This window comes from Triturus cristatus, chromosome 5_2, assembly GCF_964204655.1.
Source record: "Triturus cristatus chromosome 5_2, aTriCri1.1, whole genome shotgun sequence".
NCBI lineage: Eukaryota > Metazoa > Chordata > Amphibia > Caudata > Salamandridae > Triturus > Triturus cristatus.
This window is the reverse complement of record NC_140588.1, coordinates 199,064,992-199,209,170: the sequence shown is the minus strand read 5'-3', so window position 1 is coordinate 199,209,170 and position 144,179 is coordinate 199,064,992. Positions and strand designations below refer to the sequence as shown.

The window sequence follows — 144,179 nt, the reverse complement described above, 5'->3', positions numbered from 1 at the left end:
TAATAGTAAGTTGATACGTAGATTAACCAGAACCCTTGAAGCAGTAGTGAACGAAACTATTTCCGCCTTAGGCAATTTAACAGAAGAGCAGTCTGCTATGCGGATTGTTGTGCTTCAAAATCGTCTTGTCCTTGACGTCATCCTGGCCGATAGGGGCGGAGCTTGTAGGGTCATCGGATCAAGTTGTTGCATTTTCATACCAGAAAATTCACCGTCAGTATATAAAGCCATAACCCGCCTTCATAAGATTGTAAGCCAGATACACCAGAGTCCAGGCACCTGGACTTGGTCCAGTTGGTTCTGGGGCGTGTTGTCAGCCTGGGGATGGAGAATGCTCTCCTTCCTGGGTATTGGCTTTCTCATACTATTCAGTTGCTGCTTATGTCTACAATGTGGGCCAGCGATTTGTGGTCTATGTGCCACCTCGTGTATCCCACATCCAAGTTTTCGTTCAAAATCCCGGAAGAAGAAAGAAGAACAAATGATGTTATATGAACAGATCGATGGATTGATGAAGATTGATATCTCCTAAGGGCAAGTAGGGGACAAGGAGGGAATGTGGAAATATGGATTTTTATGGTCGGTTATGTCCCCTATCTTGGACCCCAACGGTTTCATGTATAAATCACAAGTACATGTATGTTCCCTCCAGTTCCAGTTATGAAGACGCAAACACATGTGCGTCCACCGTCAGCATGTCCTCTTTCAGATCCGCCATGAATGGGCCGGATATTCTATTCCTAAGTATGAAAGGCCACCGGCTTTATATGGTTCATTTATCCCATTTTACAGTCCAGGCGAGTAGGCCCTGATTCTGCCATTAAGCCTTTTTCTGCCTTCCTGCCTCTGAAAGCTCCAGTCTGAGCCTGCATCTGTGACCATGAACTTTGTCTTACTCCCTGCGCTGCTAACGGTGTCTGACTCGGCCTATCTGCCTGCCAAAAACTGTATTTCACCTTCAAGATTATCTGCTCGGCTCCGCTCCTCGTCCGATGCATTCCTGTCTAGTAGTTTAGGTAAACATTCCTCCAGCTACCGTGCAAAGGACCAGGCCTCGCTGCCCTCATGCAAGTAATTCATAGCCCTGTTACCATGGAATATTCCTACCCCCTCGCATCTAGTGTAGACACTTAGACGCTTGTACACGCACTAACAGTCAGTATAGTCAGTATAGAATAAGATTCTATCCTAAGAGACCTCTCTTTTTGGATAACACAGTTCTTTAAACATAGGATATTAGATATGATTTGGGATTAGGTTGACATAACCCCAGACTTTTGTCTCCACATGTAGAGCTAAATGTCAAGTCCCTTTCATCCTCTAGTTACACGTCAATCACACGTCATGCTGCTGCGCGCGCATCTCTGCCAAGTATTTTTGCTGACATTGCGAAATTCTTTCATGGAACCACCCATTTATGACATCATATCTAATGACGTTCTTTAGTTACGCCTAGTTACACCCACTTTAGTTACGTATGTATGCTTTTATCTCTGATATCAACTGTTACGCCTCCTGCATCTGTTTCACTGTAATGCCTTTTTCTATAAAAATGATTACCTGTCAATAATGTATTGCTCCTTCCTTCCTGAACTCTCGTGGTGATGGAATAGAAGGCCCATAATTCGAATTATGTTCCTTTGTATAGGAATAAAGCCCGTTCCGAACCTCTAATACCACGGATTCTGCCTCTTATTTTACTGAGCTATTGTTATAGTTTTTCCGCATCAAATTAAGTACCGGTAATTAAATTATTTACCACAAGTTGGGGAAATAATTCCCTTTCAATCCTGAGGGACCCTGGGGGCCAACTAGCTCACCCGGTGCTTCCAGTAAGTGCCACTGCTCTGCGTTGCAGAGAGGTGGTGCAGGCCGTGCCCCTTTTTACACCTCTCTGCAATGGCGCTTACTGGACGTACCTAGTGGGCTATTTTGCCCCTAGGGACCCTCAGGATTCAAGGGGACTTAATCTGCCAACTTAAAACGGCCACAGGGCGTGTTTACACAGTGGGGATTGGAGGGGACGGGGCCTGAGGTGACGTGTGCAAACACACCCTATGGCACGTTTTAAGTTGGGGAAATAATTCCCCTTCAATCCTGAGGGCCCCTGGGGGCTAACTAGCCCACCAGGTGCTTCCAGTAAGCGCCACTGAGCTGCGTTGCAAAGAGGTGGTCCAGGCCGTGCCACTTTTTACACCTCCCTGCAAAGCAGCTCTGTGGCGCTTACTGGAGGTACCTAGTGGGCTAATTGGAATCCTAGGGACCCTCAGGATTCAAATGAACTTAATCTCCCAACTAAAAACGGCCACAGGGCATGTTTACACAGAGGTGAAGGGAGGGGACGGGGCCTGAGTTAACGTGTGCAAACGCCCTGTGGCGCGTTTTAAGTTGGGGAAATATTTCCTCTTCAATCCTGAGGGACCCTGGTGGCCAACTAGCCCACCAGGTGCTTCCAGTAAGTGCAACTGTGCTGCATTGCAGAGAGGTGGTCTAGGCCGTGCCCCTTTTTACATCTCTCTGCAACGCAGCTCTGTGGCGCTTACTGGAGGTACCTAGTGGTCTAGTTGGACCCTAGGGACCCTCAGGATTCAAGGGGACTTAATCTCCTAACTTAAAACGGCCACAGGGTGTGTTTACACAGTGGGGAAGGGAGGGGACGGTGCCTGAGGTGACGTGTGCAAACACGCCCTGTGGCGCGTTTTAAGAGGTAGTTTTAATCCCCTGCCCTATTATATACTAGGGGCTTACAGAGGAGGTCATGCTAATCACAGGGGGACCCCAACGCATAGTGTTCCCTAGTGTATGTAGGTGTTTTCACTGTATTCTGAGTGTCTTTTAATATAGCACTGGCTCTAGGACTGGTTAGTCAGACTCAGTTACCACCAGTATCCGTCTGAAAAAGTTGAGGGTACAGGATGATTTTGCAACAAGGCTTCTTTCTGCTCTTCTGTTTGTTCTTTCTGCATGTTATCCTTCTTCCTGCACTTTTCTTCATCTTTGAGGACTTCTGTTGCTTCTTTCTGCATTTCTTTTTTTCTTTCTGTGCGTTTTTTCTTCTTTCTTCACATGTCCTATCTCTGTAGGCATAGTTAGAAATTAGCATTTAAAAAACCTTTGAAATTTACAGAAAAAAACATAGGTTTCAGGCACGTTATAGTTAGGAATTAGCATTTAAAAACCTTAAAAATTCACTGAAAAAAACATAGGTTTCAGGGGCATTATAGTTAGCTGGACTTTTCACTCGTACAAAACCATTGAAATTCCCCCGTTATAGTTAGTTCAGCTAACTATAACTCGCGCCCCCGCAATGCACTGCTGATGACATCACATATTACCTCACTCATGACATGGTCAGTGACATCACTCATGACATCACTGATGACATCTCAAATGACATCACTGATGACATCATCCTTGTGATAGAGTGGCAGACCTCCTCTCCCCCTAATATAACCTTTGATACACACATTCAAAAATAGAAACTAAAAATTTCAAAACAATGGACATACCAATACCAGTTACAACTAGGCCTGGGCCAAAATTCCGTTCCGTTCACGGAAATTGCGATAATTTGGCATTTTCGCGTTCCGTGGAATGCGCGAAAATGTCAAAATTTCCGCATTCCGCAGCTTAGCGATAATTTGTTTCTTGCTCGCGCTGTAAAATAATACATTCTTGCGTGCGCGCGATCGCCTTACCTGAATCCCCGCGTTCGCCGACAAGTTTTCCCGATCCGGTCGCGTTCTCCACGAGATGTTGGATTGTTGGTAGCCATTTGCGCTGTCTCACGACAGTTCGCGCCCGCAATAACGTCATGTGTTGCGCGATCACGTCTTTCTTCTCGCGATCCTGCACCGCGAGACACGTGAAAACAAGATGGCCGCGCCCGCGAGCAACCGCATGGGTAAGTTGGCGAGCCGCGACCAAGCAGAAAATACCGCGAACGGGCGGGAAAAAAACTTCTGCATCTTCGCGATATTTCCACGTGTTTGCGGAGATTTTTAAAATTTTCGCAATAATTTGCGAAAGTTAATTTCGCAAATTCCACCCACCCCTAGTTACAACAACCTATTCAGTAATTCTAAGATCCACATACACATCCAGTCATTTACCAACAGTCCTATACAGTCACTCATACATGTACTCACTCATCATATGTACTCATACACCTATACATCCTGTTACACAACACCACTCATCCATAGTTACTCACACACGGTCACTCATGCTAATAAAGAATCAAACATCCATTTACTTGCATATACAGTTATACACACACCACCACACTTACTTCTACAGAAACTTACACATACTTAGTCTTTTAAACAATCACTTATAGAAACACATACGTATTCATACAGGAACTCTTCCAATCTCTCACTCTCACATATACTCACTTATATACACCAATAGTCACATATACTAGTTTAAAACATATGTAGTTACTCATAAAGACACTATTGAGACAGTCATTCACTCACTAACACACCCATGCACACACTCATCCACCCATACAGTCCTACACACATGCTGTCTTCAACACATACAAACAGTGAGTCACTCATTCATGCACCTATGCACCACGTAATACCCCCACCGAACCATAGAGACACTCATACTGATACTCAAAAAACCAACTAATAACCTATATAGACACTCATGTAGCTACTCACCAACCCATGCAGCCACTTATACACAAAGTGAGAGACTGATACAGATATTTACATATTTAAACATTACTCACTAAGTCATGTATTCACTAAGATACACTAAATCACTCAGTTATATAATCAATTTTTCAAAAACAAATCATCCATTTAGACACTTATATACCCATTTATTCTTCCATCGACCTTGAGATATACATATATAAAACATATGTAATTTTCAGAAAAACGCACATTCACTGGATGGTGTCATCAGTGATGTCATTTGAGATGTCATCAGTGATGTCATGAGTGATGTAATATGTGACGTCATCAGCAGTGCATTGTGGGCGCGCGAGTTATAGTTAGCTGAACTAACTATAACGGGGGAATTTCAATGGTTTTGTATGAGTGAAAAGTCCAGCTAACTATAACGCCCCTGAAACCTATGTTTTTTTCAATTAATTTTTAAGATTTTTTAAATGCTAATTCCTAACTATAACGTGCCTGAAACCTATGTTTTTTTCAGTGAATATGAATATATATATATATATATATATATATATATATATATATTACCTACTGGCGGTCACCAGTAGGTAGTTATAGTTAGGACCTATTTTCCATAGAAAATCCGCAACATTCTATTTGCAATAACTTTGGGGCCGGTCGACGAATCTTCGCGAATTTTTTAAAACTTATGGCCAGCTCCGGTCCGCTCCTATCCTGAAAGTCTGTGGGTGATTCATCAAGCAGGGGCCGAGAAAAAGAGGGGTCCCAAAACGCGTTTTCCCCATAGGAACCTTTAGCCGCAGCTACAGCTTGAACTGCTGAACAGAATTACACCAAATTTGGCAAAGAGGTAGCCCTTGGTTCAGACTCGTGCCTTTTTGTTAAATCGTGTAAATCCGTTCAGTAGTTGCTGAGAAAATCAATAGTAAAATCACTTATATATCTACGGCCGCGGTGGATCTGCGCACCCTGTGCGCACTCTGCGTGCACCCTCCCGATGACGAGATGCATGCTAATTGGCTGTCAACTGGCTGTCAACACTCCAAACCAGGAAGTGTTGGCAGCCATTTTGTGCCTCGGTAGAACTGAGGCACAAGAAATCAGTGCAACAAGTGCACCTAACGTAAAAAGGGGGCAGGGTAGAAACTCCCTGACCTGCAAAACAAACACTTTTTTTTTTTTTAAACGGCAAAATCCACGCAGGGTGTGCGAATCCAGCCGTGAAAAAAAAGCGCGGGCTCCCGTGCTTCTTTAATAATTAGCTCACAGGGGCAAAAATATTTAATGTAATGGGGGGCACAGAGGGGCCCCCCAGCCCCGGGAACTGCCACCCCTGGGTTTTTATGAAATATGTGTGGGGGGCTCACAGCCCCCCCTAGCCCCGGGGACCGCCACCCCCCGGGGCTACAAATTAGATGGGTGGGGGGGCTCAAAGGCCCCCCCAGCCCCGGGGATCACCACCCCCGGGGCTTCACTAGTAAATGGGTGGGGGGGCTTAAAGGCCCCCCAAGCCCCGGGGACCACCATTCCCCGGGGCTTTGTACATTGTGGGAGGGGGCCGCACGGCCCCTCTCCTGGAGTCGTCGAGGGCCCTGGGGTCCCCCACCCCCCAGGGCCGGCTCCTGCAGTGTCCTAGGGTGCCCACACCCGGAACACTGCTCTTTGCTATGTTTGTGGCTCCTGCCCTGTCATAGCAAACTGTGGTTTGGATTTTGAAAGAGAGAGCAGGGAAACCTGCTCTCTCTTTCAAAATGCAAATCCGATTGGTTTTTCACACGGGGAGCTGCATGTTAGCAGCTCCCCATGTGGAAAAGCAATGCCGGCTCCCGAAGGACGCGGGGAGCCGGCAGGACCGTGGGAGCATTGGGGCTCCCCCCCCACAGTCCCCAACGTTGTGTATAGGCCCCGGGGATGGGGTCCCCGGGGAGAATAGAAATTAGTGGTTGTGCACCCAGCGTGGCACTCAGCGCGGCCCCCTGGTGTGAACACGTTGGGTGTGCGACTCCCAGCGCGGCCGCCTGGTGTGAAAGCATTGGGTGCGCGACTCCAAGCAAAATCTTTTTTAATATTCTTTAAATATACATCAAGATTATGTGTTTAGATCTTAGGTGGCTCTAAAAAGAGCCCTTGTGTTTATTGAGAGATTTTGGTACCTATAAGTAAGTACCTATGCAGAGTCTAAAGTTGATGAGGAAGACTCTGTTACCCTCATCTGTAAAATGTACACCATCTCTCCTATAGATGCCATCCACATTAAAACGCAGATTGTTGTGGTAAATGGACCCCATCCTATAATCTCAGAGATAAAGCAGAAATAGATTTATTGACATGTTTCCTAGCTTTCTCAATTTGTGGACAAAATTAATTGGACCAGTTCCATTTCTGTCTTTGGCATATGTTAGAATAGACAAAGGCAGATTGGGGGAAAAGTGACATCAATTCTCCAAAGGTGTCCTTCATAAGCATTTACAGACCTACCCCAGTCAAAGTGCCTAGGTCATTGTCACCACAGTGCACAATTATGAGGTCAGGGTGTTGGAGATGCAAAAAGGATTTAACCAATGGCATCAATTGGTGCCACTTTAATCCTCTCTGTCCAATCCATTTAATGTCTACAATTGGCAAAGCTAGGTCATTGTCAATACCTCTGTTTTCTGCATACCTTTGGCTCCAGAAAATATAGCTGTGTCCCACAATCCACACTCTAAGCATCTTGAAGGGAGGTCTGGATGCACTCAGTAGGTGTCTGTATGTGAAATTGGCAGTTTGAAAACTAAGATTTTTCTAAAATGGTGGATAAGGTGCAGTTTTGAAGAAAGAAGAGAAATGATTGGCGGTTTGAGAACATGAGACTGAAAAGTAGGGTGCATGTTTGTATTTGTTAAAAGCATGTTTCTTATTGGTTAACAAAAACTATTTGAAAGGAATATTACATAGGATAAGCTGATATTTTGAAAAGTCAAGCACACTTGCTGTTTGGAACATTGTGCGGTGAACTTGTGACCTGTGTGTTCAGTTGAGTGTTCCACGAACTGTTACTATGGTAACAGGCATTAAGCAGAATGGGGTTAGGGTCAATTGGAAAGGGTTGAAATGTGTAACCAATAGAAATGTGTGTTAGCTTTTGAATTAATGTGGGAAGCAATGTGATTTGATATTTACATGTATATCTGTGCAGAATGAGAGGGAAAGTTTGCCATTTTTTGGTTTTGCTAAGAGCAGTGCACTACAGACATTCTGTATATAAGAAAATCTGGTGTGTGCCTGACATACTTCTTAATCTACAAATCAATTTGAAAGGTGAGTTATTAATTTGTGAGGGGTTGTATGTGGTGCCTTTGTTTTTAATAAGAGTAATGTGTTTCTCCTGCTAAAGTACAGGGAGTAGTGTTTCTTGTCTAGAATCACACTGAGTCTGTGTGCATTTGGACAACCATTGTGAGAGCAGCATTTGGGTACTTCATGTCTTTGTATACACATAACTGCTCAAAAACCTTTCCTGTTCTCCAGTTTTGGTAGAATTAGAAGCCAGTCATTGCTTATGCATTTGCAAAATGAGTCAGTCTTCCACACTACAGTGCAGTACTAAAATATGTAGAATGTGTGCAGTCACCTTACCCGTTACAGACTAGTAAATGTGTTTTGGTAAAGTCCAAGGGATAGTGTTGCTTGTCTAGAATCACACTGTGAGTCTGTGTGCATTTGGGCAACCATTGAGAGGGAATCATTTGGTTACATCATGTATTTGCTGACAGATAACTTCTTTAAAACTTGTCATGTCAAGTTTTAGTAGCATTAGAAGCCAGTCATTGGCTATGCAATCGCAAAATGAGTCAGGCTTTCACAGTAGTGTGCAGTATTGAAATATGTAGAATGTGTGCAGTCACCTTACCCCTTCCAGACTAGTGAATGTGTTTTGGTAAAGTCCAAGGGATAGTGTTGCTTGTCTAGAATCACACTGTGAGTCTGTGTGCATTTGGGCAACCATTGTGAGAGAAGCATTTGGTTACATCATGTATTTGCTGACAGATAACTGCTTTAAAACCTGTCATGTTGTCAAGTTTTAGTAGCATTATAAGCCAGTCATTGGTTACGCAATCGCAAAATGAGTCAGGCTTTCACAGTAGTGTGCAGTATTGAAATATGTAGAATGTGTGCAGTCACCTTACCCCTTCCAGACTAGTGAATGTGTCTTGGTAAAGTACAAGGGATAGTGTTGCTTGTCTAGAATCACAATGTGAGTCTGTGCATTTGGGAACCATTGTGAGAGAAGCATTTGGGTATTTCATGTCTTTGCATACACATAACTGCTTAAAAACCTTTCCTGTTCTCCAGTTTTGGTAGAATTAGAAGCCAGTCATTGCTTATGCATTCAGAAAATGAGTCCGGCTTTGACACTAAAGTGCAGTACTGAAATATGTAGAATGTGTGCAGTTATCTTACCCCTTCCAGACTAGTGAATGTGTTTTGGTAAAGTCCAAGGGATAGTGTTGCTTGTCTAGAATCACACTGTGTGTCTGTGTGAATTTAGGCAACCATTGGGAGAGCAGCATTTGGGTACTTCATGTTTTTGCAGACAGATAACTGCTTTAAAACCTAACATGTTGTCAAGTTTTAGTAGCATTAGAAGCCAGTCATTGCTTATGTATTTGCAAAATGAGTCAGTCTTCCACACTAAAGTGCAGTACTGAAATATGTAGAATGTCTGCAGTCACCTTACCTGTTCCAGACTAGTAAATGGATTTTGGTAAAGTCCAAGGGATAGTGTTGCTTGTCTAGAATCACACTGAGTATGTGCATTTGGGAACCATTGTGAGAGAAGCATTTGGTTTCTTCATGCCTTTGCAGATAAATAACTGCTTAAAAACCTATCCTGATATCAAGTTTTGGTAGAATTAGCAGCCAGTCATTGCTTATGCATTCGCAGAATGAGTCAGGCATACACAGTAGCAGTGCTGTAGTGAATTGTGTAGAATTTATGCAGCCACCTAACCCCTTCCAGACTAGTGAGTCTCTTCTGCTAAAGTCCAGGGAATAGTCTTGCTTGTCTAGAATCACACTGTGAGTGTGTGTGTATTTGGGCAACCATTGTGAGAGAAGCATTTGGTAACTTCATGTTGCCTTGTACTATTCTAATAATTCAGTCAGCACCCAAGTACTCATGCAGTGATCCAGGGCCTTAGCACATGGACTGCTTCAAACTCCTAAGCACTATGCATGTAGTCCTCTAACCACCTACACACTGTTTTAGGCCTACAATTCCCCAGTCATTATCCATACACTCCTGCAAACACCCTATTACTCATCTTGCAATCCATTAGTGACCCATTCAACACCATGTACTAATCCATTTAGTGCTTTAAAATACAACCAATTATAAATTCACCCAGTGTCTCTCCTTATAGTAATTTAATCATTCAGTCAGTATCCAAGTACTCATGCAGTGAGCCAGGCCTTAGCACATGGACTGCTTCAAACCCCTATCCACTATGCAGGCAGTCTTCTAACCACCTACACACTTGTCTTTCACACCTTCAATTCCACAGGCAGTATACATACACTCCAGCAAACACCCTGTCATTCCCATTGCAGTCCTATAATGACTCATCCAGCACCACATACTAATCCATTCACTGCGGCAAAACCCAACCACTTATACATTCACCCAGGCATTCTCCTTGCAGGACTGTAATCATTCAGTCAGTGCCTAAGTACTCAAATAATGTCCCAGGGCTTAACACGGGTACAAACCTTTGTCCATTACACATGCAGACCTGTAATCACCTATACAGTTATGTATACACCTTGAATTACAATTTCAATTAGTGATGAGAAAAGAAAGTGGTTAAATGGTTTTTATATAGAATGTGTTTGTATAATGATTGAAAAGTATAATTTATAAATTCATTAAAATACATTTATATATGTTTATTTTTACAGATATTGTTTATCATCATTAAAATAAAGTTATCGTGCCTGAAAAATCAAGAATGAGAAAAGAACAGTTAAAGGACAATTATTCGAAGAAAATTCAACAAGTATTGGATGACCAAATCATGTGGGTAAAAAGAAAAAGTCTTCCGGTAAGACAACAAAAGCATTCATTAAACAACTTTCAAAGCCTAGAAGCAGTGTGCAGAATGTGCAAACTACTGAGAATGGTTCGACCACCACAAAGAGTATGAATAATAGGAAAGGAAATAAAGAAAATTTAAATTCAAAAGATTTGATGTATGGTAAAAGAAGGCAAAATCAGTATGAAGAAATCCGTAAAAAATGTTTTTTATAATAGAGTGGTTTTTAACTTGCTCAAAGATGTGAAAAAATATAGAAAAAGAGCACTATTTTCTCAAAGAAGCATATTGAATACATTGTTCAAAAGACTTTTGAAGTAAAAAGGAAACTATTCATTTTAGTTATAAACAGAATTCGATCATTGGATAAACCAATCCATTTAATGAAGGCCAAAAGTAAGAGGAAAAGAGTAATTAACAGAACAAATTTTTGTGATTTTTTTGGGTGAATGGAAACACGGTTCAAGTTCAGAGCCTGTCTTTAATGAAGAGAGTTATTTTCAGACCAATAATTTATTGTATGCAGTTGATACCAGTGGTCGAGCTTATGAGGTTAGAAATGGTTGTCCAATTGAGAAAGAGAAGATGGTTCCCAGAAATGTAGAAGAAGTGTTAGCTGATGAAGTTCTAGGGAGACGTCCTAAAGCCCCAGTGTACACTTGGGATTGCAGTAGTATTTGTAGTGTACTGTACGACAAGAATCTATTGATATTTTACGCAATTTCTTACGAGAATATAGTAAAAAAAGTGTTAAACAAAAGATTAAGATGTTGCAAGGACTAGACCCTTGCAGAGTGAGAAAAAATACTGGTTTGCAAGGTCATTCTCTAGCTTGTCTTTCTAGGAAAGTATGTCAAAGTGTTTTTCACAATTTCAGGATGTTAGCAGTACATCATTCTCAGATGCGGAAGTTAGTCAGAAGATTGTATTATGCAAAAAGTCCAGCACTAATGTTAAAGGAGTTGAACAGTGCTCTTTTGCTTGGATCAGTATCAGGTGTGAAGAAGGTTTGTGATGAAATTGAGTTTTGTTACTTTGGACCTGAACAAGAGAGTGCAAAAACTGACACATTAATAGAAGAAAATGTTGAAGAGAATGTGCAACATAGTACTACAAATAATTTTGAAGAACAAATTACAAAGTTTAAGGTGATTTCAGGTCAAAGGCCAAATTATTCTTGTATTTGCTGTCAGCGAACTCACTATAAAAATCAGACTAGGACTGTTGATCTATATTTAAAAAGTGAAAGAGAAAATAATGATAAGTGGAAGGAATTTGCAACTTATTTGTCGGTAGAGAAATGTTTTGATTTGGGTTCTGATCAGCGTATTTGTAAATATAGTTATAATAAATTAGATGAGAATAAAATGCCTGCTAGAGCTGTGCATAATAATCTAGAGTTGGTAACTATTCCTCCAGAACGGATAGATTTAAATACCTATAAGTCTATTCTCATTCAATGTGTGCACCCATTTCAGGCTATTGTTCGTATGGAGCCTAAAACAGGTAAATTGCCTCCTTCAGATTTACAGAGAGGATTAAAAGGAAGAGTTGTATATTTACCTCTAGATTTAAAGAAAAATATTGAAACTATTGGTGTAGAGAATGTAGAAAATGAACCACTAGTTATTCTAGTTAATGGCGTTCCTACTAAGAGTAAGAAAATCTGGCAAGAATTAGTGGATGTTAGGAAAGTGCAGAAGGCAACATTGTATCTGATTAAAAACAATGAGTACTATAAAAATGTGTATGTGGGAGAAGAAGAAATACTTTCAGCAGAAGATACTGAAACGTCAAGTGAACAAATTGAAAAAGTGGACATGTTCAGAAGTGAAGAAATCTATGAACATTACAGTGTACATGCACTTCATTCCAAAGAAGTGATGGGGAATACTATTGAGTTATTCCAAATGAAAAAAGCAAAGGGAACTCCCATGAGTGTATGGGAAAAAAGCTTGGAAGCTTGTTGTTTTCCGCAGTTGTTCCCAACAGGAAAAGGTGGACGATATGATGAACGAGCTGTGCAGATTCCTGCATCTGAATATCGCACAACAAGATTGTATGCAGAAGATGCAAGATTTCGACAATGTATCTCATATATATTTAATCTTTTGTTTGAGAGTGACTTGTCTGGACTTTCATATGCAGTGAATCACATATTGAAAACAGAAGTACATCTTCAAAATGTTTCTGCAAAGGAATGTATTGATAAAGTACATCAGAGAGATGATCCTTTAGAATCTCAGCTGATTAATCTGATGGCATGTCAGCATGGCACTAATGAGTATTGGTACCGTTGTCATGGAGAACTTAAATGTATGCTAAGGAACTTAGGAACTCCTACGTGATTCCTTACCCTAAGCTGTGCTGAATACGCTTGGGATGATTTACTTGAATTTCTTCAAGGCAAATTTGAATATAACAAATATTGAATACAAGACACCTGGAGAATCGTGCTCTTTGGATCCAGTTAATGTATGCAGGTATTTCAATCATAGATTTGAAGCTATGATGTCTTTTATCTGCAATAAAAAGAATCCTCCTCTTGGAGAAGTTGTGGATTTCTTTTGGAGAAAGGAGTATCAAGCTCGAGGTGCCCCTCACATACATATGCTCATGTGGATCAAGGATGCCCCCAAATTCGGAACGGATTCCGATGATACTGTTTTGTCTTTCATTGAAGAATATGCCACATGTGCCATACCCAAAAGCACAGAAGAAAACAACTTAAGACAACAAGTCTTACGATTCCAAAGCCATCGATGTGGTAAATACTGTTGACGAAATACAAGACTAAGGAAAGGTTTTATACAAAATGTCGTTTTGGATTTCCACGTCCTGTAATATCATAAGGAAGAGTAAACAGTTTTATGTCAGCTATGAGACATACCATCACTAGAAAGTCTCCAATAAATTCGAGAAGATGTGAAGAATCAAAATACATAAATGATTACAATCCAGTTATTCTCTCTATGTGGAATGCTAACATGGATATTCAGTACGTAGCTGATAATTCCATTGCTGTCGCTCGGTACGTAACATCCTACATTACACAATCAGAAAAGACTGAATTGAAAGAAATGTGGGAAGAGATTTCTCACGAGAAGAGTCTAAGTAAGAAATTATACAGTTTCAGTTTGAAGATGTTATCATATCGAGAAACTGGAGCGTATGAATGCTCAGATCGGTTATCATCTGCAAGTTTATACTCCAAATCTAGAAGAATCATATGGGTGAGTCTAGGTCTTGCTGCAACACGAAATCGAGTACTTAAATCTGTACAAGAAATTGAATATTTAGCATTAAATGAACCAGAAAGTACAGATATTCTGAAAACAAATATATTGGACACATATTATCCAAATAGAAGTCATCATCTTGAGAACATATGTCTCTATGAAGTGCTGCAAAACTACACTTTTAAATGATGGAAAAAATGCAGTGATTGGTTCCGAAGGATGTTTGGTGAAACAAAGGAAAGGAAATTTAATTAATCACAGGAAACTGAGTTGCGACACTCCTGATAAAAGGGAATTTTACTATTTAGCACTTTTGCGAATGTTCAAACCGTGGCGCTCAGAATTGGAATTACTTGGAGATTTTGACAGCTATGAAGATTCCTTCAATGCTTGTAAAGATACCATAGAATGTACTGTTTAAGCAAATTATGTGAAAATGTTGAACGATGAAATTGATCAAGAAGCTGCTATTGCAGCTGAGATTGATAGAGACAGTTCTCAAGACAGTAAAAGCTCTGCTTCACTGAGTCAAGATCCACTAGGACAACCAATTGTTGAAAATGAAGCAGCAATCACCATGAATGAGGTGGAAATAGCAATGCATCAAGCTCAAGAAGATATTATGGACTTAGCCAACTTGGAAGAACAACTAAATGTTGAACAGAAAGAAATATATCAGCAAGTGAGACAACAGATTGACCATGGATTTCTTCATGAAAAGAAAGAATGCACATACACCTCATTTCAACCTATGTGAATGTGAGTGGACAAGCTGGAACAGGAAAAAGTTTCTTAATTAAAGTAACCACCAGTTATCTGCAGAAAACAACGGACTTGCATTTGTCTTGTGTTGTAACTGCTCCAACTGGGTTGGCAGCACACAACATTAAAGGAATTACATTGCATTGTTTACTTATGCTACCTGTGGAGCATGAAAACAAATTGGAATATCACAAGCTATCTGGAGAAGCTTGTTATGAAGTTTTAAGAGTGCTAAAGAAAATGAAACTTCTGATTATTGATGAGGTAAGAATGGTCTCAAACTTAATGCTTGCTTTTGTGCATTTAAGAATGCACCAAATTCTTAAAACAGAGTACGTTGTCTTATTTGGAGGAAAACATGTAATAGTTTTTGGAGATCTACTGCAACCTACTCCCATAAAAGGACAACCAGTTTTTAAAACACTTGTGCATGAAGACACCAGTAAATCTTTGGGAAGTGTTGGAAATGTTAATATTTGGTCATATTTTGAATACAAAGAACTCATTACAAATATGCGACAGGCAAATGATGTTGATTATGGAAGTATTCTTCAAGATATAAGAATTGGAGTACTGACAGAACACGGCAAACAAGCTTTGCAAAGTCGACTACTTACAAACTTGTTTCCAAATGAAAATATAGTTCCTGAAAAAATCTATAAAAAAATTGCAGAAAATAAATCTATAATCTGCTTAATGCCAACAGTGCGCGAGTGTTCTATTTTCAATGAAGAACTTTTGAAGCTAGAAAATGAACAAATAATAAAAATGGAAGCCATTGATTAAATAGAGCATGAAGGAATCACTATTATTACTTATCTATTTACTATACTAATCGATTTCTAAAACTGCAGGTTTAGAAAATAATTTTTATGTATGTATAAGCTGTCAGGTTATTTTGCGGCGTAATTTGGATGTTGACAAAGGGTTAGTGAATGGAGCAATGGGAAAAGTTGTTGATTTTGTGAATTATCAAAAAAAAGATGGAATTGAATGTTTAAAAATTAAATTTGATCAGATTGAAGAAGTGAAACAAATTGCTCGTTGTTCTGCTCGTTTTTTGCTTGTTAAAGATTTGTATGTACGTAGAAAACAGTTTCCTCTTTCTTTGACATATGCAGTGACTATTCATAAATCTCAAGGATTAAGTGTAGACAGTGCTTTGGTGAACATTGGAAGTACCGTGTTTAAAGAGGGTATGGCATATGTTGCTTTGTCCGGAGTCAGAACTTTATCTGGTTTGTTTTTGATTGATTTTGATGAGTCAAAGATTACTGCAGATGCAAACTGTGTAAAAGAGTATAATAGGTTAAGAAGAGCATATGCTCCTAATTTAGGTCAATATCCTGTATTTGAAAAGCGTGTGGTAGGTCGAAAAAGAAGATATGAGAATATCTGTAGTGAAGTTATAGAGAAGGAAAAAAAAATCAAGATACTGTTGAGATTGCAAGCAAAAAGAAAAAGGACGCTGTTGAAGAGATTGTTGGTTATCAGTTTGAAAATAGTTCAGGTATCAACTGCTATGCTAATGTAGTGGTTAATGTTTTTTTCTAGAAAGTTTGCAACAGCAAATTATGGAGAATCAGGAAAAAAGATTTTGTTCCTTGTTGCATTCGGTTTATGAAAAATTGAGAACTGATAAAACTAAAATGCAAAGCGTTTCTGATATTCATAATCTTTTGGATATATGTTCTGGTTCTACACAATTTACGCAGAATATCCAACAAGATGCTCAGGAATTTCTAATGTATATGCTTACCGCATTGGAAATTGAAGGCATAGAATTTGAAAATCTTTTTGGCCTTCGTTATAAATGGGAACATCAATGTGAAAATTGTATGTTTACATGTACCACTGACAGACACTGAAAGATTTATATATTTGACATTAACAGGACTGTAAATCAGTGTCTTTCAACAAACTAGTTAAAGCAGCAAATGCAATCAGAAATGTTATCAACATTATTTATACAAAGATATGGACAATATATAATTTTAATGATGCAATGTTGTACAGCTGATGGAAGAAAATTGGAAACTTTAATAAAACATTTTGAAGCAAGTAAACTTTGAATATCAGGAAGAACTTTTGTAGCAGTAGCAATAATTTTCCATGATGCTCCTTCTAAAACATCTGAACATTACACTGCCTATTTAAAATGTGATAAAGGATGGACATATTGTAATGATGCTCAATTGGTTTTTAAACAACGTTTGCCTAGCGAATTACCAAATTCCTACCTAATTTTTTTAAAGCCAAAGTTTTAGTCACATAATTCAGCGTATTAGGAATAGGTTAAAATGTCTTAATATTATTACTATTGGACAATTTCAGTTTAAAGGATTTCCAGCAATACCATTTGGCCCAGAGGAAAGGTATACATTTGAATTATGGACTTTTTGTTGCACATTCTCACAGCATATATTTTTAAAACACATCATTTACAGTGTACAGAAATAATAAGAATTCTTTATTGAATCATTGAGTACTTTCATATTCAAGTAAAAAGATTTGCTTAGAAGGAACCATTTTATATATGTGTGATTTGTATTATATGGTTTGCTATTGACGATGTATGAATAATTGTTCATCGTATTATTTGATTTCTTTCATATTCAAGTATGAAATTTCTCTTAGAAGAAAGCATTTTACATATGGGTGATTTGTACTATATGGTTTGTTATTGAGGATGTAGTTTTTGTGGAATGTTCAAAAATAGTTGGATATATGATAAATATGTTAGATATAGTTTATTTTTAAACAATCTAATTGATTGTTTTTTTTTTTGCCCGCTGTTATGTGATGAGTACGATTGAAATCACTGTTTGCAGTGAAATTCAATATATTCTGAGAACAGCAAAAAAGGCAAAGAAAATAATTTATAAAATGTTAAAATTATGTTGTGTTGTAAAAAATATATTATTATATATTATAACTATTTTTTCTTCTCTTTCACAGATACTAATTCTAAAATTTGAAATTTTAATTATAAAAAACAACTGAAAAAAATGTGTAGCAGTTTTTATTTCTATTACTGTGAAGGTCAGATTAACTAAGTATTAATATGCACAATGGGCTGTGTTTGCACACTGGTAAAGAAAGGGGGGATGGGCGGAGTAGATATGTGTGGAAAGATGCTCAGTGGGCGTTTTAAGTTACAGGATAAAGTTAACATGAATACTGAGTGTCCCTGGGGCCAACTAACCCACCAGATATGTGCAGAAAGTGCCAAAGACTTGCATTGGAGAGAGGTATAAAATGGGACATGGTTTCAGAGCACCTTCTGCAGCTGTATGGTGTTCAATAGAGAGACATGGTGGGTTAGTAGGGCGCAGGAACTTTCAGGATTAAAAGACACTAAATTCCTCAACTTAAAACACGTCACAGAGTGTGTTTGCACATGTCACATCAGGCTCCATCCCTTCCCCTCACCACTCTAAAAACATGTCCTATCACTTTGCCAAAACCTAAGTACTTATAAATGTATCTTGTTCTCTCTTTGCAGTACTGAAATTACTCTATTTATTAGTCATATAGTTAAGGATTGGCCTAGCCATTAACCCTAGTGCAAGTTAATTTCTTTATATACTATACAAGCAGATCTGCAAGAAGCTACAAAGTATTAATCCAGTCTTCAAAACACCCAGTTTATACCTATGTAGTTTTGGAATCTCCCTGTCAAAGGATATCATGTGACCTGAAGAAAAAAAAGATTTGATTGGTTCATAATATTTCCCATTGTACCTATTGAAGGACCGCTTTCTTTTCAATCATTCTTCTTTGAGCATCTTTGGGGACGTAACTCTGTGCTTACCTCCTATCATTCTCGTGCAATTTTTCAAACAATGTACTAGCAAAATGTTCTTATTGTAATAGTCTGCCAATACCTAAGCACTTATGGGGCAATTTTAGAAGCATCCTGTGCCAAAAATATGTCACTTTTTGTAACACAGTTATAGCGGAAGACACTCTTTCATATTTACAAAGAGAGGAAAAGGCACTCTGTGTACCTTTTCTTCTCCATGTAAATACAACCTCATCATACACACCACTTTGCGTTGAAAGGGCGTTCTATAGGTGTTGCTGTGAGTGTTTGCACAGAACACTCCTAGAACAAGACATCTCCAGATTTATCAGAAATCATACATCTGGACGTTTCTGAATGCTGCGCCATCCTCCAATTGGTGTAGCAAGGCACAACAAGGAGAATTGTTTTTATTTCTCATTTTTTCTCTCTCAATATATGCTACAATGCACAGCATACATTAAAGGAGAAAAATGCCTTTACTGATTGTTTTTGTGCAAGAAGGAGTGTCTTCTTGCAAAAAAAACAAACTCCACACGACACAAATATCCTTGCACCATGGTGCAAGGGTACCTGGGTCACCACATGGCTGCAGTGCAGAGGGAAGCATAGACTTGCAACATATTTATGTACATATGTTGCATCCCTGTGATTCAGAAGTACCACAGCACACTGCAGCTAAAGACCTTAGTGTCATGCTGCAGCACTTCCTTATAGTTCTGCACTTATACATTCACCATACACTACTAATGCATTCTTTCAGTCAATTATGCACTACGCATACATTCATCTAAACTTCCACACACTATCATACAAATATAGCTCTTTTTTTAACCAGAGAAGTTAGTTCTGAAAATAACTTTATCTTCTTTTTTTTTGTTATATATATTTTTTTTTTCTGAACAATTTTTTTTTTCTCAAAAGGAAAAAAAAGAGAACTGGGGAACAAAACAATGAACTTCAGGGGAAAAAACCCCCAAAAAACTCTAGCACCGATGGTTTTCTTGTAATCTGCAAATTAAATCCACGGACTGCTCTCCGTAACCGAGCAATCTGTTGCACTATATGCAGTGCACCTTGAGGTTGGCTAATTGTGGACTTATGTCCAGATGTTGTGTCGATGGAGACGCCCCGGAAGTACTGGGTACTGCAGGTGGTGGATTTACACGCATTCTTCTGCACTCCTCGCGCGCCAGGTTTACAGGGTGCAGAGTTTTTAGGTGCTTCAGCATACTTGCGGTCCCGCAAGAGTACTTTTTGGTTGGATCTCCACGTGACAGGACCCTTTGGCAGATTTTGCACGTCACTTTTGTTGCATTAGTTTTATTCTGTCCTTCTGGAAACGTAAAATTTTTCCATACGACAGATGTGTACCTCTCAGGACGTGGAGGTTCAGCCACAAATTTATCATCTGATGAATGTTCAGACTCAGAGGATGGCTGCTGTCCTGAAGCCATTATTTTGCAATGCAAAGCAATACTAAGTATGCACTTAGCAAAAAAAAAAAAGGTTCTTCTCAGTTCAGAGATGCTCCTCCAAAGAACGTACAAGAAGAATGATTGAAATGGGTGGGGTCCTTCAATAGTTAGAATAGGAAGTCTAATGAACCAATCAAATCTCTTTTTTACAGGTCACATGGGGTCCGCGCACCCTGCGCTTAGGCAGCACGCACCCAGCGCGACTTCGCGAAATTGCATCGAAAACTAATATAGATTCATTAAAAGTAAAAGTATATTACTTTTATGATTAGCTCAGATTATGTCTTGCTTTAATATTTTTATTAAATACACATATATATATATTATCTACTGGCGGTCGCCAATAGATAGTTATAGTTAGGACCGTGTTTCCATAGGAAATCCGCAACATTCTATTTGGAATAACTTTGGCGCCGGTTGACGAATCCTCGCAAAATTTTCAAAATAGGTGGGGCACTCCGCTCCTACCCTGAAAGTCTCGGGGGGGATTCGTCAAGCGGGGGCTGAGAAAAAAGGGGGGGCCCAAAACGCGTTTTCCCCATGCAATTTTCCATAGGGACCTTTAGTCCAAGGTACAGCCCGAACGGCTGAACAGAATTACTTGAAATTTGGCAGAGAGGTAGTCCTCAGCTCAGGGATGTGCCTTTTGCAGGTCTGGTGTTAATCTGTTCAGAAGTTCCTGAGAAAATCAAAAGTAAAATCATATATATATGTGGGCGGAGCCTAACCACACATCTCATCCTGAGATCTGATTGGCTGTCAGCAGTTCATCCAAGAAGTGTTGGCAGCCATCTTGGGACCAATATACATGATAGCACCTCATTAAAAAGCATTGCAGTTAATAGAAGGTTTTAAGACTTTAGTTACATTATAAATCATTTGTTGATGGTACCATACTCATTTTAGGAATTGTGGTATGTTCTAAGGTGATTTCACCATGTGAAAAAGCCTTCTGCTGGGATATCATGATTGAGAGAAAAATATTTCCTCATGCTTTTCCCACAGAGGTTTGGAAGGTGATCTATAAGCTAAACTGAGAGCTTATTTTCTGTAAATTCACATTATCTTTCTCAGTCATGTGAGAATGAAGTCTGACATTCTCAGTAAAACATGTACATCCAACAAGGGCAGAGACTGTCAGTTGATTCCTTTGTGTTCTACTGCAGCTTCCCAGAGTGTTCCAAAGAACAACTAGAGCGCTAACAGTCCTACTTATGATAAACGTATGGCACACCTGAAGCCATCTTGCTTGGATTAAAGTGGTAACTCTTAAAACATTTAATTTAAAAAGGAAGAAAATGAGGGGGTTCATTTTTCCATAAAAAGTATGATTAGTGCTGCAGAAAGAAAAATTAGGCCACATTTTGAGTGACTTCTCAAATCCTCTTCTATTTCATTAAAAAATTCTGACATGCAGACTGAAACATGCACTTTCAATACCAGCAGCAGTTTTCCCTGGTGAGCAGTAGCTTTACTACAGTGATCTAATGAGCAAAAAGAGTGCTAACATTCTGAATTTATGGCAAATGTGTGACACATCTGAATGCCTTCTTGATGGAATCAAAGTAAAAAACTGAAAGTATTTCCTACTGAGGAGACTGCAGTAAATGAGGAAATTAGGAAACTTCATAACAAATAAGTCTCCCAAGATGGCCACCAGAGACAAAAGAGCCCAAATGTAGCCCAAATATCACCCAGATGTAGCCCAAGTATAGCCCAATTACAGAATGTCCCAGAGTGTTCTTAAAAACAACTAGAGCGCTTACTGTCTTCATTATGACAAAAGTATGGCACATCTGAAGTCATCTTGATTGGAATAAACTGGTAACACTTAAAACATTTAATTTAAAAAGGAACACAATGAGGGGGTTCATTTTGCCATAGAAATTATGATTAAGGCTGAAGAAAGAAAATGAAGGCATATTTTTAGTGACTTCTCAAATCCTCTTCTATTTCATTAAAAAATTCTGACATGCAGACTGAAACATGCACTTTTAATACCAGGAGCAGACTTCCATGGTGAACAGTAGTTTTACTACAGTGATCTAATGAGCAACTAGAGTGCTAACATTCAGAATTTATGGCAAATGTGTGACATATCTGAATACCTTCATGATGGAATCAAAGTAAAAAACTGAAAGCATTTCCTACTGAGGAGACTGCAGTACATGAGGAAATTAGGAAACTTCATAACAAATAAATCTCCCAAGATGGCCACCGGAGACAAAAGAGCCCAAATGTAGCCCACAATCACCCAGATGTAGTCCAAATATAGCCCAATGACAGAAGTGTGCAAAACACTTATTATTTTGTGTTTTTGCAGTGTTATATAGTGCAGACTTGTCAGGTATTGGAGTGCTTTACATGAGCATTGGTTACATCACACAAGAACAAATTCATTTTGGTTGTAGACATGGGGAGACTAAGTGATTTGACCAGAATCACAGAATGTCGAGCTGAAGCAGAAACTCCAACCTCGTTCCCCAGTTGCAAAGTCTGCAGTTCTGGAAGTAACACCACATCCTCTCCCCTAAGTGCAACATTTAATCAAGTGGTCAACTGGATAAAAAAACATAAAGATAACAAATAATTTAAAAGTGCTTTGTCGCTTTTTGAAAACTCAGAAAATATGTCCTTATTTTAGTCTTTTAGAGCACTAACCATAATTTTGATGCCAATAAGACCCTCTCATATATGTAATTTCTAAAGGAAATGCTCTAGGTATTACAGTTTTGATTACATAAAGATGACGTCAGGCGTTCCACACTTTTGTAATAAATATAGAATGTTAGCAATCTAGTTGTTCATTAGGATACTGTTGAGAGGCAGAGGCCAGGGGCACGGACTCTGAAAATTGAAGGCAGGTAGGAGGGTGCAAAGGCAACAATTTAACCACACTGAGCAGGCAGGAAGGGCCGTGGCAGCACAACAGACTATGGAGGGCAGTGGAAAGGGGGGCAGGGGCAACAAACCAACAATACAGGACTTGCAAGAGAGGCTGTGGCAATGTAATAGACCATTGTGGGCAGAAGGAAGAGGCAATGGTAGTACAACCATACATGCCAACAGACCCGATTCAGCCAGGAAACGTCCAATGTTTTTAAGCTCAAATGGGCTTTATTTGATCTGTCTCCTGTCTACAATCTCCTCTTTTTCAATGTAACTCAAAGGGGAAAATCAATACCCCAGTTTTTTTTCAAAATCTCCCTCTTACCAAGTTCAAAATGTTCGCAAGTATGGTACATTGGATCATGGAAGGAAATGGGGTAGGGACATGGACTTGGATAACAGAGGACAGGAGGGACATGGAGAGGTGCACCAAACTGACCCTGCAGGGCAGGCATCAGGGTTTGCAGCAGCACAATACACCACACAGGGCATGCGGGACGGGAGTGCATCACAACAATCCATAGAAAGCAAGAGGGAGGGGAAAGGACCATGCACATGGACAACAGAGAACAGAGGGGCAAGAGGCAATGGTAGCTAGCTGACCATAATGGACAGACAGGAGAGAAAGCTGCAGCATAACAGACCATAAAGGGCAGGAGGGACAGATCAGGGGCATTACAATGGAACAGACAAGCCAGGAGGGAGGGAGTAGGGGTCTGCACATGTAAACAGAGGGCTGGGGGCAAGGGGGCAGGGCAGGAGCAGCAAGATAGCCATGGAGGTCAGGCAGGATGGGCACTAGAAGCAAGACACACCATGAAGAGCAACAGTGAGACTGTGATGGCATACACACAGACCATGGAGGGAAGGTGGGAGGGGGTCAGGGGCAGCTAACTGACCACACAGGGAAGGTGGGAGGGGCCATGGCAGCACAGAAGACCATGCATGGCAAGTGGGAGGGTTAGTGGCAGCACAATGGCTATGATGGGCAAGAAGGAGGTTGCAGGGGCATGCACAAAGGACGATGGAGGATAGAAGGGAGGGTCAGGACCTGTGCACAGACAAGAAAGTTCAGGGGAAGGGGCCTCACAACAGACCGCACGGGGCAGGCAGGAGGAGCAGTTGCAGCACAACAGACCAGGGAGGGCAGAAGGGTGTGGCAGTACAATGGGCCATGTAGGACAGGAGGAAGAGGATAGGGGCATGGCATGTGGACAGACAGGGTGGAGGTGGCAGGGACAGGTTACAGTCATCTGATAATGCTAGGCAGGTGGGAGGGGAGTGGCAGCTCAACAGAACACTCAGAGTAGATAGGAGTGGCAGGTCCATGGAACATGGTGGGCAAAAGTGATGGAGCAGGGGCATGCACAAAGACATCGGAGGGCAGGGGGAAGGAGAATAGGGGCAGCAAGCAAAGCACAGAGTTTAAGCAGGAGGTCAATGATGGGGCATAGAATTGGGCAATGGAGGGCAGGAGGAGTGGACTGGTACATCATACTAAATTGAGGGAAGTGGCAGCACATCAGACCATGCATGGCAGGAGGGAGGAGGCTAGTCCATGGATTCACACAACAGAGGATAGGGAGGAGGGGGATGGGTCAGCAAGCTAACTGTTCAGAGAAGGCGGGTATTAGGAACTTTATTGTTTTTAAAACGTGTGTCTGTGCGAACTACTTAAAATATGAACAAGTATGCAGCATAATCTCACTTTTATTCAGGAAGAAGAGGACGTTTGTGACTGTGACTCCGGGCTCACTTGGCAGAAACACCCTCTGACCCTCCACCCCCTATCGCAAAATGTAATGCCCGTGAAAAGGGTAGGTTAACACAGTGTTATATAGAACATAGTCCTGAGAGCACAATTGAAAATGAAAACTAGGGAGGGAGGAGCCAAGATAGCGACCGGAGCAGTCGCTTGAGCGCCCGGCTCCGTCGGCCCTTGGCCTCGGACTATCATCCTGATTCCTATCCTTGCCGATTTTCGAGGTGCAACGCGTGCGACGACGCGCTGACTGCGCCGCCGCTTTCCCGAAGTCTTAGCCCGCCCGGATGCCGGAGTTTTTGGTGCCTTTGTTCCCCGCCCTGGACCCTTGCTCTACTGTGGCCTCGACCGGCCCCCTGGAAGCGTCGCAGTCACCGGACCCGCTGGTGCGAATCTGAGCCCGAGGTCCCGATCCCTGCCTCACGCCACGTACGGTCGCCAGAAGAGCCGGGAGAGAGACGCCCGGACACCTCCTGTACCCTGCATCTGACGGGCTGGAGCCAGAGGGTAAGCCCCGGTGTGGCGGGTCTCCTACCCCGCTCTGTGGACCACGCCGTGGAAGGCTGCAGACCCCCTTCTTCTATGGTCTAGTCGGCTGCACAGAGAGCCCGAGGGAGGGGAAGAGACTGCTGGCTTTCACCTGTTGCGGCGCAGACCTGTTGGGAATTGCCTCCTTGTCACGATCCCCCCCCCTGGCCACGGTACCGTTCAACGGTAAAACATGGCGCTGATTGCCTGCTCGCTGCTGGGGGGTGATGCTCCGGTCTCGCCCGCTGCCCGCTTCGCCCTCCCTCTACCAGACTCCAGCTCCCCAGTGCCGTCCCGGATTGCTGCCGTTGGGGGGACGCAGCCTCCGCTGACATACGGCTCCGTTCTGGCTGCCCTGCGGGACTTTCGTCTGCAATTGTGTGTCGGCTTGCAAACGCTGAGTGAGCGGTTCGACTCTACACTGTCTGCTGCGGGCCGTGAGCGCCCCGTTTGTGATCAACAAGACGTGAGTCTGCCAGTGCTGTGGTCCTCCTGCGGGGAAGCAACGACTGGGAATAACGGTGCTACACTGGTGTCTGCATTTGGCTTTCCCGGCGCTCGGGATCAATCGCTCTCCTGCTCAATGGCAGATACTTTGTTTCCCCGGTCATTGCTGCCTGCTTTGTTGTTGCCTGCCTCACCGTGCCCGCAGGAGTTTCCAGCTGAACTACACCTGGCGACCTCGAGGAACCGTTCACGGTGGCCTATGACTCCTTTTATGTGGAACTCATGTACTTTACAAGCCAGGTCTGGATTTTATATGGTGTGCAAGGGGACCTCCATAGATGATCGGCGGCCATTTTGTGACTCTACTTCTCCATCTTCTCCCAAGTGGCCATATTGTCTTTGTCCGTTCGGGATGGGGGGCATTCACGAGGGGGCGGGTCTAATCGTACGCCCGCGATCGGGCCAGGGCTAGATTACTTTCTATCATCATGGCTTCACGGCCGGGCTGGACTGGGACTGGAATTGTCTACTTATGTTGTGCGCACTCGTCGCGATCTGTCTGCCTTCATTTCCGTGGTGTTACATGCTATCTTCCCACGACCGCCTTCGGGTGTAGTGGGGTTTCAGTGTGTGGAGGCTTGGTTGGCCGGTGGTGTCGGGCGCTCCTGAGGATACGTGGGCTCCTCCCCGCCTCCTTTCTTCTTTCTTCTCTTAGTTTCTTTACTCTATTCCTACTTTCTCTCTCGTCTATATTTCGGGTTCATTGGGCGACAGGCACTATGCTGGGGGGGGGGTAGGCCATAGCCTCCGCATTGGTGTAGGGTGGGGGGGTAATTTACTGTTTCTTTTTAGTTCTATGGGCCTCTTTCTTTCATGTCTCTGCGCTATACTTGTTTCGATTCGGGGTCCGGGTGTGGGGTGGATTGAGTGGGGGCGGCTTTTAGGGGGTGCGTATTTACTACTGTGATGATCCTGTTATCTAATTGCATCGCCTTACTGTATGAGATTCTCTATGGCTGTTTTAATGATGCTGCTGCTCTCCAGTGTATGAAGCCGACTTGCGGACTCGAATCTCCTTGTTTCTATCCTTTACTGACTCTATTCTCGATAAAAAATTTTTTTTTTTTTTGAAAACCTTAAAATTAACCTTCACTTCTCCTTCCCCCGGTATCAAGGATCCCTCCAATGTATGAATCCTGAATCGTTGCTAATCTTGACCTTGCCGCACAGGGAATGTATTGTTTGCCTCTGTGCTCAACCGTATTGTGGCCGGCCTGATGGTTGTAGGCCCGTATTTGTTCTTTTACTATGCACAAATAAAGGTTTTTAAAAAAAAAAAAAAAAAAAAAAAAAAAATGAAAACTAGATATAGTGTATGGTATAAACTATGCACCAAAAAGTGTGATATAAGATGAACCAGGCGTGAAATATAATATGCAATACATTGTGCGCAATGACAGATTCATTGGAGAGCGCGAGATAGCACAGGCACTAGCGTGTGCTATGCGATATGCGCCTTGGAGTGTAATATGCACAGGGCAGTGTTGTGTAACCTAGCTAGTCTCTAAAGTTGTAATATAAAATATGTGCTGGGGAGTGTAACGTTGCATATGCACTGTGACAAAGATATGGATCCCAGATTGTAATATGTATGGCATAGCACTGTGCGTTATAACATAGGCATTGAGGAAGGCATGTTAGATGGGGCAATATAACCCGTGCGAAGACAAGTGTGGCATGACATATTCACGGGGTGGTGTTACAGTGCACATGGGCTAGAGAGTGTCATAGCATATGCACTAGCTAGTGGAATACAACACAGAGGTTTGTGGCACTCAGCAGGCAATGGTGGGTGTAACACAGCATTGGGCTCTGCCAGGAGCGCGCTGTGACTCTCAAGTGATGTTCGTCCCCTTTCCAGAGAGTAAAATAAAAAGTATTACACATCCGGCAGTGGATGTGTGTTTTATTAACCGTGAGGGGGGTTTCTTGCATAGTTTTGGTCGAATTTTTGTCGAATCCCCTTTAAATGGCTTGGTGTGCATGTGTATTAAATGTGCCCGTCAATAGCTACCCATGTTTGTATAAATAAACGACAAGGGTGTCTACCGGGACTAGGCACGGTAGGGCATCAGACATGTCAGAGCTTCACTAGTGGTGTAAATACACATTGTATGCATAGTCGCCTTTTAATGAATATCACGCAAATCGTCATGGTGATAGGTACGTACGGTTTGTCCAGCATGTCCTGGGTGTGTCTATAAATATATATTTTTTTAAAATAATTAAAAACAGTGGCCGGCCCTGGGGATTGGGGTCCAAAAAATATAATTAGGAGACAGGCCCTGGGGGATGGGGTCATCAGGGCCAATAAATTAGAATAAGAAGGGGAACCACACAGCCCCCCTTCTTAAAAAATTTAAATAAATAAAAGACTGGCATCGTGCCGGAGGCCACGCCCCTTCCTTGCAGCACTCTGCAAACGCGCCCCCTGGCGAGTTGTAAGTTGGGGAATTAATTCCTCTTCAATACTGAGGGCCAACTAGTCCAACAGGCATCTCCAGTATGCGCCAGGGAGCTGCGCTGCAGACAGGTGTTCTGAAGCCAAGCCCCTTTTTACACCTCTCTGCAACGCAGCTCTGTGGCGCTTACTGGAGGTACCTAGTGGTCTAGTTTGACCCTAGGGACCCTTAGGATTCAAGGGGACTTAATCTCTCAACTTAGAACAGCCACAGGGCGCGTTTACACAGTGGTGAAGGGAGGGGATGGTACCTGAGGTGACGTGTGCAAACACGCACTATGGCACGTTTTAAATTGGGGATATAATTTCCCTTCAATACTGAGGGCCCTGGGGTCTAACTAGCCCACCAAGTGCTTCCAGTAAGCGCCACTGAGCTGCATTGCAGAGAGGTGGTCCAGGCCGTGCTACTTTTTACACCTCTCTGCAACGCAGCTCTGTGGCACTTACTGGAGGTACCTAGTGGGCTAGTTGGACCCTAGGGACCCTCAGGATTCAAATGAACTTAATTTCCCAACTAAAAACGGACACAGGGCGTGTTTACACAGTGGTGAAGGGAGGGGACGGGGCCTGAGTTAACGTGTGCAAAAACGCCCTGTGGCCTGTTTTAAGATGTAGTTTTAATCCCCCTGCCCTATTATATACTAGGGGCTTACAGAGGAGGTCATGCTAATGACAGGGGGACCCCAACGCATAGTGTTCCCTAGTGTATGTAAGTGTTTTCACTGTATTCTAAGTGTCTTTTAACATAGCACTGGCTCTAGGACTGGTTAGTCAGACTCAGTTACCACCAGTATCCGTCTGAAAAAGTTGAGGGTACAGGATGATTTTGCAACAAGGCTTCTTTCTGCTCTTCTTTTTGTTCTTTCTGCACGTTATCCTTCTTCCTGCACTTTTCTTCGTCTTTGAGGACTTCTGTTGCTTCTTTCTGCACTTCTTTTTTTTCTTTCTGTGCATTTTTTCTTCTTTCTTCACATGTCCTATCTCTGTAGGCATAGTTAGAAATTAGCATTTAAAAAACCTTTTAAATTCACAGAAAAAACCATAGGTTTCAGGCACGTTATAGTTAGGAATTAGCATTTAAAAAACCTCAGAAATTCACTGAAAAAATCATAGGTTTCAGGGGTGTTATAGTTAGCTGGACTTTTCACTTGTACAAAACCATTGAAATTCCCCTGTTATAGTTAGTTCAGCTAACTATAACTCGCGCGCCCGCAATGCACTGCTGATGACGTCACATATTACATCACTCATGACATGGTCAGTGACATCACTCATGACATCACTGATGACATCACTGATGACATCATCCTTGTGATAGAGTGGCAGACCTCCTCTCACCCTAATATAACCTTTGATACACACATTCAAAAATAGACTAAAATTTTCAAAACAATGGACATACCAATACCAGTTACAACAACCTCTTCAGTAATTCTAAGATCCACATGCACATCCACTCATTCACCAACAGTCCTATACAGTCACTCATACATGTACTCACTCATCATATGTACTCATACACCTATACATCCTGTTACACAATGCCACTCATCCACAGTTACTCACACACAGTCACTCATGCTAATAAAGAATCAAATATACATTTACTTGCATATACAGTTATACACACACCACCACACTTACTTCTATAGAAACTTACACATACTTAGTCTTTTAAACAATCACTTATAGAAACACATACTTAGTCATACAGGAACTCTTTCAATCTCTCACTCTCACATATACTCACTTATATACACCAATAGTCACATATACTAGTTTAAAACATATGTAGTTACTCATAAAGACACTATTGAGACAGTCATTCACTCACTAACACACCCATACACACACTCATCCACCCATACAGTCCTGCACACATGCTGTCTTCAACAAATACAAACAGTGAGTCACTCATTCATGCACCTATGCACTACGTAATACCCCCCCACCGAACCATGCAGACACTCAGACTGATACTCAAAAAACCAACTAATAACCTATATAGACACCCATGTAGCTACTCACCAACCCATGCAGCCACTTATACAAAGTGAGAGACTGATACAGATATTTACATATTTAAACATTACTCACTAAGCCATGTATTCACTATGATACACTTAATCAGTCAGTTACACAATCAATTTTTCAAAAACAAATCATCCATTTAGACACTTATATACCCATTTATTCTTCCATCGACCTTGAGATATACATATATAAAACATATTTAATTTTCAGAAAAACACACATTCACTGGATGATGTCATCAGTGATGTCATTTGAGATGTCATCAGTGATGTCATGAGTGATGTCACTGACCATGTCATGAGTGATGTAATATGTGACGTCATCAGCAGTGCATTGGGGGCGCGCGAGTTATAGTTAGCTGAACTAACTATAACGGGGGAATTTCAATGGTTTTGTACAAGTGAAAAGTCCAGCTAACTATAACACCCCTGAAACCTATGGTTTTTTCAGTGAATTTATATATATATATATATATATATATATATATTTTTTTTTTTTACATTAAAAAATTTGGCGGGACTCGCACACCCACCGCGTCAAACACGTATATGACGTCAGGTGGAAGCGCGCGAGCGTTGCGTAACGTATTACGTATGTGTCGCATATGCGCCTGAATCGCGCAGAAAAATATGCACCTTCCGCACACCCTACGCGGATCCTACACAACAATCGTAAAATGGCGGCTTGGTTCCGCGCAGTGATCGAGAACGGTACACATTGGGTGCGCGACATCAAAAAAAATTGAGAAAAAAAAACCAATAAAAAAACATTATAAATATATTTCAAAAAATATAAAATAACATAAAATCAGTGATGGCATCAGTGATGTCACTGACCATGTCATGAATGATGTAATATGTGACGTCATCAGCAGTGGATTGCGGGCGCGCAAGTTATAGTTAGCAGAACTAACTATAACGGAGGAATTTCAATGGTTTTGTACAAGTGAAATGTCCAGCTAACTAGAACACCCCTAAAACCAATGTTTTTTCCAGTGAATTTCTAAGGTTTTTTAAATGCTAATTCCTAACTATAACATACCTGAAACCTATGGTTTTTTCAGTGTATATATATATATATATATATATATATATACATACACATACAAATCCTGATTCTCTGCACCGCCGAGCACTGGCGAACAGAGACACGAACCCAGCGATGTGAGGCCAAAAGATATTTATTTCAGAACCTCGAACCTGACGCGTTTCGGGCCACAAGTGCCCTTGCTCACAATATATAACATCGAAGATAGATAACTAGGATAATTTATATGTTGATTATCAACCCGCCAAATCAACGGTGTGCACTAAACAGAGTAGTATATGAAGTCATGACGTATCTAATTAGGTGTTTTATTTGTTTCTGTTTCCCTGATTAACTACTGTTTTTAAACGTGTTTTAAGAATACTTTGACTTTTGAACTGTCCTGAAGACGGAGGCAGATTTGATAATCTGCAAAAACGCCATGTCAACACTACTTGAATTACAATAAGCACATGTAGAACTTGAATAAAGGTTTTTGATTTTTTATGTAGTACAGATCTATATGCATAGGAAAAAACTATTCTAATGTTTATGTGTATTGACAATATGATTGTATTTGTGTATGTTTTATCAAATTAGGATAATGTGTAAAAGATTTTTTTGAATTTATGCAAATCTCTTATGTATGAATACGAAATTAGCATTTCATGAATGTATTGAAACATAACTTTATAATTAAATATTTCTAAATATGCACAGAGGAAACAGAACCATGTTTTTTTTTTTAGATTAATATAGTACATAAATACAAATAATTAGACATAAGCAACATGACAAACCTTCCAGATAACTGTTCGATCATTATTGCACGCGTCAACAATCCACTAACAATTTACACAAAAACATTTAAGGAAAACTGTGACTGTGCAGTGCTGCAGTTATTGCATTTAATCAGATGCTGTTATAAATGGTCTTATTAGAGTCTTGTACGCAAAAAACAATATTAATCCTACCACTTAAAAATAAATGTATTCACTCACTTATTGCAGATTGATTTTAAGGTTTCACCAAGGTGAACAAAATATACACTAGATGTCCATGTACCTCTATGTATCCATTTTAACACTTTTTTAGTTTGTTGAATCAAGAGGGTTGTGATTAAGTATGAAGGCCAGCGATAACATATTTGCTACTTTCTACCTACAAGAAGCTTCCTCTAGAATCATCATTAAATAGGTCAACAGACATATCATCATGTTCAGTTCAAAATTAGATTTCCTTTCAGATACAATGTACAGTTTGACTGATTCAGAGTTCATCATCTTAAAGAGAAAGATGTAATGTATTTAATTGCTTATCAAAGTCAGGCTCATCTGCTATCAAATGCTCTTTAATTCTTTATGCGGCAAACAGCTGCAAACACACCATGATTTTGAACCAAAGCAGCCCTGCTTCCTTACTACTGTGGATGAATTTGTTAAATTGAAAATGGAAGAGGGGCTATAGCCATTACTTTTAGACATTTACATTTCACAAACAAGTCAACAGCATGCATTATGGCTCAACTGCACAATTTAAAGTTGTTCAAAATCTGTTTTTGGATTCTGAGAACTATATCTCATAACTCTCTAGCAGCCCTTGTGTGATAATCTTTTGTCTAATCCTCCCGAATAATACTTCCGTCATAATCTCATATTACAACTACAATTTGCATAATTTTAAAGGTATAAGCCAGTTATGTTCACAAACATTATATACATTCGCATATATGGTGTCGTTGGAAAAAAAGGAATCCAATACTTACAAAAGTGGGCGAGCATTAATATTAACCACTAAGAAGGGAAAAGCCTTTTCACAATAGGTCTCAAGAATAGGCAATGATGTAACAGCAGCCTGGTGAGCTAGTGGCCAAATGACATAGGGATTTGAAAAAAGGACAATTAGATGAGGGGAGGAGTCAGGGAAAGTATTCTGTACATTTTGAACATAGGGCTATTTCCGAATAACTTCAGACTGAACAATGTCAAGTAGAACTGTGCAAAGGAGAGTCAACTACCAAATGGATTTCTATGGCCAATTACCATCTAATCCACTTTCCAGAGCACAACAATATTTCATATTTTTGAACAACTCATGCCTTTGTGGCTGTGCTATTTCCTGTGTTGGGGGGAAAGTCCAATTCCTGCGTTTCCAGCTCTTCTAGGTCTTCTAATCTGTTTTCAGAAGAGGAAACAATATCCAAGTCGTCCTCGCTATATTTGTCCATCAAAAACATTTGAGGTGTAATGTCGTCATCATAAATAAGGTTCTTTCTTTCCTTCTTCTTCCGCCGTAATATCTTTTGTTTTCGGAGTTCGGCTAACTGTTCTCCAAGCCCACTGCTTGCTGGTTGCATCGCTCTTTGTTGGCTTCTTTTTTTGTACTCCACTATCTGTTTGTTAAGTTCTTCATGATCAATTCCAAACACATTTGTCAATTTGGGCGAAAGATCAAGAGATGTTGAATGATCGCCACTGAGGAGGAAGGAAGAGAATTATCAGTTTATTAACAGCAGAGTTCATTTTGAGTATGTAGAAAGTAATTTGGAGTTTCACAAACTTTTAAGATTACAAAAAGGCAGAGACCATAGGAACCATGTCACAAACCACAAGCAAATGATTAATTAGAGATGATGGAAAACTGTTGCATATTCTAGTACTGAACACAAATTTTACAACACATACTTGACATTTGCTATCTATCTTCAAACCAAGGCATCCAAAGGATGTATGTTACATATTCTTGCATGAGTTTCTCATTAGTAGTACACTAAGATTCAAGCCTTCAGGTAAACATGAATTGGAATCAGGAATGGTTGTATGTTGGAACCACGCAGGCATTTACCACGCCTGCCTTAAAGCGTGAATGTGTCTTTACAACACATTCCTTTACCACGCAAGTCATTACAACCGCTCGCCTTAGGGAAAGCGCTGGACTTTGGAATAGTATAATTTACTAGTCCAAATCCAGACTGTGCAATAGTAGGGAAAGTGCTGGACTTAAAGCCCAACACCAGGCCAACAACACTTTCCTTAAAGCAAGTCGTTGGTAGAACACTTTACTCAAAACAGTAAGGGTGTCTGCAGCCATGTCATTGAGGCCAGTCGGCATTTACTATTTTTTCCCCAATAAGAAAGAGCAAAGCAGTGGTCAGTTTCTGCAAACCATAACTTCATAAATACTTGTTTTTTTCTTGCAAAACTTTATTGGTCAGTAAACTGCTGGACCTTCGCTAATTTAAAAAGGCAGAAAGCCAACATATTTTTTTGGTCTCAAAAAGCACACATTGCCATAATAGTGTCTGGCACTGAAAGAACTATGTTGTGTGGGATGTGCTCCTTGTTAAAGGTTATAATGATGATGCCACTCGCAGAAAAGCCAGCCAATTACTGAAGTGGGCTGACCAACTGCCCTGTTCTGTAGCAGGCGGAAGAAAAATGTGAAGGTGGAAGAACATTTTGAATGTCACACTAACAGACCAATGGATGAAGAGTGTTGGTTGTAATCTTTGTGGTGTATATACAGAGGTGAGTTGAGTGTGGGGAATGTATACATTTAAAAATAACTATGGGAACCAGCTGAACCAACTTTAATCACCCAGGTGACAGTCAAAACGAAATACACCTAAATAAATAAATACATCTGGTATTTGTTAAGCGCAAACTATTGATCCCTAAGGGTCACACAGTGCTGGGGGCCGTCGGGGAGATTAAACGAGCTGTTGCCCAGAATCACATGGTGCTGAGAAGAGCTGCTGCCGGCGCTGGGGATCGAAATGTGAGCCCCGCGCTACGGAGTCAGCCACTCTGGCCGTTGCACCACTTCTCTCCCTTAAAGGGAAAATTGTCTCGGGAACTTCAACGCACAAAGGATTGGACACTGCATGTTCACTGCGGTGGCAAAAAGCCTGAGAGAGGGTTCTCCCTATTGCTGGAAGATGCCCTGTGCCACCTTGGCGTGGAGCCACGATTCATCATCCGCATTACAGGCTGAGTTTGTCTGTAAACACCATGGGGCCATGGTGACACAGTCAGGTCCAGAAGCAGAAAGCATCCTGGCACATGAAACTCAACCCTATCGCGCCATGCTTGCTACAGTACCACATGGCAGTTGTGTAGTCCGTAAGAATCAGCACCCATTTCCCCTTGAAGGATGGGAGGAAAGCCTTTAGTGCCAAGCAAGTCACCAACAGGTTGATGTGGATTTCTGCTGGAGACCAGTCTCCTCTGAGCTCCACCTCTCCCAGTTGGCCTTCCCAACCCAGCAACAATGCACCCGCCATGACCGTTAGCTCCGGGCGAGGTAAGGAGAGCGGTCGCCCGCTTGTCCAATTGGGGTTCCAGAAACTACCACTGAAGAGCTTTCAAAGTCTCAGCCGACACCTGGATGAAATTCATGAGTTTCCTTGGTGCTGACATGGCAGTGTCCAGTAACAGGAGGCCAAGAAACCTCAGAGCTGCTCTCAATGAGACCTAGGTCAAGAGATGAATGGACAAGTGGTCCTCCGGAAACCACTGTGGTGTAGATCACATGTTTGGAGGGGTAGAAAAGAAGGAAAGGGTGTAGCCATGCTGGACAACTAGAAGCAGCCATCTGTCCGATGGGATGCTTTGTCGCCCGTTAAGGTAATAACTTAACCAGCCTTTAATAAGGTGGTTTGCAACGACGGGGAGGGATTGCGTAGTTTGTTGAGCCTGAGTATTGTCTGCCTCATCCTTGACGTTTGCTGAGGCTTGGGAGGACTGTTGTTGCTAAGGCAAGGTCTGACACGGCCTCTGCTGTAAGCTACATCTAAGGCCTGGAAAGGGACGATACTGCTGTTGGAGCGTGGTAGATTTAAAAGTGGGATGGGTAGGAGTGTAAACTGGTCTCTGATGAGTAGATGCAGGGGTAAGAATTACTGTTAAAAATACACAATAGGTGTTGTACCCCTAAAGTTATATTAAAATACCAGGGGGATAATTCAGCTTACAAAAGCCAACACGTTTCAGCCCTATATTTTACCCTTCAAAAGGTGCAGGTGGTCTTTCTTCATGACCAACATAGTGGATTTGAGTACCAACATGGCTCCAGTTGGTTAACAATAAAGGGAAGCTAGTACTTAATCAGCTTTGAGTAATTTTGACACTCAAGCCTCCCAGACATGCACTCACCAGTTGTGAGAAGGTTGTGGAACAGATAGCACACATTAATTCAATATTCTCAAAACATATAGTCATGATAAAATTCAATAGCATCCCCCATCAAGGTGAGACACTCTTTGACACCATGTGTGCACTCCCTTATGAATGCAACATGAGATCATTACATGTATATGTACACACCTATGCAGGTGTATGTGCGGCTATTCCATATATGCAGCTGCATGTTCCAAACCTCTTTACCCATAGTTTCTATAATAATGCCTAGGGACACCGGTAAGAAAGACAGTTGAAATGACATGTACACAAAACTAGAATATACCATAAACTCCAAACACTTGATCAATTACTGGATGAATCTTTCTGGGCCAGAACGTATATGTCTGTCTAAGGAGAGGAGTAAACCGTATTGCCATCAACAAGAAGCACACAAAAGCCCAGAAGCCTGAAGTAAGGGCCATCAGCAAATATGCAATATTTGCAAACAATAATCAGAAGTAGATATCCTGCGTCTCAGCAGCTGAATTGGGGCAGTGCAGGAATGCCGGGAAACAGCGTGCTTTGGATGACAGTCTGTCTCTGTAAGTAGAGGGTCCAGGCATGTCGGCGTTTGTGGTATCACTAGAATTTGTAGTTTATTAAGAGTTTGCCGGGGGTAGGGACTACTAAAAACGCACGGGCTCACTGGGAAATGCAGTTTACAATGAGCTGCAGCTTGCCTTTGTGTAATTCGGAGCCAGCAACTCTTAATGATGCTAATCAAAAATGGGTTACCCTGAGCCTAAGATATCTATTTTTGCAGAAGCCTGGTTTGTCATATGTTTCCAACAATGCCTCTCGATTGTTATTCTTTGCAAGTTTATAGGCAGGGCCAATCCTCCATCGTGGATAGCCTCTAGTCTACAGATGCTTTGAGCGGATCTCAGCATGGGCATTATAAGTTTTCATGTCAGAATAATTTAGACTAAGGCATAACAGTTAGCCTACAGGAAGAAATTGTAAAGCACGAGGGTGGAAGATGGAATAATATAAACAGAATTTCTACCTGTTGGTTTTCTGGAGTCATCAGATTCAAGAATGCCATGCGTGTTTTCTTAATAGTATGTGTGAATTTGAGATGGAAGTCACATCCATTCAACCAGGCAATGACGTCAAGCGTCTCCCCTTCAGTACCATCCCATATCAAGAATGTCATCAATGTAAAGTTTCCATGTTGTTACTGATGACTGATATGGAGTTGTATTTGTGTATATGAATGTACTCTCAAACATATACAGATTTGAGCATGTTAGGGGTGAAAGTGCTCCCTCAGGAAAATACCAGTCACTTGGAGAAATAGTTGTTTTTCATATCTGAAAAGATTATGCTCCATTGCCAAAGTGGCACACCTCATAATGAACTCCACTGAGGGTCATAGAACCTTGTAGAGTCACATCTAGCAGACAATGTAATACTGCCAAGGTTTTTTTTTTCTGAAGAATACTTGTGTAGAGTGTCTTTACATCTAATTCAATCAACAAATGCTTGTCTGTGTCAAATCTAATCAATTTCAACATATTCAGGATTGCTTTTTTATTTTCTAAGTAAGAAGGCATCATCTGTACTATGGGTCTCAGGAAGCAATCCACAAACTGAGAAAGAGGTTCCTATAAAGGAGCCAATATTAGCAACAATGGTTTTATTCCTGTATATTTTTGGAAGAACGTAAAAATTATTAGGGTTATTGGAAATTGGGTAACCAGAAAATCTCTTACGCGTTTAGTAATCCATCGATTTTCCAAGCCTGTTTTCACTAATTTCTTGATCTGACTAGTGAGTCAAGGAGTAGGACCCCTTTGTATGAGTAAACAGTTCCTCTACCGTGTAGTAATCTCAGGCAGTCAAATATGAAGGTTAATTTAGTCATAACCACAATGGCCCCAACCTTGTCTGCCGGCTTAATCACAATAGATTCATCAGCCACTAACTCTTTTAAAATCTGAGATTCTTGCATCAACAGATTGTGATATAAACTGTGAGGTATCATTGTCTAGTAGCTCTGCGTCACAAAATCTAAAATTCAGGTAGACAGTTTCTGAATCAGAATGAGGCTCTGGGAGGGATTGAGATGGACGCGACTTTGGCCGAGGTTGTGTTGGCTTCACTTCAAAGACTGAAAGAACTATGGGCTCTTCCTCTGGCGTGGTCCACAAACAGGACCCAGGGACGGTGGGCAAAGATGGACCAGGCGGTGATCCCAGAGTCAGGCAGTCCATGGACAGTGGTAGAAAGGCACCGTCTGGAGATCACCTCCGATCACTGGGGCCTGAAGGTGCACCAGAAGGATCCAGTGGGGTGCTGAATATGTGCAGCACGGCCTCCTTTGAGCCCTTAATCTGCTGCAGTGTCCCCATTGGATCTGGAAAGTCGGGCAGGACTTGGACTAGGCCCGAATCGCTCTCAATGTAGGTGACTGAGACCGTGACCTGAGGTCCAGATGTCTTTATGACTTTGCCTGGTGAGAGAGGCAGGAAGAAGGGAAGACCAGTTTTGTCTTTTTTTGTGCTTCTTTTCCTTCAACTTAGTTGAAGACTTTCAATGTAATGATGACCGCTCAGGGCAACTGTCCCGGGAATGAAAATGTATCTTCACCGACTTCGACCGAGTCCGGAAGATCTGAGCATTCGTATGGTGCTCAGCAACAGAGCATGGCCTCACAGTCCTGGATAGCTTTCAGATTCATCCAAGCACAGTTGCCGCATATTTTCATGGGATGGGAGGAGCTCAGACACAGACCTCACCAGGGTCCGTCACTGACATCTGTTTGTAGCAATCCTTGCAGGATTTACAACCTGTCGTTTTAGGGGGAGACATGTCGTTGCACTCTGAGAGTCTATAAAACTAAGCCTGTCAAGTGACAGAGTTAGAGGGAGAGAGTTTCAAAGCTGCATCAGAAGGCACATACTGAAAGGAAAGGATGACAAAGAGGGGAGGTGGCAGTCGTATTATGGCTCTGACATCACTTCCAGGGAAGGGCAGACTTGACGTGAAGCCATAAAATACCACCTACCGGCATGCAAGGGAATTGCTGAGAAAACCTCTTCGGAATCAGTCTGGCGCTTGGAGGTATTCACAAGTTGAAGAATTTGTGGTTAAAAGTATCTATCAGAAAGCATAGGACTTATTTCACTTTAAATGTGTGAATGTATGCTTACCACCTACGATCTGCATGGGTATGCACATTTTAGAGGATCACAGAAAATGCTGCAAAGAATACCTGGAAATCAATACATGTCATAAATTTCCATGGGTTTTCCTGTCCTACCTTTTCCTTACTTCTGAGATGGTACACTATATGGTCAGCTGCAGTCTGACGGAATGTAGATTTTTGCCTGCCTGCATGGACAATATGTTTTCATGAAGAGGAAAACAGTAATATTTCACTTTTCTTTTCCACTATGTCGGCACCTGTTAGCCTTTAGGAGGCTACATATGCATATTGTAAGTACAAACCATTGGCAATGTTTGTGAAAATCTGTCTACTTTTGTCCTTTAGTAAACAAACAGCAAGATGACATTCCTTTGTATCTTAAACTTCCTATTATTTCCATGTACAATTCATCAAAACGTAAATTATGATTTCAGTTGTTTTCCTTTAATACAAAGGCCCTTTTTTCCTTATTTACAGTTTATTGGCACTACTAGTCAAATCTTTTATATTCAAATGCATTTCGCTGCCAACTTGCATCTTATATACATATTATTCTATAAATGAATTCACTGAACCATATGAATACATGTCTCTAAAATGATTAGTTCTACAACATTAGTCTCATATGGTCTTTGAAAATCCCCATGCAATCATGGTTTCATTTAGTATTAGCTCAATACATACAGTCTTTGTTGGGTATTCCTTATATGCATCCTTGGAAAATGGTTGTTTCTCTTCTGCAGCTTCACCTCCGTTTTAAAGATAATGTGATATATTTGTGCTTCATCCTTATCCCGTCTTTTACCTATTTCTAATACAGTCCATTCACAAGAACTACAACCAATCTTGAAATATATTTAATACATGTTTTAAGCATTTAATTTCCAATCCTATCTATATCGCTTTTCCTTTGAAACTGCCAGTTCATTACTCTGTTCAATTAATTGCCAGTTTCTACACACAACTTTTTTGACTTGGTGAATTTTGATTTGCAACTTTTCGTGGAACGTCTTGTAACACATCAAGGATGTGCTTTCTATTTACATTGTAATAATGTTTTTCTTTCCATCTGCTTTATTCTTTTTCACTTTCTATAGCGATTCATCAATGTATCCTTTGTTTTTATACTGGGTTTTCAAAGTTCGCATTTGTCACCTCTATTCTTCCTGGCCTGAAATGATTCTATTCATTTCAGTCTGGCTAGTCAATTTTGTAGCAGATACTGCTTCAATTATTCAGGCTGATGGCTTGTTTACTGTAATATAATGCTGCGATCTGTGCCTATTCCGTAAATATTTGTTAGCCATCTATATTTGTTGATTTAAGCTAAACATCTACATAATAAACACTTTTACATTTTGGTGTTGTCTGTATGATTAGTTCCAGATTTGTTGAGACTCACTGCAACAAACATTGCAACCATCATTTCAATTAGTGTCTTTAGGTTTATTGCAACATTATGTATATTCTTTTTTGAAATTCATACATATGAAAATTAAACAATGTGTTCAACAGCAATGGAGTCTTTAAAATTCGAGTCAAAGTAAAACGGTACATGGTCCAACCGAACGTATGGCCTAATGCATGCGCTTGTAGGCAAGTGTATTAAACAATAATAATAAAAAAACAACCTGAGATCCCTTTGACTTAGCACCAGATCTTCAGTTGCCCTGGGCCCATAATCAGCAATTTCCAACAATTGTTCAATCTGTAAAAACAAAACAATATTATCGTCAAAAAAAGCTACACATGCTATTAGCTCAATTAGATAACATTCATGTTTAAGTCATAATCCAAAAGATAATTGAATACACTGATTAGTCAAATTTTGCATACACATGGCTTCTGCCTGTGCCCCTTTTCTGAAATTCCAAGAGAAGGGGCTGTGTTGTGTGTTGATTTTGTGGACACTAATCCTTTATGGGATCCGGATTAGCATGCTACTCACCAATAAAGGGCTTCAACACCCTATCAGGGGTAACAAGCGCTACATAAATGCAAACCCTTTTCCCTTTTCTATCCCTCCCCAACCCTTCTCAATCCAAATAACTGACTAACATATCCACCACTCAAATAACTTTCATATTTCACTATACTAATTCTACACTTATCTGTATGGGTTCCAGAGTAGCGTGCTACTCGCCAAAAAAACGCTTCAAAACCCCATCAGGGGTATGAAGAGCTATATAAATGCAAACCTTTGTTTTACCTCTTCTATCCCTCCGCTATCCTTCTCACTCCAAATAACTGACTAATATCCACCACTCAAATTACTTTCATATTTCACTATACTAATTCACCACTAATCCTTTACGGGTTTCTGGAGTAGCATGCAACTCGCCCCCCCCAAAAAAAGCGCTTCAACACCCCATCAGGGGTAACAAGCGCTATATACATACAAACCTTTTTTCCCTCTTCTATCCTTCTGCTATCCTTCTGAATCCAAATAATTGACTAACCTATCCACCGCTTAAATCACTTTCATATTTCACTATACTAATTCGACACTAATCCTTTAGGGGTTCCGGAGTAGCGAAGCCTCATAAGCGCTATATAAAATGCAATTACAATACAATACAATACTCCGAAGGATAAAATGAACCACTACAAGTGAAAACAGTTCCTGGCAAATCTATGTCACACCATTTCTGTACTCCAGAAAAACAGGTCTCCTAACTTTTACAGTCACAGGATTGATGTAGGCAATACACACAAGCACACTTAATAAAAAAATATACATTTACCATATTTTGCATCCCTTGTAATTACCATAGTGATCACTCCAAAAAGAAGAGACACTGCTGCTGCTCTACTGTAACTGAATTATTTAAATAATGTCATACATATTGCTGATGGATATTCGCACCCATAAATGTCCCAAGTTGCAAGAAAAATACTTTTGAAAAACAGATACTTGTGTATTTAGTGTAATGCATGGTGGCAATTTCTTAACAGGAGATTTAATCTGACATGAAATACTGCTTATAACTAGACGGAATTGAAGCAGTTCTTGTGTAATCCAATTTTCAACTTTCCTTTAATCCATGGGTGGCAAGGACAATATTGATGCAGTCTGGAACATTACCAAGCAATAGTCTCTTCTTATATGAATCTAGGTGGAGAAGCTGTACAAAATCATGGCAATACAAGGGTGAAAGCTAAAGATCAATCAATCAATCCGGATTTATATAGTGTGGCGAATCACCCAATAGGGTATCCAGGTGCATGCAGGTCCCACCAAATATCTCGATCCTGGCTTCACTGTAAATCTTTTCAAGTAAGCCCTTTCCTATTTCCAATTGTGTACATCTTAAAAGTTGTTAAATCAGGTTGGACTGTTCATACTGGAACGCGACCAAGACTGACTTGCACATGGTTAGGTCCAATTTGAGGTGACATGGTGGGCAAAAGATGGACTGCAATGCGGGCGGAGTAATTACCAGTGGTTGAGATTAAGTCAAGCATTCTACTCATTACTTTTTTGGTTACTTTGGTGAGATGCCTTAAGTGCTGCGAGTATATCCAAACCTGGATCTTATGCACACTGTGCTACTGGAACCAAGGGACACCCAACTGAAAAGCCCCAACTAGGGTGAAACCTATCTTTGGTTACTTGTGTTCCAGTTCAGAGAGAACCTGTCTTGGCAGTTTGGAATGGACTGTTCCTAGTGCAGCAGGACCCAGAATGACTTGAATATGGCTGGGTCGAACCTGGGGAGGCATGGTGAGCAAAATAACAATGGACTGGTATGAGGTTCGATTAATTATGAGTGGCGGAGGTTAACTCAAGTATTCCATCCATCACTTTAAAATGTATCCAAGCAATATCAGAGTGCCCTATTCACACAACGTGTTGAATTACCTTTTTGATAGCAAGAATGGATGCAGAAGATGGAGGTGGGATAGACTTGAAACAATAAGCTCAGATTTGCATGAACATCAGATATGGACTCTGGAAGGAAGGAAGGAAGGGAGTGTCTCAAATTACAAAAAGGTAAGGAAAAGTTAAGACTTAAATCCTACTAACCCTAAAAATGGAAACGCTGTTAACTAGAAAGACTACTTTCCAACAATGATGTTAAACTCGGATGCCAAAGTGGAAGTGGAGAAAAAAGTATTGTAAACCAGATTTTCCACATACCACTTCCTCATAGCATGCCTTGGGGCTGTAAACTACCTCAGGCACCAGACACATTCTCTTTCACATGATTTTGTACAATGTACTTGTTACAATTTATTTTGTCTTACTTAAGGTGGCCATATAAACAGAGAACAAGTTTATGTGTCCATTATGACCGAATTCAGAAGCCGGATCATCAAACCCAATGATTAATGTGGTTAAAGATTTTGCCTCTGGCTGTGGATAAGTTATCCTCCCTTTATGATAGTGTTGAAGTGGAAGCCAGCACCGGCAAGGCAGCTTCAGGCTATCAGATTCCTTTTTGGCTTACCCTTCCTCAGTTGGATCTGCGAGGTTGGGGGTCATAGTTATCAATTCAAACAGGTAAAAAAAGGTTCCTCATTAGGAGATGAATCTACTGAAGTTGTTGGCTTGAACATTTCATACCGCGGAAGGTGGACACCTGTCATTGACATATTCCAAGCAATTAGCCAAGGCCAAGAGCTTGAACGTCCACATTATCTCTTTTCCTATATGGTTGGTGTGTTGATTGCATGAATTAATAGTGACTTGGTTTTCAATGAGGAAAGGAAAGTGTTGCAGGCAAAGTGCAGTACCATGTTCGTTGGCTATGTGTCTGCAGCCGATAGTAGTGCACTTCCCATCCTACTACGGAAGCATCCTTAATTATGGTTTGGAGTGAAATAAGCACATTCCCAAAGTTGTGAAAAGAACAAAGGGCAGTTTTCCCTACTGCTGGAAGATATGAAAGTAATTTTTATGGCTAATTTTGTAAAGAGTTATCTTAAGCCCTTATATGGCCAACTCATCTCTTGCATTTTATTGGTTATAAATTTCTTCAATGGTATGTAGCAGACTAAATGCTTGATACTAAAGAAATGGGAAATATGCCAATGGAATCTGCGCATATTGTTGATCTTTATGAAGACATCAACCTTGCAGATTATTAATAATTTCTTCTAATATCCATCTTCATATATTAAGAAGCTTTTTTTTTTTTTTAAACTTTATGGGTGGGAAGTGTCTGATTTGTCTGAATATGCAAGACCCGAATTTGCACTAGAAACATGGGCTTACACTATGTACTCACCTATCAATTTCCAAAGAATTAAAACTAAAAATAAACCAAATTTCTTTTGAAGTTTTTCATCTTTTATTTTCACTTTATGCAAAGGTTCATTTGTTGTATTCTTTTTCATTCTTATGCTTTTCCAAGATAATTTTGAGTCCTCGAACCAGGGCTCAAACTACCTTAGAAAAACAAGAATGAAAAAAATAATACATCTTGTACCCTGGCTTTTATTAGGGATTTCTTTGAATATTCTTGTTTCACACTACTTATTCATACATTGTTCTTGAGAAGAAGAGCGATTATCAAAAAAATTATTCTGAGAAAAAACCCAACTGGTTGAACATTGGTTGAAGACTGAAAAGGATGAGCAAGTAACCTAATATGGAGTGAGTGACCTACAAGACCCAAAGATTTGATCCAAATCTAGGCAGGTCAGGGCTGTCTTTACAGAGATTATCTGTTGTCAAAATAGTAACATGTTTATGATAGCTATCCTAGGATCTGTGTAATATCATTTCCATTGCTTTGTTGAGTGTGTAGTGTATGGTCACATAGCAGCACTGTCAGTTCATATTGAATTGTATTGATTTACTGTACCTCTGCAAGGGCAGCATTTTCTCTGTCTTTCACGAAGACTACTGGAGGAACGCCTCCTATTACTTGATGGGTAATCAACCAATGCCTGCAAAATAAAAAAATTTAAAAAGACAGTAGATTCCAGTTCAGAGCAGCTACTGGAGAATAGACTAAATGGGTTTCATGGTGGTTCAGGTGCAGCATGCGGAAGTTCTTTTAGGTTAAAATCCTAACTATACATCAGCTCATCTCTACTGGAATACCCCCAAACACGATCACACATTTATCCTGTAAAATAATACAACTCATCTTTTTGTGTCCAAACATTCTGAAAACTGTCATGATCACATTCTACGACTACTGTGATAGAAATCCTTTACACATCGCACTCTCTCAGTAAAAAGCTCAAGAAAATCTTCTGTAAAATAGCAGCACACTGTTTGCGAACGTTGCACATAATAATCCTTCTTTAGCTCATTCACAAAGATCAAATAATTTACTCAAGCTGGGTATGACCTAGTAACAGCCAGAGTCTTGCAGAGCTCTAAAACTTGAACAAGCACATTAAAGTATTAAACTAAATCACGCAGAAAAAAACAGAAATACAATTGTACCGTACACAATCTCCAACAATTATCTTGAGATTCCTACTGTAGGATTCCACTCTTGTTTGTTACTTTATTTTATATTGGGACATTTGGCTCTTCTTCATCAGTAAATATTTAGTTGTTTGACATGTCTAAACAGATACCTAAGGAATAATACAACAGTGACAGGTGTGCGAAAAACCTGTAGGTTACAAGCTTGTGCGTTATCAGTTGTCCCTATATCAGTGATAGTTTTAGGACATCCATGACTACACAGTCAGTTGTTTGCTGTGAAAGCAGTGTGATCATGTAAGCTGAGTAGTGACAGACTTCTTACAAAGTACTTCGATTGTTATCTCACTCTCCATATGCCAACAAATATATGCTGAAAATAAATTTCCACCCTAACTGCAAAATCGCACCTTATTAGAGGAGCAGTTTTCTGCAAAATTGTCTCAGCGTGATCATCTGCAGCTGCATCACCAGAGGTTTTCCAGTAAACACGACATGCCGAAAAGTCACCAGCAAGAGCCACCTTTCAGAAACATAAAACGCCTCATTTTACTTCAAAATATTTTGTTTTTAACACAAAACATTAAAATATTTATCACTTACAAAACATACACTCACTATAAAAGCCTGTGAAAAAAAAAAAATGTAGTAAGTACATTCAAAATGAGCAATAACAAAGGGAGACTTATTCTTGACTTCACATTGGTGGTTCAAAAAGTAAGGAAAGAATTCCAACTTCTTCATCACGCAATGAAAGACCACAAATCAAATTTGCTATTTTGCCTCCTGCACAATTGAAGTTAACTTTCTTACCAAAATGCAAGGTTTCTAATGGATCCATATAAAAGCGGTACCTACACAAGAATGCTACGCATAGGGTTCTTCAGCTAACCAACCATCTGAGACACCACATAACATTTTTATCACCAAGAGACAAAAATGTATGTAAAATGTAGAGCTGCAAACCTGGACTATAATTGAAGATTTGTGCCTGCTTCTCATTGTCACATACAGAACTCAGGGACATGATATGGATAATAAATACAGTCAAGTTGGAGGTGCTCGCTGTCAGATTGGATAGCATCTGACATTAGATAACATAGTACTTCCATTCCTTGATTTCCTAACAATTGCTGCCCAATTACTATGGTTCCGAAATCAGTGACTGAAATGTTTAGGCAGAGTTATGATGAGATGAATATCTAATGATATCTGTGTTGCACTCAGTGTAGTAGGCAGGGCAGGAGGAAGAAAGGAAAATAGGAGCAAATTATGATCTGGCTCACCAAACGCTAGGACATCTAGCTGAGGCAGGTGAGAATAGCCCAAGGGTGGATTGTAGCCTTTAGGGCAATACTCGGAAGGAAGGGTGCAAGCATTTACATAGCAATTGTGCTGCTGGATAGAGGGAGTCATGAAAAGTAAAAGAAGTCAGTATATACTACTTCGATCTAAAAAAGGAAGCAACGGTTGGGAGGGGGAGAGAAACACGTAATAATTAATCAATAAAATTCTTTATTCACATACCGGAGGTATGAATACGACTCGTTATTTCGCATACCATTACTTCACAGCCTTTTACTACAACGTTTTTACTTAGCAAATACCATTACTACGCAAGTTTTTAGTTCGCATACCTTTACATTGCAAGTGTTAATGTATACGAACTAAAAACTTGCCTAGTAATAAAAACAAACATTTACCCCAACACTACACTAAATACAAAAACACTACCCTACACATAAACTCAAACACTACCCAGACACTACACGACCCTACTCAAACACCACCACACTACCATAAATCACTACCCCCTGGACGACCCTCCCCCTTCCCCCAGCCCGCTCCCTACACTCAAACACTACCCTGCACGACACCCCAACACTACCCTACACTACACAACACTACCCTGAAACACTACCCCCAGCACGACCCTGCCCCTACCCCCAGTCCGGTCCCTACACTGAAACACTACCCTGCACGGCCCCCCTGACACTACCCTAAACCCTAAAACGCTACCCTACAATACACAAACACCACATCACTACCCTAAACCCTAAAACACTACCCCCAGCACGACCCTGCCCCTACCCCTACCCCTAGTCCGGTCCCTACACTGAAACACTACCCTGCACGACCCCCCGACACTACCCTAAACCCTAAAACGGTACCCTACACTAACACCACAACACTACCCTAAACCCTAACACACTACCCCCAGCACGACCCTGCCCCTACCCCCAGTCCTGTCCCTACTCCCATACACTACCCTTTACGACCCCCCCGACACTACCCTAAACCCTAACACACTACCCCCAGCACGACCCTGCCCCTACCCCCAGTTCTGTCCCTACTCTCATACACTACCCTTCATGACCCCCAATACTACCCTAGACCCAAATACACTACTGTACACTATACAAACACAAGTACACTATCCTAAAACCTAAAAAAACAACCCTCTGCACGACCCTCCCCCTAGGACAACGCCCCCTGGCTTACCTCTCCTGACGTCCTCCTCGTAGCGTATGAACCCTATACAGGACTCCTTGGCACCCATTGCCCCCTCACTCCATGACAACATTGTCTGCTTTCCCTATCACTGATCCGCCGCTCCCTGTCACCTCCCCCTGCCTGGGACACTGCTCGCTCCGCTTCCTGCCGACACCTCCAGAATGAGGCAGTTGTAATTGCGCACCTTCCTTCCTGCAGCGTCGCTTCCTGGGAGGAGTTCTGCCTGAAGCCACGTCCCGCTGAAAGATCCCTGGTGAGTGACTGCAGTACCTTGTTTGTTTAGCCATTACAATGCATGCGTTGTTACAACGCATGCGATGTAACAAATTGCGTAGTAAAGGCTACGAGTTGTTCCATCGCATGCGTTGTAACGCTTGCGAAGTAATGGTATGCGGAGTAAAGCCTCTGAAGTAATGGGTTATAACCCGGAGGTATACATAAAAGCACAAAATATACAATAATCCATTAAGTAGAAAATATAGAAATCAACATGATATTCCTAAAAATTGGTATTAAGACAACAGTAAAAAATAAATAAGTCAGCAAGACATGCAGCTAATTTAAAAAAAGAAGCAGACTATATGGGAGACTTCCTCATTACTTAACAATTGCAAATATCTAAGCGCCACCCTGCATTAGACCAGGCAACATTTTCTTAAGAGTAGTATTAAATACTGTTTAGTAAATATCAAAAGGGTAGACACACCAGGGAGATACATTGCTGTATTCCAAAGGAAAGCTAAGCGGATAGTGAATAGAACCCGCCCTAAAGCAGAATAAGAGCAACCTTTCCCATCTTACCATTCCCCTTGATGAATAGGGCTCCTAAAAAGCAGGTTCTTTCAGATAAAGATAATATTGCACTGTAATTACGACATTCAATACTCTCCCATTTGGTGTGCCTTTTCTCCAAAGAGGGAATTTACTACTTTCTTATCATCTTTGTCAGGGTAGGCTGAATTGAATAACATCAGGCAGCCAAGATCTTTTAAGGATGAGTCAGCATAAGTGATCCAGTGGATAACTGTGCCCTTGCAATAAACAGTTGTCAATAATGTCCCGGTTTAAGTTTGCCTCAGGATTAACCCGACTCGAGAGCCATAATAAAATGGGGGCCAATGTAATAAGCTCTTCCAGATAGCGCAGAACAAGCTCGCCATGACAAATAGAGTGCGAACTAGTAGGCAGTTGATGCAACAATCGACTGCATATATGAATTTCCTCAAGCTGTATGGGACGGCTATTAGCGTAGCCTCAGACTCCCGCACCATACAAGCTATTGGAACGCACTGAGCATTGTAAATAAACAAAAGAGGTTCAGGGACTTCTGGCCTGCAGCCCAGCCATCCAAGGAAGACTTAGAAGCTCCCCTGCCGCCCTACATCACTAAGTGCTGGTGGAGCTGTGTAAGCACCAAGTGCCCGAACAATACAATGTAACTCCCAAGTATGGGAAGTTGTGCACACTGATTAATTGTTTACTCCCACGTGGTAGTGAGGCCACCCTACGCCTATTGGGAACACAAACCATATGTGTGGTTGTTGTAATATAAAGGATGTCCTGTAGTTCAGGTGTAGATTAAGTAAAATGGTTTATTGAGTAGTTCTGATGAAGAGCCCCACCAGGAGCAGCCTTCCTGCTGCTCAGCCCTTTCTCCAACTAACTCTCACAGATATCCAACATTCTACACCACAGTCACACTAGCTGAGCATTAGGTATAACAGTAGCAAGGTTCCTCCACGCTGTGTCTGTCTGTGAGACAGCTGCCCTGGAAGTCGCATCCATCATCGCACTTGAATTCCCAAGCTTGCCGCCCCGTGGTCGCATTGAGCGAAGAACAACCTTTGGGAGCACCTGTGACTGAGGCATATGCGGCCAGGCTGTCAGTGTTCTGACTTTGGGGCCCTTGCCTGAAAATGACTTGAGCCAAAGCCCAGGCAGAGGTTTCAGATCTGGCTGTGCTGACCTATTCGAGTCACAGTGGGATGACCTGTGCGGTACCAGGTACCCTCAGCCTGAGAGGAGGGTGGCGGCCTGAGAGCAGGGTGGCGGCCCAACTCCTACTGATCCATCCCATGGAGCTGCAGGCCAGTCTTTGAAGAAGGTACCGAGTTGTCGGCACAAGCTACCCGGCTCTCTAAATCTGCCTAGGAGAGCAGGGCAACACCAGTTTGGAGGCAGAGAGGCTGAATGCTGCACATTAAAGCCTTGCTTGTGGTCACGGAAGATGGGCCGCCACTACCACCTAGTGGGTTGGGAGGAGTGAGGGCCCCAAGGAGTGGTTTACATCACTAGCGCAGAAACACCAATTAGACAATGCTGGGCCCATAATGCACTGTAGTAATTGACTCCCCATTGAAACCGATATGTGACTTCGCTGTGCAGTGAACGTTGTGCCATTCTTCAGGGTCGAACTGTTGACAATATAGCTGGTTCTGGCGGCTCTCGGGCCTGCCCTTGGAAAAGGTAGGCAAAGCACTTGTTATACCAGACCCACAGTCATTACACTAAAACATCTAATCTGAGCCAAACGCCTAATCAGTTGTCAAATTTAACCTCTCCAAATGACTACTGATACATTCCTTTTTTGCTGCTGGGTGATTCCCCAAGATTCTCTCCTAAAAAGGAGGTGAGCAGAGGAGGAAAGCCCCAACAGTGCTATGAAGCACAGATATCACTCCTGCTGCATGGGATACATTTCTTTTTTGCTGCTGAGTTACGGCAGAGTACAAGCCCCAGGATTTTCTTCTGGAGGGAGGTGGTGGAGGGGGAAAACCCTGACACCAGTGCTATGAAGCGCAGCTATCACTCCCACTGTGAGGGACACCAACGCTAAGGTGGAGGAGCATCGCCCAACTAAGTGTAGAAAGAAAAAGAAAATGATAACGCAACATTAATAAAGTTACGTTATTATAATTTCCTTCTGAAAAAATGTAGCCCGATTGGGGCAGGTTAGGGCTTGTCACAGGGAGAGGGAGGAGGGGTGGTTGCTGCTGCACCAAGTGCGCTTGACAGTTTGCCCGGCCGTCTTGGGTAGGCCAATCTGTCATGCACACTTAGCACATTCTCCACTGGCTGTATTATACAACCTGTGGTGGAGAACATGCACAGCCTCCTAGCCCCCGTATGAACACCAATGATAACATTTCTTATCAAACTCATTTAACCACGGGGAACCCAGCAACATATTCTTCCTGCTGCAGTAGACTTGCAGCAATACACAGACTAGAGATAATCCACCCAGATCAAATGTCACAGGAAGTGCCCTAAATACCAATAACTCTGTGCCTGGTCCAAACTGCAATGGTACATAGCCAGTTTCTTTTGGTGAGCTTTATAACAAATCAATGTTGCCATCTTAAATAAGGGACATTAAAGACTAAAATATCTATGTAAAAAGTTATGTTACCATCCAACTGCCACTTGACTGCACTCATTATGTGATAGTCTTAGAGGCAGTTCCACTGTCAGCCGCCGATATGACAGAAGGTTTGCAGGATCTAAAACAAAGTTGTTCATTAGCGAAGGACAAACTCAGGATAGTGCAACAACTTGTTTGGCGAAATAGCGTTAGTAAGTAGGGTTGCTTGGGTTGACCATGAACTTAAATGCATCAATGGTGATTGTGTAGTTATTAACTTTAAACGGCTCATGGTGGTTACAAACATATTACAGCTTTTGAACCACATACCAAAATTATTAGGAAAGGTTCAGGCCCACACGTGGGGGTACTTTTATAGGCCATATCTTAAGAACCCTCCAACAGATTACAACTTTGTATTGGGCTTGTATACGGGGGATTTAATCATCAGTATAGAACATCAAAGGAGAAACCTTTGGCTCTGAACAGGAGGCCAGCAAACTAGCCCTTGGAGTCACTTTCATAGTCATGGGTTCAGGTGAAGATGCAAAGCTCAACATCAGGGCTGGCCTCCGAGGGTTCAAGGCAGGTTCCAGGCAGCAAAGCAGTCTTTCCAAAGACTGGAAAACAGTCCTTCCAGGTACAGCAAAGTAGTCCTGTAGAGTGCAGAGCAAGTAGCGACAGAAGGTAGTCCTCAGAGTCCTTTCGCAGGTCCAGGAGTGAACTGAAAAAGCAGAGGGTAAAAGGTAACAAGTTTGGGGGGCGACCCTGCAGAGAGGGCCAGGTCCAACATGACCTTTCTCCAACATAAAGCTTGGGGAGACTAATCAATACCTTGATAGGCTTCCCTGTTTAGACGATAGAAGGTGGACAGTGGTCCTCTAAAGCAGATGCTTTTGCCAGTTGTATGCCCCTCTGTATTTTGCTCGATCCCTCCTTCTACACTCTCCTGAGTCACTGAACTGACTCAAAAGGAACCCTTCTCCTCACAAAGTGGACCCCATCTGTGAAGCACCTAACCGTAACTTGCTCACAGATGCATCCCAGTAGGCAGGCAGTACTAGCATAGCCAACAAAGTGATGTGGCCCATTACATCCTTTCGATCAAACTTCTGACCCCAACCCAAGGAACTACCTTTCTTGGGGTCACCCGCAGGTATTTTTTCAAACACTCCGGTGCGGAGCCTGTGGTCTGCTTTCTTAGCAAGCTTCCAGGGATCAGAAGGCCCGCTATCCACTAGACGTATGCACAGCTCTGAAAAACAAATATTGAGCATGTGTTACCTCAAAATTAGGTTATACAGCCAGTAAATTCATCCAGTTTGCTGCCCTTACCCAGCCCTTCTGTGCCTTGCAGGCATAATCTAACCATGCCTGCAAGGCAAGACAAACTCCCAAACCAGGACTGGTTTGGGAGTTTGTGGCTGTGCCTGAACCGCTCAGGAGTCAGCCCAAATTTAGCAACAAGTACGTCTTTCAGGGGGGCATACTTTGTTTGATCCTCTACCTCTAGTGTAAGAAGTGCATCCTTCCCTACTGTGGGCATGGATTTCTACCTTTCCCCCCCCCTGTGAGAAAGTGGCTCTGTATATACTGTTCCCAAATAGGTACAGGGTGTACAGAGTCCACAGTCCCCAGAGGTTTGGCAGAGGCTAAAGTTAGAAATAACCTTACTCTTTAAAGTGGTAGCTTGGTCGAGCAGTAAGGCAGTATCAGAGGACAGTGTAAAGCATTTGTTGCACACACTCAGCCAGCAAATGGTCACACACACTCAATAACTGAACTCTAGGCCAATGGTTTATATATAAAAAATATATGCTTGTTTTATTTTAGAACCAACAATAGGAATTAAAATATACTTTCTCAGAATGAGCTGCTTTATATAAATACTTTTGCAATATGCAATTGACTTTTGTAGAAAGTTACAAGTGGTTGCAACAGGCAACACAATTTTAAACACAATAATACATTGAGTTCAATGGAAGTTTCAAGTTATTTGCAACAGATTACTTTTAGGATTACTTTTGGAATTCCAGGACTGGATCCTAGATTCAGTCCTGGGTCAGTACTTAGAATCAAGTGATAAAAGTCGTCTTAATTACTGTGATGATTTTTAGACAATATTTTGCTATTTTAAAAGTTGACACTTAGAAAATATTTTATAGAAAACAGTCAATGATTCCCTATGGAAGAAAATTCAAGTTGCAGGTATAGTATGTTCTCGTTACTTTTGTAATCCAGTACTGGGTACCTAGACTCAGTACTGGGACCTTTATCCAAAACAGGTAAGCAATTACGTTTTCAGATGTTATACGATTTTTAAAGAATATTGAAAGTTTGTAGAAATTGACAGAAGAAATTTCACAGAAAAACAGTCAATGATTTCCTATGGGAGAAAATTGGGTTACTGGTAAGTACAGTTGTAAGTATTTTTCAGAGTCAGTGCTGGGCACAAAGATCCAGCACTGGGAGCTCACCTAATAGCAGGTGAGTATTTTCGTTTTCATTACTCGGCTGATTTTTGGTGAATATTTTAAGATTTGAAAAGTCCACACTTAGAAGAAATTTCAGGAAAAAGCCAGTCAATGTTACACTATGAAGAAAATTGAGTTATCGGTTTAAAGGTAAGTACTCGACTGGCAGAGTTAAGGTTCTGGGCATAGACTCCGGGGTCTCCCAGGATCAGGTAGATACAGTTGGTTCACCCTCAGCGGCACAAGGGCGGCCGGGTGCAGAGAGAGTTAGGCCCAATGTTATCCTATGAGAGGTAGGGGGGCCTTGGTTGGTGGCTGCTCACTAGCAGGCCATGTGGCTGTGGGAGCTGGGCTCCTGGTCACTTACTCAGGGCAAGTGGGGAAGTAGATAGGTGTAGAGGTTGCACTGCCAGGGCCACTCGTGCGGCTGGGTGCTTTTGAGCCTGCGGGCGCTCAATTGATTTCAATGGGAAATCTCCGGTTTAGAAAAAGACTGCAAGCTCGGGGACGAAGATTCTTCAGGTGCCACCACCACTTTGAGAGGTAAGTTGAGCAGTTGGAGGACAGGTAGGTACCCCGGGATTGGGCACAGGGGGCCGCGGGGCGCCGGGTGCAGGGGTGCCTTTTGGTGTCGGGAAATCTTACCCTCTGTTGATCGCGGTTGGGGGGGGGCACCTGGTTCTGAGGCTGCAGGCTTCTTCAGGAGTGTCGAGGGAGGTCCTTGGGTGCCGGACTCGGGGTCACAGTTGCCGCGGGGTCGTCCTCGTGGTCTTTGTTCACTCCGGCACAGGTCAGGCTTGGCTGGTGCAGAGTGTGCTGGGTTCGCGGTTCCGGGCTGCTGCCAGGGATTAGAAGTAGATTTTGAGTAGAGCCTCTACTCATGGGAGTCCCAGGGGGCTTAGAGTCAAAAGGTAGCCAGGTCCTCCGGGGTTTGGGAGGTTGCTGGCCACAAGAGATGCCGGGTTGGAGCAGGAGCAGGAGCAGGTTCGAGGGTCGACAGGCCGGTAGGGCTGGGGCCAAAGCAGTTGGTGTCTTCCTCTTCTTAGCAGGTCTTCTTTCTTCTAGCTCTTCTTCGGATTTCGGAATCTGCGGAAGGAAGGTTCAGGGTGCCCCTAAATACTAGATTTAGGGGCGTTACAGGTAGGTGAAGGGCAGGGACCAATGGGTCACTGTCCTGGGGTGGGTACACCCCCTATCCTGCCTCTCTCCTGTGGGAGGGGGGCAGTAGCCTAGTCCTGATTGGGCAGGGCTTCCAATCTTCAAGTTGGCGAGAGCCCAGAGATATGCTTGACCTCACCTCCCCCACCTGAGGGGTGGGGTTGGCAGGCTGGCACATCCCCTGTCCTTATTTGGGGTTACCGGCCAAGCTTCCCGCCAGAGTGGGGGGTTGCAGTGGCCTGGGGATGCTCACAGAGGCGGCATGCCTTTAAAGCTTCCCCCTGCCCATCCTGGGGGAGGACATTTAGCACCTCGCCCAGGACGTGCATTGTTGCAGACCCAGGAGAGCAGGGGATCTCCTACCCAGGGGTCCAGCAACATGTCTGCTGTGTGGCAGCCTAGGCAGCCTCAGAACAGACGTGGATTGTAGGTTAGGTTTCAGGGGGCCTCTCTAAGATGCCCTCTGTGGTTCTTGGTACATTAAATCCCACAGTGGTATCAGTGTGGATTTAATGTGCTGAGCAGTTTGATACCAAACTTCTCAGTCTTCAGTGCTGCCATTATGGTGCTGTGAAGTTCGTGTTTGACAAGCTCCCAGCACCATGTACTCTTAAATGGCAGCACTGCACTTACAGGGCCCAGGAATGGACCTGGGTACTGTAGGGGCACAGGGCTCCTGCCTCTGTGCCCACACAACTGGCATAGGGCACCCAGCTAGAGGGGTGGCTGATGTATGCCAGGGCAGTTTAGGTTGTGGGCATGGCACACAGGGATGTGGGCCATGTCGACTCTCTGTTTTGTCTTGTACCCAGACACTCAGCTTGCCAGGGCAGTGTGTGTGTGTTAGGGTACAGGGCCTCTAAGGGTGGCACAATGGGTGCTGCAGCCCTTAGAGGCCTTCCCTGGTCACAAGGCCCTGGGTACCAGGGGCTGACATGTGGCCAGGGTTTGCCAATTTGGGTTTGAGGTTTTTGTTTAGGGAAGGAACATAGGCCCTGGGCACCTGATTGGCAGGAGTCCAGGGCATACTTAGTTAAAGTACATTCAGCAAAAAGTGGGGGCATACTATGCAAGAAAGATGGCACTTTCTCACCCCCACCCTACCACCATCACTGTTGGGTCCTGAAGGGTGCTTTGCCTTTAGCTACAGCTCCCTCATGATTTCCTCATGCTCCAACAGTAGCTTTTTCTCAGCCAAGGCACTCTCAGCCTAAGCCCTCTTTTCCCCAGCCATTGTTTTTTCTCTGGATAAGGCCCTCGAATAATCTTCTCCTCAGCCTTCAGCTTTAATATGACCAGTTGCAGCTTGCTTCCTCTCCTCCCTCCTGTACTCCAACTCCTCTGGGGAAAGGTCCCTGGAAGACACACTGCTCCCTGCTCCTTCCTGGGTATCTTGGTTCTACTCTGGGGGCAGTTGGGCTTTCCCAACAGCTGTGGGCCACTCTTTGGTTCCTGATCCTCCTTCTCATTCAAATCCAATTCTTCCTCTGCAGAATCATCCTCTACTGTTGCTGCCTGCAACCTCTTAACTTTCTCATAACTGTAGATCTACTTGTGAAGCTTTCCTGCCCAAATTCAGCCTCCTTTCCTTGCAAAGGCTTTGCAGCTCAGGTCCAGTAAGGATGTTAACATTGATCAGCTCCATCTCCATGGTGAAAGAGGAAGGAAGGGCACTTAAATCTAGAAAAAAGGGAAAACAGCCAATGGAAAAATAAGGAGAATTGAAAAGGTTCGAGTTGGTATCAAATTATTTAACTTGGATTTTGAGTTACACCAATCACTATGTGGCATTGCACAAACAAGTCATGATCCACACCTCTGAACAGCAATGTGAGAAATCGGGTTGTTGATGACTGGGGTGTGAGCCCCGGGTCAAGCAACAGCCACAACCCCTTGCAGGGTGAACCACAAAAGGTCATTCAACTAACCTGTGCATAACCCTGGGTAGCTTGGAACAAAAGCAGCCAGACTTAACTTAGAGGCAATTTGTAAAATATTTATGCAGCACTCAAACAGTAATAAAGTGAAAATACAACACAAGAAAAATCTTAAACCAATTAAAAACAGACATTTTTAATAAATAAAATTACAAGAAATCAATCAAAATCTAATTTGCAGGACTAGATATATGAGTTTTAAAGTTTTAGGTAAAAATAGCTCCAAAAGGCGCAAATCACCAACTATGGGTGTCTGATTGTGCTGCACCGAGACAAAGTCAAAAGTACAGGCCACCTGCAATGGAGCGCAGGCTGGCTAAAGAACAGAGTTGTGCCCGCTGGAAGTTGTACCTTTTGTGAAAGATGCACGTGATGCGAAGCACTGCTTTGCGGGCTTTCGCATCGCTATACATTGGTTCCAATGAAGCTTTCACCTGTGCAGCGAGACTTTGCGTCGCTCAGCGTTCGATCTGATGAAGCTTTCAGCTGTGCGGCGGGGCTTTGCGTTGGTTCTGATGAAACGTTAAGCTGGGTGGTCAGTCTTTGTCGGGCTTCGTATCGCTTGCCATCTGATATGATGAGGCACCCAGCTGGGTGGTGAGCATTTGTGGTGTTTGGTGTTGCTCAGCGTTGGATCGGGTGAAGCTTTCAGGCGGGGCACTGTGTCGCCTCATGCAGAATCTGATGGAACCTTCAGTTAGGCAAGGACAAGTGCACTCTGATACCAGACAATGTACAAGGACCTTGAGGGCACCTCTTGGGGATCAGGACTCACTCCAGCAGAGGCCAGCCGTAGGGCTCGGGCTGGTCCAGTTAGGGCCGGTCAGCAGAACAGTTGCAAAGCAGGCCTCTGGAAGATTGCGGTGTACTTTTAGCTCAAACAGGTCTCAACTGACCCAGGAGTCACTCTGGATAACCTGGGTTCAAGGCAAGCAGGTCCAGACTTCCTCTCTCAGACAGTAAGACAGTCCTTCTAGCAGCAGGGCAGTCCTTCTGGCAGCAGGGCAGTTCTTCTTTTTAATCTTCCACAGTTCTAGTTGTGTTCTGATGAGTGGTTCTAAAGGTCCTATTTTTATACTTAGTGCCAGCCTTTGTGTAGGAGAATTCCCTGACCTACACCTACCCCCCCCCCCTTCCCCCAAACTGGTTCTGGTCAGTTCTTCCACTTCCCCTGGTTTGGGCTCAAACTGTCTAGGGTAACAAAAGGCAGGGAAGGTGTGGGATCCGATTCCTTTGAGTATGCTGTAGGCAAATCCCTTTATAAGTGGAAGTGGGGCTGGGTGCAGCTCCAGCCATTCTGTCATGACGGCCCATCCTGCCCACATCTAATCCCATTTGTCTAACTGTCAGGAAGCAATATACAAACCCTAACAGCAGAGCCATTCACAGTCACATGGCAGGAAGGCACAGCTGGGTTGGGCACAAAAACAATTCTACTTTCTATAAGTTGCATTTTCAGAATTGCAACTAAAGTCTGACTTAACTGTTAAAAGAGGATTTTAAATTCCAATACATTTGAGTTCAAACAGCTTATTTGTGTCTGCTCCCAATCTCAGAGGAGCGCTTATTAAATGTAATAAGGCAACTAAATATTAGCCTCTGGGAGAGATAGGCCTTAAAACAGTGAAAAAGTCTTTAGGGGTCTTTCACTGTCAGAACATGTAAAACTTAAACACACATCATATTATATAGATACCATGCACCCTTCCCTTTGAGGAGTTAGGGCCTGCTTAAAGGGTGAACTACAGATTTTAAAAAGTAAGGCTTAGGCCTACCAAAAGGTTTATTTTGCCAGTTTGAAATTGTAGTTTAAAACTACACTACAGGTTGCAGTGGCAGGCCTCAGACACGTTTTATAAGTATACTTTAGTGGGTAGCATAATGAGTGGTGCAGTCCCTCTAGTAGCATGCCATTTACAGGCCCTCAGAGTAGGTGGTACCTTTTAATAAGGACTTATAACTAAATTAGATGTGTCAATTAGGAGAAGGTCAATTTAGGACACACTTTTTAGGGAGAAGGCACAAGGCATTTAGTACTGGTTAACAGGGATAAAAGTGCACAGAGTCCTTAAGCCAACAAAAATGGGTTCAGCAAAGTAAGGGAGTGAAGGATAAAGATTTGGGGCAATACCACGACTAGGGTATCAGTTCTAACAAATATTTAATGCTGAAGAGCAGTTGGATGGTGGTGTAACAATTTTACTTTATCTTAATTGTTCCTGTCAGAAAGAACAGTTACTTATTAGCTCTTCTCTGTGCTTATATACTGAGTTGACAAAGCGTAAATATATCTATTCTGAGGAGGATCATGCAATATTTTTTTCAAACAGAATATTTTCTTTTCTTGCATATATATATTTTTTTAAAAACAAAGAGCACTGTTTTAATCACAAAATTAACTCAATGCAACTATACTCTTACCTGAAAGGACGTGGCCTATTCAAAGCGACACAGGCCACCTCATACATGTTTCGGCCTCATTCAGCTTCATTCCTGTGGTGCAGCTTGAGCACTACTGCACAGTGAACACAGGACCTTTCTGTTACGGTATGTGACTACAGAAAAACAAAATGTGTGTAGGAAATTTGCCTTTTCCATGTAGTCGCCCCATTTTATTTCACCTTTTGCTGGACCCTAAATGTTTGCGGACACCAGAACTCTGTGCACTTTAACCCTGCTAACCAATGGTAAAGGGACTGTGCTTCCCCTTTAAACATGGTCCAATTGGCATATGCCTAATTGATATATTTAACTTACGTGTTAGTCCCTAGTATATGGTACAAAATGTACCCAGGGCCTTTACATTAAATGTCATTATAGACTGTAGCACCTATTGTGCCATCCACTACAGTAGCAGTGTAAAACATGGCTGCAGGCCTTCCATTGTAGCCTGACTGTAGAAATTTAAAAACTGCTATCAATTTGATCTGTCAAAATAAACTCTTTAGACAGGTCCTCTTTTAAATATAAGTCACCCCATGTGGGCCTTTTAGTCCACAAGACTGTGTGCATGGTATTTAAAAATAAGACATGTAGAAAGGTAATGTTAACATGTCCCAACAATGACTAGCACCCAAAAGCTATTTTTCACTGTGACAGGCCTAGCTGTCCTATGTAGAATACTAGAGTACAGAATACAATTCTCACAATGTACCTCAGGAAGGTGATTGGCTAACAAAATACATTACAAATGTTCATATTTATTAAAAATCCAGTGTAACTGTGATGTTGGATTTGCATTTTGAATAAATATTAGGGAAAAGTTACTTTTAGATAGTTGCCTATTCCCTACCTGAAGGTGTGAAATGATGGGCTTTGAGTCATTACACTGCCAAATCTTCTTTGACAAGTCTACTGGATTTACCTAGAACACTTTGGGCGCACATAAAAGGGAGAGCCCAGGATGCCAAGATAATTTGTGTGTATCAACTGTCTGGCTGCTGGAGGACCCTACTTTGCCCCACCAGACTTTTGTCTCTCAGTTTTACATATAATACTGGGGGTGAACTTGAATGGATGTGGACATGGTGGCAAGACAATTCTGATGTAGAAAAGTCAAAATTAGTGATTCATCATGACACGAGGAAGACCCCGTAAGGGTACTCGTTCTTGCCTTTGTGGTTTATGGAATGCTCAAGAGTGTAAATAGCTGCCAGAGACTGTCAGATGAATTGTTAATAGCCTGTGTGATGTTCTGTATGTAGGTTAAATGGAAAAGTAAAAACCAGCTGCATATGGCTTTACCCATTAGACAAAACGACGGTCAATTTCAAGATGTTACTATAAATAAAAGATGTTCTAATAAGCATAGCCGATAAGGAAAGGACACAACCCTTGCCTATGTTGTTTGCAAAAAATTAGTGTAGGGAAGCCTCAATGCAATGTACTCAGGACAAGTTGAGGCCAAAATGAAAGAGCAAAATTCCAGGTGTGGGTTTGTGAGAAAGTACACAACTTCCAATGTATCAAAGGCAGCTCTTTGGTTCACTTTTATTGGACACCCTGTGTGAACTAGTGTACAGTGTCACATGCCCTTCGGCCTAACTTGAGAGAAATAGGAAGAAGGATTCAGCATACATCTCTCAAGTTTCAAAAGGTTCCGATATCATCTTTCACTAGATTGATTGCTCCACTTATGCAAATGCTTCTTTGTTAAACAATTTTCTTTTCATGCTTCACCCCCAACTGCTAGTTACTGACCAGTATCACTGTCATAAATGAACCTATAATGTGCAACTCAGCCTTCCAGGTATCCACACAGCAGTTGGTGTTGCATCTGTCTCCACCATTTCTATGTTTCGATACTTTTGAAAGGGAGTAGTGATATAAAAAGTTTAAAAGTAAACATTTTCCTCCTCCTTCTTGGGAGCCTCCCAAATTAAGGCATGGGGGGCAGGGTACCCCTAGCCTGCCTCCTTACATCTTTTTCAACCATTTGTTTCAGGACAGGGGACTCAAGTCCTAAGATGACTGCTGCCACATCTTTGTTGAGGTAGTGGCAGCCAATTATATCATTTCATAAGATCTGTTGGCTCCGCAGACTCTGTACAGCGTGACATATACAAAGTTTTTGAGCCTTAATTACTCAACAACTACTTAACTGACTTGCATCTAGATCTAGCTTTCTGCCAAATTTGGTGTAATTCCGTTAAGCCATTGTAGCTGTGCCTAATTTTTCTATGGAAAAATGAATGAGAAAACATGTTTTGGACCCCACACCCTTTTTCTCAGCCCCAGCTTGACATATCACCCCGAAACATTCCAGGAGTTGGTTGAGACTTTTTTTTAAAGATTTGTCCAACTGCACCAAAGTTATAAGCAAACCCAAAAATAAATTCCTATGGAAAAGTGATCCTAGCTATAACTACAGTGGTGACTGCCATTTGGATATACAGACCGTATATATTTGTCTATCCCAGTGGTAGTAGTTTCTACTGTGACTATAACTGAGATTTGTTTTTTTAACTATACAATAAAGAATGATTTGAGTTACCAACCTTACTGCATATGACTGTCCTCCCATTACCAGTCATCCATTATTTTACTGCTCATCTCCACCGCACTCGAAAGCAGACCCAACTACCAAAATCTATGCTTCTCCTGCCTCCAAGTACCTGTCCACTTTACTGTTACCAGCATCAATGAGGCTCACATTCCCAGTTCCACTCCTGGTTTCACAGTTCAGTTCTTCTTTACTCTTTGATAAGCATCCTTTACATATTACAGTATTTCTCAACTACCATATCTCTATATTAGCTGCAATATATCTCTAATTAGCTCTGTACCAACCCTGAATTACCAACCTCTATGCATTTTCACCTAGCACACTGAAGTTAGATCAGGATACATTTTTGGCTGGTGTTATTTCATGAACTTGGTGGTAAGCTTGCTACAAACCCCATTTACCACTGTATAACGAAAGCCATTTCTGGAGGTGGTAATGTGCGACAAGAACGATTGTGCGTATTTATTGTGTGGTATATTTTGTTGTGGCAAGGTATTCTGTTGTGCATTTTGTTGTTCTGTATTTTCGTGCTGCAATTTTGTAATAAGATGTTGTTAGGTTGTATTGTGGCCAATCTGTTATGATTGTTTTCTTGTATTTTGTCTGTTATATTTTGATTGCGTTTTGCTCGGTTGTGTATGTTCCACTCTTTACTTGAAATATGTCGACATATTCTGTTACATTTCTAGTCAAATGCTTTGAAAGATCTCATGACAAGCAACCATTTACCAATCTCTATGGTGGTAAAATGGGGCTGCTCCAGCTCTTCAACTACTGAAGACACCAGTCAGGCCAAAACTGTGTCAGAGACTGTCTACAATTACCTTGTGCAGAGCCAACTTTAAGTAATACACCCCAAGACCATGCCTGCACTCCGACTTCAGCTTGGTCATTGGTATCTCAAAGTAACACATATCATGTATTCCTCTTTGGAAGCTGGGACCTCTGCCTTCAATATTGGAAGTATCAGTGAAAAGAGACTGGTGAAGAATACTTCAAGGTTCACGGTCTCAAGACCCCTTGTACTAGCTTTCTTTAGCAACACATGGCTTTTAAAAGTGATGGGAGGCACAGTATACCTAGAGCACTTACCCTAGTGACCTCAAGTCGGAGGTCATGGGCTTCTTGGCAGATTTCGCCAGTGTCAAGAAGATCCACCACATTTTTGTACAAGATGACATTAAGAGCCCTCATGCGAATGCTGTCTTCCTTCTTCGGCTGGGCAGTCTTCAGCGACCCAAGAAAAGCGGGTGGCTTGTGCATCTAAACAAAAAGCAGAGCCACAATTTATCAAATTTACCAGCTAAACAAAGACGTGCTACCAATGGTTGCATACATCATTCAAAGCAAAACACCTCCGAGTTAACCTTTAAATAGGACCTCCCCGAGGTTCAGTTCATGTTCCTGCACCTCGTCCTTCGACCTCAGCAGCTGTTTGCAGTTTATTTTCGCCTCCCTATGTATTATTCTCTACAAACAGCATATTCAGAACTGTCTGATTGGCTGAGGAATGTTTGAAAGCTAAACTGAGGTGAATAGGTATACGGTTGGTTTACCTGCATCTTATCTTTTGCAGCATTTAGTTATTAAGTTTACAACTGGCATGAAACAATAATTTGCTTCAGTACACATCTGATGAACGTGGGTCTCAAAAAATGAATTAAACTAATAATTGAAACGACCGAAAGAGGAGAAAAGAAGAAAGTGTAAAAGTAAAGATAACAACGCTAAGCCATTATGTTTATATTACACGGTACCCTGTGTTGGTCCCCTGCATAACTCAATGTTAAAAATTGTACATATGTGTACTGACCACTGGCTTAACATTTCATTTCAGGTTTTCCTGCACTTTGGAAGATGCTGACAAAGCCCATCATCTACGGTTTGGTGTTCACCATGTCACAGGCCTCACAGTTCGTTAGAAGGTGAATTGGAGCGGAAATATAAGGTCCTGTTATCTATTTTTGGGTCTATTGTAATTGTCTTCCGCTCCCACAGCGACTCTGACGATGTGCTGGGGTCTGGTCCAAACCAGACTCTCAGACAATGACGTAATTGGCAGCATTTTCAATACTGCGTCTGCGGTTAACCAAAGTGTACTCCGAGCGTCTCATAGAACTTCATAGTGTCTTCTTCAAAGATGTCTTCGAACATCCATGACCCTATCTCCTCCCACGGTTTGCACCTAACCATTCTGCGTTCTATTGCTATTCCCGCATTCCCCCAAATAGGCACATCTCTGTATCTAACTAGCCAGGTTTAGTAATTTATGTGAGTCCCACCAAGTCTGCAACATTACCTTAATGGCAGGAGAGCGAGATAGTAATGTGGTCGCGTTATTATGAATAATATCCCATAACCGGGTTCTGCCCGTACTGCAGTCCCCTCAATAGCCACCCAAGATGGTTAGTTTTTCTTTGACTACCACTATCTAATTGTGACAGCTGGTGTGCAAGGTACTACAGATACCGGTTAGGTAACCTCAGTTCACCAACCCATGTACCGGGCTATGGGGAGTGCCGCACTTTTATTCCAGTTGATTTTATACCCGCAGAAGACAGGGAAGCTATCAGTGACATGAGGTGTGGTACTGAAGGCTCCAGGTCCCAGGGAGTCGGCCGAATATCGTCAGCATAGAGCATAAGTTTTGTATGTCTGTTGTCTCTATGCCCTGTAGAAGGTCGATCTGATGAATAGCAGCAACAGTTATAGTGGCAGAAGGAACACAAGAAGGGTCAGCGGGCATCCCTGTAGATTCGCCCCGTGTATAGCTAAGGTCTGTGACGTGTGTCCTCTGCAATCAATTTGTGCAGGGGGTCTTACTATAACCACTGCACTTTGGTCAAGAAATTTGGACCCATCCCTAATCTACTCATCGTGCAGAAAGGGTATCTTCTTCTCTACACAATCAAACACCTTCTCAGCATCCAACGATAGCAGTATCTTGTTGTCGGTTGACACCTGCACCAGTATATTCACTGGTAGTCACAGATGACTTGTGGATGACCGGCCCGGCACAAATCCACTTGTGATGCGAGAATTAGACTCGGTTTCACCCTCTTCAATCCTGTTGCTAGCACCTTCATGTCGGTATTGAGTAATGTAGGACGGTAGCCAGCGCATTGAGTAGGATCTTGGTCAGGTTTGAGAATAAGACTGCTAAATTCATTTTTGTATTGCAAGTGGAGTCTACGCGAGTCCTCCACTTCTTTAAAAATGTGCATAACAATAGAATCGGTTTGTTTATTTAGAGGGAAATCAGTCTTTTCTGGATGCTTTATTATAAGAAATAGCTGTGATACTGTCCGAGATCTCATCAACTGTAATTTATCCCTCCAACAACTGTACCCCGGGCCTCCAACAGAGCGGACAAGTGAACCCTTTCGAAAGAAACCTCTTCTGCCTGCTGGTTATCACTGGTTTCCGAGATAAAGTCTACTTAAGTATTGGGCAAAAGAGTCTGTTATCTTCGATGGATGTTGTAAGAAAATGGGCCATTAGTTGTGAGGCATGTACAAGTAATGGGTCCCTTCACTGGGAACCAAAAACCCACTGTAGGCTAGACTCTCTCAGGGTAGCAAAGCAACCCCCCCTTCCCAAGCCTCATTAGGCCCCGGGGACCCCATCCCCTAGGGCCACTCCTGTATAAATAAAGGGGAGGGAGCTGGCCCCAACTCAAGCCGCTTTAGACTCTGGGGACCCTATCCCCCAGGACTGTTTATTTTTATTTTTTTAAGGGGAATGGAGCTGCGCAACCCCCCTATCTGAGCCGCTATGTGCCTAGGGGAACCCATCCCCTAGGGCTTGGCGTAATTTTCACTGGAGAGGGAACACAACCCTCCTACCCACACAGCTGCGAGCAGAGAAACCTTTATAGTGGGCTCCCCGGGGCGTAGCTACTGACATGGCCCTGGGGGATGGGGTGCCATGGGGCCAGAAATGGCTGGGGGGGTGCTTGCTGACTGCTCCCCATTTTGTTTCAGCCCCAAGGGTGGGCTCCCCAGGGCTTCTTGAGACTCTGGAGAGTGAGCTGTGTGGCCCCCCTCCCCATATACTCTAAGTTTGTCCACAGGGTGGGGTCCCCCGGGCCTCTGGAGGATGGGGGAGGGAGGGCTCTCCCCATATAAACATTTCAGCCCTGGGGGTGGGCTCCCCAGGGCCTCTGAAGGCTTGCAGAGGACACCCACGCAGCCCCCCCCTTCATGAATACAGCCTGAGGGTGGGCTCCCCTGGTACTTATAATTATTGAATAGGCCTGGCCTCCATTTTATTCCTATTCTGCGAGACTTTTGCTTAATCTTAGCATTTTTTGCTACATTGTCTTCTTTTTTGGCCCCAATGGGGGGGTACCTCTGGTTCCCTGAAGGGGCCTAGGAGGTGAGGGCGTCCCTACCCTGCCCTCTTATACTATTTTTTTCATTTAATGTCAGGACAGGGAACCAAGTCCCCAAGTCCTGTAATGGCTGCCAGCAAAATTTTTCTCATGTTGCTGGAAGCCAATCAGAGAGCTCACTCCAGTGGAAGTCCGATGGCCCAAGGGAAAGTAAGCTCCCTGGGCCAATCAGAATTCTCTATTTTTAAATTGCTGCTCCCGCAGACACTCTTGTAGACCCAACCGTCCAGATACAGAATTATTTACCAACCTTAATTTCTCAAAAACGACTGAACTAATTTACACCAAATCATGAAATGCACAATCGCGGACGAAGATCTAGCTTCCAGCAAATTTGGTGTAATTCCATTCAGCAGTTTTTGCTGAAGCTCGTCTTAAAGGCGTCTATGGAAAATGAAAATGCATGGGAATTTTACGTTGAAAGAGCGTTTTTTGGTTTACTAATAAATTAGGCCCCATTTGACGAATTTTCACAAAACTTTTCAAAAAAAGTTCATTCACCTCTGCTCCTTCCTGGAAAAGTTTTGGGGCGATCCATCAAGCGCGTGCTAAGTAGAAAGGGGGGCCCTAAAGCTTAAAATTCCCATTAATTTTAGATAGTGATGTACTTAGTGTGATACGCAGAATTCCGTATTTATAGTTATGAATTTTGAATGTGAAGGTGTCTATTGAATGTCTGCTTTTGCTTTGCATAACATACATAGACTGAAAACACCAAAGAATACAGAGCCGTTATAGTCAGGAAATGAAATTTTAAAAAACCTCGGAAATTTGGTCAAACAAAAAAGGCTACAGGGATGTTATAGTTAGGCTCAGGTTTCAATCGTACAACAAAACTAGTGAAATTCAGCAGTTATAGTTAGCTGAGCTAACTATAACTCGCGCCCCTGCAATGCACTGCTTATGACCTCACATATTACATCACTCATGACATGGCAAGTGACATCACTGACGATGTCCCTAGGACCCCATACCCGAGGCCTGGCCATTTCAAGTGGGAGCCCCCAGAGCTCCCACTCACCACGGGGATCACAGGGAGAGCATCAAGGCAACCCCAGTCCGTTCTGGCTCCCCGCCTCCTGCGGGAGCAGGCACTGCTTTGACATAGAGGGAGCTGCTAAAATTTAGCTCCCTTTCCGTCAAACCAATTGTGCTCGCTTTCAGCAAGCCAAAACATTTCACTGCTCTCCCTTGCTGAAAGCCAGAAGTTTGCTATGGCTTGGCATGAGAGGTGAAGCTCCCGCCCAGCCATAGCAAACCGATATATTGGGTACCCCGAGACACAGCAGGAGGCGGCACTCGGAGGTGGCAGTCCCAACGGCCGTCTATGGATCCAGGAGGGGCCCTTCTCTTTTTTTTTTAGAATTTGCCCCGGAGAGGTGGTGGTGCACCGGGCTGTGGGGGTGGTGCAGCACACTGCATTTAATGTAAGTAAAGCCACGAGGAGGTGGCAGTCCCGGGGCTTGGAGGGGACTGTGTGGCCCCCATTAATTAAAGTTAAAGCCCCGCCCGAGGAGGTAGAGGCACCCAGAGCTGTGGGTAGGGTTCACGCAGACCCCCGTATTTATTGTAAACCACTGGAGCAGTACGGGGTTTGAGAGACCACCCACCAATTTAATACATACACAAGCCACAGGGAGGTGGTGGGCCCTGGGGGTGTGCCGTGCGGGCACCCCACACATAATTCAAAACAAAAACCCTGGGGTTTATTCAAGCCCTAGGAGGGTGACGTCATGCGCCCCTCCTTTATTTTTCATATGCCCCAAGGATTTGGCCCACCCGGGTGGGCTTCTTTTATCAGATGGGAAGGAACCCGTACACCTTTTTCTTTCAATTTTTCTGTAAGTCCACTCGCGAATTTGTGGGCAAAATTAAATGTAAAAATACTTTACTGTCTCTGTGGCAACCCCCCTCACCATATCTGGGGTGTCAGTGTATTCCTACCCTGCCCACTTTTCTTTATTTTTTCCATTTAAAAAAAATAATAATTTTAATGGGACTTGTGTTGACAGCCAATCAAATATCAGAGGGATCTGCGAGTCCACTGTACGGACCAGCGTCCCCAGATATCTAAATGTTTTTAATTTAATGATCTCTGAAACTACTGAACGGATTTACAACAAAGAACAAAAAACAAGCTTTCAGAACCCACATCTAGCTTTCTACCAAATTTGGTGCAATTCTGTTCAGCGGTTCAGGCTGTAGTCAAGTTAAAAAAATGAAAAATCCCCACATACATAACATGGGGAAAACATATTTTAGGATACCCCCTTTTCTTGGCCCCCGCTTGACTGATCACCACGAAACTTTCAACACAATAGCCGACCAAAAAACGGGAGCTTTAAAAAAAAAAAAAAAGAACATTTCGGGAAGATTCGTCAAGCTGCGTCAAAGTTATTGGCAAAACAAAAAATGATTTTCCTATGGAAACTTTGGTCCTAACTAGAAACAGCAACTGATATATATATCTATCTATATATATATATATATTTATTTATTTTTTCACTGAAAAAACCATAGGTTTTTACAGACGTTCTAGTTAGGAATTAGCATTTAAAAAAAACGTTGAAATTCACTAAAAAAAACCATAGGTTTCAGGGACGTTATAGTTAGTTGGACATTTGACTCATATAAAACCAGAGAAATTCGCCCATTATAGTTAGTTGAGCTAACTATAACTCCCGCGCCCGCAATGCACTGGTGATGACGACACATATTACATCACTCATGACATGGTCAGTGACATCCCTTATGACATATCAAATGACATCACTGATGACATCATCCAGTGAATGTGTGTTTCTGTAAAGTTTAAATATTTTTCATATACATCTATGCCAAGGTGTATTGAAGAATGAGTGGATTAACAAGTGCCTGAATGGATGATTTAGTAGGTGCATGACTGACTGTATAAGTGAGTGATTGAACGTGTCTTACTGAATGCATGGGTCAGTGACTAAACTGGGTGAAAGTCAGTATTAAGTCTCTCAGTTGGCGTGTAAGTGGTTGCATGGGTTGGTGAGTAGCTACATGAGTGTCTATATGGGTTATTGATTTGTTGTCTGAATATCTGTATGGGTGCCTGAGTGTTTGTGTGGGTGTGTGGGGGTGTGTGACTGTGCATAGATGTCCGAGTGGGTGATTTACTGGTTGTATGGATTCAAAAGTGCATCTGGGAAGGGCTGTATGGGTGAGTTAGTGTGTGTATGGGTGTGTTGGTGAGTGAATGAATGTCTCAGTGGTATATGTGTGAGTAACTACATATGTTTTAAGGCAGTATATGTGAGTGTTGGAGTATATAAATGACTATACATGAGAGTAAGTTATTTGAAGAGTGGGTGTATAAATGAGTGTCTGCTTGTATCAGTGACTGTATAAGACAGTAAGTTATGTGTTAGTATCTGCATAAATAAGTGATGTGTTGTGTGTATAAATAAAGGAGTTGGTGTGTGTAACTGTATAAATGAGTAAATGGGTATGTGATTGATTCTTTGCATGACTGACTATGTGTGTGAGTAACTCTATGGATGAGTGGCAGAGTGTGACTGAATGTATAGGTGTATGAGTGCATATTATAGTACTGTATTGATGAGTAACTGCATGTATAAGTGATTGGATGTGTGTGTAGACCTAGGAAATAGTGGGTGGTATGTAGTATCTGGCATTGTTGTGTGTATGGTTTCAAGAATAGTAGTCTGTATTTTAGAGTGCATGTATCAAAGTTTATATTAGGGCATCAGTATGTGCATCAGATTATCACGTGGATGATGTCATCAGTGATGTCATTTGAGATGTCATCAGTGATGTCACTGACCATGTCATGAGTGATGTAATATGTGACGTCATTACCAGTGCATTGCGGGCGCGCAAGTTTTAGTTAGCTCAACTAACTATAACGGGCGAATTTCTCTGGTTTTATATGAGTCACATGTCCAACCAACCTATGTTTTTTTTGTGAATTTCAAAGGTTTTTTAAATGCAAATTCCCAACTATAACGTCTGTAAAACCTATGGTTTTCTCAGTGAATTTCGAAGGTTTTTTAAATGTTAATTTCATATTTTAATATTTATAAAACCTATATTTGTTCCTGGTAATATTTTGGAACTCTATTCTTTTTTTTTTTATTTTAAAAATTATGTAATGTTTTATATCTTCCCCAAAAAGTATGTATATTTTTTTTTATAGAAAACTGGAGTCCCGTACCGTTAGTGAACCAAGCTCCATCAGCACGTGAATGCTATTCGCCATATTGCTAAACTCGTAAAGGATGCGTATTTCGTATCCGACGGGTTCGTGGCACCACGTCCCGCCTATCATCATATACGTATGAGGTCGCGCCAGCTGCTAGTTTGGTAAGCAACGGATGCGCGGTACCAAGCCACGCGTTATGTCATATACGGATGGGGTCGCGCCGGCTGCGCGTTCCGTATGCAACGAGTGCACGGTGCCAGGCCCTGTGTTACGTCATAGACGTGTGGTGTCGCGCTGGGTACGCCATTCCCTCATTTTTAGGTTTCGCCTAGGCAGTATTGTGGGGGAAGCTCCACCCACTTTCTGCCCATGCTTTTGATTGGCTCAAATCTGAAATGCTGCATTCTCATTGGTTGCCGGCGTATTAGTCCCGCCTCCTTACTGCCATGTCGTTCTTTTTATCCTTCCATGGCTATCAGCCCCTTTACTTCTGCAACTCTTTTGCTCCCCTGCCTCCCCCTGTTCCCTCCCAGAGTCCGTGACTTCTCTGACCACCACCACCCCCCCGCCCACTCCCGTTACTGCCTTCTTCAGCGCCCGCATTTTTGTTTACAATGCAATAGGACTCGCGTAAATACGAGTCCTATTGCATTTGTAAATACTTTTTTTTCTTCATATGATTGGCTGCCTGCATTCGCACTTTCTTTTGCCTGACCTGTCCAGACTCTCGCATGTGCGTGATGCTTTACATCGTGCGCACCAAGTGTTACTCTGTAGTGCAGCGGCTGCCTCCGGCTCGGCACGCAGTGACTCGAACCATGCTCGGCTCACTGGCTGCAGGCGTGTTTTTCTCACTTCACTTAAAAGCGGGTGCCAAGGCCCTGTGAATGAGCCCCTTGTATAACCAGCAGTCCTTTGACACCAGACACTCGGCCCGACTGTGCAAACAGAGGTTTAATGTCTCTCGCATGGGCGGAGGCCACTGATGACGGATAAGAGATCTGAAAAGGTGGCTTGGGGGGTTAGTTTGGGGACAGCGGGGCCCGGCTCTGGTGATAAGAGAGGTAAATAGGTCCAGTGAAAGGGGTCGCCTCTTCAAACAAGTGTTAGCTGCCATCTCTTATTGGGTTAAAGGACAGACACCTCTGAACAGAATAACAAAGTTAACAGCCCCCTTATATTTATTTATGTAATATCTTATGTAGCATCGACTCCACCCAGCGGGGATTCATAACGCAGTACGACGCACTCTTAAACACGACCGGTCAACCATTTATTGATTGCTGTAAACAAGCTCCTAATGCTGTTGAAATCAGTTTTACCTTTCTTTTAAGAAATACGTCCTAAATGCTGACAGTCTGCTAGTTTCTTTATGTCTCAAAACTATATCTAAATAACTTTAAAGTGTATATGAGAGCAAGCATTAATCTAAAATATTTTAAACATTTATATATTTCTAACTAATAAACGTATATTATGGTAAATATATTTTCTCAAAATCGCTTCAGGTGCGGTCTCCTTGCGTGCTGGGTGCGCGATTGCCATGTGACCTTAAAAAAAAAAAAAGCATTTTATTCGTTCATAACATTTCCCATTGTAGCAGTTGGAGAACACCATCCATTTTAGTCATTCTCTCTACAGCATTTGATGAGACACACCTCTTCTGCTTAGAGAGCTTTTTTGAAAACTGTTTGCTATGTACACATATCTTACACTACACACAACATGCAACCATCATCTTCATCAATATTCATGGTCTGTAAAGTAGCCTTCCACCTGTGATAGCCATGTACCTAAAAGTTACATAACCGAAGTTTTCCCCACTGCCAGAGGTAACATGGTTGCATACGCTGTCGACAGCACAATGTAATGTGGTACGGCCCAGGGGCAGTATCATGCATAGATAATGAACACACGGACACAGATAGATAGCGGAAGTGGGTACGGGGACGTGTGCTCTTCTATTACAAGGGTCACATATCCAGTGACGTCTGTGCTGGATGCGTGTGGGGTGAGTATAAACCAGCCCTCAGGGAATGGTTGCTGCTAGCATCAACTACAACAGTAATCATTGGATCACACACAGAGATTCAATAATAAAATGGTCAATAGTTTGTGCTGCAGTAAGGTAGAGACAGTAGATGTGAAATAATACACAAAAGATTCTATCGTAAAAGAACCATAACTGAGATACAGGCAGTAGATCTGAAATAATACACAAAAAGATTGTACCATAAAGGGTCCATCAGTTCTAGTGCACTCAGATAGCCACATCAAAAGCATTCAGCATGTGCACAACCAGCAATGATGCGTGCTGCGGACGGGCCGTACTAGGAGCAATGTCTGTAGCCTACAGGACTGCATCATCTGCAATAGCAACTCGATCTGAATTGTGAACACTGCTGTCTACAGTATAGCCCAGAGACAGCGTTGACTTGAGCTGCCCAGTTTGTAATACACGAAGCAACAAAAAGCGTATGCATAGCCTGCGATGATGTGTATGCGTAGTGCGGACAGAGCGCACTGGAGTAATGTCTTTTGCCTACAGGACTGCGTCATCTACAATAGCGACTCTATCTGAATTGTGAACACTGCTGTCTGCAGTGTAAATTGAAGGCAGTAGTCAGCACAGACATCCATGAATACTTTTTCTCACTTCCTCTTCACAAAATACAACATAACTTACAATAAACTCTGCAATAAATAAATTAAAACAATTCGAATTGTGAACTCTGCTGTCCACAGTGTAGACTGTTATTCAGTGTTCTTTTCCACTGCCAAGAAGAATTTGGTCATTGTACTAAACCTATAACTCATCTAAAAAAAGTTCTTCAACCAAGTATACTAAAAGGATATTGTGTATATAATTCAATAGACGTTGTAGTTAGTTGCCTACTGGATTCTGTAATTTAACAATCACCACTCGATCTGAAATGTGAGCCCTGCGGACCACAGTGTAGGCCAGAGGCAGTAGTCATTAGCGCCTCACAGCCACATGCCGTTGGATTCGGAAGCACGAAGTTGGTTGCACCTGATTTGAGGGGGTACACAGAAATCATCACAGACTTTAACTTCGGACATCCTCAATCATAAAATCAAGATCCCGTTTCAATGTTTGGACCTACTGTACCACGGTGTAGTCCAGCGACTACAGTCAACCAAGCCCAATAATCATGTGCAGCAGTTAGCTACGGAAGCACAGAGTGTAATGCACCTCAACGGAGTGAGTTCAGCAGGTAATATCGGACATCATCCATTGTGGGATCAAGACACCGTTCCACTGTTGGGACCTAGAGTTGGTTGCACCTGGTCGAAGGGAGTACCTTCATCTCCACTCTCGGATGCCGTTCTAGCATAGTCCATTGTGAGATCAAGACACCTTTCCACTGTTGGTACCTGTTGGACTACTGTGTTAGTACTATACAGAGCACTCCGCGGTGCTGGGCCTCAGGCTGGGCGCTGTGTGCCTGTGTCGCGGTAGCCAGCGTTGATCTCAGGAGCCTTCCCAGCTCGCAGAGCTCGGCCCAGGAGCTTCCGCCGGCACGTGGTGGGCCGTCTTTCACATACGGCGGTGTCGAAAGGTGTACTGTGGGGCATATGTGCGTTGCAGCGGCCATGACGGTTTCTGGGTACCAGCAGGCTGAGAGCATCATTCACACACCCACCTTCGCTCACGGCGTCAGCCTCGTAGTGATGCAAGCTGCACAGACCTGGCAGACACGTTCACCATTCCGGAAGAGAAGCACACCCAGAGAAACGTGCCTTTTATTCATACCCCTACGCTAGCCTTGCGTACGCCGAGCCAGCCCACTACGCTAAAGATTGGGGGGGGGGGGGGGCACATACATGCTATGTTTTTGTAATCTTCCCTACTGACTGCACTATCATGGCTGCGTCCACTGTCCACGTCACTCAATAGACCATCAGTGTATGTTGACATGTACATGCCTGTGCTCCGCATACTCGCGTCTCTCCGGCACATCCCCTCTACACTTTGCATTGTATACTTTTATAATCGAGAATCACTTGCCACCTTCGCACATACTTTGCTCCCATCTCTCCCCGCATTCTACATTGTGTGGCAGAGGTGCCATGCCATGCTTGGTTTGTGTACATGCTAGCCACGGTTCCCATAGTACGTAGTGTTGTTGTGTCTGCTAGGTGTACATGTTGTATGTGATTATATAAGGTAGCGTGTTTATTCACGAGCAGTGGTTTCTCCCATTTACATATCGCTGTCTTAAAGAGGATACAGAAGTTTCTCTCACAGGTGAAAAGTGCAACCACCATGGTAGTCATTCATTACTATGCAAGAATGTCCAACTGCATGACGCTTCTAAGCTTACAGCCCCCAATCTTGCGTGCTTTCTTAATAATACGCCAACTCCCACAATCAGACCAACATTCACACAGCTTTCTAACGGCAGTTATCTGGTTCTTAATAACATGAACTGCTACGGAATGTGAGGTGGCATACCATATGTCCTTACTGATTCAAACCAAGTAACTTCCTGTGGCAATGTCTATTCCCACCCACACAAAGTAACTCCCACAGTTCAACTTGGCCTTCAATACCTACTTTGAAAACAGATTTCATTAAACTGAGCAAACTGAAAGCGCTTTTGTTTCAAGTGTCCCTCACTTCTGCAAAAGAAATTCATCGACTCCAGATAGCATGAACTTGAAGTAAAATACAGTCCCTTTTAAATACAAACCTCCCATTACACTTTGTGAATTGTTACACAATTTTCAACACATCTGACACTCAAGTTCTGGCACATTTTTTTAACACTGTCTCCTCCAGCCTTGTCACAGGCTTTCAAACTGTTTTTGGTATAATACCAGACTTCATTCATTCGATCATCTCTGGAATAACAGGAACAGTACCCATAATTCTCGCTCTGTTTGCGGTCATCCTACTACTATTTTTGCTTGTAATAAATGGCTGCGCTCCTGTGGTAACAATCATGTCCGACAGAATACGCCTCTACGCGAAGCTACATCAATACTGTGAAAAAATGGAACAACTTTTCGGCTGCCTGCCTTTATCTATTATCGGAGCCAACTACAACATGACATTTATTTACACATATGCAATCTGCGTGCAACCATCTTTTTATTGCAAAACTTGCCCATTCGACTGGCGAATGGATCTATGCCTTTCCAACATCCCAACAATCGCTCCCGATATTCAGCAGGTAATGGAGTAGCTTGAAAACCATGAACTTGATTGTTTGAGCAGTGGAGCAATGGCAGATGCAACGTATCCTGGCGGAATGGGATTCCTGTGCAGCCGCGAAAGATCTCCTGCAACCTGCGACCTTTGACAACATCGCAGATTGCCTGCCAATTCAAATTGTCACTCCAACATTCGAGGAACATTACTGTCCCTTCGAGGATATGAATTGGATCGCTTCGCTTTACTCACACGATGGCAACAATCGTCTCATGGAACATTACGCATCTCAAGCCGCTGAAGAACTTCCGGACAGCAATCTCCAAGACTTGTAAGAAATTCACGTTATCCTTGGATTGATTTTTTCCAACTTTTTTGACTTTTTCCTATAAAATATTTTAATGCACTTCAATTGAACTATTTTCATATAATAACTTTCTAAGTATGCTCAGGCATTTGAACTCCGTTTTCATTATTGCCCCTTACGTCTCCAGCCTAACCAGGGATGGTTGATGAATGGCCTATGCAAATACGGTATTTACTTTCTAAATTAGCATACACCCGACATCCATTTTGAAACCATGTCTATTCTGTGGGCACATGTCTCTCTGCCTGCCTGTTATCCACGAAGCCCTTTCACACAAATTAGCTCATCCTCAGCCTCTGCTCACGAGCTGGCGATCAAGATAAAAAAGCACAACATTGTTTAGGAACTGGTTGGCACAGTGTGGTAATCGTATCCTACCTTTATTTTCATTATAGAATTTACTCATTCAGGTCTAATAGCTATTGTTTATGTCACATGGAACTGTAACATGTAATGTGCAATTCACTGATGCAGGAGCTTAGGTTTGAATACAGCAGAAGCGGTTGGAGTTTGCCTCAGATCGATGCCTTAGCTCTTGCACAAGAATGCTTTTTTGAAAGGGCTGAAGACAATAATTTATGGTTTGACGAGAAGGGTACCGAATGTGCTTCTGAGAAGCGCAATGTTTGTGTTCCTCCTCAAAGTTCCGATATGAGTAGAACTATTACCAATTCTGACACGCACCAAATTGAATCTACTGTAGAAGAGATTGCTGACTGTTATGCTGTTCACAATTTTGTGTTACAAAAAAGGAGTACCAGAGTACCCAAGAAGTTTGATGATTACATTTTGGAATATTTTTTTTGGTTTGTTTTCTTAAAGGATACATGTGGTAATCGTATCCTACCTTTATTTTCATTATGGAATTTAGAGTCATTCATGTCTAATAGGTATTGTTTATGTCACATGGAACTGTAACATGTAATGTGGAATTCACTGATGCAGGAGCTTAGGTTTGAATACAGCAGAAGCAGTTGGAGTTTGCCTCAGCTGGGTGCCTTAGCTCTTGCACCAGTGGGTCCATTTATGGCACTTAAATAAAGACACTTTTTATATAACTTGCAGACTCCATCGCTTTATTACACACAGCCACTTTCTTAGACACACCTGATTTCAAAATTTGTCTTATGTGACATTACAACATTCTGCATTATATTCTTAATGATTATTTCTTTATTCCTGCTTGCTAAAAAACTGCATTCGAGTCTTCAGACCGGTAGGGGTGAATAGTTTGCTTCCCGCTCCCTGTATAGTATAAACGCATACTAACACTACTTACACAGGTATACTACAGCGGGCAGTATCCTACAGCGCCCATAGCACATCACTTTACAGTTATCAGCTCATGGCTTAGGCTCACGGTTTAATTCCAGAGTCTTCAGACCGGTAGGAGTGAGTAGTTTGCTTCCCACTCCCGCTATAGTCTCAACGCATACTAACACCACTTGCACAGCTATGCTATCAGCGGCCAGTATGCTACAGCGCCCAGAGCACATCAGTTTACAGCAATCAGCTCATGGTTTAGGCGCACGGTTTCATCCCAGAGTGTACCGGCACCTCACCTCAGTACCATCTGACTCTGGGCAAAACAGCACTTTCACACCGGTAGGGGTGAATACTTCGTTTCACACTCCCTGTATAGCACACCCTAACCACCCCACAGAGCACACAGCACTCCTACCCTCCTGTTTCCTACTTTTTCCCCCCTTACTCGCTTCAACTGAATCACAAAATGGCTGACAACACTTCCTAGTTGCAAACGTTCGCAGCCAATAACCAGCAAGCTCGTGCTTGTAACGCCTCAGCCAATCAGATGGCTCAATTCCCAAATATCGATATCCGTAAATTTCGATTTTTCTCCAAAACTACTGAACATATTTACACCAAATAAACAAAAGCGTGCCTTCTAGACCAAGACCCTTCTGCCTGTCAAATTTGGGGTAATTCCGTTCACCTGTTATATATAAATATATACACCACACAATAAAAACAAAAGCTACAGGGATGTTCTAGTTAGGAAATAGAATTTTTAAAAAACCTTACAAATTTACTAAAAAAACCAAAAGGTTACAGGGACGTTACAGTTAGGTTTACCTTTGACTCATACAAAGCCATAGAAATTCAGCTGTTATAGCTACCTGAGCCAACTATAACTTACGTCCCGCAATGCTCTGCTTAGGATCTCACATATTACAATCACTCATTACATGGTCAGTGACATCATTGATGGCATCTCAAATGACATCATCCTCAGAACCACTCACACACCCGCTGACACCCCCATACAGCCACTCATGCACCTACTCACACACCTATACAACCCCGGACATACCCATTTACAGACCCATACAACTACTGGCCCACCAACTCACTCATCCATAGAGCATTCGGAGGAGGAGCAATGCCGGCTCCCGGTTTATGTGGTGAGTCGGCTTGGGCCGCTGGACACTGAGGCACCCCAACCCTAACCCCCAGGAAGCAGTTTCTGCGTGTCCCGGATAGGCACCATGGCACCCAACTGTGGCTCAGGGGGATGGGGATTGGGATTGCCGGGGCCCGAGATGGCATGGGGAGGCGAGCCAAAGGCTGTGTTTAGGGTGGAGTTGGCTGCCTGTTGGGGGCATGGCATAAGGCTGTGCACAGTCTGTGGTTGGATTCCTGTGAAAGGGGGGGGGGTTGGCCACAAGCCAGGCCCTGTGGCTAACCTCTCGTCACGAATGGCCAAAGGCAGTACACAGCGTGGTGTTGGAAGCAAGGCCTGGCCCCTCCCCTAAGTATATGTTGCTTGGTTGGTGCCCCTGATGGGCACCCACCAATTATTTGGGAGAGGGGCAACATCACAGAAGCAGCAGCTCAGAAGTTTTTTTCAAATGCAAAACAGTCCCTTCGGCATTGGAGTGCAGCTCTCCATGGAAGGTGGAATGATACACCAAACCACCATTAGCATGAGCTGTGAGGGAAATGCTCCTCCTGGCGGAGTCAGAATCTACTCTACATTTTAAAGAATTGGTAACAATAAGTTGTGCAAACAGCTGCCTGACGTGCGAACAGCTGCCTGACATGCGAGCCATACAAAGCTCCACAGCCGCTAAATATGCTCCTGCTTCGGCTCATCTTTGAAGACATTACATTACTTTATCTCGGGCAGGCTCACTAGTAACGTCGCTATTAAGGGGTTCATTCCGAGTATACCCTTGTCAGTATAGTTTGGCGAACTGTTAGCCTCCTTCTTCCAGAGATTGTGAAGGCAACAGTGTGCAGCCTCCCCAGCAGTTTATGTGTGAAACAAAAGAGGTAGGATTTTGTTTTTTCCTCCCTGCCTCTAGCATACAGGTAGTGAGATCGAGTTCCCAAGCGCCTTTTCTCCCACAGCTTCTGAAGAAAAGCGCGGCTGCCTGCTTTGTGCTCTGTGGATCACTATGATGGGACTACTTCTTTGCAGTTCGGGCTGGACTGTTCCCATGAGGCACAGGGTCAAGACTGATTTGCATATGGCCATGTCTGAACTGGGGTGGCGTGGTGAGCAAAATAACGATGGATTAAACCCAGATCTGTGACTGGGGGTGAATGTTTTGCCAGTGTGCAACATTCCGTCCATCATTTTGTGTGTTTTGCTGTTCACCCCATGTGGAAAGGGTATGCCCAGACGTGGGTCCCGTGCTCACTACACCACTGGAGTCAAGCTATCCTGGCTGAAGAGGGGTGAAACCCTGAAACCGGTCCTAGGATACTTGACTCTGGTCCAGGGAAGACATGGCTTGGCAGTTCGGGCTGGACTTTTCCCATGAGGCATAGGGTCAAGACTGATTTGCATATGGCCATGTCTGAACTGGGGTGGTGTGGTGAGCAAAATAACGATGGATTAAACCCAGATCTGTAACTGGGGGTGAATGTTTTGCCAATGTGCAACATTCCGTCCATCATTTTGTGTGTTTTGCTGTTCACCCTATGTGGAAAGGGTATGCCCAGACGTGGGTCCCGTGCTCACTACACCACTGAAGTCAAGCTATCGTGGCTGAAGAGGGGTGAAACCCCGAAACCGGTCCTAGGATGCTTGACTCTGGTCCAGGTAAGACATGGCTTGGCAGTTCAGGCTGGACTGTTCCCATGAGGCACAGGGTCAAGACTGATTTGCATATGGCCATGTCTGAACTGGGGTGGTGTGGTGAGCAAAATAACGATGGATTAAACCCAGATCTGTGACTGGGGGTGAATGTTTTGCCAATGTGCAACATTCCGTCCATCATTTTGTGTGTTTTGCTGTCCACCCTATGTGGAAAGGGTATGCCCAGACGTGGGTCCCGTGCTCACTACACCACTGGAGTCAAGCTATCCTGGCTGAAGAGGGGTGAAACCCCGAAACCGGTGCTAGGATGCTTGACTCTGGTCCAGGGAAGACATGGCTTGGCAGTTCGGGCTGGACTGTTCCCATGAGGCACAGGATCAAGACTGATTTGCATATGGCCATGTCTGAACTGGGGTGGTGTGGTGAGCAAAATAACGATGGATTAAACCCAGATCTGTGACTGGGGTTGAATGTTTTGCCAATGTGCAACATTCCGTCCATCATTTTGTGTGTTTTACTACTTCTTTGCAGGGCACAAGTCCTAAAAAAAAAAAAGAAGTGGAGGGACGCTCCAAGTTAGGTGGTCACAGGAAGTGACGTCACGACGGGAAGTGACATCATGAAAGTTCTCTCTTTCCTAAGGGGCCTTCTTGTAGCCAAATACACCTGCTACCAGCATGTGCCCCCTGGCAGCTGCCATGCTCCTTCCCAGTGTAATCCATGACCAACCATACTTAGTGGTAAAAGTATACGCATCTCTGTGAAGGGAGTCTTGAAAGCCTCGGCAATCTTTCCATACAGCTCCTTCACGTTTTTGAAGACCTCAATGCGGCCAGCTTTTGGACAGGGGGGACGGCGTCCACCTGGTAAAATAAGTGGGGGGACGGCGTCCACCCACGTGGTACCCAGACTCGAGCCCTGCTTCTTTGTAAACACACAAGTAGCGACATTATTTTGTTATTGAAGGTGCCTTCTGGCGTCCCAACGTCACTGGTATGAGGAAATATACGGGAGCTTATAATAAAATAAATGTCCTCTTCTTTACTTTACAATCTTTGCAACGGGTCAAAGAATTCCTCTTAAATCTTTCACAACAAATGCAGGATGTGTAGGCGCATTAAGAAACAAGAACCTTGAAGACAAAAGCATGTTAACACTATATAAATGTTTCTTTGATTTGCATGTTATAATAGATTCATTACTTACAAGTTGTCCTACTGTGGGCCCAGCATACCAAAACTTCTTCCTGTTTTTTGGTTGATAGTGGGGGGTAGGAAAAACAAAGCAAAAACAGGGCATGTTTTAATGAGATATAATACCAAAATTAAACAGTACAAATAATACATTGCCATCAATAAACCCTCCACCAAACCGTAAGAGGCAGACTGCTTGAGTTTGGGGACTGTGAAAAGGATAACCGAACTGTTCAAAACTCCAGTACATGATTGGTTGAAACAAAACATTCAGTCACAAGAAAGATCAGAAACATGTTAAATTCACAGTAGAAAAATTCACACATGCACATCAGGGGGCTCTAAAAACGCAAGAGGTTTGATGTGTTCTTTTTCCACCAAGGGTTGTCATGCCTCTTTCAGCTTTCCCACTTTCTCTGCTCTTTGGTTTTATTAGTCCGCGCGTCACACACGAACGCAACCCTTTCTAGGAAGGGGATGAGGTGGAAGAAGATTTTGCAGATATGTCTAACAGTGTCAAAGTTATTAGCAAAACAAAAAACTCTTCCTATGCAAACTCTGAACCGAATATACACGGGGGAGAGAGAGGGGAGAGGAGAGAGAGGAGAGAGAGAGGAGAGAGAGAGGGGAGAGGAGAGAGAGGAGAGAGAGGAGAGAGAGGAGAGAGAGGAGAGAGAGGAGAGAGAGGAGAGAGAGGAGAGAGAGGAGAGAGAGGAGAGAGAGGAGAGAGAGGAGAGAGAGGGGAGAGAGGGGAGAGAGGAGAGAGAGGGGAGAGGGGAGAGAGAGGAGAGAGAGGGGAGAGAGGGGAGAGAGGGAGAGAGGGGAGAGAGGGGAGAGAGAGGAGAGAGAATGAGAGAAAGAGAAAGAGAGAGAAAGAGAGAGAAAGAGAGAGAAAGAGAGAGAAAGAGAGAGAAAGAGAGAGAATGAGAGCGAGAGAATTTTATTTTTTTCCCTTAGAATGCAAGAAATTTAAAATATCAAATTAGAAAAATTGCAATTGTTTGTCTAACAAGCTTTTTATGTGATAAAGGCACAACCCCTTTGTTTTTGTGTCACATTAGAAAAATATGTATACACATTTGTATTTTGAAATGGCTGAGAACCATTGAATGGAAACGTATGCTGAATTTATGCTGAATATTTGATGACACTTCACAGTTAAACAGCAAAAGGGATCTAGTTAAATGGCAGAGAAGTTGAGAAAAACATTTTGTATGGGTTTATCAATAAGGATACATCTCTGTGTGAGGTTGTAAATGTCAGATTGCAGCTCAACTATAAAAAAAAAAGCTGGACATGGCTCCAAGGGCAGCTGCTCATAAAGTGCTGATGACTTCTTAAGGTAGTGTTAGCAGGTGTAGTATCGGCAATGTGTCGTCTTTACGACCACTCACTGCTGATGCGAAAGATGATTGCGAAAACAAATGAAGATATCTTTTATTGGTGGAGACAACGCACAGGACCCTGCACCGACTTCTTAAATTGCTCCTACTATTCAACCCATAATGTTGCAACATCAGATTTCCCATTAGACCCATCAGAGGGACTTCACCACCAGCACTTGTGACTCTTCCCGATTGAGTGCAGAGTCTAGTGCAGAGTTTCCGTAAGGCTGTAAAAAGGGATAGTGGGGAAGGAGAAATTGGTCCAGGTGCGGTAGAGGGACCAATTCCCCTTCCCCATTACCCCCGTTTACAGCCTTAAGGAAACTCTCTTTACAACTTTAGAAAATATAATTCAAATGAATAATTTGCATGTGGCCAGGTTGCATCTAACTGTTTATTGGATATCAGTTTTGTACAGTCATGTAAATACATGCCTTTTACTTTTCTACACACTTTGAGCTCTCTTGACTCCTATATATACACTTGAGCACTCTTTCTTACTTGTTCCCTTGAACATTCTCCTACCTTCTTGACCCTCTAATGATTGTTCCTTTAAATGACTAAATAAATATATTGTAATAATACTTAGTGGTTTTTCTGCACATCTGTTTGTTCTAATTAATTATTTTCATGATTTATAGACGTTTGTGAGCTGATTAATGTAAGCTCAAATAAGTTGATAATTCTGTTAATCTAACTCTTCCTTGAATAATTGGTCCATGTCCTCAAAACATGACTCAACACCTCAAAGATCGCTTACCATTTAAAAATGGACATGGGGTGAAATGTATCCAAAAGATGTACCCAGTTCTGCGGGTCTCTGTGGCTAAACCCACATCGCAGCCAGATTAAAGTGAAATTATTGGAGGATGCTTTTCATATCTCAGAACCATGCCCAGCCCAAGAAAGGTTTCAAACATATGCACTATGCTGACACAATCAACAACAACTTTCCTTATAACAGTCAATACAGAATCCGGCTCCATATGTCTTTACATCCTCTGCGACATCAATGTTAATGCACTGCATTAATTCTACTCTTCCCCAAACTTAATGTACTGCACTCAGAACGTCCCAATAGGCCAGTCTACTACCAACACCTTTTCAAACATATACCCGTAAGGCACACAGGAACATGGTGAAAATCGCAAGAGTTCCATTACCCCATCAGGTATATACAAAACAATGTGTTTTTTATTTTATTGCACTTTAATGTAGCATGAGCAAGATTCAGCTGTGTGACCAGGCGTTTTATATAAGAACCGTTACCGTACCTAAGAAAAATTTCAGTATGAAGAACTTCAGGACCGTTACTATAAATTTTACTGGGGAAAGGATCCGGGGAGGAAAGTTGCAATCCAAGTAAGAGTTTTAGCTTGTATACCTTCTCTGACAACAAGTAGGCCAGGAAACTGTGAGGCGAGAAAGACTAGACATCATGTTGAACTTTAATTGCCCCTGCTGTGGCAGTGAAGCGCCTTAAGGCAGAAAGTACTCTACCATGTAATGCAAAGTTAGTGGTTAACCCAGTTATTAGTTAGTTATTGTTGTATATTTGTTGGTTGTCGGGTTAGTCCTGTGCTCTGTGTAAACTCTTTTAAACATTTCCTTGAGTTTCCAGTGGTTGATTAAGTTAATAGGGTTACATGTGATTATTAGATTGAATTCATGCCAGTGGAAAAAAAGGGGCAAATAAATAGGGAGGTTAGATTTTGTAAGTTTGGAAGGAGAAGTTACACAGAAAGAGAATTTGTGATTTACGAGTGGGATCAATAGGTTAGGAAAGGTTAGATACTGCAGAAATGGCTATTCAGAGTGAGAGTTTATGATTTGTAAGGAGAGGTATGGATAGTTAACTGAATTAGAGCAGAGTCTGAGGTAGACTGGCATGTGCTAGAATAGAGTACATGCTAAGGGAAGCAGAGGAAGGAGTATAAGGAGAGTATCATTCAAATAGAAACGTAGGAGAGAAAATACATCTCTAGCTATTAAAGAAGTCAACTTTCTGTTGGAAACGCCCACTCCCACACTAGAAGGGGTGGTGGTGGACTCCCCGAACACACTGTGGTAGCTTGGCTCGAGTGGTCAGGAAACAGGCGCAGTGCTAAGCATACAATATACCCATACAATAACCATGCGTGCATCCGTTCCAAAAACGACTCGACACCGTAAAAATTATGAAAATATTCTTTCTTTATCTTTTTCTCTTAGTTGCTGATTGGAAAAATAAATAGGTCAATCACAATATACAAGTTTCAATTAGTGCAGGTCAAATAAATATTGGCTGTTTGATGAAATAAATAGGGGTGATCATAAATAACAGGGCATAAATACAAGTGCAATATATACAGACAATTAAATACTTTGAGGCAATAAATACTGTACCAATAAATATTGTACACCAACAAGTCCTGTGGACCTATAAATATAGTGCAGCAATAAATAGGTAAAAACTCAATAAATACAGTATCCCCAATAAATAATTAAAAGTATACAGCCACACTCATGTAATCAGATGACACTTCAATTCTTATGGGCTGATTTGGCCCAGGCACAGCTTGTAGGGTTGTGGAAGGCTTGAGGGGGGCTACTCCCTGGCTGGGACAAGGCTGAGGCCTAACTGAGGTAGATCAAAGGGGGGAATACCAGTGCCCTGGCTTTCTCTCTCCACACAACCTCTCTAGGTTAGTCCCAGTTCACCCCTTGCACAGTCAGGTTGGTTTCAGCACCTCCCTAGCCCCTTAGAGCAGTCTCTCAGGTCTCCACAGGGCCTTAGGCGCCCTCTACTCCACTTACTGCCCTTTTTCTGATGTTCCGACGCCGCTGGAGTCGTGTCGACGCCGTGAGGCGGTTCCGGTTCGGTCTCGGCGGCCTCGGCACAATGTCAGTTCTTTGACGACGCCGGCAGGCGGTTCCGGTCCGATGTCGGTGGCCTCGGTTCGATCTCGACCTCCGATTCGACGGCGTCGGGCAGTCTCTTCACGATGTCGACTTCGGGCGGCTCCGGTCCGATGGCGCTCTCGGCTCCGATGACGTCGGCCGGCCTGGCCTCGATGTCGACTTCCGGCGACTCCGGGGTGCGATCCTCACCCCCGACCTCCGGTGCTCCTCCTCACAGGCTCCGGGCGACTCCGGAGTGCGATCCTCACTCCCGACCTCCGGTGCTCCTCTACCTCGGTCTCCGACGACTCCGGAGGGCGGACTTCACTCCTCCGATGACGCCGCTCGCTCGACCTCGGTTCACTTCCTCCTCGACCTCTGGTATTCCTCACGACCTCCGTCGGCGCCCCCTCACGACCTCAGGCGGCTCCGGGTACGACGTCTGCTACTTCAGTCAGCGCCGCTTCTCCACCTCGGGCTCCAGGTCTTCAGGCTACTCGACGCCGGACTCCAGGGAAACCAGTTCTCAGGTCAGAATCTTGCTGTTTTCTTGGTTCTAAGGCCTGTTCCTGCTGTCCAGGTCCTTAGGATAAGTTTCTTCTGTCTTCTTCCCACACAGGGCTATAGGCTGGGATCCATCAGTAGGGACAAGTATCAAGGGTGGGTTTATGGACCCCACTCCAGGCACAAGTTTCCACCCCTGCTGCTTCACTCCTTCCTCCTTCACGGTTGTGCTCCTCTCTCTTCACCAGTCAGGTGCCAACTGCCAGCTCCAACTGCCAACTGCCTCTCTTATCCTCCCAACATTCTAAAACGGTCTCCAACTGTCACAGAGTTCTGGAATCTCCTGGAATGTTCTGGAAGGTGCTGGTAGGTTCCAGTGGATGCTGGTGATGTCACAGGTGGCCACCATTTTGTGCTTCAGGCCCTCAGACAGAAGTTTCAGGGGTAGCTAAAATGGCTCCCTGAATCTGCAGCAACACGAAAAAGTCTGGTGGTTCCCCAAAAAGGAAAAATTCAAACAGGGTTTGAGGCAAAAGTGGGACAAAATAAATAATGATGAGGAGGGACCACCCAAAGGGCTGACAGGTCTAACACGCGTCCCCCCCAGCTGAAAGTGGGGAGAGCTACCCAACCCCTTGGGAGTTCTCATCACTAAGGCGGAAATACCTTGAGAGACCGTCTGCATTGGCGTGGTCCACTCCAGGCCGATGTTCCACCTGAAAGTCCATCCCCTGTAGGGAAATAGACCACCTCAACAACTTGGGATTCTCCCCCTTCATTTGCATCAGCCAACGAAGGGGTCTGTGGTCGGTCTGAACTAGGAAGTGCGAGCCAAACAGGTATGGCCGCAACTTCTTCAGAGCCCATACCACTGCAAAGGCTTCACGCTCTATTGCACTCCACTTCTGTTCCCTGGGAAGTAGTCTCCTGGATAGGAAGACCACGGGTTGATCCAGACCCTCTTCGTTGAGTTGCGATAACACTGCCCCAATGCCATGTTCTGATGCATCTGTCTGGACAATGAACTTCTTGGAAAAGTCTGGGGCCCGTAAGACCGGGGCCTCGCACATGGCTTTCTTCAATTTCTCAAAGGCTTGCTGACAAGCCTCCGTCCAGACTACCCGTCGAGGTTGTTTCTTGGACGTGAGCTCCGTGAGAGGGGCTACGATGGTACCGTACCCCTTCACGAAGCGGCGATAGTATCCCGTGAGGCCCAAAAATGCTCGGACCTCAGTCTGTGTCTTGGGGGGTTCCCAGGCCATGATGGCCTCGATCTTCGCCTGGAGGGGTTGCACCGTTCCCCTACCCACCAAGTGTCCAAGGTACACTACCGACCCCTGCCCGATCTGGCACTTGCTGGCCTTGATCGTCAATCCAGCTTGTCTCAGGGCCTGGAGAACAGCTTGCAGGTGACGCAAGTGATCCTCCCAGCTGTTACTGAAGACGGCTATGTCATCCAGATAAGCAGCAGAGAAACTCTCCATTCCGGTGAGGATCTGGTTTACCAGGCGCTGAAACGTGGCAGGTGCGTTCTTGAGCCCAAAGGGCATCACACAGAACTGGTAGTGGCCATTGGGCGTGGAGAAGGCTGACCTTTCCCTTGCTCCATCAGTCAAAGAGATCTGCCAGTACCCTGAAGTAAGGTCAAAGGTACTTAAATATTGGGCAGCTCCCAGCCGGTCAATCAATTCATCCGCCCTAGGGATCGGATGAGCATCAGTTTTTGTCACTGAATTCAGTCCCCGGTAGTCCACACAGAACCTCAGTTCTGGTTGGGCACCCGGTGGTGCAGCTTTCGGTACTAACACCACCGGACTGGACCAGGGGCTGCTAGAAGGTTCAATCACTCCTAGCTCCAGCATCTTAGTGACTTCACTATGAATGCTGGCCTTCACCTTGTCTGACATCCGGTAGATCTTGGACTTCACAGGTGGGCTGTCTCCTGTGTCCACGTCATGGACGCACAGGTGAGTCCTACCCGGGACAAGGGAGAACAACGCAGAGTACTGCCCCAGGGCCTGGCGACAGTCCTCCTGCTGTTCAGGAGTTAGAGATGGGGAGAGAATCACTCCCTCCACCGACCCATCCTTTTCCTGAGACGCAAACAGATCAGGGAGAGGCTCGCTTTCCACGTCCTCTCCTCCGTCAGTCACCATCATCAAGATGACTTCGGGCCTCTCGTGGTGGGGTTTGAGGCGGTTGGCATGCAGCACCCGCAGGGGCTAACGAGGGGTCTTCAGGTCCACCAAGTAGGTAGCCTTACCCTTCTTCTCCAACACCTCAAAGGGTCCTGACCAGCGATCCTGAAGGGCACTAAGCTCTCCTGGTTCGATCACCCACACCTTCTGGCCAGGCTCCAACTCCACCGGGTGAGCGTTGTGGTCATACCACGCCTTCATCACTGCTTGGCTGGCTTCCAAGTTGTCAGAAGCTTGCTTCCACAACTTAGCCATTTGGCTCCGGAAGGCCAGCATGTAGCTCACCACATCCTGGGGAAGCTTTCTGGGAGTTCTTTCCCATCCGTCTCTCACCAGGTTGAGAGGTCCACGTACAGGGTGCCCATACAGAAGCTCGAAGGGGCTGAAGCCCACTCCCTTCTGTGGCACTTCCCTGTAAGAAAAGAGTAGACAGGGTAGGAGGACGTCCCATTTCCTCCGCAGGCCTTCAGGCAGACTTCTGATCATGCCTTTTAAGGTTTTGTTAAACCTTTCCACCAGACCATTGGTCTGGGGGTGGTAAGGAGTTGTGAACCGGTAGGTCACTCCACACTCCTTCCACATTGCCCGCATATATGCTGACATGAAGTTGGTCCCCCTGTCAGACACAACTTCCTTGGGAAAACCCACTCGGGTAAAGATTCCCATCAGGGCCCTAGCCACAACAGGTGCTGTTATGGTCCTCAGAGGTATTGCCTCTGGGTACCGTGTGGCATGATCCACCAGAACCAGGATAAACCTGTGACCAGCTGTAGTTGGTGGATCTAATGGACCCACAATGTCGATGCCCACCCTTTCAAAGGGGGTGCTAACGACAGGAAGTGGTTCCAGGGGAGCTTTCAGCTTCACCCCTGTTTTCCCACTGGCTTGGCAAGACACACATGTCCGGCAGTAGGTATCGGACGACACTTTCATCTGAGGCCAATAAAAGTGTGGGACAAGACGGGCGAAGGTCTTGTCTTGCCCCAGGTGTCCTGCCAATGGTATCTCGTGAGCCAACTCCAAAAGGAAGGCTCGATAACGTTGAGGAACTACCAAGGCTCGTGACGATCCATGTAGGGGTGCCTTGGGTTCACTGTAGAGGAGGCCATCCTCCCAGTAAACACTGTAGTTCCCTTCAACGTTCCCTGCTGCCTGGGCTTCGGCCTGTCGCCTCAGCCCCTCAAGGGTAGGGCACTCCCTCTGGCCCTGGCAGAATTCCTCCCTGGACGGCCCTCCCTCCACGTGCCACTCGGCCGGGATGGGTAGGTCCTCCAGGTTGGTAACGTCCCCCTCCGCAGACTCCTGGTCCACCACCTCCGGTGGCCTATCCGTCCTACGGGGTGGAGACGCCGAGGCAGGCTCCTCCTGTCCTCGGTTCTTCCCTTGACTGGCAGCTGGCTGGGCCTTTGTTCCAGGCTCCAGCCGGAATGAACTTCCTCTTCGGGTAGTCTCGGACCTTGTGCTAACACAGGCCCAGTCAGGTGTACCCAGCATCTCGGTGTGAGTCCGGTATTCCACCTCCTTCCAAGCGTTGTGCTCCATGTCATTGCCCAGCAGACAATCGACTGGCACGGCAGGGCTTACGGCAACTCGAAGTGAACCTGCAACCCCCCCCCATTCAAAGGGAACCTCGGCCACTGGATAGTGACCTGTTCTGCCGTCAGCCATCGCGGCTGGGTGGAGTACATCGGGAATTACCTGCTCTGGAGACACCAGTTGGCTACGCACCATAGTCATACTGGCTCCTGTGTCTCTCAGAGCCTCCCCTCTTTGGCCGTTGATGGTGATCCACTGCCCATACTTTGCGGTATTTGCGGGCACCTGGATCTTAGGAACCATCTCCCGTTCTCCCAGGGACACTAGAGTGACACCCGCCCACTCCCTTCCCTTAGTTAAGGGCATCTCCTCCCCGAGCACTACACTAGCTACTCCGGGGGTCTTTCCTCCAGTGGGAGGGGGTGATCGTTTCTGACACTTCGGGTCTCCTTTATAGTGTCCAACGCCACCACACTCGTAGCAATGGACAACCCTTGGCTGCTGACTCTGGCCAGGATTAGGGTTTCTGGGTGGGTTAGCCTTAGAGGTGAATCCTGTTCCCTTCCCTTGGAAGTTATTTTGGGGGCCTTTGGAGAACTCCTTTTTCTTTTCCCCTCCCTCTTTCTTCTGGGGGGCGCCCTGTCCGGCCTTTTGAGTATCCCCTCCAGTCCCCCTTGTGGACACCCGGGTACTAGCCCAAATGTCCGCCTCCTCAGCAAGCTTCCGGGGACTGGTCAGCTTGCTATCCACCAGGTGTTGCCGCAGTTCAGGGAAACATTTCTCGAGCAGGTGTTCCTTCAGTACTAGGTCAAACAACTCCTCGTAGTTCCTCACTTCACTGCCCTGAATCCAACCTTCCATTGCCTTCTTTGCATAGTCCAGGAAGTCCACCCAATTCTGTGTGCCCAATTTGTGACTACCCCTGAACTTCTGTCTGTACTTTTCAGGTGTTAGTCCAAACTTTCTGATGAGCGCCAGTTTCATGGTGGGGTAGTGGGTCTGCTCATCCTCTTCGAGGGCCAATAAAGCATCCCTACCAGCTGGAGGCATGTACCTATACAATCCTCCTCCCCAATACTTCACTGGAACCCCATGGGCCCTCAACGAGACCTCATAGGCTGCTAGCCACTTGGAGATGTCGTCACCCGCCCCATAGCTAGCTACTATGTCCTTTGGCAGGTAAGGTTTGGATTCCCTGGTGATTTCTTGGTCTTTGCTGCCACCATTAGGAACAGTTGGTGCCCCAATTCTTAAGATCTGAAGCTCTATCTCTTTCAGTCTTATCTCATGAGCCATCCTCTCTTTCTCCGTCTCATGAGCCAACCTCTGTTCCTCCTTCTCCTTCTCCAGCTTTGCTAAATCCCATGTGAGCTGTCTTTTCTCTCTCCGATCTGCTAACTCCACGCTGGATAAGCCCCCGCTAGAGACAGTGCTGCCCTTCCTAGAAAGTGTCCTGGGCCCTGCTGACAGGTTCCCCACCTCAGGTTGGTACATCTCAGCCCCCTCGGGGTCAGGCTCTCCATCCCTGTCTTCCTCCTCAGCCTTGCTTTCTCGGCGTGCCTCCCCCCAAGCCCTTAAGCTGGTTTGGAGTGCACCCTTCTTTGCTCCTGGGGGACAGTACACCCCCTCCCGCTGGCAAAACTCCCTGAGTTGGGCCACAGTGTACGTTTCTAGATTCTCTAGTACAAACTCCATCTTGCCCACTCAGGTTAGAGGACAGGTTTTGTGCAGTAACAATGTAGGGTGGTACTTTTAGTAATACCTCCTCCCACCACCAGAGTAAATTTGGAAAAAACAAAAACCCACAATTAGGAAGGCCGCTGTGAGAAAACTCCCGGTGTAGGCCTATGGACTACCCACAGTTATTGTTGAGTATATGTAGGCACAGCTCTATCCCACCACTGAACACCAATTTATGTTGGAAACGCCCACTCCCACACTAGAAGGGGTGGTGGTGGACTCCCCGAACACACTGTGGCAGCTTGGCTCGAGTGGTCAGGAAACAGGCGCAGTGCTAAGCATACAATATACCCATACAATAACCATGCGTGCATCCGTTCCAAAAACGACTCGACACCGTAAAAATTATGAAAATATTCTTTCTTTATCTTTTTCTCTTAGTTGCTGATTGGAAAAATAAATAGGTCAATCACAATATACAAGTTTCAATTAGTGCAGGTCAAATAAATATTGGCTGTTTGATGAAATAAATAGGGGTGATCATAAATAACAGGGCATAAATACAAGTGCAATATATACAGACAATTAAATACTTTGAGGCAATAAATACTGTACCAATAAATATTGTACACCAACAAGTCCTGTGGACCTATAAATATAGTGCAGCAATAAATAGGTAAAAACTCAATAAATACAGTATCCCCAATAAATAATTAAAAGTATACAGCCACACTCATGTAATCTGATGACACTTCAATTCTTATGGGCTGATTTGGCCCAGGCACAGCTTGTAGGGTTGTGGAAGGCTTGAGGGGGGCTACTCCCTGGCTGGGACAAGGCTGAGGCCTAACTGAGGTAGATCAAAGGGGGGAATACCAGTGCCCTGGCTTTCTCTCTCCACACAACCTCTCTAGGTTAGTCCCAGTTCACCCCTTGCACAGTCAGGTTGGTTTCAGCACCTCCCTAGCCCCTTAGAGCAGTCTCTCAGGTCTCCACAGGGCCTTAGGCGCCCTCTACTCCACTTACTGCCCTTTTTCTGATGTTCCGACGCCGCTGGAGTCGTGTCGACGCCGTGAGGCGGTTCCGGTTCGGTCTCGGCGGCCTCGGCACAATGTCAGTTCTTTGACGACGCCGGCAGGCGGTTCCGGTCCGATGTCGGTGGCCTCGGTTCGATCTCGACCTCCGATTCGACGGCGTCGGGCAGTCTCTTCACGATGTCGACTTCGGGCGGCTCCGGTCCGATGGCGCTCTCGGCTCCGATGACGTCGGCCGGCCTGGCCTCGATGTCGACTTCCGGCGACTCCGGGGTGCGATCCTCACCCCCGACCTCCGGTGCTCCTCCTCACAGGCTCCGGGCGACTCCGGAGTGCGATCCTCACTCCCGACCTCCGGTGCTCCTCTACCTCGGTCTCCGACGACTCCGGAGGGCGGACTTCACTCCTCCGATGACGCCGCTCGCTCGACCTCGGTTCACTTCCTCCTCGACCTCTGGTATTCCTCACGACCTCCGTCGGCGCCCCCTCACGACCTCAGGCGGCTCCGGGTACGACGTCTGCTACTTCAGTCAGCGCCGCTTCTCCACCTCGGGCTCCAGGTCTTCAGGCTACTCGACGCCGGACTCCAGGGAAACCAGTTCTCAGGTCAGAATCTTGCTGTTTTCTTGGTTCTAAGGCCTGTTCCTGCTGTCCAGGTCCTTAGGATAAGTTTCTTCTGTCTTCTTCCCACACAGGGCTATAGGCTGGGATCCATCAGTAGGGACAAGTATCAAGGGTGGGTTTATGGACCCCACTCCAGGCACAAGTTTCCACCCCTGCTGCTTCACTCCTTCCTCCTTCACGGTTGTGCTCCTCTCTCTTCACCAGTCAGGTGCCAACTGCCAGCTCCAACTGCCAACTGCCTCTCTTATCCTCCCAACATTCTAAAACGGTCTCCAACTGTCACAGAGTTCTGGAATCTCCTGGAATGTTCTGGAAGGTGCTGGTAGGTTCCAGTGGATGCTGGTGATGTCACAGGTGGCCACCATTTTGTGCTTCAGGCCCTCAGACAGAAGTTTCAGGGGTAGCTAAAATGGCTCCCTGAATCTGCAGCAACACGAAAAAGTCTGGTGGTTCCCCAAAAAGGAAAAATTCAAACAGGGTTTGAGGCAAAAGTGGGACAAAATAAATAATGATGAGGAGGGACCACCCAAAGGGCTGACAGGTCTAACACTTTCATTTAGCGTTTTTCGGGAATATGGTGGGGGGCCGGATATCGAGATAGGATGGAATCTGTGAAAGTAGAAACAAGTTGATTGCCTGTTGGCAGGTGATATATGTTGTTGCGTCTTTGGTTGTTCTGTTTGGCTGTTGATGTTTTTAAAACAATCGGTCCATTTTTTACATAGCTACTGAACATTATTAAAATTGTTTGATTTAGTACTCGTTTTTTTAATATAAGATATAGAGTTATATGGTATGTCTGGACAGTGGGTTTGTGAGGCTTGTCTGATAAGATTTTGAAAATTGGACAATCTCTGGAATTTGATTTGATCATTACGTATTTGTTTGAGACAGCCTTATTGGTAGTTTGTTCCAGGTGGGATGCGGTTCTCCCGGATAGTAGTGGTTGTTTGCAAAGGAATCCTGCTGATTTAGCTCTTCGAAAATCCTTGAGGGTATCTATCTGTAGCCAGAATTTGAGCTCATTTGGATTCTTTGTTGGATCACATTGGGAACAACCAGGTCTTAACCATCCTTCTAAACTCGAAGTGATTTTCAGTGGCTCTGCTCTTTGCAGGGAGGAAATTCCATAGGTTTGTCACCAAACGGAGGAAATAGTGCCACAAATTGTTTGACCTTTTGTTAGGAAGTAATTACCCATCGCCATGAAGCAACCGCAGTATAGACTTAACTTTGTTCACTACGCACGTTGTGCTAAATTACAAGCAGGGGTGCAGCGGAGTCACGTCCTTTCGCTTAACTGATCAAATATCTGTTAAGATAGAGGACAAATCTGTCTGCTGACAAATATTAGTGTCTTTGAAAATGTTGTTATCCAAACTTGGGTAATCATTGTGGTTGATGCATATGGGTTGACTTTCTAACTCTCAACATGGCCACTGTGACCAGTTACATTAAGCATGGTCACAGTCTAGTTGCTAAATATCTGGAGTCTACTAGTTCACCCCACTATGGGAACCCTAAAAGGCTGCCTTCATACACCACCCTTCATCCCTTGTGCCATTTCTAAGATGGAACCTGTTTGGATTTTAAAAAAATCCCCTTCTTTATGGCAGCAAATTCAATGTGCATCCACCCCTCACTGATATCCAGAAGGCTTCCTGTATACCACTGCAATGTGACGAGTAGGGAACATCCCCATCAGCCACAGGAGAGCCTTTGCTTCCAGTTTCTTCATCCTGATGCAAGGAGGCCTGGGCATAACAGCCCATGCTTGTGCCGGCCCATGTTCCAAGCCTGACCCCTGGACATTTTTGCAGTCCCACCCCACGAGATGTGTGCACCATAGGGAACCTCCAGGAGCACAGTCAGAATCTTCCAACTGGTCGGTGCCAAGCAGACTCCAAAACCAGGTATCGTCGAACTGTTGAGACAAGTTGCAAAGTGAATAAAACGGGGACTTCAGGAGATATCGGGCAGGGGATTATCAGAGGCACTGTTTGAGATTACCTTCATGGATCTCTGTGTGGGAACTCTTGCACCCTTAAGCCATCTTCCAACACTTGTAGCAAATGTAAATACACAAGAGGAAACATACAACCAGAGCTCTTTCCCAGGTCTACGCTGGAGTAACTTTCCCATTAAGGAATTTCTATTTGCATTCTGGGACTTTTTGTCCTGATTTTTATAATGGATCAAAAGGACCCCAAATCCCAGAATGTCAATAAAAGCAACTTGACTGGCTGAGCTCTTCAAGCATGGAACTGCAAAACTTAAGAGTCCTGAAAGATAAATGCAAAGTAGCTACTTACTGAACAATCGAAAAAGTGCTTTGAAGCCTTACAGCTGGTATGAAAAGAGATACATAAATATAAAAATAATAACATTTTCAGCGGGCAGTAATAGTGGGGTTAGAATTAGATGGGCAGAGATGCATTGGAGCCTGTAGGATTTTTTCCCTTTCTGCAGGATTTCCCTGAATTTCTCTTGAACACTTTTTTTGCTGGCTATAAAACTCTTGCACTTTCCCAATGTGAACCAGTGGTAAAGTGGTTGTGCCCTTCCTTTCAACATGAGGACATTGGTATTCACATAGTTGGTCTATTTACCTTACCTATAAGCTCCTATTATAACCAGGACCTGTAAACTGAATGTCATCGGTGAGCTGCAGCCACTGCAGTGACAGGACAAACATGAGTGCAGGACTACCATGCGTAGCCAAGTGGTGCAGGTTTTAACTTCAAATTCGACCAGTCACAATAACCCCTTCTAATAGGCCTCAACTCTCCTATTAAACATTAAAAAGTCACCCCTAAGTTGGTGTTACATGTCCATATGGTAGGGTGCATGGTATTTAAAAGTAGGATATCTAAAGATTTAACACGAAGAACATCCTCACAGTGAAATGGCCCTAACGCCTATTTTCACTGTAGTAGGCTTAGCTGTTACATAGGTAAAGCATGGGGATGCAATATTAAATGTAACGTTTGCTGTCTCCACCGATGAAAAAAGCTACAGAGTTCATATTTGGACTTTTTAGAATATTTGCTATAACCCCAATTCATTGGCAAAGTTCAATTTATAAATAATATTTTACAACAGGTACTTTTAAAAAGTGACCTTTTGCCTACCTAAAGCTTCTTAAGTCTTTCAGTGCCTTCCAATTGTCACCTTACAACTAATGGTTTCCCTGATGTGAGGTGTGAACTGCTCCCAGGACAAACCATAGGCTAACCTGAATGAGCCGAGATGATTCATCTGAACCGGACAGAATAAGCAGGGAAGGGGGGGTTTATGCCCCTTGACCTTAAAGTATCAAGTCCTGCTTGAATGTCACATTCTGCTTGACACGTCTGGGGAGGCTTTTCATAGGGCACTCGGAGCGCACTTCAATGAAGCCACCCCTTCACAGGTAAATGTTATCTGGCATTTGGGCAGGGCCCTGCTATTTTCCTTTCAGCCAAACCGGCCCCAATCTCAGTGGGACTCTCTGACATTACAGTGTCACGGCTTGATTGATAGGTCTGCTGGGTTTACGTATAACATTTGGAGGGAAGCAGAATGCCAAAACACTTGTGCATATCCACTGTTTGTTTGCTGGAGGCTATCTCAGCTTTGATTTTACCAGACTTCGGTCTCAGAGTTTTTTGGGGTGCCAGGACAGCCTAAAACTGCATTTTACTGTCAGATGTGGGAGGACACCACAAATACCATAGTACAACTCTCCACATACACCCCCTGCCTTTAGAGCCCATGTTTAGTGTGGCTGGAGACTTTGGCCTTCCTGAAAATGCCCAAAATTGGTGGGATTATCCCCGGGAACCTTTACCTCATTAGTTAGGTCATCCCGAGGGGTGATCATCACCAACTAGCTTGTGTCAGGCATGCCACTTCAGTTCACCTTTGGTCCAGCGGAAAAACAGAGGAGGACTGGTCCTGTTGTCTGTGACCTAAGAAAAACCCTGCACATGCTCTCCCTCATGTACCGAGGACAAAAAAGTGGGCTCCAAAGGGCATAAGGCAGACCTTCTATTAAAGCTTCAGGGATACAACAAGCTACAACAGGTCTTTTCTTGCAACTGCCCAGCTGACCAATGGTAACTAGACCTGGACTGAATGCTGCTGTAGTCTCTGCCTGACATTTGCAATCTCTAAACTGAGAAGGTAAAACCTTGCGCTGAGGTCAAACCTGGATAGTGTATCTGACCTACAATCAATCATGGTCGGCATGAAATTGGACCTGCGTCCTGTTCTATGTCCAATAACTATCATTGTCACTTTGTGCACTACTGTGTTATTTTTTACTTAAAATAAAAAAAAAATTGTATCTTCACTTCCCCGGATTGGATTTTTGTCATCTTGTATATTAAAGTGTATTCTGTTTTTCTAATTAGTTTTGGACTTTTGTTTTATTGTTTTGCACTTATACTTTATTACTGTTTTAGTACTGCATAAATACTTCACACATTGTCTTTATGTTAAGCCTGTCTGTTCTGTGCCATAGCTAACAGGGGGTTGGGCTCAAGTTTATTTAGTCACTTTACTGGTTTACCCTGACAAGGATTGCGATTATTAGCTGTAGGGGTACCTACTCCCTTCAATTAACATTTAATACCCCAATGTCTTACAAAGCCTATGTATCTAAGAAGCACATGCACCAAAGAGTGAAGCACAAGGTGGAGAAGCAGCAAAAAGTCAGGTAGCACAGGATGGTAAAGAAAATCCGCATAAACGGCTGGGATATGTAGCACTGGTTGTGAAGAGGCCCACAACACAGTGTAGTGGTGGAAGCAGAGTGTGCGAAGGACATACGTGGATGTGCAAGATATAGTAAAGGGTGGGGCAGGCGATACAGATTGTGAGCAGAAGTAAGGATAGAATGCAGAGCCCTTAAGTTTTCCAGATCAACCTCTGAATACAGTCCTACAAATTCAAACATTGCCACTGTTACACACACATTATCGTTCCAGTTCACACAATCACTCGGTCAGAAGCCAATATCACAGTGGCAGGAAAGTCATGCTGGCAAATACTGCACAGGATGGGTTTCCAGATTGTCTTCTGAGGAGCTGAACAACTGATGTCCATTAATGTGCGTGAAAACTTACTGTGTTTGTTTTGTTCAGCCTGCATCTTGAGTCTTGAGGTGTGGAGATTCCTTACAAGAATGTCATATATGGGGAAAGGGGGTGGAATGAATACTTATGAGTTGTGGCACTTGAATTGGTGTTGGCAGCAAAGGAGTTCCTGCACATCCATCCTCCGCTGCCATGTAGCTGCACACTCCTGATGATGCTGGCTTGATTAATACAAAAACGTTGCAGAATAGTTGAACTACATGGTGGGACCCGGTACGCGTCTTGCCACTGGTTTAGTTGCAGCACTGATAGACATCTAGCTGAGAAATGGCATCCTGCAGCTGTCATTTCTTCAGCCTGGCGCACCTGACATTGTCGGCAATATATCAGATTTATCTCCTGTGAGCCCAGGGGGGTGAGTGTGTTTTGCATTTGAGATTAGGATGTTCCTGGCAAGTCTCTACAAATTACTAGTCCGCTTCAGTTTTATGTCTTTCCTGTGCCGGCTTGGCCACCGTCTTAACAGTTTTCTTTCCTGCGTTTTACAGGCTGGGCCTGCTATTCACGTTTCCATGAGCATAGTTGTGTCAGCGGCCTAATTCGTGGGTGACTGTCATCTTTGGGGTATTGGATATCACGCTACTGAGTTGTCAGCGCGCAAGCGGCCATTTCAAGAGCCACGCTATTGCCAAGCATTTTTTCGTCCCTACAAAACGGTGTGCTGTCATGACATCAGGCGTCCATCTTGGATGTAGATTTGGTACATATTGTGCTATATGTGCCGCGGTTTATGCACTAATATTTTTTTTTCAGGTGTGCCTCTGAGCATTCAACACATATGTTTCATCGATTCAATCCTAAGCATACCGCAGCTGTATGGTGGTAGCAGCATGTAAAAAGAAGCGGTGACGTGCTTGTTTCTCTATCACTTTAAACCGTGTGCATTTGCTAGTGGTAATGCACACCTGTAAATCTCGCTCTTTTCTGAAAGGACTCTTTATGGGTTCTGGTAGGTTAGGATCTGAAACAGTGGAATAGAGACATAGCTAACATCTTCTATATGGAACACAATGTATTTTCTTGATTGTCTCCAACCATAATTTCCTTGCTATTTCTGTAAACAGGTTTATGTTATTGATAATTTGAATTAAGATACCAAAAGCATAAAACTAAACTCTTAACGACAAATAGGTTTTCAAACTAAATTAATACTCTCATTATTGAATGAATATAATAGTGTTTATTTAGATGTTGTTGACTTAAGATCCATTCTAAAACGGTGGCGAAGATCCAGTAGACATGAAGAAAAACAAGACGCAGAGTTGGAGACCACCTTTGTAAGTCACGGGTTGAAATGATTTAAATATAAAGTATTTCAGCATCAGCACTATCGTGGGGCCATATCACTCTTTGCTGGTTGGTGCCAGATACATCATAATCCTGGTGGATTATACATCAAAATGGCCTGAGCTCAAGATGGTCAAAAAACCCAGTGCGGGCACCATTGTTGAGTTTCTTAGAGAAATCTTCCTGAGGAAGGGATTTCCAGAATTCTCGTTTTCGGATAATGGCACGCAGTTTATTAGTAAGAAACTGCAGGTTTTCCTGGAGTCATTTGGGGTCAAACACCTTAGAGGTTCCCTATACCACCCACAAAATAATGATCTGGTGGAGAGGATGAACAAGGTGATGGTCTAGTGCAATAGGTGGGCCAAAAGTGTGAATTCACGATGTGTTGAGGTCCGTGCGTAGCATATTATTGCTGTACAGAACTACACCACATTTAACCACCAAAGTTTCTCCTTTTGAACCACTGAGGGGCAGGAAGGCCAATACCAGTTTCCGATCAGCAGGGATGGCAAAATGGCATAAAAGAGGTGGATCAGTTGATGGCGTCAGTGAAGAATGTGTTACACAAGAGAAGCAGAAAGTCTGGTATGAAAAAAGAAAGGCATTAAGATGGTTGCAGTAAAGGTTGAGGACATGGTTTGCATCAAGTCTGTTGTCCATGTGCAGAAAGGGAAAAGTAAGTTCAGTAGTGCAGTTACGGTGGAAAAGATCTGTGGTAATGATATTAAAATAAGTGGTGGACACTGGAGGAACCTAGCAAAAAATGTTTACAGTGGGCAATGAGCCTGATGATTGTGAACCTGTTCAGCACAAGTCTTGTGCCCCTACTGACATTCTTGTACGTGGGCAAGATTGTCAACAACCCCCGTGGAGTTCAAAGTGACTGGGAACTCAAAGGTCGCTATTAGACGGAAGAGTTCTAGAACCGTAGTTACACCTAGCAGCAGGGCTTTAAGTGGGCTGGGTCTCACCGGTGATGAGCACCGGCAGTTTTTTAAAGGAGGCCTCAAAACGGGTCTCTGTCGGGCTCTGTTTTGTGCCCTGACACAGGCGGTCCGTTTTTTTTTCAGGCTGCAGTGACAGCAGGCACATCGATGTGCGTGTGCTCACACTGCTCACTAGTTAAGAAGTTACGGCATGACGTCATGCCAGATGAGCGTTGTAGGGGAAGGGAAATCCTTTAAAGAGTCATTTTCTCTCTCTATTGGTTAATGCTCTGATACATCATTTCCGGTTTCACACGAGGAGCACCAGCCAATTACAGTTTCCTAAAACTCATAAATGTTATTGTGTTTGTTGGAGACTACTTGTTTATTTATTTTCCTACAAGTGTGTGGAATGCATACATACATACATTATCAGCAGTGCGCCCTTTCACAAGTGCGTGCTGTTGCATGCATCCATACATTATCAGCAAGGCGCCCTTTCACAAGCGCCGCGCTGTTAATGGTTTCATTGTTTCCTCCACCCCTTCTCTCTGCTCTCACTCGCCCTCCCTTCTACCCATCCCTGCTATTCAGTCACGGGCTCCGCTTGTGTAAACAGCAGGCGCCTATCTATACGAGTTGCTCACCACAAATGCAACGTTATTCTTTAACTTACAATATTTTAATTTTTTAGCATGGCGCCCTTTTACAAACTACTAATTTAATTAATTAACAACAAGTGTGTGGCACGCATACATACGTTATCAGCGTGGCACCCTTTCACGAGCGCCACGCTGTTAATGTTTTTTCATTGTTGTGTCTCTTTCCCTTCTCCTCCACCCCCTTCTTTCTGCTCTCACTCTCCCCTCCCTTCTCTCCCTCCCTCCTAGTCAGTCACCGATTTCCAGCTTCTGTAAACAGCAGGCGCCTATCTTTATGCATTGCTCACCACAAATTCAAAGTTGCGCTTTAACTTGCAATATTAGCATTTTACTTTTTTTTTTTTAAACAGCGCCACACAGTGTTGGATTTAACATGAGAGCCACACACCTTTCTTATGTGCCATGTGGCTCGCCTAAATCTGTTTTCAAATGTGGAAAAATGCCAGCTTTAACATTGGCGCCCGTATTTCCATTTTCAGCAGTTCGGCATTGCCGCTTTTCCTACGTAAGCGTTACAACAAACAAATGATGGACGGAATGCTGACAATGCAGACATTCTCCCCCAGTCAAGAGATCTGGGTTAAATCCATCATTCTTTTGCCCACTACGCCACCCCAGTTTAGACATGGCCATATGCAAATCAGTCTTGACCCTGTGCCTCATGGGAACAGTCCAGCCTGAACTGCCAAGCCATGTCTTCCCTGGACCGGAATCAAGCATCCTAGGACCGGTTTCTGGCTATCAGCCGTCATCAGCCAGGATAGCTTGACTCCAGTGGCGTAGTGAGCACGGGTCCCACGTCTGGGAATACCCATCCCACTTAGGGCGAAAAGCGTTACAACAAACAAATGATGGACGGAATGCTGACAATGCAGACATTCTCCCCCATTCTGACCCGTGCTTACTACGCCACTGGAGTCAAGCTATCCTGGCTGATGACGGCTGATAGCCAGAAACCGGTCCTAGGATGCTTGATTCCGGTCCAGGGAAGACATGGCTTGGCAGTTCAGGCTGGACTGTTCCCATGAGGCACAGGGTCAAGACTGATTTGCATATGGCCATGTCTAAACTGGGGTGGTGTAGTGGGCAAAAGAACGATGGATTTAACCCAGATCTCTTGACTGGGGGAGAATGTCTGCATTGTCAGCATTCCGTCCATCATTTGTTTGTTGTAACGCTTTTCGCCCTAAGTGGGATGGGTATTCCCAGACGTGGGACCGGTGCTCACTACACCACTGGAGTCAAGCTATCCTGGCTGATGACGGCTGATAGCCAGAAACCGGTCCTAGGATGCTTGATTCCGGTCCAGGGAAGACATGGCTTGGCAGTTCGGGCTGGACTGTTCCCATGAGGCACAGGGTCAAGACTGATTTGCATATGGCCATGTCTAAACTGGGGTGGTGTAGTGGGCAAAAGAACGATGGATTTAACCCAGATCTCTTGACTGGGGGAGAATGTCTGCATTGTCAGAATTCCGTCCATCATTTGTTTGTTGTAACGCTTTTCGCCCTAAGTGGGATGGGTATTCCCAGACGTGGGACTCGTGCTCACTACGCCACTGGAGTCAAGCTATCCTGGCTGATGACGGCTGATAGCCAGAAACCGGTCCTAGGATGCTTGATTCCGGTCCAGGGAAGACATGGCTTAGCAGTTCGGGCTGGACTGTTCCCATGAGGCACAGGGTCAAGACTGATTTGCATATGGCCATGTCTAAACTGGGGTGGTGTAGTGGGCAAAAGAACGATGGATTTAACCCAGATCTCTTGACTGGGGGAGAATGTCTGCATTGTCAGCATTCCGTCCATCATTTGTTTGTTGTAACGCTTTTCCTACGTAAGCATAGCTGTTGTGTTGCCTAGACGTAGGTAGCACCATATCCCTGGAGCCCCTGCAGACATACCGGACAAAGGCAGAAGATTTGCTCACTTTAGCTGCTGCAAACCTCGAGAGTTTTACACCACCCCTCCCTTTTTACAGTGTTGGCTGTGATGGAGCAAGGACTCGTATAAAAGAGACTTGCTCGGAAGCAATCTTCTCAGATAACTCGTAATACCATAATAATTGTGTTCGTAAATACTAATAATGCATCATAAAATTTGCACACTTAAGCTTAGTGGAAGCTTGCCTATGTGTCGTACTAACAAGTCACCCGAGAATGATTAAAATGGCTGCTAACGCGGGAATCTTTACTGCACATGCGTCAACTACATCTACGTAATAATGACGTACCTATGCTTTGGAGGGAAATCTTTGCAGCTGCGCTAACGCTTTAAAAATGTCCGCTTGGAACTCACATGTTAATGCGCATGCTTATGCTGAAACTAAACTCTGCAATTTTAATAAAATGCTAATGCGGAAGATTTATATAAGTAAAGGGGGTTAGAGTAGAGATAGGTGGTGTACAGTGAAATCATTTTATTTTGAATTTAATATATCTCTTTCTGACTTCTTTATTAGTTCGTATCGTATTTTGGGCCTCAAAGGATGACAGATATCCATGCCCCTGTGTCTTCTGCACATGCGTATTTGTAACCCGCCAGGAACCATGACGAATGAATTAAAACTCATCCATGGCCACAACCTCAGTTTGTCCTGGGAACAGGATTCTCTTCCTGACCAATGAATGGAGAAGTTATTAAATTGTATAATTTTGATCGATAAAAATGTGAACTCGGGAGGGAAATAAAGCACAGGAAAGTAAATTAAGGGGCGGAACATTGAACAATGAGCATAAAGAAAAATATTAAACTTAGCATAGTGTGATGATCATCTCCCCTTTTCCTGTCCAATCAGAGTTAGGAGTTTCATGAATTTGAAACATTTAGGGGTGGTACATGCCATTAGAAAGGTATAATTGAGGTAGTTTAGTTAGTTCAGTTACCACAGCGAGATGGAGAATGGTGAGAGACTGAGATGCTGTCCAAGAATTAAGAAGAATACTGAAGAAGATCCAATCCCAGTCTTAGAACTTTTGAGCCAATTAATTAGAAGAACATCGCGGAAGAACCAAGGAGGCACATAATAGTAGAAGCTCCCACATTGCTCCACCAGTAAGGGCGCACGTTGACATGATAGCAGCAGAGACTTCTCTGAGAACTCCCCGTCATATCGATCTGTCCAGGGTGACTTTTTCCGAGCTGAACTTTACCTTACAGAACCCTCTCAGGACTGTGCCTGACCTCAAGATGGCGTCTGGATTTCATTTGGACCATGGTTTCTCACCCCCACCCCCACCGCTACTCTGACATTCTCTGAGTACACCTGATCACTATCCTGACAGCGGAGTCCGAGCATTATGTCCGAAGCCCGGTGGAGCTGCTCTGTTTAGCTATTGAGGAGATCGTCCCTGGTTCATCCCCCGGCCATCACCTACCCAGCCGGACATTGGGCACAGTTTCTCCCCGTCTCCCCTATCCCTCCCCCTCCCATAATCAAATTTCTGTATCTCTGTTCTTTTTCTTTGTTTCCTATGTTTTGATTGCGCTTGAACAAATGTAACATGTTAGCCTGTAACTCTGATCCTCACGTAAAGTGCTCAGATACCTCCGGGTCTAGCCAGCGCTATATAAAACTAAAATAAAAAAAAAGTTTGCGGAAGAATCGAGGAGGAAGAAAGTGTCAGAGAGGAGTACAACGCAGGCGTCGTATCTAGAAGAGGTCATCTATCCTGTCCCTGAATCCTGTCCTGAGCGTTTGTCACCTGATCAGTCCAGGTGACCCTTTCCAAATCCTTGGCCAAGGGGTTGGTTTCCACACCATTCTAGGAAACTTTAATTCTGTGTATTATGTCATTGAACTGCTCTCTCTGTTTCCTCCCTATTCAGGTTCTGTCACCGTAATAACTTTGTTTAACGATTATTCTAATCAAATTTTATTCCCTTCCTCTCATTGGAGAAGACGGTGTTCTAACTGTATTTTTGGTTCTTGGTTCACATGAATTTACAAGATAAACATTTGAAACTCTCCAGAGTCTGTGGTTATTTAAAGAAGGTTTATTCTATGTAATTTTCACCTATTCAGTTAACTAAAAGGTCCATTGACCAGAGGAAAATATATTGGATCAACAGGTTTGGTAAGAAATTATTAGATAAATTCATCTTACAAGTATTAGTACAATAAATTGACCCCAGCGGTATCTACTAGCCTATATGAATGAGTGTGTGTTTATGGGTCCAGGTGAGTATAAGGTAGTGGAGTATCTGAGGTTGGTAACCCGCTGGATCCGTTTTTCTGGTAGCAGAGCTATGGTTTATTCTATCAACTAGTTAGGAGAAAATGTTTGAATTGGAATTATTGATTATGTTTTAACAAAACTTGTTTGTATTTTGTTTCATGTTGCCTGGAAATTCCCGGGAATATTGAACAGCGGGTGGTGAATGGAAACCACACTGCAGTGAGGTTACTCGTTTGCTAAAGGTAGCGCTGAAGGGCTATGCAAGGCTGACAGTGCTGAATTAGGGATCAATTTGTATAAAAGGGAGAGTGATTGATAGCAAAGATTTCGCTGGTGAAACTTTGGTCCTATATCACCTAGAAAGGGTAGTACTGAAGGAGTAGCTGGTTCATCGGTGCTTGAGTGAAGAGTAAGCGGAAAGGTTTACTCGCAGTAAATGCAAACAGAGTAGCGAATGTTTCTATGCTGTCATTTAATGAATTTGTATGTAAATTGAAATAAAAATAAGTTATTCGTGTTACCTTGCAAAGGAGGGGTCAGCTGCGGTTGTTGCACTGACGTCACAGAGGGTCGTGCTGGGATTGGTTGGACCAGCGGGTGTGAGAGTAACGCGAAATTGTAAAGGAAGGGTCAGCAGTAAGGAGTGATACTGATATTACAGAAAAGCCGCGCTAATATTGGCTAAGCACATAGTGTGAAACAGAATTTAATTGGTCGAAAGAACAGAAGCCGCGTTGATATTGGTCAAGTATTAGAGTAAAAACTAACCTTTGATTGGCTAGTAAAATAGAAGCTACAATAATAATAATAATAATTGACAGTGGGCTTTGTATGTGGAGACACAATCCAACATTAATAGGGAATCACCCAGCCAGAAGGTATTTAGGGTTTGCCAGAGAACAATATATAAAAGGATCGACACCTAAAATGTACGGAGAAAAAAGGAAGATGACATTTATGCAGAAAATTTAAAATTATTTTAAAAAGGACAAACCAGTTAAGACTAGAGAGGGAATTCTTATCACTCCCCGGAAAATGCCCGCATCATACATGATGATGGAAAGAGGCTATCATACTTGTGTATGGTTGGAAAATTGGATAGAATATACAAAAAGTGATGGAGTTCTAGCTTTTCCAGAACATGGTACGTTTAATGGGAGAATTCTACATAACCTGAGATTAAAAATGAATGAATTAGAGCTCCGATCAAGATTAACCCAATATGAAGCTTTAGAGGAATGGAAGATTGAAGCATTTGAGCACGATAGATCCAGAAGTAGCAGAAACTTTAAAGGGTTTTATCCTAGGCTACCGCATGAACCACAAGATAATCAGATGAAACAATGGAGACAAGCAATGGTAGCTGGGGGATTATATTCTGTACTAATAGCTGAGGAATAGTCATGAGGCAAGTGCACAGAGAAGACCAAACATTTAACGATGACAGGTAGCGGAGAATCGGAAGATGACTTTTTGGAGGACATTTTAATGAAAAACCCTCCACCTTACCAATAAGGACCAAGTAAAACTACTCCTAGTGCTCCGGTTTTAGGAACACCATTAGTTCCCCAAGTTATACATGACCCAATGAGCGGAAGGGTACTTCAGGAAAAAGAAAGAGGCAATAAACAAGAATAGAGAAGATTTAATACAGAAAATAACCCAACTGAGTACCCACCCTGAAGCATTAACTATACCAGTGACTATAGGTCCGGTGGTTCCGTTATATAGAAATAAGACAATCGCTCATAAACCACCAGTCATGACCAAACCTACAATTTAACCCAGAAAAGAGAATATAATAATTGATGATCAAGGCAGTGAATGTGATTCGGTGATATCATTAATGGATTTACCTATAAGAGAACAGATAACTGAAATCCCGAAAAGAATCACACCTAGTTGTTCAAAGGAAGTACAAATAGAAACGTCTACAGGAGTCAAGAGTGCCACAATAGTATCCCCACAAGAAACAGAAAGATGGGCACGGGGAATAGACAAGCCAAAACAGCCAATGAAAATTCTAGATATTTACAAACTGAAAGCGGAATTGGAAGAAATGATAGCTGGGAACGTGGGATTAGACAGGCTAAACACTTACAGTGAAGAAGAGTTACTGTTCATTTGCAGAAGTATCACTAGAAATACAAAGATATTCCAGGAGAAATTGACAGACCTAGCTTCTGAAATGGGAGTTGAAATATGGAAATCCAAGGTATTCCAGAAACCATACAGAGAAGAATTCAGTGATAAGGATCTGGAAAATATGAATGTGTCTGGAAGAAAATTACAGGTTAAAGAATTAAATGACCATTTTAAAAAAAATGGGGTGACTTAGTCAAATGGAAAGCTAGATGGATGCGAAAAAGGGAAGAAGCACACGCTAATCGAACAACTTCTGAATTTTTGATGGAAGACACAGAAAAGGTAGAAAGATTATGTCCAGACAGCATATTTTATCATTTACAAATGATTTCCAGGAGTTAAGAGAGAAGCCAGTTGAGTGGTATAGGCAAGTAGAAAGATTTGTGAAGGTTTCTAAAGTGTTGTTAAAAGATTTGGATGGTTTATTTGACATAGTGGTACCTGCTTGCAGGGTCATCCCGAAACGTTTCGGCCTTCCCCCTAGTTTTTTCCTGTCATAAGGTTGGTGGTTTCAGGACTGTGGACACTTTAGTGCTGGTTAGCAGTGCAAAGTGCGTGTGTGCCGGTTTATTTTCCCTGTTTTAGAAAGGTCACTTTTAACAGTCACCATGTCTGTATGCTTTGCGCCTGCCTGCCTGAGGTGGGCTGCATGCTGCATGTCTAGTTCTCGAAGTGACCGGGCTGGGAATGCTAGCTCCGCCCCATGTGGGTGTGTTTGGCTTCCAGACCCCAGCTCATGAAGGGAGGAGGGAAGTCTGGCAGACAGGGTGCTCTACACCTCCCCCAAAACCAGTTGGGACCGGTTTCCCCAGAGACCCTACCAGAAGCTTCTGGCCCTTTCTAGTAGGTGGGGAGAGGGGTGTATATATAGAGGAGCTGAGACTCCATGAGAGTGTCCTTGCTTTGACTCTGATTTGGAGGGGACGCTCTGCCAGGAGGTACCGCCACAAGGGCCTGCGTGCTGGCCCCTGTGCCCATCTGTACCCCTCTGCTGTCCACAGTGCCAGTGAGAGACCTCTGCTGGAGTGAAGACTGCTGTGCCACATTATGGGGGTTGACTGTTCCAAGGAATTGCTGTCTTGTCCTGATGAGCTGCCCACTGCCTACTGATCTTGCCCAGCATTGACTGTGCTCTTCTGCTTTCCTGGACCATAGCGCCTCGTGAGCGCTCCAACTTTATCCCAGCCTATGCCTGCTTGTCAGCACCCTGTGGGCGCCATGCTTTAATCCCCCTAGGAAGAAAGGAGCTAGTGTCTGCAGCGCCAGCATGCTACGAGGGAATCTCGGCTTGTGGGGTTCCCCCCTGGGCTGCCTGCAGAACAGCGGGTGCACCCCGTGCTTTGCACCTTTTTCGCAGGTGCCCAACCCACATTCTTGCAGCCTGTCGCGGGTGCCCACCCCGCATTTATATTTAATTAACAAGCGGGTGCCCACCCCGCTATTTCTACCTTTGGGAACGGGTGCCCACCCCGCTTGGTGAGCACGCTGAAGCGGGTGCCCACCCTGCGTTGCCCCATCAAGGAAGAGGAGGCTGCGGGAAATCACCGCCGCTGCCCGGGACCTGAATGCGCTGTGTAGCGCTGAGTAGTGGAGCGCTGCTTGCCTGGAATCACCACCGCAGCCCGAAAACATCAGAGACCGAAGTCGCGCCCGCACCGGGTTGTGGGCGGGGCCTGCAGACGGAACCTAGAGGGCTCCATTTCCGCTTCCCCCTGACTTGGAAGAAGCCTTCTGGAGCCTCGCGGGCTTCCCGTCGAAGTCCTGGGTCCCAGGAGGAGGCCCAGGTGAATTAAGGAGAGGCCTGGAGGTCAGAGGAAGCCGGGAGCGAGTCCGGCTGCGACTTCATCTGCCCAGCCCCAAGGAGTGGTGAGTGGGGCTGGGCTCTGGCTGTTGGGCGGTGGGGGCCGCCTTCCACGGGTTGCGGAGCCAGCTGCACGGCGGCGCCGCAGTTGCGGATCACCGCACCGTGTTGGGACAATTTAAATTTAGAGCCCCAGGGAGGGGGGGGGGGCTCCATCGTGCCAGTGTCTGTGTGGCTCCAGCTGCCCACAGGAAAGGAGGCAGCTGCATCAAGAGGGCCATATTATTGTTACATCCTGGAGTGGGACTTCCCCCGCCCACAGCGGTGAGAAGCCAGTTTCCCTCTTGGCTACACAGCGGCGCCGCAGTTGCGGGCCGCTGCAATGTTTTGTGGGCAACATCATTTTTGGTTTTAAAGTACCGGAGGGGGCTCCCACATGACAGTACTGATTCCATTTTACACAGGTGCCCTGCCGGACAGTGGGCAGCTGCAACGTGTGCGCAATTCTGATGGTTAGAGTCCCAGAGTAGGGGCTCCCAAGGCGCAGTGGCGCCAGAAGCTAATCTGCAACGTTGGCGCAACTTGGCTTGGACGACCCGGACTGGGACTCAAAAGACACAGATAAGTGTCAGTACTATCCATGCTGTTTCTACAGCTACACCACGAGAGGCATGCTCGTTTTGCATAACAAGGTGGACCCTATAATGGAAGGGTACTAATCTGTGGGCTCTACTGATTATGTTTTATGCCCCATGCTAATGGTTTATGCCTAGTGAGATGATGTGATTTATGCTCCGGAGGATGCTTGATGCATGTGATTTTGCCCAATGTCATGCAAAGATGTTTTCATCCTATGCCTACTGCAAATGTGATTTATGCTAATGAGTTATGCCTATTGTTATGCCCAAGGTGTTGCTCATGCTTTTGTGCTAATAATGATGCCTTTATGTTCAAATGTTTATGCCAATGCTAATATGATTAGGCCTAAGGTTATGCAGAATATGTTTTATACTTTATGCCTACTGGTTCTATGCCTAATGCATTTATGCCAATGAGGTTTTTATGCCTAATGTTATGCATAAGGTGTTTAGGCCCATAAGATGCTAATATGGTTATGCCGAATGCATTTCTATGCCTGACCTAATGCTTTCCTATGATGTTCAAGGTTCATGCCTGATTACGTTTTCATGACCTATGACTAATGTGATGATGCCTTATGTTTATGCTTAATGCTTATTGCAGTGTTGCTAAGTGCATGGTCTTGCCAGTGGGTACTGGCTGTTCCGCATTTATTGCTGATGGTCTTACATTTATCCCCTTTGTCTTGTGATGGTTCTGGCAGCGACCCGATTGACGCTGCCCTGTACATAATCCCCTGTAAATTGCTACCTGGTGTCGGCTGGCACAGTGTATATGTACCTGTGATAGTTCTACCATGTGTTTTACCTAATACACAAGTTATTTTTATACAACCTGGTGTGGAGTCTCTCCTGTAGTGTGCCGCCTGTGAGCGTTGGCTGCGCAGATGCTTTACACATTGCTCCGGAGTTTAGCCTACCCGCTCCGCGCCAAGCTACCCCGCTTCTAACACTGCTGATTTATGGACAGAATGTAAAATTACTGTTTATTGGCCTAGTGATGAGTACCCGAGAGATGCGAAAACAGGAGCCCCTTCAGAAGAGGTTATGATGAAATATCACCAGGTGATCACTTTCTTGAAAGGGAAAATACCTCCAAAAGAAACAGATTGGGTAAAGATAGATAGATCGACCCAGGACAGAAATGAGTCCGTACATACTTATTATGAACACTTATTGCAGGTATTTAAGCAGTATAGTGGTTTTGAGAACATTGGAGATAAAGATATGGAACATTTTGTGTATTGATTTGTGACAGGATTAAAACCAGAAAATGGAGACATGATTCGTCAACACATGTTGTGTTGGCAAGCGAGACCCATAGACGATATTCTCAAATTTGCAAAGTATTGCAGAGATGAGGTTGACAATAAATGAAAGAAATTAGAACAAAAGGTGATGTGAGCCCAAGTAAAATTTGCGGAACAGCAGGAACTCCAACTAAACAGCCAGACAGGAAATGAAGGAGGGGCAAGGCCAAAATGAAAATAATGGGGGAAAACAAAAGGGACGAATGAGTAGAGAGGAGGCAAAGAAAACATTTCCTTGTCATGGGTGCGGAAAATTGGGGCACTGGAAAAACGAGTGCAAAAATATTCAGAATAATAATGGCCCAAATCAAAATTTAAATCCACAGAGGCAGAATGAGGTGATAATGAGTCAACCGCTGCAGGTTGTAAGTCTACAGAGTCAGTTGCCACCTGCCCCATTCCAAATTTTGTGTACCAGGCCAAGTACAGTGCGGACACTAGATTTCAAGGAGGAAGTGGTAAAAAAAATTCTGTAACCTCGCAATTTCTTTTACAGGACCCTTATTTCGATGACAGCGACCAATGAAGGTGCCTGAGGGGGGAGGAAGAGGAGTGTGTACTTGGCGCATCCTTACCGGTAGACCAGTCAAGTCCATATGTTGATGGTAAAGTAGAACGAAAAGATATTACCTTTTTGTTGGACACTGGTGCTACCCGTTCTACTGTGAGAAAAGCAGGCATTCCAAACCTACCCCTCTCGGGAGAAGCGATCCAAGCAGTGGGCGTATCCAATAGATTAGAACCCCTATTACAGAACCCTTGGAGGTGCGCATTGGCAATTTCAGAGAAATGCACAAATTTGTGGTGAGGGATTCCCGTCCTGTAAATGTATTAGGTAGAGATCTACTGTGCAAAATGAATTGCACAATATTTTGCACACCGGACGGTGTTGCAATTCAAACCCCAGATGAAGACAGAGTATATAAAATCATGTTAGCTAAACAAGGCACAGAGGTAGACGAGATGTATTCCATGATGACAAAGGACGATTTACCAGAGGAGGTCAAAATGACAGTAAACCCAGATGTGTGGGATTTTACAGGAAGAGAAGTAGGGTTAATGGCAAATGTAGACCCAGTAAAAGTAACCGTGAAGGAAGGTACAGATTACCCAGAATACTCGACAATACAAAATGAGTCCTGAAGTTAAAGCTAGTGTTGTAGCAGAAATTGATCGAATGATTGAACAAGGCATTCTAAAGGAAATAATGAGTAGTCCCTGTAATTCACCTATAATTGGCATTAAGAAACTAGCGGGAAATATAGAATATTTCAAGATTTGAGAAAGATTAACAAAATTGCTGTACCTTGTTGCCCTGTAGTACCCAACCCAGCCGTCATTCTATACCAGATACCATGTAAGGAAGGATGGTTTACTGTAAATCGATCTATGTCATGCCTTTTTCTCTATCCATTACACCCAGACAGCCAATATATTTTCTCAATTAAATTTGAGGACCGTATTTTAGTTTGGAATAGCATTCCTCAAGGGTACACTGAAAGTCGTTCAATTTTCAATCAGATACTGAAAAAGTGCCTAGAAACCTTAGTGTTGCCCTGAAAGTCAGTATTAGTGCAATATATTGACGACTTACTAATCGCATCTAAGACAAGAGATGACTGTGTTACTGACTCAATTGCCTTGTTGAATCATTTGGCTGATGGTGGACATAAAGTATCCCCAGAAAAATTACAGTTTTGCAGAACCGGAGTCAAATACCTAGGACACCAAATAGAACGCGGAGTAAGGAGAGTGACCCCAGAAAGAATAGAAATAATAAGACAAATTAAATTGCCACAAACTCAGAGAGAAATAAGAATGTTCCTTGGAGTTGTAGGATACTGTAGGCAGTGGATTGTAGGGGTTTCCCCTGCTAGCCAAACCCATAATACAAATGGCCAACAAGCAAAAGATCCTATAGAAAGGGATGATGCAAGCATGGGAGCATTTGTAAACTTATGGAAATGTTTGTGTGACGCCCCAGCTTTAGGTATGCCAGATTACTCAAAAGGATTCACACTGTTTTGTTGTGAAAGAAATAGTTGTACACTTTCAGTTTTAACCCAGAGACATAGTTTGATGCGACGTCCAGTGGCATACTTCTCTGCCACTTTGGAAGCTGTAGCCTCACCTGTACCTGGTTGTTTAAAAGCAGTAGCTGAAACCTACACGAGTCTGGAACAAAGCGAATCAATTGCAATGGGACATACGGTAAAGGTGCATGTTCCACATTCAGTTGAGATTATGTTAACAAGAACTCAAAAACTCACTCCTAGTCGGATGACTAAATATGAAAGAATCATCTTAGGTGCTGAAAACGTGACAATAGTCAGGTGTGCCGTGTTAAACCCTGCCACCTTGTTACCTGATGTCTATGGAGAAGAAGTGAGGGATGAAGTCGAGTACGACTGTTTGGATGTGACTAAACTTTGCACCAAGCCCCGTCCAGACATACAGGAAGAACCTTTGAAGAAAGCTGAACATGAGCTGTTTGTAGACAGCTCGTGTATGCGCCATGAGGAGGGAGGACTAAGTGCTGCTTACGATGTATGTACATTGGCTGGAATAGTCGAAGCATCCGATTTGCCAGGAGTCAAATCTGCACAAGTAACCAAATTGATAGCTTTGATTAAAGCTTGCAAAATTGTGAAAAACTGGAAAGTAACCATTTTTACTGATAGCCAGTATGGTTACAGGGTGGTGCATGATTTTGGCCAACTCTGGATGCAGAGGGAGTTCTTGACTTCTTCAGGATCCCCATTAAAAATGGAAATTTCATAAAAGAACTGCTTGAAGTAATACAATAGCCAAAAGTAGTGGCAGTGGTCAAGTGTGCAGCACATCAGTCAGGAGATGACTATATATCAGCTGGTAATAGGTATGCTGACCAGGTTGCCCAATACTGTGCCAGAAATAAATTGGTGGTAAACAAGAAAATTGAAACAAGTGGAATTAGCTGCCAACTTATGTGACTCTCAGGATGGAAACATGGGAAGAAGTAAGACAACTGCAAGATGAGGTAGAGATGAAAGAAAAGGAAGAATGGGTGAAAGTAGAGTGCCAAAAGAGGTCAGAAGATGATGTATGGATTTACTTAGATGGCAGGCCAGTAATGCCAGACTCTATGCTTTCACAATTGGCTAGGATGTATCACGAAGACACCCATATAGGCAGGGATGCCATGATCAGACTCTTTAGGCAGGATTTGTTTTATCCAAAGTTCAGGAGTGTAGCAGAGAGTCTATGCAAGAGATGCTTAACTTGTCAGCAGATGAATCCAGGCAGGAAAACCGTGGTCTGTATGGGAAAAATTAGAAAGGCAGAAGGCCCATTTATAAGGCTACAAATTGACTTTATTCAATTGTCACCTTGCAGAGGTTTGAAGTACATACTCATTATAGTTTGTTTGTTTTCACGGTGGGTGAAGGCATACCCTACTAGAAGAAATGACAGTATGACAGTTGCCAAACTTTTGTTGAGAGAACTTATTCCACGGTTTGGTTTTCCAGTAACTTTGGAATCAGATAGAGAGTCTCATTTTAATAATGAAATAATTCGACTAATCTGTGAAGCATTAAAAATTTAACAAAAACTGCACTGTGCATATCGCCCAGAGGCTTCTGGAGTGGTAGAACAAATAAATAGCACTATAAAAACGAGACCGGCAAAGGTATGTGGATCCACCCCATCTGAGTGGCCTGATGTTTTACCTCTTGTTCTGATGGGACTCAGAAGCATTCCTGACAAGAATACAGGATTGAGTTCCCATGAAATACTCATGGGAAGAGCAATGAGGCAGGCATGTATACCAGGACACAAGCTGTTCAATATAACTGATGATTTGGTATTGGACTATTGCAAAGAACTGGCTGACCTAGTGCGTTCTATTTCTCACCAGGTTGGAGAGGACGCAGTTGCCAGTCAAGCACATGATCTAAATCCCAGTGACTGGGTGTTGGTGAAGAATCACACTCGAGAGTCGTGCCTAGCACCCAGGTGGCAAAACCCACATCAGGTTATATTGGTTACAACAACAGCAGTGAAGTGTGCAGGCTTGCCTAATTGGATTCATGCAAGCCACACTAAGAGAGTACCAGCACCTGACGAGGAAGGACCCCAACTGACTCAAGCAGTTGAGGCTGCAGAAGGTTGTACAGCTGAAGGACATAGAATAACAGATCCTGAAGTAGCTGATCAAGAACAACCGAGCATAAGTCAGGATGACTGGATACCAGTGGTTGATATACCTGAAGTAAATGTGAGAACAAGAAGCCAAATCCAGTTAGAGAGACAGGAGAAGAGTGAGGACCAGTCAGGTATAGAAGAACAAGCTCAGGAAAGGGAAAATACAGCTGTTGGAGAATCTGAGTAGGAACAGACAAGGAAAGAACAATCTACTCAGACAGAAGTGGATGTAACCATTCATGAGTCTGAGGAGGGACAGACAGGTCTAGAAGAACACGTTCAGGCTGCAGAAAACCAAAGTGCAGTAAGACCTAAGCAGGACCAGTTAGGAAAAGAAGAACAAGTTCAGGTAGAAGAAGAAGAGAAAATCCAGATAAAACCTGAACAGGGTCAGACTAGGGAAGAAGAACACATCCAGGCAGAAAAGGATGTTACAGGAATAAGCCCTGGACAGGGTCAGACAGAGAGGGATTCTGAAAACAAAGATAACCAGATTGTGCCACAACTTAATGAAAATAAAAGAGCACTTGAAGACAGTGACAGTGCAGTACCAGCAAAAAGGGTTAGAAGAGGTGATAACTGGCCAGGTGGTGTGAAAAGGTTAAAATAGCATTTCAAGACAATTAATGACGAACCTGACCAGGTAAACTAAATTTCTAGTCAGTCTGGGACATCTAATGATAAGCCCAAACGAAGAAGCCAAAGATTAAAAATATTGAACAATATGTTCAAAGGTCGTGAATGGACCTATGTAATTCTTGAAGAATTCGAGAATCTAGATTTAAATGAAGAAAGTGATGAAGAGATAAATGCAGAACAGATTGTCGAAGTGAGACCAACCTGAAAATTCCCCAAGAATTTAAAATTTCACAAATAATTTGAAGTAAATAAGAGAAATCTTCTTAGCCCAAAATCGCTGTTGATAGAGGTGCTGGAAACAAAAAACGAAATTGTGTACAAAGATGTTGTAGAATATGCATATGTAGTATATTTTTAGTACTTATAATTTGGTTATTACTAACAGTAGCCATCCCTTATTTGATGGTTACAAAAGAAAGGAATAACACAGATACGCACGAGAGAGTAGCTAACATTAAAAGAAATAGAGAGGCATTAGAACCACCAGATGAGTATAAAACAAAAGGAGACAGATTAGATTTAGAAGTACCAGATGAGTTAGATGTACACCACACTGTGACAAATAATGACACTACTTTAAGTGTATTTACACAGTTATTAGTGTGATACGTGGACACTATGAAAGTCAATGATTGTTATGTGTGTATGAAATGACCTGCATCAGTAGCAGAAGGTGTAACATATCACCATCTTACATTAACCTATGGTATTTCTTCTAGTATTTTAGCAAGTTTATTTTATAGAACAGGGAAATTACAATATAATTATTCTAATGTAGATGTGATTTTTTCCCGAGGTTCCTATGCGAAAGAACATGAACCCAGTTCTTAGTACTAAAGATGCACAGTTTATGGGAGAATATTTTCCAACTATGAAAACAATAGATATAGCTGAAGCACACAAGCACAATTTAACATGTAAATTACACGAAGAAGAAAATATATTTTTGAATTTAGTTGAGCAGAGGAGATAGGACTTCCAAAGAAGGGCTTCTGAACCGAAACCACAGATAACGCAATGGGCTGAGAAAGATGAAATTTATAAAACTGGCAACACTCATCCTGCTATGTCCCTGGACTTTGAAAAGAAAGGGAAGATCTGCCTTCATAGATTAAAGACTGAATACGAGAATGCATAATTTCTTAGTTATTGGGGGAGTGGGACTAAAAGGTGGAACAGATCCAGTATTTCCTGGAGTTTATTACATATGTGGAAATAGAGCGTATTTCAGGCTACCTGATCATTGGTACGGGAGTTGCTATTTTGGAATAGTAATCCCAAAGGTGTACTACGTGAAAAGAATCACTGGAAGCAATAAAGACGCAAAGGAACTAACACGTATAAAAAGAGCTACTTGTTATGAGATACTAGGTGATATTTTCAGTGCATTGATACCTTCAGTGGGAGCAATTCTGAATTCACGAACAATTTGCCAGTTATCTACAGTAGTAGATCGGTTATCTACTAACACTGCTGGAGGATTTTTGACGATCAACACAGAAATGTTTGCAATTAGATCTATGGTTTTGCAAAATCGACTTGCTCTTGAATCAGTATTGGCAAAAGAGGGCGGAGTCTGTAAAATGCTGAAGGCGCCTGACAAGAGTGTTGAAATTGGAGGATATATTAAAAATATTACGAAATTGGAAGAGGATTTGAAACCACGAAGTTGACAGTGTATGGAAGAAATGTACAAATAGAATTATTACAATAGGGAGCTGGTTTTCTAACATAGGTAAGAGCATAATAGGTAAAATAATACTGCCAATCTTGGGAATAACATTATTAGTCTTAGCAGTAATGATATGGTTCAAATGTTGTAAGAAAAGAAAAAGGTATGAAGTGAATGAAAATGGAAAGAAAAGAAAATATGAGGAAATAAAACTTGAAGAAATGAAAGGAAATCTATATAAAAGAATGAAGGGTTTACAGTACAGAAATGAAAAGGAAGGAAATGAAAAGGTTGATGCTAAAGTTGGCATCTGATTCGGTGATGGAAATTTAGTGATGGCATAAAATGCCATCAGAGAGGAGATTGATGGAGCAAGGACTCGTATAAAAGAGACTTGCTCAGAAGCAATCTTCTCAGATAACTCATAATACCGTTATAATTGTGTTCGTAAATACTAATAATGCATCATAAAATTTGTACACTTAAGCTTAGGGGAAGCTTGCCTATATGTCGCACTAACAAGTAACCCGAGAATGATTAAAATGACTGCAAACGCGGGAATCTTTACTGCGCATGCAGCGGCGCAAATGCTTTCAAAATGGCCGCTTCAAACTCACATGTTAATGCGCATGCTTATGCTGAAAACTAACCCTGCAATTTCAACGAAATTGCTAATGCGGAAGATTTATATAAGTAAAGGGGGTTAGAGTAGAGATAGGTGGTATACAGTGAAATCATTTTATTTTTAATTTAATATATCTCTTTCTGACTTCTTTATTAGTTCATATTTTGGGCCTCAAAGGTTGACAGATGTCCATGCCCCTGTGTCTTCTGCACATGCGTATTTGTAACCCGCCAGGAACCATGACAAATGAATTTGAAACTCATCTAAGGCCACGACCTCTGTTTGTCCTGGGAACAGGATCCTCTTCCTGACCAATGAATGGAGAAGGTATTAAATTGTATAATTTTGATCAATAAAAATGTGAACTCGGGTGGGAAATAAAGCATGGGAAAGTAAATTAAGGGACGGGAACATAGAACAATGAGCTTAAAGAAAAGTATTAAACTTAGTATGGTGTGATAAGTATCTCCCCTTTTCCTGCCCAATCAGAGTGAGGAGTTTCATAAATTTGAAACATTTAGGGGTGGTACATGCCATTAGAAAGGTATAATTGAGGTAGTTTAGTTATTTCAGTTACCACAGCGAGACAGAGAATTCTGAGAGACTGAGATGCTGTCCGAGAATTAAGAAGAATACTGAAGAAGATCCAATCCAAATCCAGTCTTAGAACGTTTGAGCCAATTAATTAGAAGAACATCGCAGAAAAAACGAGGCGGCACATAATAGAAGATGATCGCGGAAGAATCAAGGCGGAAGATAGAGTCACAGAGGGGTGCAACGCAGGCGTCGTCGTATCTAGAAGAGGTCATCTATCCTGTCCCTGAATCCTGTCCTGAGCCTTTGTCACCTGATATGTCCATGGGGACCCTTTCCAATTCCTTGGCCAAGGGGTTGGTTTCCACACCATTCTCGGTAACTATAATTCTGTGTAGTATGTCATTGTACTGCTCTCTCCGTTTCCTCCCTATTCAGGTTCCGTCATCGTAATAACTTTGTTTAACGATTATACTAATCAAATTTTATTCCTTTCCTCTCCTTGGTGAAGACTGTGTTCTAACTGTATTTTTGGTTCTTGGCTCACATGAATTTACAAGATAAACATTTAAAACTCTCCAGAGTCTGTGGTTATTTAAAGAAGGCTTATTCTACGTAATTTTCACCTATTCAGTTAACAAAAAGGTCCATTGACCAGAGGAAAATGTATTGGATCAAGAGGTTTGGTAAGAAATGATTAGATAAGTTCATCTTATATGTATTAGTACAATAAATTGACCCCAGCGGTATCTACTAGCGTATATGAATGTGTGTGTGTTTATGGGCCCAGGTGAGTATAAGGTAGTTGAGTATCTGTGGTTGGTAACCCGCTGGATCCGCTGCAGCGCTGCTGTCTTACACAGAGTGGCACCAGAGAGCCTGCCTATCTTGCCTCCCACAGGATCCTCGCTCCGCAACAATGGTCATTGATCGTGAGTAGCAAATGATGGGCTTATAGTTGGTGCACAGAACAGTAAACACCCCTTTTGTAAAGCGTCATTCGAGTTTACAACGGCGCTTGCATGAAGCTCTACATCTGTTGTAACATATTTCTTTAGGGATAGCTTCCTTAGCTGCCAGTGAGCGCAGCTCTGCACGGCTCTTACTGTTTCATTAACTTTAAAAAATGTGCCCACGAGTCAAACAGTCTTGGCTTCCTGTCTGCTATCTGCACGCAAATGCCAGAAGAGCTATGCCATCTTTGTAGGAAAGGTGTGGGTTTTTTTCCCCCCCAGATGTGGACGAAATGGCTTTCTTTGTCCCTATTGATTATAATAAATAAAAAAAGAAACGCACTTGCATAACAGGCTTAAACCTTGTCCTAGTTTAGTGGCCTACAGCTTGTTTCAAAACAGTTAATGTTTATAAAGAACTAAACTCATTCTACGGGGGTCTTTTTTTATATACTGTAAAAAATGCAGCCTCTCTTCCTATTCTTTTATTTTGCTAAATATAACCTATGTTGACCTTCAAGCTGTGTAAGAGAGTCTGGAGAAGTAGAGAATAGATAGATGTTGCTGTGAAATGCCAAAATAAAGCGCCACTGTGAAATATTTGTGCAACGTTTTTGTACTATAGTTTCTTTGACGTTTTGTTGTTTTTCGCATGCTCCTAGTGTTGGTTTACCCATCTGTAAAATTGAGCCACAGTAGCGAATAACTTTCTTCACTGATGTGCCTAGGTACCAGTAATTTGATACTTTTACACACACTAGAAATACTTTCAGGGTGATTAAAGTATAAGAGCTTGTGATGCTTTTCAACGTGTCAGTTTATAAAACATTTTTGTGTATATGCTACATACGATTTCCATCTGGATTGCAGAACCGAACAAACACAATGGCTCAGACCATGTCACCTGTGAGACTCCAATCAGTGTTGGCATTTAGTCAGAAGACTTCCATTACATAACATTTGATTATATTTCCCTCATTTTTTTTGTTTGCCTTTTGGTGCAGATCTTCATATCAGTGGGTAAAGCAGAACTACCAATACCATACTAACAGGAAGTACAAAACAGATTGAGACAAATGGGCAAACACGTAAGCTAAATGTTCGTATGCAATAAAAAAAGCATTTGTAATGCAATAGTTCTCGCATTAGCGAGATCTTGAGCCGCTGGCATTGAAAATGAATATGCCTTTTATTAATGTGTTTTGAAAACCTACATGTGGTGTGTAAATACGCACTTTGCAGTAAAAAGGCACAGTTACTGCTACCCTTGCTTCTCCTCAGTGACTAGAAGTACAAAGTGCGTGTTACGCACCGCTTGCAGGTTTTCAAAGCACATAAACGAAAGGCATTGTCATTTACAATGCCAATAACTCAAACTCTTGCAAACGCGAGACCTATTGCATTGATTTTCTTTAAGTTGTCCGCTATGTGACTACTATGCGCTGCATAGGAAAAGAGACCTTTAGCCATCGGCACAGTTTTGCGGGCAAAAATGTGGACGCGTTGCATTGCTTCCAATGGCAACGCGTGCACGTCTGGCGATTCCCTTGCGGGAGCGAGCTTTCAAACCATGTGTTAATTACAAACATACGGATCCTGCTCGCTCCCGCAAGGGAAACAGGCGCAGGCCCCTCCTCTCTCCCCTCCCCCTGCTACCTCTTTTCAGCGCGAGACGCGCGCTCTTGTTGCTACTGATTTTGATTCAAAAAGAGTCCAGTCTTCCACAATTCAAGAAGTTAAGAAATGCATTTTGTTTATTTTCTATTGTGTGCGGATATGAAAGCCATCCATTGATGTGTTAAGCGTAGTGTAAATATGATTTTACATAGGACACTAAAGCGATGAAATGTATTTCCTCTGTTATTTTTGCACCAGTGCAAATATTCGGTAGGTTGGCCCAAGATCACTAGTTTCACTGTGGTTATGTGGGAAAGGTGCACTCGAGCACCTCAAATGCCAGTACATAGCCTCAGTATCTGTGACCTCACAAGCAGCAGTGATCCGCATAGAATCCACCCGAGATCAAGTGTGAAGCTTGCAGTTTTATACAGTGCAAACTCAACCTGCTTGTACTGGAGTGCTTTACGTGAGCACCGATTACTTTATACGAAGCCATAGTTATTTTTTTAGGCATGAGGAGAGTAAATCATCATACTCGAACCTGGTTGTTCCGCAGTTCCTAAGTCGCCAGCTCTGGTCGCAGCGCCACATAAGAGAGCCAGAGAAAAGATGATGGGCTGGGTGACGACTTCGAGAAAATAATGGGGTGACCCGGTGTCCCTCAGAACCTGGGTATACATATTATATAGATACAATGGTTATGTCTAGGAGTTTCTAATTTCTTTAGAGTGTTCAAAGCATATATACATTACACGTAACACATATCCATGAGTCAGAAGAAAAAAGGAGATAGCACACACTGAAGTGGAGTTTCAATTGGTATTTATAAGGAAATAACAAATATTCAAGGCTGTAGTAATACATGAACGCAAATGAGAAAACAAAATATGAGTGACTTGTGATGAAGGAGTGACATGTAGTGATAAATAATAAAGACAGTATACTCCGTATACGGCAAAAATGAAAGTGTAGTCAAAGGGGAAGGGTACAATTTTATGGTTTTCGTCTTTATGTTTTTTTCACATATGCTTTGCGATCCTTTGTTAATTTAATCTTTGATCAGAGGCGTTGGTAAGACATAGTGAGCGTGGACGTTTAACCCCGTGTAAAGGGCAAATATTAGTAAGCGTCACGGCGGGTCTTCCTCAGGACATTGGGGGTGGGTATACAGCCTACGGGTTGAATGAAAAGCTAGTTTTAGGTGTGTGTTATAAGAGCAATCAGTTAAGGAATGTTCTATTTAGCTGTAGTGGCGCTTACCCAAAAGCACATTTACATGAATATCTGCCGGCGCGTAGGGTGTCTTAGTCAGGTAGTGAACACTCTAAAGAAATTAGAAACTCCCCGACAGAACCATAGTATCTATATAATAAAGGGCTGGGTGGCGAGGCAGCCAAACCACGGGAAATGGCAGAGATTAGAGGGGAAAGACAAAAGCAGCCGGTGAATAGGGAGAGAGGGGGATCGAACAGGTCTCATAAAATGCATATGTTAAACGTGTGCAGGGCGAAGGAGGGCTCAGATAAAGTGGCTGCCAGCATTTCTTTGCAAGTGTTGGTATCTGAAATCTTGGCACTGCCCATGGGTAGAAAGGTTTTTTGGGTTTCTATGGCAGCCACGTATGTTGGTCTTCGGACAGCATTCCAAACGGCACTGTACAGATCAGGTCAGGGCTTCAGTGTACTGACACTTCCAATCCCACGCAGCCTTGATGAGCTCGCGAAGGAAGTGGAGCAGCAAAAGCAGAAACTTTTTTTAGCTCTGTCTTTACCCGTGCGGAGAAATAAAATTACAAATATTGTTAGGCATTGATTGCGACACACTAGCGAGAAGGGATTGTGTACATGTGGTTATGTTTGTATAGCTTCAATTACATTTGGCAAGTACACAGAAAGACACAACAAAGGCGCTACAGACGTGTTCTCCAACAATTTATTTTTAATAGGCAGCCTTATCGCATATCCAAGGGGCGTTTTTGCAGCAGCACTCATGTGGTCTCAGTTATGTTTTGGCTGGGGAAGAGTGGCAGCAACCTCCCATATACTTCTACTGCATAATTAAACAAAGTGAGATCCCTCATTCTGTCAGGTTCCTTAGAGCCAAGCCCTCACCCCAAATGTATCGCCATCCGCCTCTTTGTCCAGCACAGAGCAATAACCCCAAACCTGCTTACCTTCACTGGTTTTTCTGCCACATAGACCAAACATGTGAGTGTTGGCATTGTGTAGAAAGTTACTGCAGCCACCATGGGTACGTTATCAATTGTCTCTGCCCAAGAGCATAAGTGCTTTCTACCTCGAGGCAGCCCCAGTCATGGTGCATGAAATCGCATCAAGATGATGGCTGCACCTGCGATTAAGGTCATCTCCCACAGCCCGCATTCATGTGGACTTTTAGGGGTAATCAATTTGATGAAGACATTTATAATTAATTAGTTTGCGCCAGGTATTCATTGATACCTTTTCAGTTTGAGTGAGATATTTATTTTCTGCTTCTCAAGTATTGTAGAAACTCCTCTGAATGAACATAAAAGTGATGCGGTTGCATTTTTTAGCGCTCTCCAGTGTCTGCATGTCCAGCCTGAGTAGCTTACCGAGCACTGTCTCACAGACAATAGTAGTGTATTCTAGCAGTGTGTTGCAGCCTAACACTTCAACTGAAAAGTGCGACAGTTTGCTGCATGGCTAAATATTTAGGCCCCAAAGGCGAGACCGATTGCATTGCAAATGCTTGTTTTGCTTTGCATTCCCTATTTTAAAATGAGAAAAATGGGACAACCCGTCCCAAAATGCACAACAAAAACAGGGGTCTGGCTGAGGGAAACCTGGGAGCTCTGAAAATGTGTGCAAGTGACACAAATTAGGATAGTCATCTCGGTTTGGAAGGCTCACTAAGTTGGAAATACATACAAAATACGAAAGTGAAAGGTAGGCAGCGAAGGATACTAAAAAGAGGTAGCAGCAGAGATGGGACAAGCAGAACAATAATTACTTGGTCTTGGAAGCGAACTTCATCAGCAGGGTCTTCTTCTTGGAATTCAGGACTGGGAAAAGATGCAGGCATCTGCGAATACATAAATTGGCGCCCCCCACTCGCAGTGCAGCATGAGACCAGCACATCGCCATTCTACCCTTACTAAGCCAGGGTGCTGTTGACAAGGATTGACACTGAAGAAGGACTGAAGAAAAGCTCACAGTCACTGAGCCAATCACTAGAACCACGATGATAAAAACAAAAGAAGGACGCGCTGAAAGAGTAGCTACAGCATCAGCCAGTTCTACTTTCAGGGCAACGAGAATGCTTTAAGAAATGCGAGTTGATTAAGGATTTGAAAAAACGTAGACAGAATTTGAAGTTGGTAATATTTTATAAACTTTCTTCACAGCAAGTGACGTGGAATTGTATTTTCTAATAGAAATTATAGATAACAACTATCTTTTTATCTACAAATATCTATGCAAACACACTTAATATTATAGTTAGGAAATTAATATTGTAGGCCCATGGTGAATAAAATAACTGATATAATTTTGCTTAGAATAATTAAAAAAAGACTCAGTCTAACATGGCCACCACGGTAACATGCGATCCGCCCATTAATTCTCACTGGCAGATTCCCGTTTTCGGTTCTCTGCTGACTAAGGACTGTAAATCATTCAAAGCAAAAGATAAGCTACGGCTCACTAACGAAAGGGTGACTGGTTAAGTGCAGGTCAAGATTTGCGACACGTTTAGGTAGGCCTGCGTTTAGTTAGGCTGACCTTCCATGCGCGAGGGTTTTTTAATTCCCGAAGTCTAATGACAAACAAGCATTGAAAATGCAATAGGTCTCGCCTTTTATTAAGTTAAAACCATTTGCTTTGCTAATAGTTTTGTATAGCAAAGCAAATGGCTTTAACTAAATGAAAGGCGAGACCCATTGCATTTTTTATGCTTGTATTACTATGTGTGTTCCACAGATTTAAAGTAACTGTGTCCCTTATTTATAAAACCGAGACTACACAAGTCCAGCACCCTGCTAGAGGGGTGGGTGCTTTACATAATTACATCATAATATTTAGACAAAAAAATAGACTTTAAAATAAAAAAAGGTGCATTGATAATAATCATGGCAGTAGTACTTGTGTTATCTACTTCGGGATGGTGAAGAGCGGACTAGATCTCCCCCACTGCTCTCCAAGCCCACACACCTCTGACGGCCCTCTACTAAACATTCAGAGGGATCCCATTCTTTCTCAAACACACAACCAAACACACACGGATGCACAAACCGACCATACATGAATGAAATCCATATCTGCCTGGTATCGAGTTAAACATGTTTCGCCGAGTTGCATGCACTTCTGTAGGCTCACCCAAACACATTGCCGCCTGTTACTTGCATTTCGGCACTCTACCACACTGCCTTCAAGAGCAGCTCATACATTTGCACGATCTCACTGCTCTGAGGAGCTATATACATTCCTGGAGTTTCAACCCGCCACTGCTGTGCACGTCACATACTTTCAGATGTTCAGTTGGAAACCAGCAGTGCTTGTTTTGCACGCTGAGCTAGCCCTTGTTGTTTTCCGCTGCATTTTGTTTTTTAAACCTGAATGTTTCTGCAGCAAGCTACCTGCTGTTGCATGGTCAGTGTGGAATTTCCCATGAGACTCACTCCGGTCTCGTGTGATGCAACTTTACAGTCTATGGATGTAAAAGAATTTTAGTAAAAGCTGCTCATTTTTATTTTCTGAAAATGTAAGCGCGGTCAGTACCGACAAATAAATGCGCTTGCGTTATTCAAAGTATTTAAGTGTAAGGAGTCGAAATGGAGTAAAATAAGCAAAAAGTCCCCTGCTGTCTTTGATTAAAGCTCAGGTTTAGAGAGATAGCTCCACTTGGTAATTGTACATGGAGTTGGTCAGCACGACTGTACAAATATTAGGTGGGTAACAGCAGAGAAACCCCTTAACGATGCACGTGTTCACAAAATAAACCCAAAACGAGTGAGCTCTCCAACATGTATTGTAATGCCTAGATGTGGACACTATAAAAGTTACCAATAGGCAATATTGAACAATACAGCTGCCTCTGCCAGGCTAGTTGGGTTAGGACGGTGTCACTAAAACCAAACCGTGTTGGTCTGCCTGCCTCGAGCGTCCGACTGACCCATTTGCGGGCCTGCGTGTAATGCAGTTGGAGGAAGTCTGCTCAGGTGGGATGGGGAACGCCAGAAAATGAAGGGGAAATGTGTTACGATTATGCAGCAGCTGTTCGGTTGTTGCAGTAATTTCTGGTTTATTGAAACTTCTTCCGAGATATTTGAACCCTGCGTTTTGGAACGGCAATTTGGTGTATTTATGTTTAGTTTAAAAGGGAATATGGTGTCTCGCTAATATTGCTCGTTACAAAGTTGTGTATTTAAAAATCGGTTTCCTTATTGCAAAATAACTTTCTCCGTAGGTTCCATAGCTGGTGTTGCCCAGTATTTACAAAGTCTTGCAGACACCTTGAACGGCGTAGAAAATAGATTTACTCAAGTGATTGGGTGAATTGCTGACTATGGAACAAAGAGGGTTGTGTTCTGGTCCCGGCACTTCCACTTGGCCATAGTGTGTGATCCTGGGCATCGCACGTCACTGTTTTGCATTTTATCACGTACACTTACCAACGTTGGTACAAGATTTTTCAAATACCACCACAGGCATCAGACTGACCCAGTTGCAGCCCCGCCTGTAATGTAGTCGGAGGAAGTCTGTCACGACTGATCGGGGAAACCATAAAACGAAGTGGCAATGTGCGCTAATTATAAAACAGCTTTTCAGTGGCAAGCGGTGGTCACTGCCAGGCACACGATTTTTAAAATAATAAAAATCGACGCCCAACGTTGTTAATTGAAACAGCCTCCTAATGTGTCAGGGGACAAGTCACCCTGTTTAGAAAATAATTAATCAGTCCTGAATCAATTAATAGAAATAGCTGCGGAGGTTTATCGTAGTTGGACAGTGTGCTCAGGGAGAAGGGCATGACGTATGCATGCCCTTCACAAATGGGGAGAGGGGGGCAGTGGCGTAGCTAGAGCTTGTGGCGCCCGGGGCTATCCCTCAGATTGCCGCCCCCCCCCCCGGGGGGGGGGGGGGGGCATGCACTTCAAATAGGTCCGAGAGACACGTAGTATCGCCGCTAATAGTTACCTTGATCATGCAAGTTACATGCACATACATGACACGGTCCAAGGCTACACAGTTGAATACACCGGTGACTGGCAGTACAAAAGAGAACACACAGACTGCATGATCTATTTGGGGACTCAGAAAAACCGCATGTGACATCCATCAGAGAGCTGCGTGAACAATTACCGGGTAATCCCCTCAACACAATGCAAACATGCACATACAGGACACTGTTCATGTAACCTTCATCTACAGCTGACATTAAATGACCATACATCATGGTCCCCCCCATTAAAGCAGTGGGGACCTGCACAAACGTGATGTGCTCTGTGGACCCAAAACCAACTTAACAGTGTCGAAGCCTGTGATACTTTATCTTTCAAAAACAGCAAATTAATTATTCACAGGGAATGACTCACTGTGTGCCCTTAAAACTAAACGCAGCACAAAGGGGTCAGTCAGCTCCACCTTGCCAACACAGACCGGATACAAAGCCCACTCTGGTGGCCCAAAGGCAACAACCAGGGGTCGCTCCCTGTCATTACTTCCAAGCAGCAGCAACCAACTCCCTGGGAATGAAAAGACATGTGCTCTTGGTACCCAAAACCAGCTTGTAATAGTGCATCTCTCCTTCACAGCAGCCTCAGCACACACATGGTGCACAGCCTGCCTGGGGGCCCAAAGCTAAAATACAGGGAGGGGCGACACATTATGATCACAATCCTTAAACACAGTTGTGGGGGCCATGGGAACTTGTTCAACTCTATCCAAGACCCGGGACAAACTGTTCCGGCGCTGCGGCACTCCTTGAATATTCAGAAGAAACAAGAAAAATAGGACCAGTAAAACTCACTCTTTTCCAAATCTCTTTCTAAATATTATCACTTTCCATGTAATGTTCCTTTGATGGGAAGAGGAGGTTTCTGAGGTGGGAGTATCAGGCAAGTGATACTACTCAGGCTCCATCTGTTTGAGCCTTCATGGAGGATCCCTCTTCATTACTACCTCCACCTGACCCCGGACTCTGCAACGCACTCCCTTACAGGCTCCCTCTGTGCGAGCCTTCAGGGAGAATCCCTCTTCATTACTACCTCCACCTGACCCCGGACTCGGCAACGCTCTCCCAACCAGGCTTGATTATCCACTTCTCCTCTTTCCAGTGCACCTTATCTCACAGCTGACCTTGGGCCCCAGCCCCATATCAGGCACCATCGGGCTCCACTTTGCTTTTTCCCGGTAAAAACATTAGTAAAATCACCTTCAAACTTAAAACATTGAATATAGCAGTAAATATAATTAGCATGCACTTTAAAGTATGTTCCACAGTAGCCCTTATGACCCAACTGCTAATTAAATAAACAACAAGCATTTACAATGCAATGGTCTCGGCAATATTATAGGTAGAGCTATTGGTATTGCTCATTATTTTTTTATCATTTTTGTATCCCTAAATAAATGGCATTGTCATTTCTATTGGCATTAGCTTTTTTTGCATATGTGATACCTATTGCATTAGCATATAGAGAGTGAGGTAGTGAGATAGAGAGAGAGAGTGAGGTTTTGAAATAGAGAATGAGGTAGTGAGAGAGAGTGAGGTAGATTGAGAGTGAGGTAGTGAGATAGAGAGTGAGGTAGATAGAGAGTGAGGTAGTTAGATAGAGAGAGTGAGGTAGTGAAAGAGTGAGGTAGTGAGGGAGAGGGATGTTGTGAGGTAGTGATATATAAGCATAGAGTGATGTTGTGATGTAGTGAGATAGAGAGAGAGGTAGTGAAAGAGAGAGTGAAAGTGAGTTAGTGAGATAGAAAGAGTGAGGTAGTGAGATAGAGAGTGATTGAGGTAGTGAGTGAGAGAGAGTGAAGTTGTGAGCTAGAGAGTGAGGTAGTGATGTTTTGAGAGGGAGAAGTTGTGAGATAGTGAGGTAGTGAGAGAGTGGAGTAGTGAGGTAGAGAGAGTTATGTAGTGAGAGAGAGTGAGGTAGTGAAACAGTGATGTAGTGAGGGAGAGTGATGTTGTGAGGTAGTGAGATGTAAGCAGAGTGGTACTGTTCCTATTTGGTATGTACGTATAATAACCTTGAAATCTGTGCACGTTAAAAGCGCTGTTAAAATTAAATAAATCTCTGTGAAAAGTGCACGGAAATAAACAACATATTACAAATACAGGCTAGCCTGCCATTACTCAGCATTATGGCAGTGGGTGGAGGGGGGGGGGGTGCTGTGCAATGAATTGGCGCTAACATTAATGGCGGCAGCACAATCAAAATATAAAGTCTACGTAAGGCGCTAAATTTAAAGTCTTCGTACTGTTCCTGTTTGGTATGTACGTATAATAACCTAGAAATATGTGCACGTTATAAGCGCTGTTAAAATTAAATAAATCTCTGTGAAAAGTGCACGCAAATAAACAACGACGAAATGCACTTGCACATATTTTATAGAATGTGTTAGTATTTAATGAAGGTGTGCATTCTGGTTTATTTAGAGTGCATTGTAAGGTATATGTAAAACCACGCATTAAACAGTAAACGGTACCGGGGCAACATTCCTTGGGGGGCGAAAGGCATTATAAAAGAACTGCCCCGGTCTTGGCAAGGCTCGCGCCAGACCTAGTGAGGTTTAGTAAACATGGTGTATATATAATATGTGTCGGGTAGGAGTTTACAAAGACAGCCATGTTCTTCTCAAACATAACCCACGCTAATGAAACACATTACAAATAAAACAAGCGCCCAATTGCCCGAAACTCCGAGATATGTTAACACATTTGTAATTTCCAACTTCGAATGAGTACCGTAAAAACACGTGTCATATACAAGTGCTCCGTCTGTCTATCCAAATGCGCCCTGAGCTGCAGAACGCACTAACGTAACACCGTGAAAAGGAAAGTCCATCAGGCATAGTGTTAGATCAGAGCGGAAGAGACAGTCCTGAAGCTTGCAAAAGGCAGCTCCCCTATTCGAGACAATACTGCGCTTTCCTTTTCATCCCAAACTATGCTGGAGAGCAACAGACAACAAATCACAAATTAGGAAACATCACCATTTATTCTATTCAAAGAACACTCAAAACACAGAAAAATGTCGGGGGATTTCACACTTAAGAAGAAACATGTTTGATGCTTATGAACGTCACGTTCTCCCAACACCCCTGACGCAACCGTTTCTGGAATGCCGTGCTCCGGGAGGATGAACACACAGTGACAGCAACCGGTCAGCAGACGGCCCGGCACCCTCTGCCCCCACGCACACTCCCCGCTCGCGCCTCTTTGGGGCCGGGTCAGAGCGTGGCAGAGGTGGGTAGCTATGGCCCGCAACGAGGATGGCACTGAGATGGTCTCACACAGGGGCTGGTTCAACAGACAGCGCGCGCACGTACACGCGCACACTGCTGGGATTCGTGGACACTGCGGTGTGTGCACCCTGCATAAACTACGCACACAGACTCTAGGATATTAAATGACTGCATTTTAATGTGTATTAAAAAATGCGCAACGTAGGACGCAAAAGGGTTACGGAGTCTTTGTCGTTCAAGATTCTGGAAGTTATTTTTTTACATATTTGGGAGTGAGATAGATCAGGAGGGGGGGGGCTTTTCACGTTCACAAAGTATTTACCATCCGCCCCCCTCACTACGGACATGCGAAATGCGTGTGCCCGGCGCAGAGATCGCTCTTTTTAGGCACCCAAGAAAGGTGCCCTGCATTTGAATACGGAGGCACTTTCCCCAGTCAAACTCCACACAAATACCCGTCAATAGAAAACACCCTTAACTACAAAAGAAAACCGAGTTTATTTCAATTGAACACACAATAAGAAGCACACCGCTGCCTTTCTCCGAGGCGAAGCAGAAATGCCTCGGAGAAACGCAGCGGCGGTTTAGGATTCGGGGCGTGTTTCTTTTTCTCTCCTCTTGCCATTGGCAGGAGGAGAGAAAAACACGCCCAAAAAGGGCGTGGCTAAAAAGTGGAAAGAACAGCACGGAACACGCCCCCGAATCTGAAAAAGACGGAGCCTATTTGGAGGGAAGGCTCTCTCCTCCAATGGCTGGCCTCCGTTTAGGAAGCCAGCCAATGGAGGAGAGCTAAAAAGAGAGGCGGCCTAAATAGCCACTCTAAGAAACATTAAATCTCCGGACTTCCGGTTCTGCCTTCGGCAGACCGGATGGTCCCTCGACCTAAAAATAGAAAGGCCATGACAGGGCCGGCTTTAGCGCTGATGCGAAAGTCTTTTTTGGCGCCACACTAATAACCTCTTTCTCCGTAAATACCTTTACTACCACCTTCCAACAGTGCCCCTCATCCCTCCATGGCCCCCCTAGTGACCTCCTCCTCAGATTGCCTCACTGCCTCACGCCACAAGTGCCCCTCATCTCCCCATAGCCCCTCCCCCTCATGACCTCCTCCTTGGACTCCCTCACTGCCACCATCCACCAGTGCCCCTTATCTCTCTGAAATAATGAAGGTTGTAAAATAAAATAGAACACGAAAGAAAAACGGGCCCCAGTAAGGCCTGTTAATCCACAGGAACGGAAAGATAACCCAATACCAAAACAATAAATAAGAGCAAAAAAAAAAATAATTACTGGCGCCAGCGCAGAGAGGAGAGAATCAGGTGAGCAAAAGAACTAAATATGCACAACAAGAGAACCTGCCTACAGGGTCCTACCTGACTTCAAATAAATCAAATTGTGTGCAGCAAGGGAAACGACGGAAACAACAAAAAGGCAGATTGCACAAATATAATTGTCTCACCCGATACCAACGCCATACAAGGGACTCCGGCGCTGTTCAGGAACCTGCGGCCGCACAGGGATCTCCCACTCAATTCAGGAACCTCCGGCCACACAGGAACCCAGACACGATTCAGGAACCTCCAAAAAGCAAGGGCAAGTATGCCGATGCAGATTAGTGTCTTCAGTTTCCTCACAGAACTCCAATGCACAGGACCCTGCTGCCCAGGACTCCGACGCGACCCAGGCAAAACGTCGATCAACCCTCACGAGAGTGCGTAGCGGTGAAGCGCGTGACGCGTCACCGCTACGCTCCCATAGCGAGGGCCCGGCCAAAATGTAGCGTCAACGTCATGGTGCGGATTGCAATGCAGCAACAGGCGCTGACGCACTGGCGCACTCAGCACTACAACCAGGTAGGTGAGGTGCGCGCAGTGCGCTGCTTGCACAGTACACTCTTCAAAACTGGGCCGCCCGGCCGCGCGCGCCGTTGCGGCCGCGGCGGACTTTATAATTTATTTTGTGACACACTGTGTCCCTAAATAAATTATAAAAGCCGCCGCAGCCGCAACGGGCCACCAGTGCCGAGCGGCCGCCCTAAATATAGTGCCGCCTGGGGCGGTCCGCCCCCACCGCCCCCCCCTAGCTACGCGCCTGGAGGGGGGAAAAAGTCCAGATGTAGATACTGCATGTCTCGGTTCGAGACAGCGCACGGGCGCCGTCTAGAGCAGAGACCTAACTAGACCAGTTCAAGCTTCGAAGCGCTGTATAAAAGTAATGTTGCCAGTTGTGGGTGTGCCGGCAGAGGTGGGAGCAAGCAGCCAGCATGAGCAACAGGAGGGCGGGAGCAAGCAGGCCACACGAACAGTGTGAAAATGGAGGCAACATGCACAACGGGAGAGGAGAGGGCGGGAGCAGGGACGCCATGCGGACAGTGGGAGTGGGGAGGGGGGTGCAAGGAGGTTTCAAGGACAGCGGGAGGTGGAGGGTGGTGGGAGCAGGCTCACACGAACAGCAGGAGGCAGGATGGTTGGTGGTAGGAAGCTGACTTAGAAAATGGGAGGAGAGGGGGCAGGTGGGGCAAACAGACAGACAGGGGAGAACACGGAGAGGGAGAGATGCACGAAGGAGCTAGCTAAAAACAACAAGCACTCGTAGAGTGCTTAAACACATGAAAATAATAGCATCTAAAAACATGCGCTAGACCAGTTCAGGCTTCGAAGTGCTGTATAAAAGTAATGTTGCCAGTTGTGGGTGTGCCGGCAGAGGAGGCTGGGTCTGCGCAGCAAAGCGGCCGTGCGGCCGCGAAAGTGAAAGTGATCGCGCTCGCGATCAAAGCAGCCGTGCGGCCGCGAAAGTGAAAGTAAGCGCGGCGCGCGCGCCCGCGCACATGCACTGTAGCTCTAGGCTGGCCTGGTAGCACTTTTGGGAGCCCACATACAAAATGTCTCTTCGAGCCAGCGCATGCGCTGGGCTCAGCGAGACCTAAAAAAGAAGACTGCGAATGCCACAATTCGAAGTAATGTAGTAGCTTACCTTCAGAGCTTTAAGTGGGATGAAAAAAATGGGTTTAGTCTCATAAAGGGGCGTGTCCTATGTAATGAAGGGCGTGGCTTAAAACACCTATGCTAAAATCGCTCTGCTTAGCATAATGTCACGTGGAGGTTGTCTTAAAGCAAGCCAAAAGAAGTGGGAGTGCATTATCACTAGCCGCTAGAGTTTCTAGACTTGGACTGAAAAACACCTTTCTACAAAGAAACTGATTTTTATGTCAGGACAGGAGGCTCCGATTATGCTTTCTCATTTCTTTATTAGAAATGCTCAGCACCCAATAAAAAAAAAAACAGTAGATAAAGAGAAAAACTACAGTACCTATAAACACCAGAGTATCACGTGACCAACCATAGAGACCATAGTATAAAAGGTCATGTAGAAAGTATCACATCCTCTTTCTTTGCTGCAGTTAAGTGTATTTTTCTTTACTGGTTAATTAATGATATTGCTTTGTTTCTGATATTGTATTTGCCTTTTGATACTTCTGTGGCGCTTCATATCCGCGCGTTGCCGCGCTGTTGTTGCCCGGTTCCCATGGTTACCGTAATGCTTTTATCGGCTCTTCCGCTCGCCGCTTTGCTTAGTTTGCGGGGAGCGTGAGGTTCACCTTCCCTGAGCCGGGCGCTTCGCGCCCTCGTCTCTGTTTGTGGAAAGGGAGAAAGGGGCTTGGATGCTTGCGCTCTGCATGCGAGCGCTCCATTTGTATACCGGGCGGCCGTTACCGCGCATGCGCGGCGGCCATGTTTTGACAAAAAACGGACGAATTTCGTCAGGAGAAGGTCGCGTTCAGCGCCCATTGCCCACAGCCTGTGTGTTTCGCCCCAAATACGCCCTTTTGCAACATAATATCATTTGGGCTGTACAATCCATCATAGGCTTTGCCTGGAGTGACAGTTTTTTCTCGAACAGCAAGCCCTCCCTCCACGTTTAATTCTTGCAGTGTGTTCAGGTTTCTACCTGCATTATTGGCTTGCTGTGGGGTTTTTTCACTCCCCCTGCATTGTGCCTTTGGCCATTATTGATTATTGTCATCTCTCTGTGGGCATTATAACTTGTTGCACATCTGTGTCATAATGGAGGATGATTATTATGAAGATGACTATTACTATGATGATGATGCCTCTGGCTCTCTGGAGCACGATTTGGTTGAGGCTTTAGATCAGGGAGTACAGCATTCCGTTAATAAGGCGCTTGTTTGTGCCATTAACCCCTTAAAACGTTATTTGTCTCTCTATGCTCAACAACAGGGCTGGTTTCCGTCTGCTCGTGCATCCTCTAAATCTCCTGTAAATCCACACAAATCTGATTTCCAGAAATTGGCCAAAAGTTTGTCTTCTGACAGGTCTACCCCTAGGGCGACGGCTGGGACTTCGGTTTCCGCCTTCCCTGATACGGATGCTGATGACACTCATTCCTCCACTTGGTCCGAACTTGACCCTCCTCCGTGGAAAAAGGCTCATAAGGACCACTTCGTGGACGCTCCCTCACATCCCCCTATACTCACTTTTGAACCCTCTGATATTGTTCATCCAAATTCTTCTTCTTGGTTGCCATCCCCTGCAGTGGCGCAATATGTACAAGCTCATATTCGCCAACCTTTTGAGAAGGATGTCAGGGCCCGCCTGAGATCCGAATGTCCACGCCCTGATTTGGCTGACCATTTGTCCGAAACTCCAGAAGTGGATCCTATGATGGTCACATATCTCAAAAAGTACGCCAAAGACCCCAAGAAGGGTCTTGACAGGTCCTGGAGTTCCTGCCAAGACAAATTGTTGGACTTGTTGGGCCCGCTTACTAAAATTTTGGACCTTGGTGTTCTCGCCAAGGAGTCTTCAGCCCTTGTTGATCCTGATGAGCTCATTGAATGGTCCCAGAGGGCTATTTGCCAGTTGGGCAATGCCAACTGCGCAATTTCGTGTGAGCGACACCGTTCCATTCTTTTCAAGCTCGATCCAAAGCTGGCGGAGCTCTTATCTTCCGAGTCCGGCTCCTTGGCTCAAGGACAGTTATTTGGTCAGCCGTTCCTGAAGGAGCTTACGCGCTTTGTGGCCACTTTCAGTGGCCTCGACAAGGCTCAAGCCTCGCTGCGGCGAGCGTTTCTGCCGGTTTTTGCCAAGGCCGGACGACATAGGGGGCGCTCGTGTGGCCGTGGCTCTCACCAGAATTCCCAGAGAGGATTCCAGTCCCACAGAGGGGGTGGTCAGGACTCCGGATTCACCACTCGTTCTAATATCTATCCCTCTCGCAAAGGGAAAGGACAGTTTAGGAAAGGTCGATTCGGTGGAAACCAAGGAGGGCACCAGGACTCCAACACTTCAGGTGAGGTTAATTCCAGCTTCTGAGGTGGTTTTGGGGGGCAGGATTCAATTTTTTCTCCACAATTGGCATCTAATCACCAGCGATGCATGGGTGCTGGAAACAGTTCAGGGTTACAAGATAGAGTTTTACCAGCCCCAACCTCAAATTCTCCCTCCAACCCCATTGTTTTTCTCCCTTCAGGATCAGGAGTTCATTTCAGCAGAAATAGACTCCCTTCTCGCAAAAGGGGCGATCCTTCAGACTACCCGTCATCCAAGAGGTTTTGTGAGCACGGTGTTTCTGGTTCAGAAACGAGGGGGCGGATCCCGTTTGGTTCTCAATCTGAAGGAGTTGAATGGAGGGGTAGTTTATCGCCATTTCAAAATGGAAGGGATCCATCTGTTGCGAGATCTTCTCCGGGAAGGGGATTGGATGGTTCGCCTAGATCTCAAAGATGCGTATTTGTCGATTCCAATCTTCAGCCCCCATCGTCAGTTTCTTCAGTTCCAATGGCAGGGGGACTGATTCGAATACAAAGTTCTCCCGTTCGGCCTCTCGTCAGCTCCTTGGTGCTTCACGAAGCTTCTGAAGCCCGTCGTGGAATGCTTGCGTGCTCGGGGTGTTCGCATGATTGTATACTTGGACGACATTCTGATCATGGCAGATTGTCCACGCACGTTGATTTCACATCTGGAATGGTCGATCGACCTGTTACAATCTCTGGGATTTCTGGTGAATCCTCAGAAATCTGTTTTCACCCCATCTCAAGTGATAGATTTTCTGGGTTTCCAGGTCAATTCTCTGACCTGTCAGCTTCTCTTACCCAATCAAAAGATTTGTTACATCAAGAGGGAGTTGGCTTCGATTATCTCCAAACAGACTGTATCGTTGAGATCTATAGCACTTGTCGTCGGACTATTGGCGTCTTCGATTCAGGCGATTTTTCCGGGCCCTTTGAATTACAGGGCGCTTCAATGATTGAAGATCCGTCATCTCCAGAATGGCCTTCGCTATTCCGATCAAATTCCTCTCTCAGAGGAAGCGAGGTGGGAGATGCAATGGTGGCTGGACCACGTGGAAGCCTGGAATGGGCGGGCCCTGTTCGGCTCTTCTCCGGAGATGGTGATAGAATCCGATGCCAGCCTGTGGGGTTGGGGAGCCCGGTGCGGTCCAATATCGACGGGGGGTCGGTGGTCTTCTCACGAGTTGACTCTCCACATAAATTGCCTGGAACTCCTGGCGGGGTCCTTTGCGATCCGTTGTTTCACTCCCCTTCAATCCAACTGTTGCATTCTTCTCCGCATGGACAATGTGTCAGCGGTTCGTTATGTCAACAAGTTGGGCGGCACGAAAACCAGGATATTAGCGGAGATCGCCAAAGACTTTTGGCATTTTTGTCTACAAAAGAAGATCACTGTTATTGCCGAATATCTTCCCGGTCGCAACAATCAGATTGCGGACTGGAATTCGCGTCACCTTCGGGATTTCAGCGATTGGAGGCTTCACCCTCGCATATTCCGTTCTTTTCTTCGGTTTTGGGGCCAGTGTCACATCGACCTGTTTGCTTCTCGCCTATATACTCAGCTTCCTCGGTTCTTCAGCTGGATGCCGGATCCGGTAGCCCTGCCCACGGACGCGTTTCTACAGATCTGGCCTCCCCTTCTGTGCTACACCTTTTCCCCGTTCATGATGATTCCCAGAGTCCTGGCTTGAACAAAGCGTTATCAGTCGGAACTGATTCTCATTGCTCCTCTGTGGAGGGCGCAAGCTTGGTTCCCAGTTCTCCTTGAAATGTGTTGTGCAGTGCCGCTCTTTCTTCTCCAGAAGTGGAATCTCTTGCTGGACCCTCTCGGCAATCCTTATCCCCTGATCCAGTCAGGCTCTCTTCTTCTTCTGGCATGGCGACTTTCGGGGACCGCTGGACGGTCCCAGGCCTTTCACGAGACACTTTCCAGTTTATCAGTGGATCTTGGGCACCCAACACTCATAAACGCTACTCAGGCTCCTGGAAACAATGGTGCACTTGGTGTGTTCAACGGGAGACTGATCCCGCTGCAGCAGATGTATCTCTGATCATTAATTTTTCAGCGTCTCTTGCTTCCTCCGGTTAATAACTTCCGTTCCGCCATTTCGGCAGGCCACGTTCCTGTTGATGGTAAACCCGCGGGTGAGCATCCTTTGATTACCAAATTGCTTAAGGGTATTCATCAGGCGACACCCCCATGTCCTAAGTACGTCTCTATATGGGATGTATCCATTGTTTTGAGGTTCTTGGAAGCCTGGCCTTCCAATTCTTTGCTTTCCCGTAAACAACTGTCAGCCAAACTGACCATGTTGTTATGCCTTGTTTCTTGCAAGCGGGTGTCTGATGTTCGTGCTTTGGACTTGGCAGGTCGCAGTTTTACACCTGAGGGTGTCACATTTCGTCTTTCCAAACATACCAAAACGAATACTTCCTCGATTACCTACCCTTCCTTTCCTAATCATCCCAACCTTTGCGTTGTCCAATGTGTCAAGGATTATGAGGTATGTACTGCTCCTTTACTTTCAGATATGCATGGTCAACTGTTGATTGCTTTGCAGAAGCCTTTTCGCCCTGTTACCCCAGCTACATTGGCTCGCTGGGTTAGATGGCTCATGTCTGAAGCAGGCATTGATGTTTCCATTCTTGGTGCTCATTCGGCACGTGGGGCTATGGCTTCTAAGGCATTATCGATGGGTGTTACTTTATTTGACATCATGAAGGGCGCAGATTGGTCTTCTGATTCTGTGTTCTTTTATTACAAGCCAATTGATCATATTGCTTCGGTGGTGGTGGATCAGCTTTGAACAAGCATAATCGGAGCCGCCTGTCCTGACATAGAATTCAAAATTTGCGAACATACGTGACAAGAATTTTCAATTCTATTAAGGACAAGGAGGCGAGGATTATCCCACCCGTTGTTATTGTTTTTTCTGCACATGTTATGCATTTATACTGTTGCTTTTTGCATATGCATTATGTTTAGTGCAATTCATTATTTCTCTACCTCCCCTATTTGTGACTTCAGTCTATATACTGGATGTGTATTACGGCTGTCTGTATCTTTTCAGGTTTTGACCCGAAGTAACGATGTTGCTGTTCCATCTGGCTTATCCTGTTTTCGATGCTCTTCTGTTCCGGTGTTCTACTGCCGCCGAGTCCGGTGTTCTTCAAAGTGGATTTCTGCTATTGCTGATGATCTTTCTATCCCTGATGTTCAATGTTTTTATTGGACTTCCTGTTTTAATTGAACTGTTTTTCCTCAACAAAGAAAGAGGATGTGATACTTTCTAAATGACCTTTTATACTATGGTCTCTATGGTTGGTCATGTGATACCCTGGTGTTTATGGGTACTGTAGTTTTTCTCTTTATCTACTGGTTTTTTTTTATTGGCTGCTGAGCATTTCTAATAAAGAAATGAGAAAGCATAATCCTCGCCTCCTTGTCCTTAATAGAATTGAAAATTCTTGTCACGTATGTTCGCAAATTTTGAACTGTGGAATAGAGCAATATTCATGGCTCAGTGGGCCCCTGTGCTGCAGCTCAATGGAAGATAGGCCCATGAGCATTTTTCCTGTGAACAGAAGATTCCTGTTTTATGGGCTAAATATAAAGTTTTCTTGTCTCTAGACTATTTGTTAGAGTTTTCGTGAAACGCATGTTCCATTAACTAATGCTCAAGCGTTTTGCTACGGAGTTGCTAATAGTAGCGATTCTGCTCTTCTGTTCACACTGGGTGTCACTGGTAACAGCGCTCTGTCAACTCAGCGCTGTAGAAGGCACTTAGCTGGGTGCACCTGATTTCGGCATGCTGCATTAACTGCTGGATATTTTCATTCCCCTGTCTTTGTATCCTTCTCTCTTTATCGCCATCTGTCTAACAATCTGTGTCTACCTGTCAATCTCTGCCTGTCTCCATCCATCTGCCTCTAGTGCCACCGCCTCTGTCTCTATTTGTGAATGTCTTTCGCAAGGTTTATTTTTTAGGTCTCGGCTAGGGCACATGTGCAGGTCGCTCGACGAGAATTAATGTTTTGGAGGAGTTTCAGTAAAAGGCTTTAAGCCCCATCCCTCTTTTCCATTGGCCGGCATCACCGTTTATGCTAAACGGTGGCCAGCCATTGGAAAAGAGCTGTATTTGTTACCTCCCTTTGGCTTTTACTGCCGTCCCACTTGGACGGGCTTGCCTGCTTTCCGTTGGTCGTAAACAATTTCTTATCTTTATTGGGCCATGTTTTGAAACATAGGGCCCCATAAAGACAAGAAATCGGCTGCAGTGCGGTCCTCCTTTTGCTTTACGCCCTACCAATTTACGTCACCAGCTGCCTGTAGCACAGGGTCACGGGGAGGACAGGGCTGAGGCAGAAGCCTCTTTCACTTTTGCAGCCTTAATATGGTGATTCATTTCTGCGCACAGCTTTCCGCTGCCGGAGGTCCCAGACAGAGCACTCTCCTAAACAATACTTCAATATTCTGCACCTCCAAGTCACCTGGTTGCCTGTAAAACAAAGGTTCTAGCGTCGGAGACAGCAGGGAGCATTTGTGGAAAGTTTGGGAGCTCCGCTGTCTCTGGTTGTGGTGCAACGAGCTGCTGCGCACCAGTGCTCTGTCTGGGACCTCCGGCTGCCATTTCGCGGAGGGTTGGAACTGCGAGATTCGGACGGCGCTGCCCTCCCGACTTGTGGTCTCCGGAGTGATTCTTGCCTGCTGCAGACCTTACCCGCGGACCGAGGCTGTGTCCATTGGAGTGACCGAGGGCTCCGTGTGCCCAGTGGTTAGGCGGCAGTAGAGCGGGGGTCAGGACTACTTGGCCCGGGTACGCATTGTCGCATGGCCTAAGATCCCCAGACACACCACACACACCACAGGCATAGACAGATTATCGCACCACACGCAGCCGATACACACCCCCCACCACAGGCACATAGCAGACACACACACCCACACAGCCGACAGGCACAGGCAGGAGAGATACACAAACAGCAGACAAAACAGACATGCACACACACCACAGACACACATAGGTATAGGAGAAAAGGGATCCATTCAGCCACACACCGCAAAGGAGCCAAGGCACAGCAGACAAAAGAGAGACACAGCACACACACTGCAGACAGACACACCGCACACACAAAGGACACAAAACTCGCACCTCTTTGAAATTACAGTATTTTTATTCCTCACTCACGTCCCACTTCCCACAGCCTGGACTTGCATTCATCGCGCTCACACCTCTTCTTAGTTAATTCTGTTAAATTCCCTATTTTAAGCACCTCTTTTCCAAAATTCAGTAGTTGTATTCCACATCCTGCCAACCGTTCTCAGAGCTTTAGAAGCTCCATTCTGCGCCCATATCTCTTCACAACTCCCATAGTTCAATTACCCGCTCTTGTATCCCTTCCCAACTCTAGTAGCTCAATTTTCCTCATCTTTTCCCCAGATCCGGTTATTCCATTCCCTGCTTTTAGCACCTCATTCCCTGTTTCAGTAGTTCCATTTCCTGCCCTCAACTAGCTCCCCTAGTTCTATATTCCACTCTTGCAATCCCCTCCTGAGCCCTGGCAGTTCCATTTCTGCTTTTTGCGCCCTCTTCTGAGCTCCAGTAGCTCTTTTCTTCGCCCGTATCTCTTTTCCCAGCTCTAGTATTTCTAATCTCCATCGTTGCATCTCCTTTCCCAATTCCAGTGATTTTCTTCCACTCTCTTGCATCTCTTCAAGAAGCTCCTGGACCTCCATTCCTCAATCTGCCTCTGAATGAACGCTGTTGCATCCCCCACTTTAGGCACAGTTTCTCTCAGATCCAGTAGTTCCATTCCCCACTTATGACTCCTCACGTCTCCAGTTAATTCCAGTCCCCACACTGACACCTTTTTTCTGAGCTCCAGTAGTTCCATTCCACACCCTGTCAGGCCCCCTAGTTGTACTCCCAAGCCTTGCACCTACGTTCCTAGTTCCATGCTTCTCACCCTAGCCAGGGCCGGACTGGAAGACCAGCTTAGGCCCAGGTAGAAGTTTGAAGGCAGCCATACAATGTAGGAGGAGGCTAAGGCAGGTATTCATGCAAGGCTTGGCCCATGGTATCCCGTTCTGCTCTGAAAGCAGCCCTATGGTTTACCGCCTGCCAGGGAAAAGCCAACGTAGCAGAATGGCCAGCCCGGCTCTGCTTGTGCCCACAAGTTTCATATAAGGGCAGGTGTGAAGAGCGCCATCTTGTCGTGCTCCACGCTCCTCCTTTTAACCACGCAGTTCTTTCTGTGCTGTACCTGCCTCTGCGTCGTTTCTCCTCAGGACAAGAGGCTAGCGGGCAGGTCACCGCAGCCTACACTCTGGCCCATCTAGTCATGCGTCAGGAATGTGACATTCACCCCTGCACTCGCCGCTTTTTTCCTGCCCCACTGCTGCTTGCAAGCCAGGCACAAGAACAGAAACGTGTGTCTTCGTTCAGAAATCGTCCTGAGCAGCCATTTTAATTGGCACCAGCTGCTGCGTGTTTCTGCCAGAGCACGCCATATTTTTCATAATAAGACACAGGCAGCTGCATCTTCGCCTGCGTGCCCTCGCAGCATCTGTCGCCTTTATTTTTGCTCTGTTCCGGGCTAGTATGCTATTCAAAATCAAATCTTTATTTCGGTTATTGCTAACCATAAAAGACATACATAAAATAAACAATTCATTATTACAGAGACACCAACCATTTTAGTGCAAGAAAAATATTGCTATTTAAAATATAGGAACAGAGCGAGGGGCATGGTTTCACTGGTCCAAACAGTTTCTCAATCTAATACATAGTTTTAAAAATTCCTTCATTTGGAGAACACTGTCACTGTGCAAAAGCTGCAAGTACAAAAGAGCCGGTCTGATTTGTTTAAAATCAAGTTTTTTTAAAAGAGTCACTAAATATAATTTGCGAGGAAATTCATAAAATTTACATAAAAAGATAAAATGCAGCATATCCTGCGGAGACTTTCCGTCGCAGCCGCAGGGCGCTGGCAATTTGTTAAAAATGTCACCTTTGGGTCTAATAAGCAGATGATGAAATTGGTTAAACCTAAATCTGGTCAGTAAAAATTTCTCATGTGAAGAAAAAGACCCTTCCAAATATGGTTCGATGGCCAAGGTAGTCTTAAGCATAACAAATTTTCTCACACTTGGTTTCTGTAGCTCCATGTCTTCTCTTGTAGTCCTCTTATCACACAAAAATAAATGTTTTATTTGCTCCAGATCTCCCCTGATAATTGATTGTGGATTAGAAAAAAGATCAGGGCGACCAAGTTTGTCAAAATTTGTTTTTAAATAGCTTAACCAAGGAGAACTCAATGCCTTGTCCAGTGACATAAAGTCCTTAATGATTAAATGTGTTAGGGGTATGTTCTCATTTATCCAAATTTTAAGCCAAAACATCAAAGGGCGTAAGGAAAGCAAGTCGCATATATATTGGGACCCCAACTCCTCATGGACGGCGAAATTAGCTGTACCAGATGGGACACACA

At 43.9% G+C, this 144,179-nt stretch overlaps 1 protein-coding gene across 1 annotated transcript; it reads right to left on the bottom strand.

Annotated features, from left to right (window-relative positions):
• Positions 1 to 31,361: 31,361 nt before the first annotated feature.
• Positions 31,362 to 125,105, bottom strand: RBFA (ribosome binding factor A). The gene is made up of 7 exons (XM_085606987.1): positions 124,923 to 125,105; positions 81,792 to 81,831; positions 63,484 to 63,654; positions 46,353 to 46,465; positions 45,365 to 45,449; positions 41,186 to 41,262; positions 31,362 to 33,697 (listed from the first exon to the last, which is right to left on the bottom strand). The coding sequence occupies exons 1-7, from the start codon at positions 125,054 to 125,056 to the stop codon at positions 33,316 to 33,318; spliced, it is 1,002 nt and encodes a 333-aa protein (XP_085463113.1). The 5' UTR covers positions 125,057 to 125,105; the 3' UTR covers positions 31,362 to 33,315.
• Positions 125,106 to 144,179: the final 19,074 nt, after the last annotated feature.

Coding starts and splice junctions, on each gene's coding strand:
- RBFA (XM_085606987.1), bottom strand. CDS start 125,056: ATGGCGATGTGCTGGTCTCATGCTGCACTGCGAGTGGGGGGCGCCAAT. Junction 45,450..46,352: donor AAAACTGCTCCTCTAATAAG/GTGCGATTTTGC, acceptor TTTATTTTGCAG/GCATTGGTTGATTACCCATC. Junction 33,698..41,185: donor CTAAGTCAAAGGGATCTCAG/GTTGTTTTTTTA, acceptor CTTCCTCCTCAG/TGGCGATCATTCAACATCTC.